The sequence below is a fragment of the Mustela lutreola genome, chromosome 1 (genome assembly GCF_030435805.1).
Source record: "Mustela lutreola isolate mMusLut2 chromosome 1, mMusLut2.pri, whole genome shotgun sequence".
Taxonomy (NCBI): domain Eukaryota; kingdom Metazoa; phylum Chordata; class Mammalia; order Carnivora; family Mustelidae; genus Mustela; species Mustela lutreola.
In genome coordinates this window covers 11,941,900-12,078,985 of record NC_081290.1, presented here as the reverse complement: position 1 = coordinate 12,078,985, position 137,086 = coordinate 11,941,900, and the positions used below count along the sequence as shown (strand labels likewise).

The following is a 137,086-nucleotide window of genomic DNA, read 5'->3' as shown; positions in this document are numbered from 1 at the left end:
GATGTCAGGATATAAAATCAATGCACAGAAATCAGTTGCATTTTTATACACCAAAAACAAGACAGAAGAAAGAGAAATTAAGGAGTCAATCTCATTTACAATTGCACCCAAAAACACAAGATACCTAGGAATAAACCTAACCAAAGAGGCAAAAAACCTGTACTCAGAAAACTATAAAGTACTCATGAAAGAAATAGAGGAAGACACAAAGAAATAAAAAAATATCCATGCTCATGGATTGTAAGAACAAATATTGTGAAAATGTCTATGATACCTAAAGTAATTGCACATTTAATGCAATCCCTATCAAAATACCATCAATTTTTTTCCCAAAAAAATGAAACAAATAATCCTAAAATCTTTATGAAACCAGAAAAGTCTCCAAATAGCCAGAGAAGTGTTGAAAAAGAACATCAAAGTTGGTGGCATAACAATTCCAGACTTCAAGCTCTATTTCAAAGCTGTCATCAAGACAGCATGGTACTGGCACAAAAACAGCCACATAGATCAATGAAACAGAATAGAAAGCCCAGAAATAGACCCTCAACTCTATGGTCAACTCATCTTTGACAAATCAGGAAAGAATGCCCAATGGAAAAAGCCTCGTCAACAAATGGTGTTGGGAAAATTGGACAGCCACATGCAGAAGAATGAAAATGGGTCATTTCCTTACACCACACACATAAATAGACTCCAAATTGGTGAAAGACCTCAATGTGAGAAAGGAATCCATCAAAGTCCTTGAGGAGAACATGAGCAGCAATCTCTTTGACCTCAGCCACAGCAACTTCTTCCTAGAAACATCACCAGAGGCAAGGAACACAAGGGGGTAAATGAACTATTGGGAATTTATCAAGATAAAAAACTTTTGCAGAGAGTTGAATGGGTAAAGAAGATGTGGTGTATGCATGTGTGTGTGTGTGTGTGTGTGTGTGTGTGTGTGTGTGTGTATACATATATATATATATGTATATATATATACATATATATATACATATATATATACATATATATATATGCAATGGAATACTATCCAGCCATCAAAAAAATCAAAATCTTGCCATTTGCAATGACAGTATGGAACTAGAAGGTAGTATACTAAGCAAAATAAATCAATCAGAGAAAGATAATAATCATGTGACATCTCTGATATGAGGATTTTGAGAGAAAAGGTGGGTGTTTGTGGGGGTAGTGATGAAAAAAATGAAACAAGATCGAATCAGGAGGGAGAAAAACCATAAGAGACTCTTAATCTCATGAAACAAACTGAGGGATGCTGGTGGGTGGAGAGGTAGGGATAGGGTGGCTGGGTTATGGACATTGGGGAGGGTATATGCTATGTTGAGTTCTGTGAAGTGTGTAAGACTGACGATTCAGACCTGTAACCCTCTGGCAAATAATACATTATATGTTAATAAAAAATATTAAAACTTGGTAGAAAAATAAAAGTAAATAAATAAATAAGTAAAAAACACCCTACAACAAGCAACAGGTTGAGGAAATGAGAGTAATGCATTGTGAATATACTAGGATATTTTCTGAAAGGAATTTGGAATAATTTATTGAAATGTTTAAAAGTATTTGTAGTTTGATAATAGAACACATATATGATACAAACAGTATAATGATGCAAATATATATTTACATACTTACATATGTTGTTCCTATGTATATATGAAAGACAATGTGTAAGTCTCATTTCTAACATCACAGTAGTACATTCACAATAATAAACAACTATTAAACCTAAGCCACTATCAAATTAAGCATACATTTATTTCCTTTGAAATGCTGCAAAAGTAACAGATGCAAATGTAAACAATTATTTGAGCTCCCCAATCAATTAAGCAATGGAAACACCTTCTTTAGAGTACTCAGTCTCATTTCTATAATTTAGCAAGTTATTCCCTAGATCCTAGATTTTCCAAGAAAACTATGAAGTTTTGAAAGTATGACTTGGTTCCTTGTACTTATCATTGCCCTTAGTTCACATTAGAAGCATAATAATATCTCTGTATTGAATAATATTTGCAAATAACAGCTGGAATATTTTCATCAAGTGTGGAAATAGATATGTGCACTATTAATTTTGACTCATTTTTTTCTTTAATGGAGTAGCATAGTTTTCAAAAAATGTGAACTATTAATGTGGATGTTCACCCTTCAATAAGATTTTAGACCTTTAAAACGTGATTTATAAGCCCTGGTGAAAGAATTTGTGATCATTAGAAACTTCTTACTACAGGTTCCTGAGTCTGGGATAGAGCCAATATTTCTTCCAGTTATGAAGGAATCTTTGAGGTAATATGACAAAACATTTTTATTTTTAAATTAAAAAAGGGAAACAAGTGGAAATAATATCCTCAATACTCTATAGACAGTTGTACGAGAAAAATGTGACTTTTAAATTAACATCTCTGCTTTCATCAAGATAGTGAAATTTCTTTTTTTTTATTTTTAAATTTTTTTTTTCTTTTTCTTTTTTTTTATTAATTTTTTATTTTTTATAAACATATATTTTTATCCCCAGGGGTACAGGTCTGTGAATCACCAGGTTTACACACTTCACAAGATAGTGAAATTTCTAATGTCTTTTTTAAAAACTATTTTATCTATTTGACAGAGAGAGAGCAGAAGCAGGGGAAGAGGCAGGCAGAGCAAGAGGGAGGAACAGGCTCCCTGCTGAGAGAGAGCCCAATTCAGGGTTCAATTCAAGGACCCTGGGATCATGACCTGAGCTGGAAGCAGACGCTTAAACAACTGAGCCACCCAGGAACCCCTCTAATGTCTTTTTTTTTTTTTTAAATGGAAAAGTAAAGTAAAATGGATATGTAGGAAATAGGCACAGCAGAGAGGATTTTTAAGGCAGTGAAACTACTCTGATATAATAGTGGTGTATACATATCATTATAAATTTGCTAAAACCTATAGAATATACACCACCAAAAGTGAACTCCACTATAAATTATAGACTTTGGATGGATAATAATGCGTCCATGTAGGTTCATCAGTTGTAACAAATGTACCACTCCGGTGGGGATGCTGATAATGGGGAACCTTATGCATGTATGGGGGCAAGGGTTATCTGGGAAATCTTGACTCCATATGCTGTCATTTAAAATTATTCTAGGGACGCCTGGGTGGCTCAGTTGGTTGGACAACTGCCTTCGGCTTAGGTCATGATCTCGGAGTCCCGGGATCGAGTCCCGCATCGGGCTCCCAGCTCCACGGGGAGTCTGCTTCTCTCTCTGCCCTTTTCCTCACTCATGCTCTCTCTCCCTGTCTCTCTCTCAAATAAATAAATAAAATCTTTAAAAAAAAAGTATTAAAATTATTCTAAAAAGTAAAGCATATCAAAAGTACTATTTTCAACTTGTATTTAATAAATAACAAAGGAAGTTTAAAACACTTCATCCAGAAAAAAAGTAAAAAAAAAATTTAAGTATTACAAACACACAATGAATAGATATGTAATTGCTTCAAGAAATCCTTAGTGCTTTAATTTGTGGTTATTGAATTCCTGGAGTGTAATGTACTCAATAATGGATGACATAGTTGGAACTGGTCCTGTCATATATGTCTTTCCATAATATTTGTGAGACTGGAAGATCATTTTATATTATCCTTTCATCATTTCATTTACAAAGACAAATTCCTCTGACTTAATACAAACTCACCTTCCTGTGCACTAGGAATTAAGACTTCATGCTACCAATTAGAAACATGACTTACCTAGTACTTCACTGTAAAACTGATCCCAACTCTTCTCATTATAAGTTTGGAACCAAAAGTCAAAATCAAGCACATATATCATATTTTTTACTCTCTCCATGAATGTCATTTGATCACTTAATTCTGACAAAATCACAGGCACATAGGATGGAGGGAAAGAAAGTCCTCCACTTTGCTTTTCAAATGCATAGCCAGGAGAGAAGCGAAGACTGTGCACTAAAGTATTTTAAATAGCTCAGCCAGGAGCTCACCACAGGGTCCAATGGTATCTGCAAGAATGACATCAAACCTCGATTCTTGTAGTTTGGTCATTAGCTTCCTGTTCAAAACTACATCTTCACAGAGCTTTTGAATAGATTCAGCAAATTTCCACAAAATTTCTTGCATTTGTGAAAAATATGTCCAAAATCTATCTCTTGGCAAGTTATATATCCACATATCGAGCATTTTTCTGACTAAATCCTTAAAATCATCTTTAAGTATGGATGCAGGGAAAATCTCATACTTGATAGCAGATGATTCGTTTAGATTAACAAGAATGGAAGCTGCAGATGTCAGAACAGTCACTTCGTGACCTCTCTGGACAAATTCATCCAGGATTGTCTTTATATTGATCTAGTGGCTATATTCTGTGGGCCACAACTCCCAGATTTGAGGTAACAACTCAGCTGTAGCAGCAGCAAAATGGAAATCCACTGTGTAGACATCCTGGTGGAATGCAATGCTTCTTTGCAAATTCTTGTTTCCTTGTCCCACTGCTTGTATGTAAAGTCAAGGAGAAATCAATCAGTAAGTTAAAGTATAACTCTTACATTTCAAAGTAAACACATTATATGAATAGTCAGATTATTTGGATGGCATAAGGAAAACGTCAAAGGCAGATGATTTCATTTGTATACACAAGTGTTTAATATCTGTTTGATCCTTATAAGTTCTATCATCTGACTAAGAGCCAATGACCTAACATGTGCAAGTTATCTGTCTTTTGTAATATATTTTGAAAGAACTAGTGACAGTGATGAGAGGTCAGTGTCTGCAGTCCCATTAACAGAAGAATTAAAGTTATTTTACAGGTGAATATTATTTCTTGGATATGATGGTTCAAGAGATTTTTGTTTTGTTTTGTTCATAAAAATTTGGTTGACATGTAATTCATATGCTATACAAGTGTCAGATTTTAAATGTACAATTCAGTGGTTTACATTATATTCACAGAATTGTGTAACCACCATGATGATCAATTTTAGAACACTTTTAGCATCCCAAATGGGAACTTTTACCCTCTAATGAAACTGCATTTTCTGCATCTCCCAGCTCTAGTCAACATTTTATCTACTTTTTGTCATATTTATTGTCTGTTCTGTGTATTTCATACAAGTGAAATTATACGTCATATTGTCTTTTGTGACTGGCTCCCTTATTTAGCATAATTTCTTACATTAAAAACTTATTTTCTGAGTTTATTGAGATATTATTGATACAACATTGTGCATATTTAAGGTGTACAACATGCTGACTTGCTTAATTTACATACTTTGAAAAGTTTGCACCACAGGATTATTTAACACATCCAACACCTCATGAACTGTGTGTATGGGGGGGTGAGGGCTTTGTAAAAATCTTCTTTTATTACTTTTTTTTAAAGCATAGTTAACACACAATGTTACATTGGTCTCAGGCTACAACATAGTGATTCAGCAAGTCTATCTGCTATGTTATTCTCACAAGTGTAGATTCCATTTGTTAGTACACAACTATTACAATAACTTTGACTATATTCCTTATGTTATACCTTTTATCCTCCTGACATTTATTTAATAACTGGAAGCCTGTATCTCCCACTCTCCTTACCCATTTTGCATTTCCTCTCTTGTTTAGTTTTTTTTTTTTTTTTAATTTTATTTATTTATTTGACAGAGATCACAAGCAGGCAGAGAGGTAGGCAGAGAGAGGAGGAAGCCGACTCCCTGCTGAGTAGAGAGCCTGATGCGGTGCTTCATCCCAGAACCCTGGGATCATGACCTGAGCGGAGGGCAGAGACTTTAACCCACTGAGCTACTGAGGCTTCCCCCGCCTTTTTTTTTTTTTTTTTTAAGCAACCTTCAGTTCTCTGTATTAATGAGTCTTTCTGCTTTTGTTCTTCTTCCTCTTCCTCCTCCTCCTCCTCCTCCTCTTCTTCTTCTTCTTCTTTCTTCTCCTTCTTCTTCCTCTTCTTCTTCTTCTTCCTCTTCTTCTTCTTCTTCTTCTTCTTCTTCTTCTTCTTCTTCTTCTTCTTCTTCTTCCTCTTCTTTTTTGGTTTCATATATAAATGGTATCATATGATATTTGTCTTTCTCCCTCTGACGTACTTCTCTTAGCATGTTCTCTGTCCATGTTATCACAAATGGTAAGATAACATTATTTTTTTTTTTTTACTGTGGAATAATATTGCATTGTCTACATATAATACATCTTCTTTATCCATTGATTTGTTAATGGACACTTGGGTTGCTTCCATATGCTGGCTATGGCAAATCATGCTACAGTAAACATAGGGTGCATATATCTTTTTGAATTAGTGCCTTTGTTTTCTTTAAGTAAATGCCCAGTGGTGGAATTACTGGGTCATATATATTTTTTTCTTTTTCTCTAGCTTTATTGTAATAATACAGTATATAATACATAGCACATTAAAAGTACGTGGAGTTTTTTTATGTTCTCCCCTTTATTTCTCCTCCTCCTTCTCTTCTCCTTCTTCTTCTTTCCTCCTCTTCCTCCTCCTTCTCTTCCTTCTCCTCCTCCTCCTTCCTCCTCTTAAGAAGGTTCCATGCCCAATGTGGGGCTTGAACTCATGACCCTGAGATCAAGAGCTGCATGCTTTACTGACAGCCAGCCAGGCATCCCTTCCTCTATTTGTCTTCTTTGAGAAATGTCCATTCAGGTCCTTTGCCCATTTTTTAATGGGATTATTTCATTTCTTTGAGTTGCATTGTATAAGTTCTTTACATATTTTGGATATTAGCTCCTTATTGGATATGTCATTTGTAGATATTGTCTCTCATTCTGTTACTTGCTTATTTGGTTTGCTGATGCTTTTCTACCCTGTGCAAAAACCTATTTTGGTATAGTCCCAATCGTTTATTTTGGCTTTTGATTCCCTTGCTTGAGGAGACATTCGAGAAGAATGTCACTGCAAACAATGTCAGAGAAATTGCTGCCTTTATTTCCTTTTAGGAGCTTTATCATTTCATGTCACACATTTAGGTCTTCAATCCATTTTGAGCTTATTTTTGTGTATGGTATAAGAATGTGGTTCAGTTTTATTCTTTTACATGTATCTGTGCAGTTTTTTTTCAGCACCATTAATTGAAAGGACTGTCTTTTCTGGATCACATAGTCTTCCTTCCTTTTAGATTAATTGACCATATAAGTGTAGGTTTCTATCTGACTCTATATTCTGTTCCGCTTATTTTTGTTTCTGTTTTTCTGCCAGTACCATGCTGTTTTGATTAGTATAGTTTGTAGTATATCTTAAAATCTTAAAATGTGGGATTGTGATATGTCCAGCTTTTGTATTTCCCTGATGCCGAGTGACACAGAGCATTTTCTCATGTGTTGTTGGCCATCTGGATGTCTTCTTTGCAGAAATGTCTGTTCATGTCCTCTGCCCATTTCTTGATTGGATTCTTTGTTCTTTGGGTGTTGAGTTTGCTAAGCTCTTTATAGATATTGGATACTAGCCCTTTATCTGATATGTCCTTGCGAATATCTTCTCCCATTCTGTTGTTTTTTTGTTTTCTTGACTGTTTCCTTTGTTGTGCAAAAGCTTTTGATCTTGATGAAATCCCAATACCTCACTTTTGCCCATGCTTCCCTTGCCTTTGGCGAAGTTTCTAGTAAGAAGTTGCAGCGGCTGAGGTCGAAGAGGTTGCTGCCCGGGTGCCCCTCACGGATTTTGATGGAGTCCTTTCTCACATTGAGGTCCTTAATCCTTTTTGAGTCTATTTTTGTGTGTGGTGTAAGGAAATGGTACTGTTTCATTCTTCTGCATGTGGCTATCCAATTTTCTTAACACTTTTTTTGAAGAGGCTGTCTTTTTTCCATTGGGCATTCTTTCCTGATTTGTCAAAGATTAGTTGTCCATAGAATTGAGGGTCTATTTCTGGACTCTCTATTCTGTTCCATTGCTCTATGTGTCTGTTTTTGTGCCAATACCATACTGTCTTGATGACAGCTTTGGAATAGAGCTTGAAGTCCAGAATTGTCATGCCACCAACTTTGGCTTTCTTTTTCAAAATTCCTTTGGCTATTCAAGGTCTTTTCTGGTTCCATATAAATTTTAGGATTATTTGTCCATTTCTTTGGGAAAAAATGGATGGGATTTTGATCGGGATAGCATTAAATGTATAGATTGCTTTAGGTAGCATAGACAATTTCACAATATTTTTTCTTCCATCCTGGAGCATAGAACATTTTTCTATCTCTTTGTGTCTTCCTAAATTTCTTTCATGAGTACTTATAGTTTTCTGAGTATAAATTCTTCACCTCTTTGGTTAGGTTTATTCCTAGGTATCTTATGGTTTTGGGTGCAATTGTAAATGGGGTTGACTCCTTAATTTCTCTTTCTTCTGTCTTATTGTTGGTATATAGAAATGCAACTGATTTCTGTGCAATAATTTTATATCCTGACACTTTACTGAATTCCTGTACAAGTTCTAGCAGTTTTGGAGTGCAGTCTTTTGGATTTTCCACATATAGTATTATATCATCTGCAAAGAGTGGTAATTTGACTTCTTCTTTGCCTATTTGGATGTCTTGAATTGTCTTTTGTTGTCTGATTGCTAAGTCTAGGACTACTTGTACTATGTTGAATTTCAGTGATGATAATGGACATCACTGTTGTGTTCCTGACCTTAGCGGAAAACCTTTCAGTTTTTCTCCATTGAGAATGATATTGGGGGCGCCTGGGTGGCTCAGTGGGTTAAGCCGCTGCCTTCGGCTCAGGTCATGATCCCATGGTCCTGGGATCGAGCCCTGCATCGGGCTCTCTGCTCAGCAGGGAGCCTGCTTCCTCCTCTCCCTCTCTGCCTGCCTCTCTGCCTGCTTGTCATCTCTCTCTGTCAAATAAATAAATAAATAATCTTTAAAAAAAAAAAAAGAGAATGTTATTGGCAGTCGGTTTTTCATAGATGGCTTTGATAATATTGAGGTATGTGCCCTCTATCCCTACACTTTGAAGAGTTTTGATGAGTAGGGGGTGCTGTACTTTGTCAAATGCTTTTTCAGCATGTATTGAGAGGACCATATGGTTCTTGTTCTTTCTTTTATTAACATATTGTATCACATTGATTGATTTGCAGATGTTGAACCAACTTTGCAGCCCTGGAATAAATCCCACTGGGTGGTGGTGAAAAATGCTTTTAATGTACTGTTGGTGCCTATTGGCTAGTATTTTGGTGAGAATTTTTGCATCTGGGTTCATCAAGGATATTGGTCTGTAATTCTCTTTTTTGATGGGATCCTTGTCTGGTTTTGGGATCAAGGTGATGCTGGCCTCATAAAATGAGTTTGGTAGTTTTCCTTCCATTTCTATTTTTTGGAATAGTTTTAGAAAAATAAGAATTAATTCTTTAAGTGTTTGGTAGAATTCCCCTGGGAAGCCATCTGGCCCTGGGCTTTTGTTTGTTTGGAGATTTTTGATGACTGTTCCAATGTCTTTACTGTCTATGGGTCTGTTAAGGTTTTCTATTTCTTCCTGGTTCAGTTGTGGTAGTTTATATGTCTCTAGGAATGTATCCATTTCTTCCAAATTGTCAAATTTGTTGGCGTAGACTTGCTCATAGTATGTTGCTATAATTGTTTGAATTTCTTTTGTGTTGGATGTGATCTCTCCTCTTTCATTCATGATTTTATTTATTTGGGTCCGTTCTCTTTTCTTTTTATAAGTCTGGCCTGGAGTTTATCAATCTTATTAATTCTTTCAAAGAACCAGCTCCTAATTTCATTGATTTGTTCTATTGTTTTGTTGTTGTTGTTGTTTTTATTTCTATTTCATTGATTTCTGCTCTGGTCTTTATTATTTCTCTTCTCCTGCTGGTTTAGGCTTTCTTTGTTGGTCTTTCTCCAGCTCCTTTAGTTGTGGGGTTAGGTTGTGTATTTGAGACCTTTCTTGTTTCTTGAGAAAGGTTTGTATCACTATATATTTTCCTCTCTGCACTGCCTTTGCTGTGTCCCACAGATTTTGAATCATTGTGTCTTCATTATCATTTGTTTCCATGATTTCTTTCAATTTTTATTTAATTTCCTGGTTGACTCATTCATTTTTTTTTTTTAATTTTGACCCATTCATTCTTTAAAAGGATGCTGTTTAGTCTCCATGTATTTGGGTTCTTTCCAAATTTCCTCTTGTGATTGTGTTCTAGCTTTAGAGCATTGTGGTCTGAAAATATGCAGGGAATGATACCAATCTTTTGATACCAGTTGAGACCTGATTTGTGACCCAGGCTATGATGTATTATGGAGAATGTTCCATGTGCACTGGAGAAGAATGTGTATTCTGTTGCTTTGGGATGGAATGTTCTGAATATATCTGTGATGTCCACCTGGTCCAGTGTGTCATTTATGGACTTTATTTCCTTGTTGATCTTTTGCTTGGATGATCTGTCCATTTCAGTGAGGGGAGTGTTAAAGTCCCCTATCATGATTGTATTATTGCCAATGTGTTTCTTTCATTTTGTTATTGGTTTATAGAGTTGGTTTCTCCCACATTAGGGACATAGATATTTAAAATTATTAGATCTTCTTGTTGGAGACCCTTTGAGCGTGATATAGTGTCCTTCCTAATCTCTTATAGTCTTTGGCTTAAAATCTAATTGATCTGATATAAGGATTTCGACCCCAGCTTTCTTTTGTTGTCCATTAGCATGGTAAATTGTTTTCCACCCCCTTACTTTAAATCTGGAGGTGTCTTTGGGTCTAAACTAAGTTTCTTGTAGGAAGCATATTGATGGGTTTTGTTTTGTTTTGTTTTGTTTTGTTTTTTATCCATTCTGATACCCTGTGTCTTTTGATTGGGCATTTATCCCATTTACATTCAGGATAATTATTGAGAGATAGGAATTTAGTGCCATTGTATTGCCTGTAAGGTGACAGTTACTGTATATTTTCTCTCTTCCTTTCTGGCCTACTACTTTTAGGGTGTCTTTTTGCTTAGAGAACCCCTTTCAATATTTCCTGTAGAGCTGGTTTGGTGTTTGCAAATTCTTTCAGTTTTTGTTTGTCCTGGAAGATTTCTATCTCTTCTTCTATTTTCAATGATAGCCTAGCTGGGTAGTATTCTTGGCTGCATGTTTTTCTCATTTAGTGCTCTGAATATATCATCCACTTCTTTTTGACCTGTCAGGGCTCTGTGGAAAAGTCTGCTGCCAATGTAATATTTTTACCATTGTATATTACAGACTTCTTTTCCCAGGCTTCTTTCAGGATTTTCTCTTTGTCACTAAGACTTATAAATTTTACTATTAGGTGACGGGGTGGGGACCTATTCTTTTTTATTATGAGAGGGGTTATCTTTTTCTCCTACATTTTGATGATTTTTCCCTTTGCTATATCAGGGAAATTCTCTACAATAATTCTCCCCCATATACCTTCTGTTCCCCTCTCTCTTTCTTCTTCTTCTGGAATTCCAATTATTCTAATGTTGTTTTGTCTTATGGTATCACTTGTCTCTTGAATTCTCTCCTCTTGGTCCAGTAGTTTTTTGTCTCTCTTTTGTTCAGCTTCTTTATTCTCTGTCATTTGGTCTTCTATATCAGTAATTCTTTCTTCTACCTCATTTATCCTAGCAATAAGAGGCTCCACTTTTTATTGTACCTCATTAATAGCTTTTTTAAATTTCAAGTTGGTTAGATTTTAGTCCTTTTATTTCTCCAAAAGGGCTTTTATCTCTCTGGAGAGTGTTTCTCTAATATCTTCCAAGGCTTTTTTGAGCCTGGCTAGCACCTTGAGAATTGTCACTCTGAACTCTACATCTGACATGTTACCCAGGTCTGTATTGATTTGGTCCCTAGCCCTCAGTACTTCCTCTTGGTTTTTTTTTGTCATGAGTTTTTCCACCTTTTCTTTTTGTGAGATAAGAGTATATGAAGGAGAAAATAAAATACAAGAAGTTTGGCAAAGATCCCAGGAAAATGTGCTATAACCAAATCAGAAGAGACCCCAAATCATGGGTGGGGGAAGGGGGATAAAAGAAGTTCAGAAAAAAAAAAATTTAAAAAGAATACAAATGAAGAAAAAATATAAAAAAGAAAAATATATATATATATGTTAGACTGATCACTAGAACTGGGTCACCCCCTTAATTTGGGGAGTATTTTGGAATCTTAGAAGAAACTACCTCCCAAAATTTTGAAGAATGAAAAACATATATAAGGGTAAACACAATGTAGAAATGGAAGGAATATGAATATAAAGATGAAAAAAAATTTTTTTTTTATTTCTAAAAAAGGAGTTGCTAAGGTAAATTGGTTGGGAGAATAAATAAAAAGAAGGTGGAGAGAATTTGCTTGGGCTGGAGACTAGAAAATCCCAGTGCTAGATTTAGGCTGTATTTTGATCTATCAGAAGTTGTACTCCAGGGGAGGAGTAAAGATGGTGGAGAAGTAGCAGGCTGAGACTACTTCAGCTAGCCGGAGATCAGCTAGATAGCTTATCTAAAGATTGCAAACACCTGAAAATCCATCAGCAGATCGAGAGAAGAAGAACAGCAATTCTGGAAACAGAAAAACAACCACTTTCTGAAAGGTGTTTTCTTTTTTTTAATTCTATTCTTTTCTTATTTTTTTCCTTTTTTTTTTCTTTCTTCCTTTTTGAACCTCTTTTTATCCCTTTTCTCCCCCCTCACGATTTGGGATCTCTTCTAATTTTTAAAGCATATTTTCCTGGGGTTGTTGCCACCCTTTTAGTATTTTACTTGCCCCTTCATATACTCTTATCTGGACAAAAAGACAAGACGGAAAAATTCACCACAAAAAAAAGAACAAGAGGCAGTACCAAAGGCTAGGGACCAAATCAATACAGACATTGGTAATATGTCAGATCTAGAGTTCAGAATGACAATTCTCAAGGTTCTAGCCGGGCTCGAAAAAGGCATGGAAGATATTAGAGAAACCCTCTCGAGAGATATAAAAGCCCTTTCTGGAGAAATAAAAGAACTAAAATCTAACCAAGTTGAAATCAAAAAAGCTATTAATGAGGTGCAATCAAAAATGGAGGCTCTCACTGCTAGGATAAATGAGGCAGAAGAAAGAATTAGTGATATAGAAGACCAAATGACAGAGAATAAAGAAGCTGAGCAAAAGAGGGACAAACAGCTACTGGACCACGAGCGGAGAATTCGAGAGATAAGTGACACCATAAAACAAAACAACATTAGAATAATTGGGATTCCAGAAGAAGAAGAAAGAGAGAGGGGAGCAGAAGGTATACTGGAGAGAATTATTGGGGAGAATTTCCCCAATATGGCAAAGGGAACGAGCATCAAAATTCAGGAGGTTCAGAGAACGCCCCTCAAAATCAATAAGAATAGGCCCACACCCCACTTGTAAATAGTAAAATTTACAAGTCTCAATGACAAAGAGAAAATCCTGAAAGCAGCCTGGGAAAAGAAGTCTGTAACATACAATGGTAAAAATATTAGATTGGCAGCTGACTTATCCACAGAGACCTGGCAGGCCAGAAAGAGCTGGCATGATATTTCCGGAGCACTAAACGAGAAAAACATGCAGCCAAGAATACTATATCCAGCTAGGCTATCATTGAAAATAGAAGGAGAGATTAAAAGCTTCTAGGACAAACAAAAACTGAAAGAATTTGCAAACACCAAACACCAAATATTTCTACAGGAAATATTGAAAGGGGTCCTCTAAGCAAAGAGAGAGCCTACAAGTGGTAGATCAGAAAAGAACAGAGACCATATACAGTAACAGTCACCTTACAGGCAATACAATGGCACTAAATTCATATCTCTCAATGGTTACCCTGAATGTTAATGGGCTAAATGCCCCTGTCAAAAGACACAGGGTATCAGAATGGATAAAAAAACAAAACCCATCTATATGCTGCCTCCAAGAAACTCATTTTAAGCCCGAAGACACCTCCAGATTTAAAGTAAGGGGGTGGAAAAGAATTTACCATGCTAATGGACATCAGAAGAAAGCAGGAGTGGCAATCCTTATATCAGATCAATTAGATTTTAAGCCAAAGACTATAATAAGAGATGAGGAAGGACACTATATCATACTCAAAGGGTCTGTCCAACAAGAAGATTTAACAATTTTAAATATCTATGCCCCCAATGTGGGAGCAGCCAACTATATAAACCAATTAATAACAAAATCAAAGAAACACATCAACAATAATACAATAATAGTAGGGGACTTTAACACTCCCCTCACTGAAATGGACAGATCATCCAAGCAAAAGATCAACAAGGAAATAAAAGCCTTAAACGACACACTGGACCAGATGGACATCACAGATATATTCAGAACATTTCATCCCAAAGCAACAGAATACACATTCTTCTCTAGTGCACATGGAACATTCTCCAGAATAGATCACATCCTGGGTCCTAAATCAGGACTCAACCGGTATCAAAAGATTGGGATCATTCCCTGCATATTTTCAGACCACAATGCTCTAAAGCTAGAACTCAACCACAAAAGGAAGTTTGAAAAGAACCAAAATACATGGATACTAAACAGTATCCTTCTAAAGAATGAATGGGTCAACCGGGAAATTAAAGAAGAATTGAAAAAAATCATGGAAACAAATGATAATGAAAATACAACGGTTCAAAATCTGTGGGACACAACAAAGGCAGTCCTGAGAGGAAAATATATAGCAGTTCAAGCCTTTCTCAAGAAACAAGAAAGGTCTCAGGTACACAACCTAACCCTACACCTAAAGGAGCTGGAGAAAGAATAAGAAAGAAACCCTAAGCCCAGCAGGAGAAGAGAAATCATAAAGATCAGAGAGGAAATCAATGAAATAGAAACCAAAAAAACAATAGAACAAATCAACGAAACTAGGAGCTGGTTCTTTGAAAGAATTGATAAAATTGATAAACCCCTGGCCCGACTTATCAAAAAGAAAAGAGAAAAGACCCAAATAAATAAAATCATGAATGAAAGAGGAGAGATCACAACTAACACCAAAGAAATACAAACTATTATAAGAACATACTATGAGCAACTCTACGGCAATAAATTTGACAATCTGGAAGAAATGGATGCATTCCTAGAAACATATAAACTACCACAATTGAACCAGAAGAAATAGAAAGCCTGAACAGACCCATAACCAGTAAGGAGATTGAAACAGTCATTGAAAATCTCCAAACAAACAAAAGCCCGGGCCAGACGGCTTCCCGGGGGAATTCTACCAAACATTTAAAGAAGAACTAATTCCTATTCTCCTGAAACTGTTCCAAAAAATAGAAATGGAAGGATAACTTCCAAACTCATTTTATGAGGCCAGCATCACATTGATCCCAAAACCAGACAAGGATCCCATCAAAAAAGAGCGCTATAGACCAATATCCTTGATGAACACAGATGCGAAAATACTCAACAAAATACTAGCCAATAGGATTCAACAGTACATTAAAAGGATTATTCACCACGACCAAGTGGGATTTATTCCAGGAATGCAAGGTTGGTTCAACATCCGCAAATCAGTCAATGTGATACAACACATCAATAAAAGAAAGAACAAGAACCATATGATACTCTCAATAGATGCTGAAAAAGCATTTGACAAAGTACAGCATCCCTTCCTGATCAAAACTCTTCAAAGTGTAGGGATAGAGGGCACATACCTCAATATCATCAAAGCCATCTATGAAAAACCCACCGCAAATATCATTCTCAATGGAGAAAAACTGAAAGCTTTTCCGCTAAGGTCAGAAACACGGCAGGGATGTCCATTATCACCACTGCTATTCAACATAGTACTACAGGGCCTAGCCTCAGCAATCAGACAACAAAAGGAAATTAAAGGCATCCAAATCGGCAAAGAAGAAGTCAAATGATCACTCTTCGCAGATGATATGATACTATATGTGGAAAACCCCAAAGACTGCACTCCAAAACTGCTAGAACTTATACAGGAATTCAGTAAAGTGTCAGGATATAAAATCAATGCACAGAAATCAGTTGCATTTCTCTACACCAACAGCAAGACAGAAGAAAGAGAAATTAAGGAGTCAATCCCATTTACAATTGCACCCCAAACCATAAGATACCTAGGAATAAACCTAACCAAAGAGGCACAGAATCTATACTCAGAAAACTATAAGTACTCATGAAAGAAATTGAGGAAGACACAAAGAAATAGAAAAATGTTCCATGCTCCTGGATTGGAAGAATAAATATTATGAAAATGTCTATGCTACCTAAAGCAATCTACACATTTAATGCAATTCCTATCAAAGTACCATCCATCTTTTTCAAAGAAATGGAACAAATAATGCTAAAATTTATATGGAACCAGAAAAGACCTCAAATAGCCAAAGGGATATTGAAAAAGAAAGCCAACGTTGGTGGCATCACAATTCCGGACTTCAAGCTCTATTACAAAGCTGTCATCATCAAGACAGCATGGTACTGGCACAAAAACAGACCCATAGATCAATGGAACAGAATAGAGAGCCCAGAAATAGACCCTCAACTCTATGGTCAACTCATCTTCGACAAAGCAGGAAAGAATGTCCAATGGAAAAAAGACAGCCTCTTCAATAAATGGTGCTGGTAAAATTGGACAGCCACATGCAGAAAAATGAAATTGGACCATTGCCTTACACCACACACAAAAATAGACTCAAAATGGATGAAGGACCTCAATGTGCGAAAGGAATCCATCAAAATCCTTGAGGAGTACACAGGCAGCAACCTCTTCGACCTCAGCCGCAGCAACATCTTCCTAGGACAGCGCAAAAGGCAAGGGAAGCAAGGGAAAAAATGAACTATTGGGATTTCATCAAGATCAAAAGCTTTTGCACAGCAAAGGAAACCGTTCACAAAATCAAAAGACAACTGACAGAATGGGAGAAGATATTTGCAAACGACATATCAGATAAAGGACTAGTGTCCAAAATCTATAAAGAACTTATCAAACTCAACACCCAAAGAACAAATAATCCAATCAAGAAATGGGCAGAGGACATGAACAGACATTTCTGCAAAGAAGACATCCAGATGGCCAACAGACACATGAAAAAGTGCTCCATATCACTCGGCATCAAGGAAATAGAAATCAAAACCACAATGAGATATCACCTCACACCAGTCAGAATGGCTAAAATCAACAAGTCAGGAAATGACAGATGCTGGCGAGGATGCGGAGAAAGGGGAACCCTCCTACACTGTTGGTGGGAATGTAAGCTGGTGCAACCTCTCTGGAAAACAGCATGGAGGTTCCTCAAAATGTTGAAAATAGAACTGCCCTATGACCCAGCAATTGCACTATTGGGTATTTACCCTAAAGATACAAACGTAGTGATCCAAAGGGGCACGTGCACCCGAATGTTTATAGCAGCAATGTCCACAATAGCCAAACTATGGAAAGAACCTAGATGTCCATCAACAGATGAATGGATCAAGAAGATGTGGTATATATACACAATGGAATACTATGCAGCCATCAAAAGAAATGAAATCTTGCCATTTGCGACAACATGGATGGAACTAGTGCGTATCATGCTTAGCGAAATAAGTCAAGCAGAGAAAGACAACTATCATATGATCTCCCTGATATGAGGAAGTGGTGATGCAACATGGGGGCTTAAGTGGGTAGGAGAAGAATAAATGAAACAAGATGGGATTGGGAGGGAGACAAACCATAAGTGACTCTTGATCTCACAAAACAAACTGAGGGTTGCTGGAGGGAGGGGGTTTGGGAGAAGGTGGGATTATGGACATTGGGGAGGGTATGTGCTTTGGTGAGTGCTGTGAAGTGTGTAAACCTGGTGATTCACAGACCTGTACTCCTGGGGATAAAAATATATGTTTATAGAAGTTGTACTCCAAATTTTTAAGAAGAAAAAACTTATGTGTATACAAAAAAAAAAAAAAAAAAGTTATATACAATGAAGGATAAAATCTGACTATTATAATGAAGGTTCTAAAAAGTTTTTTTTTTTTTAATGAAAGGTATTGTTAAGATAAACTAGTTTAAAATGTTAAAAGAGGAAAGGGTAAAAGTTTTAAAAAATTTAGCAGAAAAAAAATAAAATTAAAAAAAATTAATTAGCTTTGCAAGACTAAAGATTCATGGGAGAAAGCCTTGAATTCCATTCTTTGCTTTCTCCTCCTCTGGAATTCCACTGTTCTCCTGGTAAGTGAACATGGTCTTGGGTGCATTTCTTATTGATCTTCTTGGGGAGGGGCCTGTTATAGTGATTCTCAAGTGTCTTTGCCAGAAGCTAATTCCACCACCCTTACCAGGGTCAGGGCTGAGTCATCCGCTCAGGTTCACTTTTGAGAACTTTTGTTCCCTGAACACTTTCCATAGAGTTACAGAGGATGGAATGAAAATGCCTGCCTCCCAATCTCTGGCCCAGAGGAGCCAAGATTTCAGGGCCCCACTCCTCAGTGCACCCTCAGAGAAAAGCATTCAATCACTCCTGTCTCCTTGGCCTCTGGCCACGCTCTGATCTCACCCAGCCTGTGATCATGTCTCTCTGTCTCTGGCACACAGCTTCACCTGGAGAATCTGAACCCTGCAGATTCCTGAGTTCTGGCAGGGTGGGTCTCCCCGGATCTTGTTGGGACTCCGCTCACAGAGCAGTGGCGTGTGCCACAAATTATGGTTCAAGATGACCCCAAGTTGAGAGTTCACTCCTTGGCTCTGTCTCTGTTGTCAGCTTCACCTCTCTAATAACTTGAAAGCTCTGCAACACTCAGACACCCCTGATCCTTTTCTGACCCTGTGGGACCTGAGGCCACACTTTTCCCACGTGAGCTTCATCCCGGTTTTGCCTCTGGAGCGATGTCCCTCAGTGGAGCAGACTTTTTTTTTTTTTTAAGATTTTATTTATTTATTTGAGAGACAGAGATCACAATTAGGCAGAGAGGCAGGCAGAGAGAGAAAGAGAGGGGTAAGCAGGCTCCCTACTGAGCAAAGAGCCTGATGTGGGACTCTAACCCAGGACCCTGAGATCACAACCTGAGCTGAAAGCAGAGGCTTTAACCCACTGAGCCATCCAGGTGCCCCTGGAGCAGACTTTTAGAAGTTCTGATTTTGGGTGCCTGGCAGGCTCAGTGGGTTGAGCCTCTGCCTTTGGCTCAGGTCATGATCTCAGGGTCCTGGGTTTGAGCCCCACATTGGGCTCTCTGCTCAGTAGGGAGCCTGCTTACCCCCCCCCCTCTCTCTCTGCCTGCCTCTCTGCCTACCTGTGATCCCTCTGCAAATTAAAAAAATAAAATTAAAAAAAAAAAGTTCTGATTTTGTGCTCTGTTGCTCCGCCACTTGCCAGGAGCTGATCCTTCCCCCACGATCTATCCTCCTGTCACTCTGCATTCACTTCTCCACCAGTCTTACCTTTCAGAAAGTGGTCGATTTTCTGTTTCTAGAATTGTTGCTCTTCTTATCTTCAATCTCCTGTTGGATTTGTAGGTGTTCACCATGGTTTGATAAGCTATCTAGCTGATCTCCTGCTACTCGATGTCATCTCAGCCTACTACTTCTCCACCATCTAGACTTCTCCCACACTCTGCAAAAGCTTCTGATCTTAATAAATTCCCAATAGTTCATTTTCCAACTTGTTTCCCTTGCCTCTGATGAGGTCTCTAGGAAGAAGTTGCTGTGGCTGAGGTCAAAGAGGTTGCTGCCCATGATCTCCTGAAGGACTTTGATGGACTCCTTTTTCACATTGAGGTCTTTCATCCATATTGACTCTATTTTTGTGTGTGGTGTAAGGAAATGGTCCAGTTTCATTCTTTTGCATGTGGCTGTCCAATTTTCCCAACACCATTTGTTGAAGAGACTGTCTTATTTTCATTGGACATGCTTTCCTGCTTTCTAAAAGATTCGTTGACCATAGAGGTGAGGGTCTATTTCTCTGCTCTCTATTCTGTTTCATTGATCTATGTGTCTGTTTTTGTGCCAGTACCATACTGTCTTGATGACAGCTTTGTAATAGAGCTTGAAGTCTGGAATTTTCATGCCACCAACTTTGGTGTTCTTTTTCAACATTCATTTAGCTGTTTGGAGACTTTTCTGGTTCCATAAAAATTTTAGGATTATTTGTTCCATTTCTTTGGGAAAAAATTGATGGCATTTTGATAGGGATTGCATTAAACGTGTAGATTGCTTTAGGAAGCATAGATATTTTCACAATAGTTCTTACAATCCATTAGCATGGGAAGTTTTTCCATTTCTTTGTGTCTTCCTCAAATTCTTTCATGAATTCTTAATAATTTTCTGAGGACAGATGCTTTGACTGTTTGGTTAGGTTTATTCTTAGGTATCTTATGGTTTTGGGTGCAATTATAAATGGGATTGACTCTTTAATTTCTCTTTCTTCTGTTTTGTTGTTGGTGTATAATAATGCAACTCATTTCTGTGCATTGATTTGATATCCTGACACTTGACTGAATTCCTGTATGAGTTCTAGCAGTTCTGGAGTGGAGTCTTTTGGATTTTCCACATAAATTATCATATCATCTGCAAAGGGGGAGAGTTTGACTTATTTGCCAATTCAGCTGTCTTTAATTTCTTTTTGTTGTCTGATAGGACTTCTAGTATTATTTTGAATAGCAGTGGTGATACTTGTCTTCCTGTCATGTTCCTTAGGGGAGAGTTCTCCATTTTCCCTACTGAGAATGATATTCACTGTCGGTTTTTCATAGATGGCTTTGATGATATTGAGTTATGTACCCTGTAGCCCTACACTTTGAAGAGTTTTGATCATGAAAGGATGCCCCACTTTGTCAAATACTTTTTCAGCATCTAATAGAGGATCATATGGTTCTTGTTCTTTCTTTATTAATAGATTGTATCATATTGATTGACTTGCAGATGTTGAACCAAGCTTCCAGCCCAGGAATAAATCCCACTTGTTATGGTGAATAATCCTTTTAATGTACTGTTGGATCCTACTGGCTAGTATTTTGTTGAGAATTTACACATCTGTGTTTCTCAAGGATATTGGTCTGTAATTCTCCTTTTTGATGGGGTCTTTGTCGGGTTTTGGGATCAAGGTAATGCTTGCCAAATAGAATGAGTTTGCAAGTTTTTTTTCCATTTCTATTTTTTGGGAGTTTCAGGAGAATAGGTATTGATTCTTCTTTAGAGGTTTAGTAGAACTCCCCTGGGAAGCTGTCTGGCCCTGCACTCTTGTTTGCTGGGAGATTTTTGATGACTGCTTCAATCTACTTACAGGTTATGGGTCTGTTCAGGTTTTCTATTTCTTCCTGGTTCAGTTGTGGTAGTTTATTTGTCTCTAGGAATGCATCCATTTCTTCCAGATTGTCAAATTTCCTTTAGTTGCTCATAATATGCTCTTATAATTGTTTGCATTTCTTTGGTGTTGGTTGTGATCTCTCTTCTTTCAGTCGTCATTTTATTTGGGTCTTTTCTCTTTTCCTTTGGATAAGTCTGGCCAGGGGTTTATCAATCTTAGTAATTCTTTCAAAGAATCAGCTCCTAGTTTCATTGATCTGTTCTACTGTTCTTTTGATTTCTATATCATTGGTTTCTGCTCTGATCTTTGCTATTTCTTTTCTCTAGCTAGGTTTAGGCTTTTTTTTTTTTTTTTTTTTTTTTTTTTTGCTGTACTTTCTCCAGCTCCTTTAGGTGTAGTGTTAAGTTGTGTACTTGAGACCTTCTTTGTTTCTTGAGAAAGGCTTGTATTGCTATATACTTTCCTCTAAGGGACACCTTTGCTGTGTCCCAAAGATTTTGAAGAGTTTTGTTTTCATTTTCATTTGTTTCCATGAATCTTTTCAATTCTTCTTTAATTTCCTGGATGACCCATTCATTCTTTAGTAGGATGCTCTTTAGTCTCCATGTATTTGAGATTTTTCTAGCTTTTCCCTTGTGATTGAGTTCTAGTTTCTGAGCATGATGGTCTGAAAATATGCAGGGAATGATCCCAAACTTTTAGTACTGGTTGAGACCTGATTTGTGACCTAGGATGTGATCTGTTCTGAGTAATGTTCCATGTGCACTAAGGAAGAGTGTGTATTCTCTGGTGTTGGGATACTGTGTCCTGAATATATCTGTGATGTACATCTGGTCCAGTGTGTCATTTAAGGCCTTTATTTCAATGAGGGGAGTGTTAAAGTCTATTACTATTATTGTATTATTGTCAATGTGTTTCTTTGATTTTGATATTATTTGGTTTATATAGTTGGTTGTTTCCAGGTTAGGGGCATAGATATTTAAAATTGTTAGATCATGTTGGACAGACCCTTTAAGTATGATATAGTGTGCTTCCTCATCTCTTATTATAGTCTTTGGCTTAGAATCTAATTTATTTGATGTGAGGATTGCCACCCCAGCTTTCTTTAGATGTCCATTAGCATGGTAAATTGTTTTCCACTCCCCACTTTAAACCTGGAGGTGTCTTTAGGTCTAAGGTGAGTCTAAAATAGACAGCATATTGATGGGTGTTGTTTTTTTAATCCATGCTTATACTCTGTGTCTTTTGATTGGGACATTTAGCCCATTTACATTCAGAGTAATTTTTGAGAGATATGAATTTAGTGCCATTGTATTGCCTGTAACATAAGCGTTACTGTATATTGTCTCTGTTCCTTTCTGTTCTGTTCCTTTTTAGGCTCTCTCTTTGCTTAAGAACCCCTTTTAATATTTCCTGTAGGGCTGGTTTGGTGTTTGCAAATTCTTTTAGTTTTTGTTTGTCCTGGAAGCTTTTTATCTCTCCTTCTATTTTGAATGTATGGATATAATATTCTTGGCTGCATATTTTTCTCATTTAGTGCTCTGAATGTATGATGCCAGTCCTTTCTGGTCTTCCAGGTCTCTGTGGATAGGTCTGCTGCCAATCTAATATTTCTACCATTGTATATTATAGACCTCTTATCCTAAGCCGCTTACAGGATTTTCTCTTTGTCACTGAGTCTTGTTAGTTTTACTATTAGGTACTGAGGTGTTGACCAATTTTTATTGTTTTGGGGGGGTTCTCTGTGCCAACTGGATTTTGATTCTCGTTCCCTTCTCCAAATACAAATCAAAACCCCAGTGAGATACCAAATGACATCAGTTAGAATGGATAAAATTAATAAGTCAGATAATGGCAGATGTTTGTGAGGATGAGGAGAAAGGGGAACCCTCCTACCCTTTAGGTGGGAATGTAAGCTTGTGCAGCCACTCTGGAAAACAGCATGGAGGTTTCTCAAAAATTTGAAATTAGATCTACCCTATGATCCAGCAATCACACTACTGGATATTTACCTAAGGATATAAATGTGGTGATTCAAAGGAGGCATGTGCACCTGAATGTTTATGGCAGCATTATCCACTATAGCCAAACTATGGAGAGAACCTAGATGTCCATAAACAGTTGAATGAATAAAGAAGATGTGGTATACCTATACAAGGAATTCTATGTCGCCATCAGAAGAAATGAAATCTTGCCATTTGCAATGACATGGATGGAGCTAGAGAGTATTATGCTAAGTGAAATAAGTCAATCAGAAGAAGGTAATAATCATACAATTTCTCTGATATGAGGAATTTGAGAGGCAGGGCTGGGGGTTGTGTGGTAGTGAGGGAAAAAATGAAACAAGAGACTGGGGAGGGAGAAAAAACATGAGACTCTTATCTCAGGAAACAAATTGAGGGTTGTTGGGGGGTGAAGGGGAGGAATGAGGTCGCTGGATTATGGACATTGGGGAGGGTATATGCTATGGTGAGTGTTGTGAATTGTGTAAGTCTTATGATTCATAGATCTGTATTCCTGAATCAATTGATACATTATATTTTAATACAAAATAAAAATAAAATATTCCTAAATAACTCTCAGTCTTTACAGTGAGTATTCCAAATACTTTTTGGTCTTACCTGAAAATTCGGTTTTCCCTATAATCCTTTAAGTATATTCTAACTCACTCTACCATACCTATATTAATGAGGATCCAGGTATAGGTTTGATCTATTTTCTCATCTCTTTTGACCACATTTCCAAACATTTTCTTTTGTATACTTTAAAAAAAGTATCCTCAACATTATGTTTTTAATCTGTACTACTAATGACCTATGCTCCCTAATGCCAACTGTCAAGCTTTTAGGAACATCTCCCATTCACAGAGGCATCTAGTTCCTAGTCTTGTGCTCCACCTAAGTTCTGGTTTTACTCTGGGTAGCTTAATTTTCATGGTAAGGACCCAAAACAAAATCATGTCAATTTATTCAATGGTATTCTTAATTTAAAACCACTGCTTATGGAAAGATTGAACTATGGAGGCAATAAAAAACAATCCCCAGAGATTTCAAGGTAGGGAGGGATGAATAAGTGACACACAGGAGATTTTGGGGGCAGTGAAACTATTTTGCATGATACTATAAGAGTGGATACATGACATTATATATTTATCAAAACCTACAAAATATATAACACAAAAAGTTAACTTTAAGCTAAGGAAAGGGGTTGATACTGATGTGTAAACATTGATAAATTGATTTTAACAAATATGCCACACTGGTGTGGGATATTTATGTTGGGGAAGCTGGGTGTGGGAGAGGGGCATGTGAAGAGTGGGAACTCTGTACTTTCTGCCAATTTTGTTGTGAATGGAATTTGGCTCTAAAATTAATCTATCAACTTAAAACAAAAACAAAAACACAAACTCTGCATAGGCTGATTCCCTGAGATTAAAACCCTGATTTAATAGTTGCTTGCTACATTATATTCGTACCTCAAATTCAGCATGCCAAAATATAAACACATTATTTTCCCTCACACCTGCTCCCCTTTAGTTCCTCACCTTAATAAATATCAGTATTTACTTCTAAATTGCCAGTAAGAAACAAAGAAAGGCTTATAGAAATAAACAAAAAGCTAAAGATTCATTCTTGAACTTTCTCCTTTAATCTCCATCTCCAGGAAACCACACAATCTTATTTACTTTATTTGTATGTACTTTTAAAATCTGTCTACTTCAAATAAAAAGTTACTGTCATATTGTAGTTTGTATTTCTATAGTCTCTTACAAGAGCTATTGCAACTTTATGTCAGCTCATTTCCCTGTGTTAAATCTTGCTCCATACCAAACATTCAATAAACAATATTTATGAAAAGGTAAGCTGTATCATTTAAGTGTTTAAAAATTATACAGTGATCCTTTATTGATCTTAAATTTGAAATGAAAAATACTTAATATTGCCCTTTTTTTAAAAATATAAATTATCTCCCAATTATCTTTTCAGCCTAATTTCTCTTCTTTGTTCAAAGCAAGCAGTTCATTATTGCTAAACTACTGCTATGGTTTTTGAATGGGCCATCATATCTCTATCTGATATATTCTCAAAGTAACATAATTTCCCTTCTATTTTCCATTTCTATGACTAGGTTAGGCTAAATAACATACAACTCCAAAATCTCAGTGGCTTAAAACAGTTTATTTCTTTCTCATGCTGTATGTTCATCTATTGAGCTGCAGCTGGTGTATATATATTCTTTAATCTATAACTCAGGTTGATATTTCAGCTATCATCTGGAATAAAGCCATTGACATGACAAAGGAAAGAAAAATTCTGGAGTATCTGGATCTGGCAATTAAATGTTGGGCATGGAAGGGATACATTTCATTTTAGCTCAGACTCATTGTGCAGAGATACTCCATGGTTCCACTAAACTCAGGGTCTAGGAATCTCATTCCTATCATATGTGTGGCAATGTCAGTAATGGTTGCCATGATAATGTTATAAGATATCTATGGTAGTGTCATTAACAGCTTAAGAAAATAATGTCCATTAATTCCAGTGATGTGTTTTCACTTAAGGGATCAAATAGTATAAATAAGAAGTTAGAAATAATTCCAGGAGATAAAAACATAAACAAGAAGAAATGAGCTTATTTTATTTCCTTATGCAGGAGCTTTGCAGGTTTGCAGTGAAGTCCTGGAAGAAATTCAAAATTAGGGATATAAGAGTAAGGAAATTCAAAATCCCAGTAAATTCAAATCAACCACATTTCAGCTTTCCCCATGACCTCACATAATGTGGTAGGTTTTCCTGAATAAAAATGAAGGATGATAGAGGGAAAATAAACTGATATGTTAAATGAGAAATATTTTACTATCTCATTTTCTAAGAAAACTCTTTAAGGAACAAATATTGGGCCTATGTAAGTCATACAAAATTGATCTAACTTTCCCCGGCAAGAGTACATAGTAGTGAGATTATGAATAACCAATCAAATAAGGATTTAGGTCTACAACAAAGCCAAAAGCCTGCTGCTTTCCTCTTTGCCAAGAGAGTCATCTCCTTGAGAAAAGCCTGACTTCTACTTCATGCTCAGAATCACTAAATAATTCCCAGCAAAGAGCAAGAAACCAGCTGTAACTCTTAGCTCATTGTGGGAGTGCTTTTCTGCTTTTCTGGAATTAAAATTTATCTCATTCTTGTTGCTCCAAAAGACTTTTGATGTCTGTTAAAAAAATGACTTTTGTAATTATCCATCTTTTTCTAGTGTTTTTGAGTGTTCTGCCACAACAAATCACATCCAACCAGGAATGGAAATCTTTCAGTAAGTTTTTGAAAGTGATGACCTCCCTTGCTATACAAAATCAAAGTTCCTGTTCACAAGACTTTGTCCTCTTTGGCAGGAACATATTAGCTGTTCTGACATATTTAGTTAACACACAGTACAAAAAGTGTACCCTTCGACTGATGGGGTAATCCATTGAACATTAACAGAATAAAAACTCAGATTCGTGACTCTGAATCAAATAATTTAGAGCTTTGTTTATGAATTCCAATTATTGTGCAACAAGAAAACTAAACTGGAGGTTTGGTACCCTTTTGAAATACATATTCAGTCTTGCTGGTATGAGGAAATTGTAACTATACAGGTTCCCACCATCTGGCTTTTTGAATGTTCTTGATATTTTAAGCATGTTAAAGTTTTGATCAGAAAAAATGAGGGACTTTTAACTGACCAGGACAATCTCTCTGTATAAGAGATCACAAACAAATCTCAGTAATTTACGGGTTTTATTCTGAGAATGCTAATGGTGTATAAAGATCCAGTTTCAAATCAGTACATACACTATTTTAGTGCCTTATTTGTGTCAGCCATTGCTGTAATCTTATTCTCTTTGTGTGATGTTTCACTCCCCTATTTCTTAATATAGTAGTTTTATTAAAATGTTTTAGGGGCGCCTGGGTGGCTCAATGGGTTAAAGCCTCTGCCTTCAGCACAGGTCATGATCCCAAGGTCCTGGGATCAAGCCCCACATCAGGCTCTCTGCTCCACAGGGAGCCTGGTTCCTCCTCTCTCTGACTGCCTCTCTGCCTACTTGTAATCTCTGTCTGTCAAATAAATGAATAAAATCTTTTAAAAAATGTAATTTATATGTCATACAATTATTCCTTTTAAAGTATAAAATTCTGTTCTTTGTAGATCCATAAACTTTTGCAGCCACCACTACAATTTCATCTTAGGACATTTTCTTCTTTTTTTTCTTAAAGATTTTTATTTATTTATCTGACAGAGAGAGAGAGAGAGAGAAATAGAAAGAGAGAATGTAAAAGCACAAGCAGGGAGAACAGCAGGCAGAGGGAGAGGGTGAGAGAGACTCCCCAGTGAGCAGAGTGCCAGACATGGGGCTCAAACTCAGGACCCTGCGATTGTGACCTGAGCTGAAGCCAAATGCCTAACCAACTGAGTGACCCAGGTGCCCCAAATTTTATAAAATTTTCATTATTCTTTCTAAAAAATGCCATATCCTTTAGCAGTTATTCTTTATTTCCCCCCTCTTCTCAGCTTCTGACAACCATTAATCTACTTTCTGTCCCTATTTGCCTGTTTCCAGAATAATCTTACTCCATTTCATATAAATAAATCATACACTCTCTGTCCTTCTGTGTGTGTGTGTGTTCCCTTCTTTGGCTTAGCATAATGTTTTCAAGGTTCATCCATGTTGTAGTATATATCAGTTTTTCATCATCTTTTATTGCTAAATGAGATTTCTTTTTATGAATATACTTCATTTTCTTTACCCATTCATCAGTTGATGGTCATTTGGATTGTTTTCATTTTGGTTACTATGAATAATTTCGCTATGACCATTCATGTATAGGAAGGAGAAAATTAGAGTCCTCATGCTTCTAAATCAGCAGGCAAAAAGGAAAATAACTGTGCTGTCTGGATGATTGATCCTGACTACCAAAGGGCAATTGGATTACTACTTCACAGTGGAGGAAAGGAAGAGTATGCCTGGAATACAGAGTTTGATATCTTTATGTAAGAATGGAAGTAAGTTGTGAAACAAAATGGTATCCATAATTTGCTTTAGAATTTTTCATCATAGACAATGATGTATATGTTTGAATGTTCATTAGCTTTAATTTACATGCCTGAGGAAACTAACAATTGATCCAACTAAATTATCATTATGTACCTCACAAGAGTTAATGAAGGCTCTTCACACACACACACACACACACACACACTCACACACACACTGTGAGGCTGGATTGGTGTGGGGGTGGTTTAGTTGGTTAAATGTCCAACTTCTGACTTTGGCTCAGATCATGATCTCAGGGTCCTGGGATTGAGCTCTGCACTCAGCAGGATGTCTGCTTGAGAGTCTCTTCCTCTCCCTATATCCCTCTCCCAACTCACACTCACTCTCTTTCTCTAAAACAAATAAATCTTTAAAAAGAAAAGCTACCCTGGAGTTACTTTGCATAAGGAATATTATAATTATTTCATTTTTTCAGATTAAGAGTGCTATTTGTGGGTAATGGAAAACATCATTCAGCATTTCTGCCCCTGCATATACAGATAAATAAATCGTGTCTAGGTAATCCAGAGACATAACACACTTTGGGAGGGACTCTCAGGCAGAGCTTTGATTCTGTTATGTGTCTAAGGAGTTAACAGAAGAGTCTGGTGCCAAGGTTCCTGCTAGAAAGCTAGCTGAAGGCTGGCTTTAGCAGCATTTAGTGAGCAAGTAAAGTGATCACAGAATCCTTCTCAGTATGCATTAGAGTGATTAGGTGGACAAAAAGATAAGATTTTATTGATTTTACTACTCACTTACTTGCTATCAACATATGAAAATGTAGCAGAATTCTGTCTGTGATAATTTTGTTGTAACATATTAACTGATCATGAGATAATGGAGGAAAGAAACGATGGCCTTCATCTACCTCTATTCACTGGCAGAACAGATAATCAAACATCACAGTTGTAAAACACAAAAGTGTTTAGGTTCAGTTTTTTCTTTTTTTAAGATTTTATTTATTTATTTGACAGAGAGAAATCACAAGTAGATGGAGAGGCAGGCAGAGAGAGAGAGAGAAGCAGGCTCCCTGCTGAGCAGAGAGCCCAATGCGGGACTCGATCCCAGGACCCTGAGATCATGACCTGAGCCGAAGGCAGCGGCCCAACACACTGAGCCACCCAGGTGCCCCTAGGTTCATTTTTCCCACTGGCTCATCTATAGTTTCTTCAATTTTTTTGTTCTAGATATAAGATCAGGAAATCTTGTTTGAATGTATGGTTACTTAATGTCCCAGACTGTGGCTATGAGAACAGGTATATGTATATTTATAAATACATGTATATATTTATATTTGTGAATATATGTATGAATATACATAAATACATGTAACATAAATGTATTTGCCTAAACAGATAAGCATATTCACATATGTGTGGGTATGTATGTATGAAGAAAGAGAGAAAGAAAGGAAATTTCCCTTAGATCATTTTATTATTCATATTTATATGCCCAGTGACTGGGACACTGCTTAGAATATGGTAAAGGTTTATAAAATGTGTGTTTAAGGAAAGATTATTTAAGATATAGCTGATTTTATTCAAGTCATTACTTGAATTCAGTACTGTTTTTCTTGCTTAAAAATACACTTTAGCTTTATATGAGTTGAAAGACAGTTATTTTTTACAGAAATGTAAATTTTTTTACATTTTTTACACTAAAAATGTAAATTTTTTTTCTCCGTTACCACATGGTGTCATTTTAAGGAAACATTTACTTTTTACATTTACCAAGTAATTTTAACTTATAGGTCAACAGTGGGAATTTCTCTTATTATTGAAAACCCATTTGTCCTGGTCAGTGAGACCTACAACTACCATCTACAAGCAAAGTGGAACTGTTTATGTATAATGTGAAAATATCTCTCCTCACAATAAAATGTAATTCAAGGGCAATACTGGACCATTTTAAAATTTAAATGTAAGGTATTAATATTCTAAATCTTCAGGGTTATAAAAACAAAAACAAAAACAAACACAACTTCATACAGAGGGTAGTGATTATTTTGTTGTTGTTAAGATGCCAATAGTAATGCCCACGGACAAACTTTCTAAGAAGAGTGATTTTGGTTTTATAATATACTTTAAAGAGAAAGGCAAAAATGTAAGAAATCCAAGACATGCAGACTTCTAAGTCAGCAGATGAGGCAAGCATAAAATAATAATGGGATATTTTCTATTTTTATAGCTTTGTGCAATGTAAAACAAGACAAGCAATAACAATAAAATTTCCCAAAATTTGGGAAGAAGAATTATAATTGAAATTCTCACTGAACTAATTTATAGTATGGGAATGTAGAGATAAGAAGGGTTAAAAGATGGGGCACCTGGTGGTTCAATGGAAAGCCTCTGATTTTGGCTCAAGTCATGGTCTCAGGGTCCTGGGATCAAGCCCCACATCAAGCCCCTCACTGAGCTCTCTGCTTGGCAAAGCGCCAGCTTCCCCCACCCCCCTCTTCCTGCCTCTCTGCCTACTTGTCATGTCTCTCTCTTTTTCAAATAAATAAATAAGTACTCTTTAAAAAAATAAAAAATAAGGGGTAAAAGAAATTGCTGAAATAAGAGAGAAACAGTGATTTCTAATGCAATTTTGAATACAACAACAAAAACAAAATAATGAGAAATATAAGTCTGGGAACCTGGTCCTTCAGAGAAAATCTTTCATATTTTACCATTTGGGAGAGAAGAGCAGATGAAACCAAGATATATTTATTTTCTAGGTTTGTGTTCATCACATGATAAGGCTTAGAACTAACAACACAACCTACACTGGATCCAAACAGAAAGCCTGAGAAAAAGCAAATTAGTCGGAAAGAAAACAGAGTATATGAAAGCAGAAGTAAACAAGAGAGAAATAGTCCCACATTATGGATATTAAGCACACTGCTCAGATTAAGCACTCATGGTTTTATAGATACTCCAAAAAAATTAGTACAGAAGTCAGGATTTATGTGTAAATATAGAGAAGATTTATTTTTTCCCAATCATTTGTAAGTACTCAATCATCAAAAACGAATATTATTTTTTCATTTAAAACTGTTTAACTGCAGAAGCTTGGATCCTTACCTAATACCTTTATAAAGTTTTTATTCAGTCTGATAAATACTTACATTTTATATGTGATGTAAGAATCCTAATTACATGCAAATTTCTTTCAGCTAAAATTTTGTTCTAATATACATCCCATTCTAGAAATATAAAATATAAAAACATAATATCACTCATTATGTAGAAAAAAACAATTCTCCAGCCTCTGTACAAAAGTCCTGCTGTCTCTCAGTCCTGATGTGCTGCCAGGAAACATGAAGACAGGGTGGAAAGTTGAGCACACAGTCTCTCAATGACATTCCCATAAGAAAACCAAAAAGAACAGTTAAATGGAATATTGAGGAGCTCAGCCAACAGCTCCCCACAAAAGCTTAAGGAATCAGCAAAACGTATATCAACCTTAGCTGCCTGTAGTCTGCTGAGTAACTCTTTATTTGTGATCCCACTGTCACATTCCTGAAAAATCTCTTGCTCATTTGTCTCAGTTTTGCTTCTCTGTCCCACCATGAAAGTTTGGGCAGTTCAAAAGAAGCTATGTAGAGAATGGTATCAAGCTCTTCTATGAGATTTCCTTTAGTTATTGAAGTTGAAGATCTCCACATTAAAGGGAATCTTGGTATGATGAAATAGATGATTTGGTGAAGGCACCAAGATAGTTATCTCAAGTCCATGAAGTTGGAGCTGATCCAGAATAACTTTTAGATAAATCCAGTGACTAGAATCTGAGGACCACACAAGTACTTCCCCAGTCTTTCCAGAGCCAAAGGAACACAGATGCAGCATGGAAAGAACATAGAAACCTTTCATAGTCATCATAATCAGCTCTTGCTCTAACTAAACCTGGGCTGAAACCAAGTTCACAATCCCACAAATCTCTTCCTTGGTGCTCTCAATCAATTCATAGCAGGTTGAGCTGAACTTTGAAGTACATATTTTCTTTATTGGTGAAGATCAAATGCAGTTCAGTGGAGCCTGGGTGGCTCAGTGGGTTAAAGCCTCTGCCTTCAGCTCAGGTCATGATCCCAGGGTCCTGGAATTGAGCCCAACATAGGGCTCCCTGCTCTGCGGAGAGCCTGCTTCTCCCTCTCCCACTCCCCCTGCTTTTGTTCCCTCTCTCACAGTGTCTTTATGTCAAATAAATAAATAAAATCTTTAAAAATTTTTTAAAAAAGTTTAAATGCAGGTCATTTGTTAAAAAAATCAGTAACTCAAGAAAATGAGTTAGTTTTTTGTTTAGAGGATATGAAATAAAAAGGCTTAAACACAAAATGAGAATAATTTCTAAATGATCTTAAGAAAATCCATCACGGGGGTGCCTGGATGCCTCAGTGGGTTAAAGTCTGCCTTCAGCTCTGGTCCTGATTCCGGGGTCCTGGAATCAAACCCCATGTCAGGCTCTCTGCTCAGAGGGGAGCCTGCTTCCTCCTCTCTGCTTGTCTCTGCCTACTTGTGATCTCTGTCTCTCAAATAAGTAAATAAAATCTTAAAAAAAAAAGAAAAGAAAAGAAAAGAAAATCCATCACCATGTGATGCATATTCAATTAAGACTGGATTTTTTTTTTTTTGATAAATTTTTCTTTGATTTTATTCAATGGTCATTTGAACAGAATAGTCTTTCTAGTATTTCTTTCACTGACAACACTGCTAGGAAATGCAGGAGGAGAAATCACCTTTGCCAAATTCAGATTATGTGCATTAGGGCAAGGAGAAGATTTAAATCCAAATAGTCTTATGCTAAATTCAGTGCCCTTTCTGCTAAGTCATGTTTATCTTTAAGAGACAAAGAATAGACTTTTTCTTTTGCTTTTACTACAGATATGAATTCAAGTTTTGATTCTAGATCAGATTCATGTTATAGTGAAAAGAGATAGAATAGAAATGGCAAGTCTTGTAAAAGATAACTTGATAATCTTATTCTTCCTTCCAGCACATCCAAATCTAATTTCATTGCTTTCTTGTACAGGACCTTTTATAATGTAAAATTCCTTTTTTTTTTTTTTTTTTTTTTGCTTGGATTCCCACACCTAGAAGCCACTACCTCATGTAGAAATGGATCCAAAGATATTTAGGACAATGACTTCATCTATAATTCTTTGCTTAAAAAGTTGATTTTTTTCCCAAGTAATTAGTCTACAGGAAATATATCATAATAACATAATTATTTTTAATTTTGCAAGAATTTGACTAATAAAAATAGGATTGAGCAAATATTCAGTTGATCACCATATCTATAAATTCTACTCCCAAGTTGTATATCGATCTATTCTTTGTCAGTCTTTACTATGACTTTAATCCTAGCCATTTTCATACCCAAGTGGGATTTCCTGCAATAGCCTTCTAATATCTCTACCTGCATTTTCACACTACTGTAACCAAGTTTCTACAAATAAAAGTTCTGGATTTTCAGAAAGTCTATTTTGGAGGATGTCAGTATTTAGTAAGATACTTCAATAACTTTCTCTTATATATGTTAAAATCTATATTCTCTGAAATGGCCCCCAAAATATCCTGACTAATATTTTAATCTTGTCACTCTACCTTCTTCCTTCAACAATATCAACTTTCTGTTCATGTCTTCTGCCCATTTCTTGATTGGATTATTTGTTCTTTGGGTGTTGAGTTTGCTAAGTTCTTTATAGATTCTGGACACTAGTCCTTTATCTGATATGTCGTTTGCAAATATCTTCTCCCATTCTGTCAGTTGTCTTTTGATTTTGTTAACTGTTTCCTTTGCTGTGCAAAAGCTTTTGATCTTGATGAAATCCCAATAGTTCATTTTTTCCCTTGCTTCCCTTGCCTTTTGCGTTGTTCCTAGGAAGATGTTGCTGCGGCAGAGGTCGAAGAGGTTGCTGCCCGTGTTCTCCTCAAGGATTTTGATGGATTCCTTTCGTACATTGAGGTCCTTCATCCATTTTGAGTCTATTTTTGTGTGTGGTGTAAGGAAATGGTCCAATTTCATTTTTCTGCATGTGGCTGTCCAATTTTCCCAGCACCATTTATTGAAAAGGCTGTCTTTTTTCCATTGGACATTCTTTCCTGCTTTGTCGAAGATTAGTTGACCATAGATTTGAGGGTCTATTTCTGGGCTCTCTATTCTGCTCCATTGATCTATGTGTCTGTTTTTGTGCCAGTACCATGCTGTCTTGATGATGACAGCTTTGTAATAGAGCTTGAAGTCCGGAATTGTGATGCCACCAACGTTGGCTTTCTTTTTCAATATCCCTTTGGCTATTCGAGGTCTTTTCTGGTTCCATATAAATTTTAGAATTATTTGTTCCATTTCTTTGAAAAAGATGGATGGTACTTTGATAGGAATTGCATTAAATGTGTAGATTGCTTTAGGTAGCATGGACATTTTCACAATATTTATTCTTCCAATCCAGGAGCATGGAACATTTTTCCATTTCTTTGTGTCTTCCTCAATTTCTTTCATGAGTACTTTATAGTTTTCTGAGTATAGATTCTGTGTCTCTTTGGTTAGGTTTATTCCTAGGTATCTTATGGTTTTGGATGCAATTGTAAATGGGATTGACTCCTTGATATCTCTTTCTTCTGTCTTGCTGTTGGTGTAGAGAAATGCAACTGATTTCTGTGCATTGATTTTATATCCTGACACTTTACTGAATTCCTGTATAAGTTCTAGCAGTTTTGGAGTGGAGTCTTTTGGGTTTTCCACATATAGTATCATATCATCTGCGAAGAGTGATAATTTGACTTCTTCTTTGCCGATTTGGATGCCTTTAATTTCCTTTTGTTGTCTGATTGCTGAGGCTAGGACCTCTAGTACGATGTTGAATAGCAGTGGTGATAATGGACATCCCTGCCGTGTTCCTGACCTTAGCGGAAAAGCTTTCAGTTTTTCTCCATTGAGAATGATATTTGCGGTGGGTTTTTCATAGATGGCTTTGATGATATTGAGGTATGTGCCCTCTATCCCTACACTTTGAAGAGTTTTGATCAGGAAGGGATGTTGTACTTTGTCAAATGCTTTTTCAGCATCTATTGAGAGTATCATATGGTTCTTGTTCTTTCTTTTATTGATGTGTTGTATCACATTGACTGATTTGCGGATGTTGAACCAACCTTGCAGCCCTGGAATAAATCCCACTTGGTCGTGGTGAATAATCTTTTTAATGTACTGTTGAATCCTATTGGCTAGTATTTTGTTGAGTATTTTCGCATCTGTGTTCATCAAGGATATCGGTCTATAGCTCTCTTTTTTGGTGAGATCCTTGTCTGGTTTTGGGATCAAGGTGATGCTGGCCTCATAAAATGAGTTTGGAAGTTTTCCTTCCATTTCTATTTTTTGGAACAGTTTCAGGAGAATAGGAATTAGTTCTTCTTTAAATGTTTGGTAGAATTCCCCCAGGAAGCCGTCTGGCCCTGGGCTTTTGTTTGTTTGGAGATTTTTAATGACTGTTTCAATCTCCTTACTGGTTATGGGTCTGTTCAGGCTTTCTATTTCTTCCTGGTTCAGTTGTGGTAGTTTATATGTTTCTAGGAATGCATCCATTTCTTCCAGATTGTCAAATTTATTGCCGTAGAGTTGCTCATAGTATGTTCTTATAATAGTTTGTATTTCTTTGGTGTTAGTTGTGATCTCTCCTCTTTCATTCATGATTTTATTTATTTGGGTCCTTTCTCTTTTCTTTTTGATAAGTCGGGCCAGGGGTTTATCAATTTTATTAATTCTTTCAAAGAACCAGCTCCTAGTTTCGTTGATTTGTTCTATTGTTTTTTTGGTTTCTATTTCATTGATTTCTGCTCTGATCTTTATGATTTCTCTTCTCCTGCTGGGCTTAGGGTTTCTTTCTTGTTCTTTCTCCAGCTCCTTTAGGTGTAGGGTTAGGTTGTGTACCCGAGACCTTTCTTGTTTCTTGAGAAAGGCTTGTACCGCTATATATTAACTTTCTTTGACTTTTTTTTTAATCCAAATCTTCACTTAAATTCTAGTTAATTAGCATACTATGCGGTATTGATTGCAGGAGTGGAATTCAGTGATTCATTACTAACATATAACACCCGGTGCTCATCCTAACAAGTGCCCTCCATACTAGTACCCTTCACCCATATAGCTCATCCCCCAACTGTCTCCCTCCACCAACCCTTAGTTTGTTCTTTATAGTTAAAGAGTTTCTTAGGGTTTATTTCCCTTTCTCCATTTCTCCCCCTCCCATATGTTTTTCTGTTTTCTTAAATTCCACATATGAGTGAAATCATATGGTATTTTTCTTTCTCTGACTTATTTCACTTAGCATAATACACTCTAGCTCCATCCAATCCATTGCAAATGGCACAATTTTATTCTTTTTTGTGACTGTGTAAGACATATACACACACACACACACACACACACATACCACTTCTTTATTCATTCATCAGATAGACATTTGGGCTCTTTCCATACTTTCACTCTTGTTGCTAATGCTGCTATAACCACAGGATGCTGCATGTACCCCTTCAAATATGTATTTTTTGTATCCTTTGGGTAAATACCTAGCAGCACAATTACTGAATTATAAGCTATTTCTATTTTCTAACTCTTTAAGGATACTCCATTCTGTTTTCCAGAGTGGCTGCACCAGTTTGCATTCCCTCCAACAATGCAGAGTTTTCCCCTTTCTTTGTATCCTCACCAACACCTGTTGTTTCTTGTATTGCTCATATTAGCCATCCTGATAGTGGGACGTCTGCTTGTTATATCCAGATCTTTATAAGCTGATTGCAGTGAATCCTTGATAATCTTGTGACATTCTATTTGTAACTGGAAAGCAAATACAAAGAAAGAAATTAGTAAAATTTTATTAAAGTTAGTCTTGGGTACACATTCTAAAAACTAAACTAAACAATCTTAGGTCCATAGATATTCTTGTTATATGAACTCTGGTCTTTGCATAGAATTTTGCTATTTCTGTATTTTGTTCTCTCATTTACCTATTCTCTGGACACAATGACAAGATGGAAGAACAGACCCCTCAATAAAAGAACAAGAGGCAGTACTGACTGCCAGGGACTTAATCAATATGGATATAAGCAAGATGTCAGAACTAAAATTCAAAATAACAATTTCAAAGATACTAGCTGAGGTTAAGAAAAACAGAAGATATTTTTGTGGAAATAAAGAAACTATAATCAGGTCAAAATAAAAAAAGATTATTAATGAGATGCAATAAAAAATGGAGGCTCTAACTGCTAGGATGGATGAGGCAGAAGAGAAAATTAGTGACAAAGAGTCCAAATGTTGGAGAATAAATAAGTGGAGAAAATGGGAGATTAACAACTACTGGATCATGAGGGGAGAATTTGAGAGATAAATGATATCATAAAGCAAAACAATATCAGAATAATTGGGATCCCAGGAGAAGAGGAAGGAGGGGTCATAAGATATATTGCAGCAAATTATAGTGGAGAACTTCCCTAATCTGGGGAAGGAAACAGACATCAAAATCTAGGAGACACAGAGAACACCCCTCGAGATCAATAAAAACAGGTCAACAACCTAATATATAATACTGAAACTTACAAATCACAAAGAGAAAGAGAAAACCCTGAAAGCAGCACAGGACAATATGTCCATAACCTACAAAGTAGAGACATAAGGCTGGCAGCAGAGACCTGTGGCAAAGTACTGGTATGATAAATTCAGGGTGCTAAATGAGAAAAATATGCAGCCAAGAATACTTTATCCAGCAAGGCTGTCATTCAAAACAGAAGGAGGAAAAGAGCTTTCAGGACAAACAGAAATGCAAAGAATGTGATCACTAAACCAGCCCTGCAAAAAATATTAAAGGAAATACTTTAAGCAGAGAGAGAGCCCAAAAGGAACAGAGACTAGAAAGGAAAAGAGACCATATACAGAAACAGTAACTTTACAGGTAATACAGTGGCACAAAATTCATATCATTTAATAGTTCATATCTTTAATAGTTGCTCTATTAAATGGGCTAAATGTTCCAGTCAAAAGACACAAGGTAGAAGACTGGATAAACAGGCAAGACCCACCCATATGTTGTTTACCAGAAACTCATTGTAGACCTCCATATTGAATTTGAGGGGCTGGAGAACTGTTTATCATGCTAGGGTAGCAATCCTTAAAGAAGACAAATTAAATTTTAAACCAAAGAGTTTAATAAGAGATGAAGGACACTATAGCATATTAAGAGTCTATCCAACAAGAAGATCTAGCAACTGTAAATATGTATGCCCCTAACATGAGAGCAGCCGAATAGATAAATGAATTGATAACAAAATTAAAGAAATGCATTGATAATAATGCAATAATAGTAGGATACTTTAACACCCAACTCACAGCAATGCACAGATTATCTAAGCAGAAGATCAACAAGGAAACAAATGCTTTGAATGGCACACTGAATCAGAACTTCTCAGATATATTCCAAGCACTCTGCCCTAAAGGAACAGAATACATATTCTTCTCAAGCACATATGGAGTTTTCTCCAGAATAGGTCACATTCTGGCTCACAAATCAGGTCTCAGGACTGAGATTATTCTCCGCATATTTTCAGACCACTGTGCTTTAAAACTTGAATTTAATCACAATAGGAAATCTGGAAGGAACACAAATACCTGGTGGTTAAAGAGCATCCTACTAAAGAATGAATGGTTCAACCAGGAAATAGACATAAAACAAAAGAACAGTAGAACAGATCAATGAAAGTAGGAGTTGTTTTTTAAGAGAACTAGTAATATCAATAAACCCCTAGCCAGACTTATCAAAATGAAAAATAACCCAAATTAATAAAATCATGAATAAAAGAGGAGAGATAACAACCAACACCAAGGAAATACAGACAATTATAAGAACATACTATCAGTAACTATATGCCAACAAACTAGACAATCTAGAAGAAATAGATGCATTTCTAGAAATATATAAACTACCAAAACAGAAAGAGGAACATATAGAAAATCTGAACAGAGCCATAACCAGCAAGGAAATTGAAGCAGTAATCAAAAATCCCCCAAGAAACAAGAGTCCAGGAATGAATGGCTTCCCAAGAGAATTCTACCTAACATTTAAAGAAGAATTAATATCTCTTATTCTGAAAAGGTTTCAAAAAATAGAAATGGAGGGAAAACTTTCTAATTCTTCCTATGAGGCCAGCTTTACCCTGATCCCCAAACCAGACAAGACCCCACCAGAAAGACAATTGTTGACCAATAACCCTGATGAACATGGTTGCCAAAATTCTCACCATGTTAATAGCCAATGGGATCCAACAGGACCTTGAAAGGATTATTCACCACAACCAAGTAGCATTTATTCCTGGAGAAACAAGTATGGTTCAACATCCACAAAACAAACAAACAAACAAACATACAAAAAACAGAAAAAGTATTTAACAAAGTGCAGCATTCTTTCTTGATTAAAACCCTCCTTACCACAGGGATAGAGATAACATACTTCAATATCATAAAAGCCACATACAAAAAATCCACAGAGATTATCATTCTCAATAGGGAAAATCTGAGAGCTTTTCCCTTTAGGAAAGGAAACTACGGGGATGTCCACTCTTGCCACTGTTGTTCAACATAGTATTAGAAGTTTTAGCCTCAGCAATCAGACAGTAAAAAGAAATAAAATGCATTCAAACTGGCAAAGAAGAACTCATCAACAAAATCATCTTTCTGGATGACATGATACTTTATGTGGAAAACCCCAAAGACTTCACCCCAAGTGTTAGAACTCATAGAGCAATTCAGCAGAGTGGCAGGATATAAAACCAATGTTCAGAAATCAGTTGGATATCTATACTTAGACAATAAGAGAGAAGAAAAAGAAAGTAAGGAGTCGATCCCATTTACAAGTGCACCCGAAAACACAAGATACCCAGGAATAAATCTAACCAAAAGGGGAAAGGGTCTGTACTCTGAAAACTATAGAACACTCTGAAAGAAATTGAGGAAGGCACAAAGACGTGGAAAAACATTCCATGCTCATGCATTGGAAGAACCAATATTGATAAAATGTCTATGCTTCCTAGACCACTCTACACATTTAATGCAATCCTTATCAAAATACCATCAATTTTATTCATAGAGCTGGAAAAAACAATCCTAAAATTTGTATGGAACCAGAAGACTGTGAATAGCCAAAGGAATGTTGAAAGGGAAAACCAAAGGTGGAGGCCTCACATTTCTGAACTTCATGTTTTATTACAAAGGTATAATAATGAAGACCATACAGTACTGACACAAAAACTGACACATAGAACCAATGGAATAGAATAGAGAATCCAGAAATGGACCCTCAACTCTGTGTTCCACTAGTCTTTGACATAGCAGGAAAGAATATCCACTGGAAAAAGGACAGTCTCTTCAACAAATGATGTGAAAATTGGACATTGATATTCAGAAGACTGAAACTGGACCACTTTCCTACACAAAATAAATTCAAAATGATGAAGGGCCTGTGTGTGTTAGTAGTCCGTCAATCTCAAAGAGAAGAACACAAGCAGCAACCTCTGTGGCTTCAGCTGCAAAACTTTCTTGATATACATGTCTCTAAAGGCAAGGGAAACAAAGGCAAAGACGAACTATGGGAATTTCATCAAGATAAAAATCTTTTGCACAACAAGGGAAAGAATCAATAAAACCAAAAGACAACTGACAGAATGGGAGAAGATATATGCAAATGTCTTATCAGATAGAGGTCTAGTACCCCAAATCTATAAGGAATTTATCAAACTCAACACCCAAAAAACAAATAATCCAGTCAAGAAATGGGCAGAAGACATGAACAGACATTTCTCAAAGAAGACATACAAAGGGCCAACGGACAACGTGAAAAAAAAAAAAAAAAAAAAGCTCAACCTCTTTTGGCATCAGGGAAATAGAAATCAAAGCCAGAATAGGATACCACCTCAGGCCAGTCAGAATGGTTAAAATTAACAAGTCAGGAAACAACAGATCTTGGTGAGGATGCAGAGAAAGGTGAACCCTCTTAAACTGTTGGTGGAATGCACGCTGATGCAGCAACTCTAGAAAACAGCATGGAGTTTCCTCAAGAAATGAAAAATAGCGCTACACTAATACCCAGCAATTGCACTACTAGGTTTTTACCCCAAGGATACAAACATAGAGATCTGTGTACCCCAAAGTTTATGGCAGCAATGTCCACAATAAACAAACTATGGAAAAACCCAGAGGTACATCAACAGACAAATAAAGATGAAGTGGGGTGTGTGTGTGTGTGTGTGTGTGTGTGTGTAATGGAATATTACTCAGCCATCAAAAAATGAAATGTTGCCATTTGCCATGACATGGATGGAACTAGACGGTATTAGGCAAAGTGAAATAAGTCAATCAGAGAAAGACAATTGTCATATGATCTCACTCTTAAGTGGAATTTAAGAAACAAGACAAAGGAGCATAGAGGAAGGGAGAGGAAAATAAAACAAGATCAAATCAGAGGAGACACACCATAAGAGATTCTTAACCCCAGGAAAGAAACTGGGGGTTCCTGGAGGGAAGAGGCGTGAGGGGGATGGGTTACTGGGTCACAGGCCTTAAAGATGGTACAAGATGCAATAAACAGTGGGTGTTATATACAACTGAAAATCACTGAACTCTACCTCTGCAACTAATAATACATTACATTTTAATTTTTTAAAAAAGGAATTAAACTAAAGATTAAACCAGAGCTCCAAACTAAATAATTTACCTCTTATTTTTATTTTTCTTTCTAACTGAACAGTGGAGAATAGATTCACTCCATAATATCAATAGAACAGTGGAGAATAGATTCACTCCATAATATCCAATAATGTCAGTTGTCAATGGTTTCTAGTTTCCTACTCAGGTATTTGCTCATGCCCAACTGCCTGTTACAATTTCAGGATCACTCCTCTCATAAGATCACCATCAATATCAGCCCAACTTATCCTTCTGAGTTATAGCTCATCACTTCAGCTGATGGGCCACTATTTTATTAGTTAGAACTTCCTGAGTAATTCCAATTCACGATAGCCCTCCTTTTAGAATGTGAGGTACACGAGTACATGAGCAATTACCACATACTTTGCTGCTGCCTTTTGCTGATGTGTTTTGAAGGGAACACATTTTGGGTACGACTTTTAAGATTTTTATGCAGAAGAATGACTAATTGCAAATAACCCAGTCAATCAATTCTATTTATCAAAAATTTGTGTTTTGTACCTGAGAGAAAGAGCCTGAGACAAGAACTGTTTCCATTTAAGGACTCTAATCACAGTTGATAGTGATACAACAGCCAGGGAGAGAAGCCTCATTTTAGAGTCATCCCTTTTTAATGCTTGAAATTTTGTCTAAGGGTGACAGTCCAATGCCTATAATTTGATAATAAAGTTTTACCCAAGTACACTTTGTTTGGAGTTGACAGAAATTACACTAAAATTCTATCTCTTAGCTTCTAAGTTAATAGGATTTTGCCCTTTAGGTGCCTACTTCCTTGTGACTTAAATCCTTAATTATGAACCCCTGTGTAATTATTTTCTATTAATCATTCTCTTGCTTCACTTAATTCCTCCCCACCCCCCAACCAGGTGAGTGAGTTTACATGACTTTAGGCTTCATTTAAGAAGGTAGTACTTACAGCAATTAGGAAAATTCTATATTTGAAGCAATGGTTCATAATAACTAGTAGAGCAAGGATGAAAGGAAAGAATGAAAGTGAATTTAAGTATTAAAAAAGCTGTGATTTTGTAACTCTCATTCAAAATGTTAAACATAATGAAATATGACAAGAAACAGTGAAATGAAGTTGACCTACATTCCTTTTCCTGTAGTTATATTATTCAGATATAGTGGGGTTATAATCATGATAGATAATTCTATAAAACATATAATTAACTTTTTATTAAAATTTAGCTACCCATATATATTATTACCAAATGAACTTATTATTTTAAGCTACCCAGTGAGCCAAGTAAGATAGTTTTTTAATTTTAAAGACTTCTTGGAGATTGCCTGAAGCATGGCCAGTGTACAGTTTTGCTTAATAGGTAATGCTCTTCCCCTCTTCTTCTTTGATAATGCCTCTGTCCTCTCGTTATCAACTTGAGTCCTTCCAGATGTCTTTACTCATAATCCTATTTTACCAAAGTGTGGCAGTGACCTATATATATTTCTCTCTGTAATTTACCTCTGGAGGTAGACTTGACATCACGATTCTTGCATTTTCTTTTTAACCTAAATCTATATAGAGCCTAGCATGTAGCATGCATCTGCAATGTGTATTGATTATTAAATTAATTAGTTATAGCAGATCACTGCATTTTAATTCAAATCATGTCTAACTCTAAGGATTTTCAAGTGTGCTCTGCTGGCATTAGTTCTGTGAAACAATTAGATATTCAGTGAATTAGATAATATTTTCTGTCTAATATGAACCTTTGTTTGTTCATATCTGTGCATACTACTCAAAGATAGTTGAAGTGGAAGCCTGTCTGAGTTGAATGATTCAGATCATACTTGAGTTTAGAAAAATTGCAGAGAAAAATCATTTTTAGCAGGAATGGCAAGGAAATGAAAACAGGTAGAATAAATGTATTTCAGTGAAGTAAAGAAAAAACTACTCTCTTTTACTGCTAAGAAACAAAGGTTTTTAGTTTTCTAAATACTTTTCAGGTTTTTCTTTGTGGCACTCCCTCCAAGTGTAAAGCATTCTAGGAAACTTTTCAATTGCCAACCATGGTAAAACTTTCCAAATAGGACTTTCTGAATTTTTATCTAAAATTTATGAGAGTGACAAAAATTGTGAGCATTCTGTTCCAATACAAATGGTACAAGATTGGGTATAATCATCCCCAATTATCAGCAATTTCTGGAAGAGATTGAGGTAAATTAAATCTCTTTGTTAATCTTGTTAATGTTGACATATTTCAGTTTATTACTTGTGTCAATAAATAAGTTATCTTAGTGTTTGAATCAATATTATACTATTTCTTTTTACCAAGAATATCGCAATTTCCTTTAATATGAAAACTCTTGGTACTGGACTTATATATCATATCCAAATATGAAAAACCATCCATCTTTCAGAGGATTGATAAATTTTGTGTGTTCTGTTTTGCTTTGGGTGTGAATTTAACAAGTATGAAGGTATCTTATGGGAAATATTTGATGACTGTAAAGAGTAACTATGGCACGAGATTTCTTGTCTTCATTCCCACTTAGTTTTTGATAACTAGTTTATTGTTATTACTTGTAGAGTTAAAATGGAAGGCACATGTTTTATAGTGTATTCCCTTTATTGACCTAGACTCACTGAATTCTTTCTAAATTTCTTCTGATAACAAGTTTAAAATGAAAAGCAGAGTCTTTTATCTAGTGCCTCACCTTAAACTGTTCCCAAAGATGAATGCCATAATCCTAGATCCAGAAGTCAAAGAAAACAGAAAACATTGTATTTTTCACTCTTTCTGGAAAGGTCATTCTGTCTGTTAGTCCTGTCATGTAAACAGGCACATAGCAAGGTAGAGGTGAAAATTTCCCACAATCTTTCTCATTCATGCTTCCTACAGGTGAAATGAGCCTACTGATCACTCTTAAAGTGATCACAAAAGGCACTGCAAGCAGTTCAGCCACCAGCTCTCCACAGGGCATCAGAGGACCCATAAACATTGCACTGTAGTTGGTTTTCTAAGGTGTGATCGTAGATTATACAATTGTACTACTGGGTATTTACCCCAAAGGTACAAATGTAGTGATCTAAAGTGGCACATGCACCCAAATGTTTATAGCAGCAATGTCCACAATAGCCAAACTATGGAAAAACCTAGATGTCCATCAACAGATGGATGGATGGATAATGAAGATGTGGTATGCTCAGCTATCAAAAAATGAAACTTTGCCATTTGCAATTATGTGGATGGAACTAGACGATATTATGCTTGGTGAAATAAGTCAAACAGAGAAAGACAATTATCATGTGATCTCACTAATATGTGGAATTCAAGAAACACGGCAGAGTATCATAGGGGAAGAGAGGGTAAAAATGAAACAAGGTGAAGTCAGAGGGGGAAACAAACCATAAGAGACTCTTAATCATAGGAAACAAACTGAGAGTTTCTGGAGGGGATGGGGTGGGGGGATGGGGTAATGGTAATGGATATTCAGGAGTGTATATGTTGTAATGAGCACTGTGTATTGTATAAGACTGATGAATCACAGACATGTACCCATGAAATAAGTAATACATCATATGTTAATTAATTGAATTTAAGTTTAAAAAATTTAAAAAATAAAATGTCCCTGTTGAGACACTTTAGGTGACTTTTGTTATCCATATGGAAACTGAGTTACTGAATCTGATTTAAAAATGGGCAGAAGATCTGAATAAACATTTCTCCAAAGAAGATGGCCAACATGTATATGAAAAGATTCTCAGCATAATTAATCATCAGGAAAATGCAAATCAAAACCACAATGAACATCACCTCACACTTGTTAGAATGGCCATTATTTAAAAGAAAGAAGAAGAAGAAGAAGAAGAAGAAGCGGCAGCATTGGCAAAGATGTGGAGATATTGAAATCCTTGAGCACTGTTGTAATGTAAATGTATGTAATATAATACATAGGAAAAGGAAAATGGTGCACCCACTATTGAAAATAGTATGGACCTTCTTCAAAAAATTAAAAATTAATTTTTTTAATATAATACAGCAACTCCTTTTCTAGATGTTTATCCAAAAGTATCGAAATGTCTATCTCAAAGAGATATCTGTATTTCCATGTTCATTGTAGGATTATTCACAATAAACCAGATGTGGAAGAAACCTAAATGTCTATTGATAGATGAATGGATAAAGAAAATGCGGTATATGAGTATTATTCAGCATTAAAAAAGACAGAAATCCTGTCATATACTACAATATGGAAAAAAATTAAGGACATTATGCTAAGTGAAATAAGTCAGACATAGACGGGAAAATACTGCATGATTCCACTTACAATGAGACATCTGAAGTAATCAAACTCATTGAAATAAAAGGCAGAGTGTAGATGCCAGAGGCTGGAAGCATAGGTCGATGGATTTGCTGTTCAAGAATTATAATATTTTGCTTATGCATGATGAACAAATTCTAGAGGTCTGTTGTACAACATTGTACTTCTAGTTAATAACACTGTACTGTATACTTAATATTTTGTTAAGAAGGTAGATCTCATGTGTTGTTTTTAAATTACCACAGAAAGAAAAGAAAAGAAAAGAAAATCCAAGGGTAGCTTCCATGCTATAGCAGATAGCAATGTTAAATATACTTTTGACAGACTCCAAAAAGAGTATCCTAAGATTTTGAAACAAAACTATGACCTATTTTCTTGGTATCTCTCGTCCACAGAATAAACAGCCCCTGGCTTGTTATTGAGCCCTGGCTGAGACTGAATACCTAACCATAGGCACCAAATAACCATGCTACTTGTGATGGTCTATGCTGTGGTAACAAAAATATGACAGAACATTAGCAGCAACATTCTACAAGTAAACAGAGATAATATAGTGAGAATAGGTCAGAGCAATTCCAGAAATACACATAAATTGTCTCTGCAGGTGGCTTAGACTTCCATGTAACCTACCAGTATTTTTAAATAAACCTGGCAATCCCCACTTTCAGACTCACAAGAGGATTCCAAAATGAAAATAGGGAAAACATTCTCATACATCCCAATTTATGTGTGAGTACACACATTCTCACAGCAGAAGAAAGTAGCCATTGTTACAGCTCTCCTCAGGGTGGTCTCTGAAGTTAGTGGTGGAACATAATCTTTACAATTGGTAGAATATCAATATGTTTCCATTTTTATGGAGAAAAAGGGTGGTCTGCTTTAGATCTATGAATCTAGATCTATAGTTTCATAGGCAAAGACTAATGGATTGACTGGTTTGTCAAAGATTTGGAAATAATTAGAAGGAAGTTTAAATGTAAGAAGGTTTGAGGTAGAAGTATGTGAATAAACCTTTTGGAGGTTGCATAGATTATGAATATATTCATATTCTTTGGAAATTCCCTCCAGAATCCATGTGCTACAGACAAACTGTCTCAATAATAAGGCGACTTGGGGTGCTTGGGAGGCTCAGTCAGTTAAGCATCTGCCTTTGGCTTGGGTCATGGTGTCAGGGCCCTGTTGTAGAGCGCTGTTTCAGGCTTCCTGCTCAGTGGGGAGTCTGCTTCTCCCTCTCCTTTTCTCTCTACCATCCTTGCACACTCTCTCTCAAATAAATAAACACAATCTCCTTTTTTAAAAAAAAAAATAAGGAGATTTGGATAAGCAGTCCTGCAAATGTTGGTCTTTTTCCAGACCCTTCAGAATTTGATCTTAAAGCTCATGCACAAAGGAGTAGTGGAGACTGGGGTGGAAACTACATATGAATACATAGCACGGACTTCACCTCACCAGAGCTCATTTAGTTACTCCATCTTAATTTGTTAATAACAGGGATCACCCCCACTTCCTTCCCAATATAGTAAACTCCCAAGGGTTCTAGCTAGCCAAAAAAGTAGAAAAATTGTTTTGGTCACCTTCCATCCTAGATGATGCACCATTTTTTTCTTCATAGAAGTAGTTAGAATTTCCAAATAACAGATTTCCCCCTCACCTTCTCTTCAGTATTTCTGCCAGATCACAAACTGTGCACATGAAACCTTAGTAAAAATGTTGGTGTTGATATTAACATTGTGCATGACCAGGGAACATATTTACAATGAAGGAAATGCAACAGTCTAATATTCATAGAATTTGCTGATTTTTACCAAATTCCCCCTTAGCTAATGAGAGCTTTTCAGGGTTTTAGCTGGAAGACAAAATCCTATATATTTTAGGTCTTGTCTTAGAGGATGCAGTGTATTCTTCAGATCATTAACCTAATATATAGGCCTTTTGTATTTTACTTTGAATACATAGGTTCAGATCTCAAGGGGTTGAAAGTGGGAAAGAGTCCCTTAACAAGTACGCCTCATGGTTTCCCTTAGACAAGTTTGTTTTTCATTATTACAACCTGGAGACAGGTGGTTTAGAAGTTGCATTTCCAAGGGAGGAATGATTCCCCTCAGGGATAGATCCATGATTTACTTAGATTACTAACTGTGAATTATTTTGAGCTTGATTATTTTAAGTTCCTCTGCTTCAGAATTCAGTCAAAGAAGGATTTACTCTCTTGTCTGTGATCACAGGTTCAAAATACCAAAGATAAATTTGGCTGCTGACATTTATTTGGAGTGCTTGAAGTTTTGGATCATTCTGTCAGGTAAGGAATCCTAACCAGAGGAGATGCTGCCAGAAGATAAGGGGAACAAGGAATGCCTATGAACAAAATAAGTAAAAGTATTAAGTGCAGCCTTCTGAATAGCTCCAAGACCTGAGAATGTAAGAACTATGTAACAGTCCTCTGGTTTATGAGACTTGGTTTCTGCTTATTAAGGATGAGAGTTTCTTCATCTGAACAGTTTTGCAAATGACTGCTAACGAAAGTCCATTCTCACTGTGTATATACATATGTGTATATTATTTTTATTTATTTATTTGTTTATTATCCAAATATACGCTGTAGTTAGACTGACTAATGCAGTTGGTATCACCCAGGAATTTCTGCCAGCTGCCTTCTGGTGTTATTCAGGCAAAGGAAGAAAACTGTAGATAATCAGCAGGAGGGAAGAAAGCAGGTGAGCAGGGACTATATCTGTGCAGAAATAAATCTCTGTGTTGTGGGTAGCCAGTCTCAGAAACCATATGGGTGCATGGACTTGGGTGGTGCTCAACACCATGAATGGCTAAGCCACCTCTCACTGTATCTTAAGCCATTTGCTGTGTTCCAGTAGAAAATATACCAGGGGGACACACTGGTGGCTCAGTGGGTTAAAGCCTCTGCCTTCCGCTCTGGTCATGAGCCCAGGGTCCTGGGATCGAGGCCCGCATCAGGCTCTCTGCTCCACAGGGAGCCTGCTTCCTCCTCTCTCTCTCTCTGCCTGCCTCTCTGCCTACTTGTGATCTCTGTCAGTCAAATAAATAAATAAAATCTTAAAAAAAAAAGAAAATATACTAGGATAAAGCAAAGATAAAAAACTCTTCTAAGGACATAATCAAATCGTAAAAGTCAAAACACATCAACATGAATCACCTTTTTTTTTTTTTTTAAGATTTTATTTATTCATCAGAGAGAGAGAGAGAGAGCACAGGCAGACAGAATGGCAGGCAGAGTCAGAGGGAGAAGCAGGCTCCCTGTGGAGCAAGGAGCCTGATGTGGGACTCGATCCCAGGACACTGGGATCATGACCTGAGCCGAAGGCAGCTGCTCAACCAACTGAGTCACCCAGGCATCCCCATGAATCACCTTTTAAAAATGTTAATGTTTAACAAATACATTTTAACCTTCACAAAAAAATTTAAGAATTTATTTGCATTTTTGGTAATGTACATATTCAAAAACAAATACATATTCCTATATGTCATGCAGTTATTTTTAAATTGAAAGTAATTTTCAATATGCCATACTGACATGAATATGAATTTCAAAATTTTCAGTAAGCTAATGGATGTCATTTATCACCTCAATTACACAAGAAATACTGAAATTAAAACTTTTATTAGAATATGTCATTAAGTTTATAAGGGGTAAATTAAGCACAGCCTTCATTTGTTAAATTAATGCAGAGCTGATTCAAATATGAATTTTAATTAGTGTTTTCCATGATAAATATTTACTAAAGCATGCCATTAGTCAAGCAAATATGCTAATATCTTACATCCGTGGCATAATAATTAATTGATAAATTTAAATTTGTAAATAATACAGACTGAAAAATAATACAATCATCTTACATTCCAAGTAAATATTTGTTTTTGTTAGAAAACTAAATCTTTGATTATAAAGAGTGATTATAGATTATGGACATTAGTGATTTTTCAATATAATAAATTGACATTTCACTTTAATGTTATCAATGTTAATTAAAAGTTTCATGTAATTTTTTCTATATTTCTTAATTATTTCCTCTATAAATGATCTGATCACCTTTAAGATATTGCTGACATTCTCTGTCCCTGAGAAAAAATAATAACTCAATTAATCTCTTTTGTTTGAGGGTAGTCCCCAGACCCCTGCATTAAAAGGCACACAAGAGTGTTAGCTGATTGCAGGCAGGTACACAGGCCATAATTATCTATGTATTGAATGGAATTTGTAGACCTTCCCTACTTTGATGCACTATAACAGTTATTATCAATTTAGGCTCTAACCCCAATAACTTTGGACAAGCAGAAGGGCTTGTTTTCTGTGAAAAAAAGAAATAATCACTCTTTTTATAGCATACTAACCTTCTATGGTGGCTCCTTGCTTTGTATATTCTTGGGGAAGTTGTGAATTTTATTCTTCTATATTCCCTACATCCATCACATTCAACTAACATTTCAAGCACTCCTCAGGATTCAGCATATTGTTAGTCAGCATATTCTTAAGGTTAAGCATAATTAAATAGAAGATTCATGAAATCATTAGTGTCCCTGTGTCAGAAAAACAAGAGGGTATAGGCATCTGGGAAAAGACAAAGGAACACTGGGACATGTTCACTAGTTGATGATCGTGCTGAATTCTAGGCTTTATCTCTAGGCTAAGGTAGAGGAATGGGTATTTTGAAAATGGGATGGAGATAATCTGTTTTCATTAAGGTCACTGTGGCTAGAATGAACAGGATTGCCCATCAAAGCCTTTGCCACACTTAGAAAGATCTATTCCCTCTTTTTCTTCTTTCCTGTTTTACCAAATTTTTGATAAGAAAACAAACAACATTTTGTGACCAAGAAGATAGCAGCTGCCACACAAGCCAGCAGGAACCCGATCACATCCAGAGAGTGGTACTGGAACCAGGTGAGGTTGTGAGCCGCCGGCCGCAGGTGCTTGGCTCCTTTGTGACGCATGACGAACTCTATCCAGAAGACTGCTCGATCCAAGGGCTTTACAGGTTGATCGTGGTGAATCCTGGATAACCTTGTTGCATTCTCTTTATAACTGGTAGGCAAAAATAGAGAAATTAGAGAGTTTTTGTTTTCATTATGGGTAATCCCTGATACATGTTATATGTTATGTAAGCCAAAGACCATAGGTAATAATTGAGAAAAAATACACTCTTGCTGAGATGTGAAATTTGTTGGTTGCATAGCATCTTAAGGATTGTGAAAGGAGGATGTAGAAGAAATACATTCTTAACTGAATGTGGTGAAATGCAGACATAAAACATGAAACAGGTGTGTTGCACGTGAATGGCATAATTTTTCCAAGGAGAACTTTTGATATTGTGTGTAGTTTCCAGGATCGACCCAAATCAAAGCTGAATAATCCAATATTGTGCAGAAATATCCATAGGAAGTTCCATTAAAATGGTTTTTAAGCTCTGGCTACTTCATGATGACAGACAAGAAGCTAATAATTGACATTAATAAACCATTTCTTCAGGGTCTAATACCTTGGCACTGTGATAATTCCCCCATTGCACACATTGTGTCTTTGTAATGCAAAGGACAGTGTCTATATTGGTAATATCAAGATTGGTAAAGATACTAGGGTAATTTTGGAAATGGCAAGGATATGGAACTTTGAATTTTTAAGATGAATAGAAATATTTTACTAGAATTAGAGTCCCCAATGAATGAGGCATCAAAGTAGTAATGGTTGTATGGAGTTAACTCTAATCTCTCAAACAATAATGGTTATGGTATGTTTTGAAAGGCAGGTTTTATCTTCACTTGACATTTCCTAGTTAATGAGCCAGATTTAGTGTATTTCCTTTTGGTTTTGTTATAAATAAGCCTCCCAGCTTGGGGACATGAAGATGATGGAATGTACGTGATTTGTGAAGAGATGTCCTGGTGTGAGTTAGCCATTTTGGGGACTGGAGAAGAAGTGTGATCATCATTCACCAGTGAACATGGTATGCTAGATCCAGTAGGAGGGAATAATTTACTTGTGTTCTTTTATGCATGCAGTGAGGAAGAATAGTCATACTCTTTTAATTGGATTGAAATATAGGTAGGGTTAAAGCAGTAATTTCACCTGATTCACCCTAAAACATTCCAGGCAAACTACAGTGGCAGTAAAAGCCTGTCTTTCCAAATCATAGTTTTGTTCAAGTTTTTCTCCTTTTATAGTTAGAGATTTAAAATCTGAAATACATATATATTAGCCAGATAAACTTTTACTTATGAATCTAAATAAAAATAAAGTATGCTTTCCTATAAATAAGACAAGAAAGGTCTATGCTCGTATTTAAAATGAATATTTAGCATTTTATCGGTCACTAATGTTATATGTCTTTTATCTTAAAATATTATAAGTAATTAAAATTATTATGGTTTATGTTTTTAAGTGTAATCTTTTATGTTCCTGAATTCCATTAAGGAGTAATAAATGGAACACAAATACATCCATATATAGACCCTATACTAAACTCTATTGTTCCCAGATGATTTCTCAGTTAGAATTAGCTTTACAGTTAATGTTAAGATTTTTTTTTAAGATTTTATTTATTCATTTGTCAGAGAGAGAGGGAGAGAGAGCGAGCGAGCACAGGCAGACAGAATGGCAGCCAGAGGCAGAGAGAGAAGCAGGCTCCCTGCTGAGCAAGGAGCCCACTATGGAACTCCATCCGAGGACGCTGGGTTCATGACCTGAGCTGAAGGCAGCCGCTTAACCAACTGAGCCACCCAGGCGTCCCAAGATATTTTAAAATAAATAATTTTAGGTATTTTCTTGGAAAATCCTGAGTCTTTATGGTTCTGTCTTTTGCATCAATAGTTTCCAAATGAACAATAAAATTTAATGGCATGCCATGAAATAAGGTAGGGTTCTGAAAAATTACAGAACTTGCTCTTATTTAGTAAAATGAACCAAATTATCAGCAGTAACAACCCAATAATAGTCTAAGGCATTAGCTATCAAGATCATCATTTACGAGAAACAGAAAATCATAGTCAGCCTAACTGAAGCTCTTAACACTAGGTCCAGCTCCTGAAATAATGGTATCTATAATGTTTTGAAAATTATGACTTAAACATTCATTTTTTAAAAATATATTTATTTGACAGAGAGATCACAAGTAGGCAGAGAGGCAGGCAGAGAGGAAGGGAAGCAGGCCCCCTGCTGAGCAGAGGAGCCTACTGCAGGGCTTGATCCCAGAGCCCTAGGATCATGACCTGAGCTGAAGGAAGAGGCTTTAGCCCACTGAGCCACACAGGCGTCCCTTAAACATTCATCTTAGTAAAAGTCACTTGATTAGAATGTGTGTGAGAGGGAGCAAAAGACTACTAGCACTGAATTTTTAGTTTAGAATCAAGGCAAAGATTCCCTTTTGGGGAGCAATACATTGACCCTTTTGTCTAAAATACTCTGCAAGTAGGGCTTAGAATAGATGGTTTTAGATAGATTAGTTCCACCAAAAAAAGCTACACAAAATTGCATTTGAGTTGACCTTCTTATCTACCTCCTGAATTTCAGCATTAAGCCATACAAATGGGATATGTTTTTTTGTTTGTTTGTTTGTTTGTTTGTTTTTGACAGACAGAGATCACAAGTAGGCAGAGACACAGGCAAAGAGGAGGAAGCAGGCCCCCTGCCTAGCAGAGAGCCCAGGACCCTGAGATCATGACGCGAGCCGAAGGCAGAGGATCAACCCACTGAGCTACCCAGGCGCCCCTCAAATGGGATGTTTGAACTATCCTTTGAGTTTTGCCTCTCAATGAAAATAATTGAGTCTGAGATAACGTGGAAACAAATTTAAATATAAAGCACTTATACACATTCAGAGTAAATACTGAGAAATCTAGATGACATATGCCTTGATAACATATGATATTAGGAAAGAACCATAAAAATGATTGGCTTAGAATGTAATTAAGCATAATACATAGTTCAAAAAAGAGGAGAGTTGAAGTAAAATAGCAATGCAGGGGTTTGGGGTTCCTGGGTGGCTCAGTGGGTTAAAACCTCTGTCTTCGGCTCAGGTCATGATCTCAGGGTCCTGGGATCGAGTCCCGCATCGAGGCTCTCTGCTCTGCAGGGAGCCTGCTTCCTCCTCTCTCTCTGCCTGCCTCTCTGCCTACTTGTGATCTCTGTCTGTCAAATAAATAAATAAAATCTTTAAAAAAAAAAAAAGAAAATGATAGAGAACAAGAATCAAAATATTTTAACATATAGAATGCTGAAATTTGGTGTCTCTGAAATAGACATAAAAAGTGGAACCAACAAACATTTTGATAAATAACAAAAAAAAATTTTCTGAGAAGAAAAATAATTTTTATTCCAAATTAACAGTATTGAAAAAATATACTATAACCCAGGGGAAATATAGAAAATAGCTTATCAATATACATCATTATTAGGTTTCTACACTTTAAAAAAAATTATTTTTTCCAGACTGAAAAATAAAACAAATATAAATTGATGATCAGACAGGCTTCAAATTCCTATAGAAGGATTTAAAGCCAGAAGACCATGAGTCATATTTACACAATTCTGAAGAAAAGAGAGAGCTAAATATCTTATATTCAGAGAGATGAGATATCTTCCTTTTCATTTTTTAAAGATTTTATTTATTTATTTGACAGAGAGAGAGGGAACAAAAGCAGGAAGAGCAGTCGGCAGATGGAGACGGGGAGAAGCAGGCTCATGGAGCCGGGAGCCCGACACAGGGCTTGGTCCTGAGCTGAAGGCAGACGCTTAATGACTGAGCCACCCAGGTGCCCCAAGATATCATTCTTATATTAAGGCAATCAGAAAATATTGTTAAGCTTGATCTCAGGAAATTTGATATCCATGAGTCTTTATTGAAAGGAAATTTCATATAATATATTCAGTTAAGAATGATTCTAAAATATTTTAGAATAAAGAATCTCAGAATTAATGGCAAATGTTGATTCCTTTAAGATAAAGCAAAAAGGCTAAATTTGAGGAAAATAAGCGGCTAAATATTGACAAACTAAAATCTTAAGTAGTACATATTAGAGATGAGATTACTTCTATTTTTTGGAAATGAGATTATTTCTATGGCAGTTCAACTGTTGCTAAAATCAAAAATGCATAAAAATGAAAACTTAAAACTGGATTCATGTATTAATTATTAATCTTGATGAGACTTTTCAGAGAAAAAATTAAGATATAATGATATGTACCTAAAGTTAAATATAGTTTATAGATTCATTTCAATTAATCTTTAACTAAGACAAAATTCAAAATTTTGTTTAAGAATTCATACATAGTAATAACCAGCATTTATAAAGTTATTACCTACTCAGTATCTCTTCTCCCTGTGTATATGCATATAGTGATGAGTGATATATAGCCAATGTTCATGATGGCCATTTTTGAATGATAAATGAATTATCATTATCAAAGTGAATTATCACTTCCAATTTTGTACTTACTGAATGGTTATAATATTTAAATAGGTATAGATATTTGTGTCTATATGAACAAGTAGATTGTTCAAAAAATGTCTAAGAATTTATGTGATCATTAAAATGATTGATTTTGGAAAAAAAAGGGTTGATAAAATATTTGAAGTAATAGTATTTTTTCCCCAATTTTAGCAAATTACTTCAATGTTTGGAAAATGAAATAATAAAGTGGTTTTTATATTCATGTTATAGTTACTTGAAATTAAATCTGTTAACAAAATCATAAGTCATTGAACACTTCCAAGTAGGATGGGTAGCATAATCAATGGAAAGCCTTTAAAAACAGTAGTACTTACGAAGGTTCATTAATGACTGTTCTCAAGGCATTGAGCAGATCTTCACTGGTCATTGTGCTTATGTCCACCTCCACAGCCGCTCCTTTGGCCTTCATGTGAGCGATGTTATCAGGTTGATCAGCAAACATAGGAACTCCCACCATAGGAATCCCATGGTAAATAGCTTCATAGATCCCATTGGTTCCACCGTGAGTGATAAAAGCTTTTGTTTTGGGATGACCTAGTTTAGGAATTGAGTGAGGATTTCATTATAATAAGGTAACAGAATTTTAGAGAGAGATAGGGGAAAATTACAGATTAACTCAACAAAGAAAGAATTTTTTTCTGAGAGCACATGGGCTCTTGCTATCTCAGAAAACTATGACCCCAGAAAAGCGGGAAGGGATTAGCTTCCTCTGCCTTGTCTGGAAGGACTTTACAGAGGAGAAAATATCTGAACTGAGACTGAAACTTGAAGAGTAATGAGAGTCTTAACTGAAATGCTCTTTTGTGAATCAAAGAAAGCATTGAGTCTATAAAATTAACTGTCAATTCTTAAATTATTTCTGCTTTAAAACTGCAAGTAAAATGTGATATTTTATTTTTTTCTAGCTTTATTTATTTTTTTAAATTTTATTTTAAATTCCAGTATAGTTAACATACAGTGTTATATTAGTTTCAGGCGTACACTATAGTGATTCAACACTTCCATACATCACCCAGTGCTCATCACAGTGCCCTTCTTAATCCCCATTGTCCATTTTATCCACCTGCCCACCACATCCCCTCTAATGATCATCATTTTGTTCTCTACCGTTAAGAGTCTGTTTCCTGATTTATCTTTCTCTCTCTTTTATTTTTCCTTTGCTCTTTCTTTTGTTGTTGTTATTCCTTAAATTCTTCATATTAGTGAAATCATGAGTATTTATCTTTCTGACTTATTTCTCTTACCATTATACTCTTCTAAGCTTCATACATTCTCTTGCATATGCAAAATTTGGATGGCTGAATAATATTATTTACATATACAGATCAATCAATAGATTAAAATATCTATTATCTATCTATCTATCCATCTATCTAATCTATTGTCTATCTATCTAATCTATTGTCTATCTATCTACATCACTTCTTTATTCATTCATTGGTCAATGGACATGAGCTGTTTCCATATCTTGGCTACTGCAAATAATGCTGCTATTATATAGGGATGCCTATATACCTTCGAATTAGTCTATAAATACCCAGCAGTGTGATTACTGGATTGTGGGATAGTTCTATTTTTTTTTTTTTTTTTTTTTTTTTTTTTACTTTTTGAATAAACTCCATACTGTTTTCCACAGTGGTTGCACCAGTTTTCATTCCCTCCAACAATGCAAGAGAGTTTGTTTTTTTCATATCCTCTACAACATTTGTTGTTTTTTGTGTTTTTAATTTTAAACCTAAAATGTGACATGTTAAGCTATTAAGTATTTATTGAATTATTTGCTGTTGAATAGTTGCCTTACTTGTCCATTATTCAAAAGTACAGTTTTCTTTCCCTCAGTCTTACCAAGAAGATCATTTTGGGGTATCCAATCATAGAGACGAGTGTTGTCTCCTAATGTGGCTGGTTTCTTTCCTTTGTATCTCCATAAAACCTGTCAAAGAAAGTGCTTTAATTTTGCAAGTAAAAACACACAGTGAGGTCATCTTAATGCTGTAGAGTTTATAAACCATGTGGCCCACTACTACTTTATGTGATAGTGAAAGAAATGGACATAAGGGTTAGTTTGCAAACACGGAGATATAGTAGGTCTGTTTGTATCAACCATGTCAAAAAGAGCTTGAACTAATAGTCCATTATGTATAGTTTTATCATTTTTATATTTACCACTTAAAAGTTCTGAGGTATGAGATTATAAGTGAAGGCATATAAAATAGAAAGACTAGTTTTATCAATCAGAGCATGGGGGTTTAAAAAAGCATTAAAATAAACATGACTATTGGGGCACCTGGGTGGCTCAGTGAGTTAAAGCCTCTGTCTTCGGCTCGGGTCATGATCCCAGGATCCTGGGATCGAACCCCACGTCGGGCTCTTTGCTCAGCAGGGAACCTGCTTCCCTTCTTCAATCTCTCTGCCTGCCTTTCTGCCTACTTGCGATCTCTATCTGTCAAATAAAAAAAAATAAAAAATAAAAAAATAAAAAACACGGATGGGATTAACACGCCGGGAAAACCCAGCTCAATGTCTAGTAATGGCTAATTTCCATGAATACATGTTTCTTTCCCCTCTATCTAAATAAATAAATAAATAAATAAACATGACTACTGTGTGAATTTACTAATGTTATAAGGGAATCCTAACTTTCATGTTTCAATTATAATGCTTTCCAAAACTATAATTAGTTTCAAATTTTTGTTGTCTGGTTGTTGAATGATTGTCTTTCCTTCTTTCTTTCTTTCCTCTCTCCTTCCCTCTACCTCCCTCTCCTTCCTCCCTCCCTTCCTCCCTTCCTTCCTTCCTCTTTCTTTCTCTAGCACTTTCTATAGTTTTCGAGGGAGGAAATAAATTTGCTTTATTTCATTTTCTAATGAAGTATCGTGTTAGAATGTTAGCCTTTTGTTATATACTTTTTGCAGGTGGGGGGAGCTCTGTAAGACTAAGTTCAGATTAAATATTAATAGATGGCAAACTTATTTTTAAGTGTTTATTTTATTCAACAATTCCATACCTCACCCACTAATCATCATGACAATGCACTCCTTCCTTAATCCCCATCACCTGTTTAACCCATCCCCCCCACCCATCTCACCTCTAATAACCATCATTTTGTTCTCTATAATTGAGTCTGTTTCTTGTTTTTTTTTTCTTTTTCCCTTGTGCTCATTTGTTTTGTTTCTTAAATTCTACATATGAGTGAAATCATATGGAATCTGTCTTTCTTTGACTTCATTTCTTAGCATTATACTCTTTAGCTCCATTCATGTCTTGGCAAATGGCAAGATTTCATTCTTTTTTATGGTTGAAAAAATATTCTATTGTATATGTTTACCACATTTTTTTTTCAAATTTTTATTTACATTTTCGTTAGATAACATATAGTGTAGTGTAATATTGGTTTCAGTAGAATTTAGTGGTTCATCACTTATATAATACCGTATCTTCTTTATCCATTCATCTGTCCATGGATAAATATAATGCTTCCATAATTTGACTATAATAAAGCTGCTATAAACATTGGGGTGCATGTTTCCCTTTCCATTAGTATTTTTGCATCATTTGGGTAAATACCCAGTAGCACAATTACTGAATCATAGAGTAGTTCTGTTTTTAACTTTTTGAGGAATCTCTGTACTCTTTTCCACAGGGGTTGCACCAGTTTGCATTCCCAACAGTGCAAGAGAGTTCCCTTTTCTCCATATTCTCAGGTGGCAAACTTTTAAAAAAAAAAGTTTAGAAATAAAAATTCAAAGGTTTAACAGACCTAATTAGTATGCTCATCTTTATGAAGTTTTATATATTTGAACTAATATACCAACATGAAAAGTTCTAGGGTATTCCATAAATAGGTGTATATAAAGAGTAGAAATCTGGAACTATAATGACAGCAAAATTAAATTGAACATCATAAATCAGAAAATATATATTGTTTGATAATAATAATATTAGGATTTTTAACTGTTTTTAACTGTAGAAATTCCAATTTAGAAAGTCTAGGCTACTACTTCTAAATCAACTAGATCTTGATATATTGTCAATAAAACTTAAAAATAGAAAATATACCCTTGAACGTAATTCCTATCTACTCTGTATATAACATCTCTCTTTTCTTGGACCTTGGAACTAACACAGTTGAGAATTTGGGGGAGTACTCAATGCAGGTCATAAGATTTCAAATAGTAAAAAGTTATCAGGATCTTAACATTTTCATCTCTATTTCACTGAAAATAAATGATCGTATAAGAAGATGTATTTCCATAATAATGCAAAGGCTTACTAAGCAAATGATTACATGTGCCTCAATACACCATTTTAATATTTTAAGGAATTTTTATTTGAAGGTGGTACCAGTTATGCTCAGTGCTTCAGTTCTGATCTAGAAAAAGTACTGTTAGTCACATTTTCACTCCAACTGGCAAAGCAGCTATTCACCAGGACCCAAAGTTGTACTGACCTTCTGTGGAATCTGGGCAAGGGCTGAGGCAATGAGATTGGCTTTTTCATCTGTGAGGTTTTTGACCATTGATCCCAGAGAAAACACCACAATACCATCTTCACCTGAACTTTGGACAAATTCTTCCATTTCCTACAATGATAAAATTCTCTTTATCACAAACATGTAGGATCACAGTGGGGGCTGGGGGAAGTTCACCTACTCTTCTAAATAGCAGAGTCAAGAGAAGTGTCAGAAATGTTAGACTGGTTCTGTCTTCTGCCACAGAGAATCATCTAGTATCTTCAAGAGGAAATATGTTTCTGGAAAACTGTGGCTTAAATATATAATAAGTGATCACAAATAAAGGCATAGAGCCAAACCATTAAACAAAGTGAATAAGCAATAAGAGACAGCTCTTCTCATGGTTCATGGAAATCTTACCCTCAAGGCTTAATTTTATGAACCAGCAGAGATGTTTGCAAACTCAAAAATATTCCTTGTAAAAAAGCCCAAAAAAAGGGTCCTAACTAGACTTTTAAAATGTGTATCATGTCAGTTTGTAGCCAATAAATTTTGAATAAATTAATCTAACTCCCTGTTAGGCATTCAGGATATTTTTCTCGTGTTTATTCTTTCCTGATTAATGGGGCTAAAAATGATTTTTTTAAAAGAATTGAGATATATAGTAATACATGTTAAAAGTAAACTTCTATCATATGATCTCCCTGATATGAGGAAGTGGAGATGCAACATGGGGGGTTAAGGGGGTAGGAGAAGAATAAATGAAACAAGATGGGATTGGGAGGGAGACAAACCATAAGTGACTCTTAATCTCACAAAACAAACTGAGGGTTGCTGGGGGGAGGGGGGTTGGGAGAAGGGGGGTGGGTTTATGGATATTGGGGAGGGTATGTGTTATGGTGAATGCTGTGAAGTGTGTAAACCTGGAGATTCACAGACCTGTACCCCTGGGGATAAAAATATATTTTATGTTTATAAAAAATTAAAAAAATATACTTTTGGAAAAAAAAAGTAAACTTCTATTTTTTAAATCATGATAACATTTATGAAACAGTGCTTCTCTACCTTCCCACAAGTAGCTGACATACCTTAATTTGAAACTTCTCTACAAATAAAATCCTTTGGGTCTCCACTTATAGTTGTGCAAGTTGCGCATTGCAAAGTCTGGTCTGAGGTCTTTTGCATTCTAATTTATGTGAATGTCAACTTCTAGATATGTATCATGCATTTCCTGTGCAATTATTTGTGGCTTCCCTGCAATATTTCTCAATATATTTATTGCATTTCTTAATTATATTTATTTATTTAATCAATGTATTTCTCAATTTAAGGCTAATAAAAGGAGAAGGATGATGTCATAAATAAAAGCTGACTGCTCTTTTAGTTTAGATAATGTTAGGAAACTATCTTTGAAGTCCCAGGAACTGGTATTTTACCATTTTGATTCCTCTTTGTAAGAGAGTGATTGAATAAACACACACACACACACACACACACACACACGTATATGAAAACTTACACATCTAGAAGTTGGATCCTTGGCCGTCTTTCATTGCTTTTTTTTCTGTGAGTGCAGTGACTGGCATAATTTTTTCATCAGAGGTATAAGCTGTGATTGATGTTCATATTGCCCAAATGTTTGTATTAGTAACTGGTTTTGGAATGGAATAAGTCCCCCCCCCCCTTGTAAAACATGTTTGAATTGTTTTGTGAAATTGTGTAGATGAAAAGTGAAGATGGGAAGATGAATATAATAGTGTGGCATGGGTATTATCCACTGAACCAAAGAATATGTCCTCTTTCTATACCTTTGTTTAGATGTTGGTTTATTTTTTGCTGTAATAACACTCAATAGAGCTGACCTGCAGCTATAACTTCACTGGTAAGAAAAGCATATTCAGAATCGTAAAATAAAATTTAAACTTAAATATACATATTACCCTAAATAGAAATCAAAAACTATCCTGAGAACACTATTTAACCTACAGTCTTCTACAGAGGTTATGTTCACTTACCTACAACCCAAGCAAATGAGTGTCCACTTCCTCAATCCCTTGATAACAGTAGTTAATGATAAAGATAGTTAAATACAATATTACAGTATTTTTTTCCATGTTTATCTATTTTCTTTTACTTATCAATAAGGCCTCTTCCAATATTTTTGGCTGTCCATATTTATTTGTTGGTGACTTTGGAATGTGGTACCATTTTCATTTCAGAAAAACCAGACATCATGATCTTAAAGAAAGAATTCAGTGTTCAGGTCTTTAAGTCCTATGACTTCTTTATTTTTATGACTCCTAATCTGTTTCTAATGCTCTTTGCTAAAACCTAGACCTTGTATTACCCAAATGATTACTAGAAATATTCACCTGAAAATTTCTTTGGCTCCTTAAAGTGAATAGATCCAATACTGAATTCATCATTTTCATCTCAAAAAAAGTTTTTCCTTAAATTAATTTTTATCTTGGTAACAATTACTATTATCCAAGAAGTTCTACCTGATTTCACGTCTTCTGTCAACACTTACTTCTTACTGATGAAACTCTAGAATCTATGTGAGAGTTCTCATGAAAGCATCTTTATCACTTAAGCAATAATAGTAACTGTCCCAATTCATAACTCCATCATGCTTGTTAGAAAGCTATAGGAATCTCCTAAGTAATTTCCAAGACTTTGGCTTCCTGTTGCTTCAGTCCAGCACCCAAACTGTAGACACACTAATATTTTAACTTTCCCTTGAATCACTTCTTCCTTTAGCCAAAATACCAAAGTGAAGTCCAAAAAAGGTAATATCAGTCATAAGAGACCCCTATGATTTGTAGAGTTGGCGTAATAAAGAGCATTTCTCTGTTACTGAGGCAGTACACTTTAAAGAAAAATCAACATTATATCATAAGGTACAAAATAAATCCTCCACATAATAGACCTACCTTAGGTAATGGTTTGGCAGGTTTACAATGCAGCCCTCCTACAAACTCAAAATTAGGCAAGTATGGGCGAGGAAATTCAAAATCCCAGTACGTCCTGATTAGCCAAATTTCTGCTTTTCCCATAATCTCACATAATGTAGTGGGTCTTCCTGTAGAAAATGAAAAAAATTTGTGTGGAGATAATTAGTATATGCTTTTGGGGATACAATTTACACTAATTTACTGACAAGCTATAAGAAAAAAATAAATCTAAGTCTTCTAGATTATTTATCACATCTAGCTATTAAAAGGCAGAGAAAATTAACATGTTAAGGAGGGGAAAAGAAAGAGAACGAAGGAAGAAAGGAAGAGAGGGAGGGAGGGAAGTAAAAAACAAAGAAGAGAAAAAATGAAGAGAGAGAGGGAAGAAGAGCGAAAGGAGGAGAGAGGGAGAGAGGGAGGGAAGAAAAAGGAAATAAGAGAAGAAGGATGAAAGGTGACAAAGAGGAAGGTTGAGAGGATTTTTGGGTAGGGAAAGTAATGTGCAAGTGTAGTTTGACAAGAACAAATTCAATAAAATTTTAACCAGAACTCCATTTACTGATGAACTTAATACTCATTGTTTCTCTCCAATTAAATGGCAGATAATAGGTTAGCCCCACTATATCAACATCAAATTCCCTCTCGATGGTTTCTAACTTCTAATTAGGAATGTACCTCCACCTTCTGACTTGTTATAGTCTCTGGTTCACTCATAATGTTAAAGAACCCCACCAGCATTTGTTTGCTTCATCTTCCTGAATCAAGTCCCACCACTTTCCACCACAATTGTTTTGCCACTAGTTTCTTAGCTGAAATTCCCTGAATAATTCATACCCAATACAACCCCCTTTGGAATGTGAAATATACATGTACATACCATCAATGTCATAGTTATTTCAGTGTTACCTTTAAATGATGTTTTTTGAAAGGGAGATTCTAAGTATTAATTTTAGAAGATTTACAGAGGGGATGAATGACCCTCTGTAAGTGACCCTCTGCAAGTGACCAAGTCAACCATATTTGGACACAGAAAACATGTTTTGCATCTAAATAAATAAAAACTCATATAAGAATTCTCCTTTCTTAGAGATTACCACCAAAGTTGGTGATCATATACAACACAGACTGGATAGTCTCTTTTTAGAGTCATTGCTTTGTAGTGTTTGAATTTACATCTGAGGTTATAAATGCGAATGTCTTAATTTGATAATGAAGAAAAATTTCTCAAGGACACTCAAGTTGAAACTGCCAGAGACTGGATAAAAACACCACTTCACAGCTTCTACATCAATATATTTAAGTACTTTAGAGGTTTGTCCCATGTGTGTGATGTCCTTTCTTGATTACCAACGCCTTAGGTGAAATTGTTGTGTATAAGTTATAGACCATGTTTTGAGAAATACTTAAAGTATTTACTAAAATTCTTTATCTGAAGCAGTGATGCATGGTTACAAATATAAGGTCAATGAAAAGTAAAGAGAATAAAATTGAACAAAAGTATACAAATATTGGCAAATAATTTCATAAGACAATTTAAATGCTATGTTGAGGGATTATAAAACAAAATATAGAATTAAAATTTACCAGCAAGATTTTCCTATAATTAAATGATTCACACAAGCCCTATTATGAACACAGTGGAGAATGATATAAATGAGGTATTAAATTTGAGTTACCATGTCAATATTATTAATGTTTTAATACAGTGTTATAAACCTACATGATGAGTTTACTAAGGTGATTTTTAATTTCAAAGAGTTCTTAGAGATAACCTGACTTTATAGCAAAATGCCTTACAGTAATCCAGATAGATAGGAATGAATTTCAATGGAGGACATTTACCGGTTTCTCAGAGATAAGTCATGTTAGCTGGGTAAATATCTAGAGAAAATCTTTCAAGGCTAAAGTTATTAATTTCTTTTTGAAGATGTGTGAGGAAACTAACATGTATAATTTCTGATCATTGTTTAAAAATTAATACTTTATGGGTAGGGTATGTGCTTTGGTGAGTGCTGTGAAGTGTGTAAACCTGGCGATTCACAGACCTGTACCCCTGGGGATAAAAATATATGTTTATAAAAAATAAAAAATTTAAAAAAATTAATACTTTACTTTTTCAGAACAGTTTTTGGATCAGAGTAAAATTAAAGGAAAGGTGGAGATATTTCATATCCCCTTGCCTTCACACATGCATAGACTCTCCATTATTAAAATCCCCAAACATAGTGATACATTTGTCATGATTAATGAACTTACACTAGCACATTGTACCATCTGAAGTCCATACTTTACATTATATTTAACTCCTGATGTTGTTAATTTTATGAGTTTGTACAAATGTATAATATATAATAATATTTTCACTGCCCTAGAAGTCCTCTCTGTTCTGCCTATTCATTTTTCTTCCCACCCTACTCCTGAAAAACATTAATTTTTTTGTTGTCTTCATAGTTTTGCCTTTTCCAGAATGTCATATAGTTGGGTTTATATAGTAGTAGTCTTTTCAGATGGCATTCTTTCACTTAGTAATATGCATTTAAGGTTTTTCAATGTCTTTTTATGGTGTGATAACTCATTTATTCTCAGCATCAAGTGATGTTTCATTGTGTAGATCTACCAGTTTATCCCTTCATCTACCAAAAGACATCTTGATTGCTTCCAAGTTTGGGCAAATATGAGTAAAACTGCTATAAATATCCATGGGCTCATTTTTCTGTGGACATAAGTTTTCAGCTCATTTGGGTAAAAACCAATGACTATGATAGTATGGTAAGAGTATGCTTAGTTTTGTAAGAAACCAACAAAATGTCTTCCAAAGTGGCTATACCATTTTGCATTCTCATTAGCACTAAATGAGTTCTTTTTCCACAACTTGCTAGCATTTAGTATTTGTCACTATTCTGCATTTTGGCCATTATAACAGAGTGTAGTGTTACTCATTATTTTAATTTACACTTCCCTCATGACATATGATATAGAGCATCTTTTTGTATGCTTGATTGCCAACTATATATCTTCCTTGATGAGATGCCTGGCTTTGCCCCATTTTTGATGGTGATAGATGTTTTCTTACAGAATTTTAAGATCACACACACACACACACACACACACACACACACATCAGAGGGAGAGAGAGAGAGAGGGAGAGAGAAAGAGAATCTTAAGCAGGTTCTATGCCCAGTGTGTAGACTGACACGGGACTGTGTCACAACCCTGAGATCATGACTTGAGCTGAAATCAAGAGTTGGATGCTTAACTGACTGAGCCACTCAGGCACCCTTAAAAATATTTTAGATAACAGTATTTTGTCAGATGTAACTTTTGCAAATACTTTCTGTCAATCAATGTCTTATCTTTAAATTTTCTTAACATTGTCCTTTATACAGTGGAAGTTTTTAATTTTAGTGAAGTCCAGCATATTCATTATTTCTATTGTGTGCCTTTGGTGTTGTGTATAGAAAGTCATTATTATACCCAAGATCATCTAGAGTTTTCCCTAGGTTATCGTCTAGGAGTTTTATAGTTTTGCATTTTACCTTTAGATCTATGATTCATTTTTAGTTAAATTTTGTGAAAGGATCCAAGTCTGTACCTACATTCTTTCTTTGCATGTGAATGTCCAGTTGTTCCACCATCATTTCTTGAAAAGACTATCCATTGTACTACTTTTGTTTCTTTGTCAATAATCAATTGACTACCTTGTTTGGGTCTATTTTTGACCTCCGTATTATTTCCTTTTCTTGTCTTATTCCCTTAGCTAGAACGTTCAGTATTATGTTGACAAGGTGTAGAGAAAGATGATATCTTGCCTTTATCTAACCTTGGAAGAAAAGCTTTCCATGTCCCATTATTAAAGATGATTTTAGTTGTAGGTTTTTTGTTTTGTTCTGTTGTGTATTTCTAGCTATAGGTTTTTGTTTTGTTTTGTTTTTCTAGCTGTGGATATAATTTATCAAGTTGAAGAAGGTCCTTTCTATGCCTAATTTACTGAAAGTTTTAAACATGAGTGGCTTTTGGATTTTGTCAAATAATGACAAATTTATTCAACAGAAACATTCTGAAACATTAGTTAAAGCTCAGGACAGCTATGACCTCTCAATTCTGTGTTTAGGATTTACTGCTGGCAGATTCAAACAGGTGTTTTCTTGTAGTTTTAGGTTGGTTAATGGACCATCGGCCTCCTACTACTGGCATCAAGGTATTTACATAAAAATGACCCATCTGAGGGGGAATCTAAGCAGTAAAATCAAGTAAAAGTCAAGATTACTGAATGTTGAACCAGTCTTGCATACCCAGGATAAATCCTACTTGATGGTGGTATATAATTTTTTATACACATTGTTGGATTCAATTTGTTAGCATTTTGTTAAGGATTTTTAGATTTATATTTATGAGAAATATTGGTCTATGCTTTTCTTTTATTGCAATGTATTTATCTGGTTTTGATATTTGAGTAATGTTGGCCCCATAGAATGAGTTAAGAAGTATTCTTTCTGCTTCTATCTTCTAAAAATGATAGTAGAAAATTATTATAATTTTGTTATTAAATATTTGGTAGAGTTCACCAATAAACATACCTGAGCCCAATGCTTTCTGTTTTGAAAGGGTAATTATTAATTCAGTTTAGTAGATATAAGCCTTTATAGATTGTCTACTTCTTGTATGAGATTTGGCAGATTATGTCTTTTAAGGAATTGAATTTTTTAAGGAATTTGTATTTACATTGATTTGTAATACATATTCAAGTATTACAGGTTACAGGTCAGTAAGACAAACAGCCTAAAGAAAATGGAATTGCTATTCACCTCAGAAAAGGTCTGAGGATAAAGGCTAAATGATTCATCAGTTTTAGAGAACATTATGGCAAGGATATAAATGCAAAAAATTTAAGACAACATGTTTTGTAATACCAGAGTTGGAACAACCCAAGTAGCTCTAATGACTAGACTAGTTAAAAGATTTGTTACATCCATTAAAATTAATACTATTATGTGAATGTAAAGAACAATGTAAATTTCAAAGTATTTTATAGACAGTTGTAAAATCTAGATTTGGTGAAAAGAAAGGCAAAAATGAATATTTAGGGGGAAGAAGCAAAATGGCAGAGAAGTAGCAGACTGAAATGACATCAGGTCACAGGAGTTCAGCTAGATAGATATCAAATCATTCTGAACACCTACAAACTTAACAGGATATCAAAGAGAAGAAGAGCAACAATTCTAGGAACAGAAAATTGTCCTCTTTCTGAAAGATAGGACCTGCAGAGAAGTGAATCTGAAGCAATGGGAAGATAGACCATGGCGGGGATGGGATGGTTCCCAGCAAGCATGGAGAAGTGGAGCACAAAATCAGAACTTTTAGAATTTAGACATCACTCGAGAGGCTAAGCAGGGGTAGAGCCTTCATGGGGACAGTGTGGTCTCAGGTCCTGCAAGGTCACAGAAAGATTGGGGTGTCTGAGTGTGACAGAGCTCCCAGGTATCAGAGCAGGGAAGCCAACTACAGAGATAGAGCCAAGGAGTAAGCTCTCAGCTCAAGGTTACCTTAAACTGTGATCTGTTGTGTACTTGGGCCACTGCTCTTTGAGCAGGGACTCCACAAGTGGCAGATCTGGGGAGACTCACCTTCCTCCTCTGGAGGAGCAGCATAGCAGGAATCTGGTGTGTTTGGAGACTCCAAATGGGGTTGTGCACCAGAGATAGAAACACTCAGTAACAGGCCAGGTGAGCTCAGAGTGCAGCTGGAGAATAGGGAGACAGGAGTGATTGACCGCTTTTCTCTGAAGTCACATGGAGGAGTGAGGCCCTGAGCTTTTGGCTCCTCTGGGCCAGAGATTAGGAGGCCACCATTTTCATTCCTGTCCTCCAGAGATCCACAGAAAAATTCAGGTAACAAAAGCTCCCAAGAGCAAATCCGAGCAAATTTCTTAGCCTGGACCCTGGCAAGAGTGATGCAATTCCACTTCCAAAGGCAAAGACACTTGAGAATAACTGCAACAGAGCTCTCCTCCAGAAGATCAGCAAGAACATCCAGCCAATATCAAGCTCACTGATCAAGGAGAACAGCACAGCTCCAGAGCTAAAGGAAAGCAATTCATGGAATTCATGGCTTTCTCCCCAAGATCCTTTAGTCTTGCAAAGTTAAATTGGATTTTTTCCACTTTATTTTTTTTTTCTTATTCTAACTTTTTGTTTAACTTTTCTTCTTTCTTCCTTTAATTTTTTTTAACTAGTTCATCTTAACAATAATTTAATTAAAAAAAAACTTTTTAAACCTTTATTATTATAGTCATATTTTAAACTTCATTGTATATAACCTTATTTTTTTGTATACATATAGGTTTCTTTTTTTCTTAAAAAAATTCGGAATGCAATTTCTTCTAATAGATCAAAGTATACCCTAAATCTAGCACAGGGCTTTGTTCTAGTCTCCAGCCTGAGCACATTCTCTCCTCTTTTTTTTTTTTTTTTTTTTTTATTTTTCCAAGCAACTTAACATATCAATTAGTTTTTTTTTAGAATTTTTTTTTGTTTTCATCTTTACAGTCATATTCCATCCCTTCATCATGTTTATCCTTATTTTTGTATATACATAAGCTTTTCTTTTTTTTTTTTTTAATTTTGTGAGGAAGTTTTCTCTAAGAGACCAGAATACACCCAAAATCAAGTGGGTGGCTCTGTCTGCTTTACCAGTCTAACACATATATATTTTAAATTTTTTTTTTAATTTCTTTGTAAAATTTCTTCTCCCCCCACTTGGGGTCTCTTCTATTTGGTTAGCATACATTTTTCAGGGGTCTTTTCCACCCTTTTAGTATTTTATTCTCTCATTCATATATTCTTATCTGGATAAAATGACAAAATGGAAAAGCTCATCACAAAAAAAAGAAAAAAGAACAAGAGGCAGTACCAACAGCTAGGTACCTAATCAATATAGATATTGATAATATGTCATATCTAGAATTTAGGATGATGATTCTCAAGGTGCTAGCTGGGCTCAAACAAAGCATGAAATAAATTAGTGAAACCCTGTCTGGAGAAATAAAATCCCCTGCCTGAGAAATAAAAGACCTAAAATCAAACCAAGTTGAAATAAAAAAAGCTATTAATGAAGTGCAATAAAAAATGGAGGCTCTTACTGCTAGGATAAATGAGGCAGAAGAGAGAATTAGTGATATAGAAGACAAATCACAGAGAATAAAGAAACTGAGCAAAAGAGACAAACAACTACTAGACCATGAGGGGAAAATTTGAGAGATAAATGATACCATAAGATGAAGCAATATTAAAATAATTGGAATTCCAGAAGAAGAAGAAAAAGAGAGGGGAGCAGAAGGTATATTAGAATTATTGGAGACAATTTCCCTAATATGGCAAAGGGAACAAGCATCAAAAACCAGAAGACACTGAGAGCCCACCTTCAAAATCAACAAAAATAGGTCTATACTCTATCATTTAATACTAAAATTTACAAGTATTAGTGACAAAGAATAAATCCTGAAAGAAGCTTGGGACAAGAAGTATGTAACTTACAATGGTAGAAATATGAGAATGGCAACAGATTTATCCACGGAGACCTGGAAGGCCAGAAAGGACTGGTATCATATATTCAGAACACTAAATGAGAAAAACATGCAGCCAAGAATACTATATCCAGCTAGACTATCATTGAAAATACAAGGAGAGAGAAAAAGCTTCCAAGACAAACAAAAAAAATTTTTTTTAATTGCAAACACCAAACCAGCCCTACAGGAAATATTGAAAGGGGTCCTGAAGCAAAGAGAGAGCCTGAAAGTAGTAGACCAGAAAGAAACAGAGACAATATACAGTGATAGTCACCTTATAGGCAATACAATGGCACTAAATTCATGTCTTTCAATAGTTACCCTGACTGTGAATGGGTTAAATGGCCAAGACACAGAGTATCAGAATGGATAAAAAAGCAAGGCCCATCGATATGTTGTTTACAAGAAACTCATTTTAGACCCAAAGACACCTCCAGATTTAAAATGAGAGGGATGGAAAACCATTTACTATGCTAACGGACATCAAAAGAAAAATGGGACAGCAATCCTTACATCAGATAAATTAAATTTTAAGCAAAAGACTATATTAAGAGATGAGAAAGGACACTATATTATACTGAAAAGTGTCTGTCCAACAAGAAGATCTAACAATTTTAAATATCTATGCCCCTAACATGGGAGCAGCCAATATATAAACCAATTAATAACAAAATCAAAGAAAACACACCAACAATAATACAATAATAGTAGGGGACTTTAGCACTTCCATCACTGATATGGACAGATCATCCAAGCAAAAGATCAACAAGGAAATAAAGGCCTTCAATGACACACTAGACCAGATGGACATCACAGATATATTCAGAACATTGTATCCCAAAGCAAGAGAGCACACATTCTTCCTTAGTGCACATGGAACATCCGATTGTTCCCTGCATGTTTTCAAACAATTATGCTCAAAATTAGAACTCAATCACAAGGGGAAAGCTGGAAAAAACCTCAAATACATGGAGGCTAAGGAGCATCCTACTAAAGAATGAATGAGTCAACCAGAAAATTAAAGAAGAATTGAAAAAATTCAAGGAAACAAATGAAAATGAAAACAAAAGTGTTCAAAATATTTGGGACACAGCAAAGGCATACCATAGAGGAAAGTATATAGTGATACAAGATTTCTCAAGAAACAAGGAAGGTCTCAAGTATACAACTTAACACTACACCTAAAGAAGCAGGTGAAAAAACAGTAAAGAAAGTCTAAACCCAGCGGGGGAAAAGAAATAGTAAAGACCAGAACAGAAATCAATGAAATAGAAACCAGAAGAATAGTAGAACAAATCAATGAAACTAGGAGCTGGTTCTTTGAAAGAATTAATAAGATTGATAACCCTGGCCAGACTTATACAAAAGAAAAGAGAAAGGACCCAAATAAGTAAAATCATGAATGAAAGAAGAGAGATCACAATGAACATCAAAGAAATACAAGAAACTGTAAGAGTATATTATGACTAACTAACTATATGCCAGCAAATTTGACAGTCTGGAAGAAATGGATGCCTTCCTAGAGACATATAAACTACCAAAACTAAACTAGGAAGAAATAGAAACCCGAACAGACCCATAACCTGTAAGGAGATTGAAGCAGTCATCAAAAATCTCCCAGCAAACAGGAACCTAGGTCCAGATGGCTTCTCAGGGGCATTTGACTAAACATTTAAAGAAGAATCAATACCTATTCTCCCAAAACTCTTCCAAAAAGTAGAAATGGAAAGAAAATTTCCAAACTCATTCTATTTGGTCAGCATTGTCTTGATCCCAAAAACCAGACAAAGACCCCAACAAAAAGGAGAATTACAGACAAATATCCTTGAGGAACACAGATGTGTAAATTCTCACCAAAATACTAGCCAATAGGATCCAACAGTACATTAAAAGTATTATTCACCACGACAAGTGAGATTTATTCCTGGACTGTAAGCTTGGTTCAACATCTGCAAATGAGTCAATATGATACAATACATTAATAAAAGAACAAGAACCATATGATCCTCTCAATAGATGCTGGAAAAAAATTTGACAAAATGGGGCATCCTTTCTTGATCAAAACTTCAATGTGTAAGGATACAGTGTACATACCTCAATATCATCAAAGCCATCTATGAAAAACCCACAGCAAATATCATTCTCAATGGGGAAAAACTGAGAGCTTTTCTGCTAAGGTCAGGAACACAGCGGAGAGGTCCACTATCACCACTGCTATTCAACATAGTACTAGAAGTCCTAGCATCAGCAATCAGACAAGAAAAAGAAATTAAAGACAGCCAAACCAGAAAAAAAGAAGTCAAACTCTCCCTCTTTGGAGATGATATGATACTTTATGTGGAAAACCCAAAAGACTTCACTGCAGAACTGATAGAACTCACACAAGAATTCAGTCAAGTGCCAGGATATAAAATCAATGCACAGAAATCAGTTGCATTTCTATATACCAACAGCAAGACAGAAGAAAGAGAAATTAAGGAGTCAATCCCATTTACAATTGCACCCAAAATAAGATACTTAGAAATAAACCTAACCAAAGAGACAAAAAATCTGTACTCAGAAAAGTATTAAGAACTCATGAAAGAAATTGAGGAAGACACAAAGAAATGGAAAAACGTCCTATGCTCCATGGATTGTAAGAAGAAATATTGTAAGAATGTCTATGCTACCTAAAGTAATCTACACATTTAATGCAATCCCTATCAAAATGCCATCCATTTTTTTCAAAGAAATGGAACAAATAATCCTAAAATTTATATGGAACCAGAAAAGTCTCCAAACAGCCAGAGCAATGTTGAAAAAGAAAGCCACAGTTGGTGGCATGACAATTCCAGACTTCAAGCTCTATTACAAAGCTGTCATCATCAAGAGAGTATGGTTCTGGCACAAAAACAGACACATAGACCAACTGAACAGAATAAGGAGCCCAGAAATGGATCCTCACCTCTATGCTCAACTAATCTTTGACAAAGCAGGAACGAATGTCCAATGGAAAAAAGACAGTCTCTTCAACCAATGATGTTGGGAAAATTGGACAACCACATTCAGAAGAATGAAAATGGATCATTTCCTTACACCACACACAAAAATAGACTCCAAATGGATGAAAGACATCAATGTGAGAAAGGAATCCATCAAAATCCTTGAGGAGAACATGGGCAGCAACCTCTTTGACCTCAGCCACAGCAACTTTTTCCTAGAAACATAGCCAAAGGCAAGGGAAGCAAGGGCAAAAGTGAACTATTGGGACTTCATCAAGATCAGAAGCTTTTTCACAGCACAGAAAGCAGTCAACAAAACCAAAAGACAACCGACAGAATGGGAAATGATATTTGCAAATGACATATCAGATAAAGGGCTAATATCTAAAATCTATAAAGAACTTCTCAAAGTCAGCACCCAAAGAACAAACAACCCAATCAAGAAATGGCAGAAGACATGAACATACATTTCTGCAAAGAAGACATCTAGATGACCAACAGACACATGAAAAAGTGCTCCACATCCATTGGCATCAGGGAAATACAAATCCAAACCACAAGGAGATACCACCTCACATCAGTCAGAAGGACTAAAATTAACAAGTCAGGAAATGACAGATATTGGAGAGGATGCAGTGAAAGGGAAACCCTCCTACACTGTTGGTGGGAATGCAAGCTGGTGGAGCCACTCTGGAAAACAGTATGAAGGTTCATCAAAAAGTTGAAAATAGAGCTACTCTATGACCCAGCAATTGCACTACTGAGTGTTTACCCTACAGATGCAAATGTAGTGATCCAAAGGGGCACGTGCTCCTGAATGTTTATAGCAGCAATGTCCACAATAGCGAAACTATGGAAAGAACCTAGATGTCCATCAACAGATGAGTGGATAAAGAAAATGTGGTGTATAGACACACACACACACACACACACACACACACACACACACACAATGGAATACTATGCAGCCATCAAAAGAAATGAAATCTTGGCTCTTGCAACAATGTGGGTGGAACTAGAGGACATTATACTGAGCATGATAAGTCAATCAGAGAAAGACAGTTTTCATATGATCTCCCTAATATGAGGAATTAGAGAGACAGAGTGGGGGTTTAGGAGGGTAGGGAATATAAACTGAAACAAGATGGGATCAGGAGGGAGACAAAGCATAAGAAACTCCTAATCTCACAAAACAAACTGAAGGTTGCTGGGGCAAGGGGGAGAATTGAGAGGGTGGTTGGGTTATGGACATTAGGGAGAGTGTGTGATATGGTGAGTGCTGTGAAGTGTGCAGCCTGGCTATTCACAGACCTGTATCTCTGGGGTAAATTATACATTATACGTTAATAAAAATAATTAATAAAAATGAATATTTAGTAATCCCTCCTATTGACAAAGAAAAAAGTTGTATATAAATACTTCTGTTTAGTAATGCATAAATAATGTCTTGATGTAAATACAAGCATAGTTAATATTACTTACATAGGAGAAATATGAAGCCCATTATCATTCATTATATATAGTTTTGTTCTGTTCCCATTTTTTAGCCATTTGTATTAGTTATTTTTATTATGAAATTGAGAATGAAGTTATACTCATGATGATTCAGAATTCCCTGATAAAGTCAGGTGGGAATGCAGGATTGAAAATCAAGAAAAGTGCATACAGCAAACAGACAACCCTGTTAATGATGATAGAATTAAAAATTTTCCAAAGATTCTAAGGACTACATTTATTTCATAATATTTAAATACAGAATCTTATACCTTTCCCCTATTATGCATACCATGACAAATGGCCTGAAAATTTATTGATTAGAACTGGGAAACATCTCAAATTATTAGGATATATTTATCTTTCTATGTATTGCATTTATTTCTGAGAATAGAATTGAGGCCAAAACCCTGTCTTCTTTATTTTAAATCCATACAGCACTACACACTGCCTACACTCAGGTAGTGCTTCCTGGTTCTTAAATTATTTATGGTGAAATCAGAATAGTATAAATTTAAATCATGTATAAAGCTAAGGATTTTAAAAATGGATTCCTTTGAATATTAGCTTGTGAAACAAAGCATCTATTGGAAATTCAGTGTTATGGACTGACTTGTGTTCCTCTAACATTCATATGTTGAAATCTGATTATATTTTGAGATAGGCCCTTTAAAGTCAGAATAAACTCTTAAATTCAGATGAGGTCCTAAGAGTAGGCCCTAATCCAATATCACTGGTCTCCTCATAAGAAGAGGAAGAGACACTGGGTTTATGCATGCACAGAAGGAAGACCATGTAAAGATATAGCAAAAAAAAAAAAAAAAAAAGAGAGAGAGAGAGAGCGAAAGGTAGACCATGTACAAGCTAGGAGCATGGGCCTCCAGAGAAATCACCATCTCTGGCAACACATTCCTTGGTCTTAGACTTCTAGCATCCAGAACTATGAGAAAACAAATTTTTGTTGTTCATGACAGTCTGTGGAATTTAGTTGTGGCAGACAGCAAACTAATATAACCAGGGAGTTAAGTTAGTCAATATTTCTAATACCCAACTTTTGCTTGTCAGTTCATGTTTCTTCATGATTCTCAAAAACAGTTGGAGTAGAAGCCAGCCTCAGTTGATCGAATGAAAGTTATATATATAAAACTTGCAAAGCAAAACCATTCTTTATTGAAAAAGCAAGCAATTAAAAGTAGAACATGTATTGTATAATTAGTGAAGTAAAAAAATGCTGTCTTTCAACAACTCAAGCTATAAACTTTTTTAGCTTTCTATTTAATTTTTCAGGTGTCTGTGTAGTGCTTCCTTAGGAAGTATAAAACATCTAGAAAACTTTTCAGTATGACCAGCTATGATGAAACAGTTCACATAAGACTTAGTGAAGTTTCATCCCACTATTATGAGAGAGATAAGAATGGCAGGGACTCTGATCCAACAGAAGAATAATATACATTTTGAATAGTAATCCATGAATCTCAAAATTCATGGGTCAAAGTTCCAAAACCATATGCCAAAGTTAATCCCATCACTAATGTAGTTCAGGTTTCAGCTTATTACTGGAATCAGGCAAGGATATTATCTTACTCTTACAACAAACATTACACTTTTTTTTGATTAATAAAAAGCCAAAGCTTCTCCGCTATGAAAACTCAGTATACAAGACTTATTTGTGATATCCTATATCTGATTTAAAAAAATAATCTTCCATTAGACTGGCATTTATTAATGTGTTTTATATTTTGTTTTGCTTTGATAAGTCTATTATGTATTGAGGTATCTTACAAAATGGTTAGATGACTGTAAAAAAAAAAGGGTGAACATGACAATATCTTTCTTGCCTCTCCCTCCCAATTAGTTATTGATAATAATAGTTCATGGCCATCACCTACAAAGTTTTACATGGGCCTGAAATTTTTAAGACTTTACATTTTCCTAGACTTTTATTAAACCACCTAAGTTTCTTTACAAAACTACTTTATAATGAAAAGCTATCTCTTACCTAATGCTTCACTGTAAAACTGGTCCCAAACCTGAGTGTCCAGTGGGTGGATCCAGAAGTTAATGAAGATGGAAAACATTATATTTTTTACCCTTTGCAGAAAGGTCATTCTGTCTGTTAGTCCTGCCATGGAAACAGGCACATAGGAAAGTGGAGTTGGAAGTTTCCCACAGTATTGCTGCACAGTATCACCTATAGAAAACTTCAGTGTGTACACAAAAGGGACTTTCAGTAACTCAGCAATCAGCTCTCCACAGGGTAATTCAGGATCTATGACCATGACATCATAGTTGGTTTCCTGGAGCTTCTTCATGAATGAATTGTTGTAGACTACACTCTCACACATAAGTTTTAATTTTCCAGTTATCTGAACAAAGAATTCTTGCAGTTTTATGGCTGACTGCCATTGTGACAATGTTGGCATAACATTAGCAGCCATGTCTAAAAAAGCATTCAAATTTTCTTCAGCCTCCTCTTTGTTATATGGCATAGAGATTACCTCAAATTTCAATGTGGAAGACTTGCTGTAATCAATGATGAAACTCTCTGGAGAAACCAACACAGTCACTTCGTGGCCCCTTTCCGTGAGCTTCTCCAGAATAATCCTCATATTGAGCCAATGGCTCATGTCACAGGGCCACACCAGGACCTTCCCACAAAATCCACAACTAGCACAGCAGAGCTGCAGCAGTACAATTGCTGAAATCCATTTCTTAGACACCATGACAGCAGTTCCCTCACACACTGCTCTACAGAGGTTAAATGTTTCCTGGGCATAGAAGGGAAGAGGCAATTTAGATACAGATCAAGTTAAAAATTAATTTCTAGAGTTAGGAGATGACTATGCATAGAGGACTTTGTCAATGTTGTTGACAGGGCAGAGTACTACAGAATATTTGTTCAGGAGGAGATATGAAATATTTAAATATTTTGGAGGAAATGACTGCAGCATTGTAGGAGTTAGTTTTAAATATATTAAAATAAAAATGATATATTTTAATTGTCAATTTTTAAATATAATAGAAAAACTCATTTAATTATGTCTAGTATATAATACGGTATATCTTGTGGAACATGATGACTGATAATTTGGGGAAACAAATTGTAGGTATTGACATAAAGTTGGTCACATGCTAGTATATAGATAAGATGGATGCATCACATAATAACAGGAAGAATATGCTAAATATGATATGGTACAGCATTTCAGGGCCCCAGAAGATGCTGTCACTCCAACGTGAAAAAAAAATCACACAAAGCTTCAGGATGTAGGGTGCATTTTACCTGAGACCAAAAACAAAGGTGAAAATAGGAGCATTTTGAAAAAGAATGGAAGAAAAGGAGAAAATGAATGCTGATATGGAAATAATGGCCATTTATTTTTTTTTATTTTATTTTTTTTTTAAAGATTTTATTTATTTATTTGACAGACAGAGATCACAAGTAGGCAGAGAGGCAGACAGAGAGAGAGGAGGAAGCAGGCTTCCTGCTGAGCAGAGAGCCCGATGCGGGGCTCGATCCCAGGACCCCGGGATCATGACCTGAGCTGAAGGCAGAGGCTTTAACCCACTGAGCCACCCAGGCGCCCAATAATGGCCATTTAGATATACAGTTATCAGTTCAGTATGTTTAGAGTGAACAATACGGACAAGGAAAATACTAGTTAAAACAGAACAGTTTGGAGAGTCTTGAATGCTATATTTTGGGTTCAATTTTAACTTCCACAAAGAGGTATAATAAGATTTACAAATCAGGTTTGAAAAATGATCATATGTGTCCTATAAGGAAACTATTCTAGCTTCTAAATGGGATTTGAGTGGTAGAGAAAAAAACAATGTGTAATGAGCTAAAAGTAAATATTAAGAAAGCAAGGTCTGATGAAAGTATCAGGGAGACTATAATATTGGTTTGTGAATGGAAAGCATAGAATGATGGCCTTATGATTGATGAAAAGTGAGAGACGACTTGTAATTCAACAATGAGGAAGTGCTCAGTTTATAGTTTGAGCAACCCGAGTATGATAATGACTAAACAAAACTGTTCTAAATGAACAGTAGTATGGAATGATTTTTGACCTGCAGTGTATGAGTTAATAATCGGACATGTCTGTGGAAATACTGATTTTTTTTCTTGTGAACACTAAAATCTGAAGGAAAGGATAGAATTTAGAAATACAGATTTTGCGTGCAGTCATCCATCTATATTTAGGGGCGCCTGGGTGGCTCAGTGGATTAAGCCGCTGCCTTCGGCTCAGGTCATGATCTCAGTGTCCTGGGATCAAGCCCCACATCTATATTTAACCCCGTTTCAATTCCTCTACAAATCCTTTAATAATTCATACTTTCAAGAAGCAATTTTTATGAAATGATCTCACTGATATGTGGAATTTAAGAAACAAGGCAGAGAGGATCATAGGGGAAGAGAGGAAAAAATAAAACAAGATGAAACCAGAGAGGGAGACAAACCATAAAAGACTCTTAATCTCGGAAAACAAACTGAGAGTTATTGGAGGGGAGGAGGTGGAGGAGGGCAGGTGGTGGGTGATGGACATTGAGGGTGGCATGTGTTGTGGTGAGTACCATGTGTTGTGTGAGACTGATGAATCACAGACCTGTACCGCTGAAACAAATAATACATTAAACATTAATTAAAAGCAAACAACAAACAAAAAGAAACAAATAAAAAACAATTTTTAACACACAGTTTATGCCAGTTTCTGTACTGTGCACAGGGCATAAACAAGAAAGATCACTTCCAGTTCAAAATGACTTCACAGATTACTGCAGAAAACATCAGTTAAACCTGTACATATTCTACAAACATGAGGGAGATAGATCTTAGATGGTCAGGATGAATCGAGGAGGGCAAGTAGAAGGAGGTTGCTTGGTGGAGGAGGAAAATGATGAATTGATGCTTTAGCTAAGTCTTTAAGAGCGGTATTTAGCAAGCTGAAAAATATCACTAGGAAGTAAAAAAGAACACTAATGTATCTGTGTTCTAAAAAGTATGACAGAGCGAGATCAATGTTATGTTCAATTACATAATTATATCAAAGTACTTGACAGGGATGAAAGACTTGCGGATCCCCTTACCCAAGAATTCAACACTGCCACAGGATGCAAACAGCAAGAGGTTCTTTATTGTTACGCAGGCGCCTGTGGGTGGTCAGCAGGACATATTGAAATTTTAAATCCCTTGAAAGTTTTTCTGTGTGCTAAAGAGAAGATCCAAAGTAGAATTGTTTAGAAGATGCAAAGATAAATCCAGGGTCAAATTTCCAATCAGCCCTGAACAATTAGAATTTGTTTATAAGGAAACAAGTCCTTATGACTACGAACCAACAAAACCAACAGAAACCACAAATATTAACACAGTGATTTGAAATATTACTATTATTTGAAATAAAATATAAAGTTATTTTGTTCAATATGTTTGAGTATGAAAGCAAAACCTGAAAACATAAGCAAGAAACAAGAGTTTAAAAAGAATAAAAAAAAAATTGTGAAAATTTGCTAAAGAGCCAAAGAGAATTTCTAGAAATTACAAATTCAACAAATGAAATTTTAAGAGTAAATTAGACACAACTGTAGAAATAAACAGTAACCCTGAAGATAAATCTAAAGATATTATTCAGAATTACGTTCTGAATAAAAAACATGGAATAGGAAATATGATAGAACAGTTAAGAGACATGGAGAATAGACTAATATCCAAATCCAGTTGTTGGTTTGACCTATCTGGTGTCTCCTTTCTCAACTTCCTTTCTACTCTATATAGTAGTAAAGCTGGTCCCTTTTCGGCAACCAGCCTACACAACTAAGTCTATATTTAAGTTCTTTCAACAAAATCTCCCAGTTTCTTTTATTTTCTTATAATCATTTTAGGCACAAAAAAGTTACAAATGAAGTATAGAGATTTCCATATATCCCACAGTAATTATTACTATGGTATTTGCCAAATGATGATTTACTATTTTCATTATTCCTTCTGTAGTTGTTAATTGGAATTTTACCATAAAGGTTGGCAAAAATATGTGTAAATATATGATTTGTATGATTTGCATAATCTCACGGTAACTCCCTACAAGATATTTATTAATCACATAGGAAAGTTTATAAGAAACACCATCTTAACGAAGTGATCAGAATTATTGTTACTAGGACTAATCTATCTATATTATGTGCCCCTGATATGCCACACTGTGAAGCACACAAGATTGCTTCTGTGGTATTCTTACCAAAAATGTTAACCTCACTCTAATCATGAGAAAATATCAGAAAAAGCCAAATTAAAGGATATTCTAGAAAAAAATAACTAGCCACTATTCTTCATAAGCAAGAGACAAAGAAACACTGTGGCCACTGCCAGTTTACAACTCTGCACAGAGAGAAACAAGCTTTCAATTTATATATAGAAAGTATTATGAATTATAAATATTATATATAATATATAGAGAAATGTTAAAAACTAATGCTATAAATGTATAATACTATGTTTGATATAAATAATATTACATGTATTATGATTTAAGATGTTATACTTATGTACTGTCTTTTAAGTTGAACATATGTATATTTAACTATATATATATATATATTATGTAATATATAATACCACTTTATATAGATAGGTATGTTCCAGTTTAAAAAAAAAAAAAACACTATTGGGGCACCTGAGTGGCTCAGTCAGTTAAATGTCCTACTCCTTTTTTTTTTTTCTTTTTAGTATTTTTTTTAGTATTTTATTTAGTATTTTTATTTAGTATTTTATCTATTCATTTGACAGAGAGAGAGAGAGAGAGAGAACACACACACAAGCAGGAATGGCAGGCAGAAGGAGAACACAGAGAACTCCAACATGGACCCTGGGATCATGACTTGAGCCAAAAGCAGACATTTAACCACTTAACTGATTAAGCCACCCAGGTGTTCCTTAAATGTTCTATTCTTGATTTCTGCTCAGGTCATGATCTCAGGGTCATGAGATGGAGCTCCATGTCAAGTTCCATTTTGAGTGCAGGGCTTGCTTAGGATTCTTGCTCTCTCTCTCCCTCTCCCCTTCCCTCCTCTCTAAAAACTAAACTAAAATAAAATACAATTAAAAAAAAACTATCAACAACACCATTATGAATATAGATGTACACACGTATATAATACTGATGATTTGGGAATCAGAAAGTCATAAGAATAACAAGTAAGCCATTATGAATAATTTAGTAAAACAATGCAATTCATGATTTCAATGTCAATTTCTTTGTAAAATGTTTCCTCCATACTCCATAATCTTAAATATGTAAGTAGAGCAAATATTCCAAATACAGATGGAATTATTGTATTTTAATTTCTTTCCCAGATTTAAATGTGATTTTGAGTAGATATTGAGGATTATATAAAAAAAAAATGAGCTCAAATAGTACCTAATGAGTTGGAACTTTTATGAGACTTTATTCTAGTAGAGGCTAAACTTTCTCTTTGTTTTAAAGAGGATTTACCAATAATAACAGCTTGATCTACACATGGACATTCCTCTTGCATTTTTTTCTCCTATACTTCTGAGGCAGCTGGAATGGAACCACATGCATCCAGATCCTTACAAAGTTTCCTTTTCCCCAGGGGTGTTTTGGGTCGTCTTAACTCCCCATGATTTTCCACTCCCACTTCCTTCCATTACAGTCATGCTAACAATATTAAAGCTACCCTTGTCATTTCTCTAGGACCATAAGCCATCCTTTTCTTGCACCACTACTGTGCCATCTCCTACTTTTGACAATCTTCTTTAGAGTTCTGCAGATTTTATGATATTTGCTTTTTACATTTGGAGTTCCTACAAATCAATTCAAGTATTGATCTCCCTCATTCTAAGTAGAAAAATTTATAAACAGTTAATTATGGGATAAGCATCTAAAAAAACCCCAAGAAAATGCAAATAAAATGATAGATTTTCAATAGTTAAACTGATTAAGAAATTAAAACCAGTGGTTATAGCTGAGTTGTCAAGGACATATTAAAAATGTACACCTCAAATATTTTCTCTGGTTAGTAGCATGGTATTACTTAGGACAAAACCATGAATACAATCCTATAGCTGAGAGAAGTCACTCAAGAACCAGTACTGCAATGCACACACACCAGCACACACAATTACAATACACACCGATTAGGCATATATCTATGTGCAAAATTACTACTTTGTGGTGTTTACCAAAGAATCCATGACTAAGTGACAGAATACTACCTAAACACTATTAATAACTGGCACGGGCTTTCTGTTTGGGATCCCTCACTCCACAGTAATAGAAAAACAATATAACTTTCTCTACTGTTTGCTTTTGAAGGTATTTATTATCATTTTCCACTCAGGAAAAGAAAATTAGTGTTACCTGATTCGATATAAATGATTTTTTTTTTTGTCTTCCCATTGACTTCCTTTTTTAAAAACAGGGAACTAAGGCTTGAGTTAATCCTAGAACCACAAGGATTTCTATAAGATATTTAGTGAAATTAGTTGTGTGGACTTTGGGAATAAATAGACCTATGTTTATGTATTACGCAAAATGATGTTTATGAATAAGACAATTTTTAAGCTTGTATTTCATTATCGATAAAATGGAGTTGATGATAATATTTTATTAGAGTACTGTGAAAATCATAATAATAACAAATGTTTAGAAAGGTGCTTCAGTGGAGGGTTAAATAAATCATCATAAATTTAAATACTAAACTGAAGGTTGTGCCACCTGAAACCCATCCACAGATTAACCACTTGGACATTGATTTTGAGAAATAGATTAATGACATTTACACATTCCAATGTATAACAGAATTCATAATATTATTTCAAACAATAGTATTATTAACATAATTATAAAATCAATAAAAATTGATGGATAAGAAAAATATGCTTAGTATGGAAAAAAGAAATTAAGACTGAAAGCTAGATGTTGATTTTTATTTAGCTGGCTGAGTTTGGAAAGATGTGGAGAAAATATCTAGAAAAATGCAAAACTTAGAGTTTAAAAGGAACAGTACATATAAGATGATTTTTAAATTTTTTTAAAGATTAAGTTTTTATTCAATTCTAGTTAGTTAACATACAGTGTAATATTAATTTTACCTGTACAATATAGTGACTCAACACTTCAATGCAAAACTCAGTGCTCATCACAAGTGCCTTCCTTAATCCCCAGCACCTATTTTACCCGTCGCCCCAGTCACTTCCCCTTTAGTAACACTTAGTTTGTTCTCTAGTCAAGAGTCTGTTTCTTGGTTTGTCTCTTTTTTTTTTTTCTTTCTTGCTCATTTGTTTTGTTTCTTAAATTCAATATATGAGTGAAATGATATAGCATTTGTCTTTCTCTAACTTATTTCACTTAGCATAGTACTCTCTAGCTCCATCCATGTCTTTGCAAATGGCAAAATTTCATTCCTTTCTATGACTAATACCCTATTGTGTAGATACACCAGATCTTCTTTATCTATTCATCAGTTGATAGACATTTGATTTGGCTATTATAAGCAATGCTGCTATGAACATCAGGGTGCATGGATCCCTTTGAATTAGGATTTTGTTGTTGTTCTTTGGGTAAATACCTAGAAATGTAATTGCTTGATTGTAGGGGAGTTCTATTTTTAACTTTTTGAGGAACATCCATACTGTTTTCCAGAGTGACTGCACCAGTGGATTCCCACCAAAAGTGCAAGAGTGTTCCCTTCTCCCTATGCTTGTCAACTCCTGTTGTTTGTTGTGTTGTTTATGTTAGCCTTTCTGACAGGTGTGAGGTGGTATCTCATTGGGTTTTTATTTGTTTTTATTTGTTTTGATTTTTTTTAAATTTTTGATTTGTTTTGATTTTGATTTGTTTTGATGAGTTTTGATTTTCCCTGATCATCAGTGATGTTGAACATTTTTTCATTATGTCTGTTGCCCATCTAGATGTCTTTGGGAAAATATCTATTCAGGTCTTCTGCCCATTTTTTAACTGGATTAGTCATTTTTGGGGTACTGAGTTTCAAAGTTCTTTTTTTCTTTTTTAAGATTTTATTTATTTATTTGAGAGAGAGACAGGGAGAGAGAGCATGAGTGAGGAGAAGGTCAGAGAGAGAAGCAGACTCCCCGTGGAGCTGGGAGCCCAATGCGGGACTCAATTCCGGAACTCCAGGATCATGACCTGAGCCGAAGGCAGTCGTCCAACCAACTGAGCCACCCAGGCGTCCCTCAAAGTTCTTCATGTATTTTGAATACTAACCTTTTATCAGATACATCCTTTGCAAATATCTTTTCCCATTCCATAGGTTGTCTTTTAGTTTTATGCATCATTTCCTTCACTTTGAAGAAGCTTTTTATTTTGATGAATGCTAATAGTTTATTTTTGCTTTTGTCTCCCTCGCCTCAAGAGATATATCTAATAAGAAGTTGGTATGGCCAATGTCAAAGACGTTACTGCCTATGTTCTCCTCTAGGATTTTTATGGTTTTCTGTCAGTTTCATTCTTTTGCAGGTCGCTGTCCTGTTTTCCTTCCACCTGTTGTTGAAGAGACCTTCTTTTTCCCGTTGGATATTCTTTCCTGCTTTGTCACAGATTAATTGACTATATAGTTGTGGGTTCATTTATGGGTTTTCTATTCTGTTCCATTGATCTATGTGTCTATTTTTGTGTCAGTGCCGTGCTGTGTTGATCTACCATTGTATCACACAGAATCATTTCATTGCTTTAAAAACCCCTGTGCTCTTTCTATTCATCCTCTCCTCCCCCAATCATTGACAGACACTAAAACTTTACTGTCTCTATTCTTAATCTTTTCCTTGATATCATATAGTTGGAATCATACCATATGTAGTCTTTCCAGGTTGGCTTCTTTCACTTACTCATATACCTTTACAGTTCCTCCATGTATTTTCATAGCTGCTATCTCATTTCTTTTGGGTATTGAATAATATCTCATTTTTTCCTGGATCTACCACAGTGTATCTATGTATTCACCACTGAAGGACATGGTGGTTGCTTCCAGTTTGGGCAATTATGCATAAATCTGTTAACACATCAGTATGCAGGGTTTCCTGTGAACTTTAGCTTTAAACCTTCCTGGGGGAAATGCCAAGGATCATAATTCCTAGATCATATAGTAAGATTGTTTAGTTTTGTAAAAAAATGCCAAACATCCTCCAAAGTGACTGTACCATATTGCACTCCTACTAACAATGAATGAGAGTTCCTGTTATTCCACATTCTCACCAGCATTTGCTGCAGTCTGGGTTCCAGATTTTGGCCACTCTAATCAGTGTGTAGTTGTAGCTTATTAGTGTTTTAATTTACACTTCTCTAATGACAAACAATGTGGAGCATCAATTTATGCATTTATTTGTCATCTGTCTATCTTCTTTGATAAAGTGTCTGTTCATGTCTTTGACCCATATTTTAATTGGGCTATATGTTTTCTTATGTGGAGTTTTAATAGTTCTTTTTACACTTATAACTGTTCTTTATCAAATATGTCCTTTGCAAATATTTTCTCCTAGTCTACATATTGTTTTCTTATTCTCTTGACATTGTCCATCACAATGGGGATTTTTAATTTTAATGAAGTCCAGCTTAAAAATGATTTCTTTCATGGATTTTGTCAGAAGGGAAGACAGCATATTACAAAGTTAAAAAGAACTACGTTTGTCAGGTAAATGAGGCACATGTATTTAAAGTGTAGAATTTTTTTCCTCATAATTAGAGGAATTCCTTCCTAATCTATAAGTAACATCGTTCTAACATTGTACCATTAAATTGACAAGTGGATCAAAATTTTTTTTCAAATTTTTGTTTGAAATATTATTTTCATGAAACATATAGCATGGGCAGGTATCTAATTTCTATTATCTTTACTAAGGGCTAGAAAACTGTGATACACCAGGGATCCAGTATTTCTTTGGATGCCCCATTGTCAAAAGTTAATAAAAAGCGTGCCAATGGGGAACCTTGGTGGCCCAGTTGGTTAATTGTCATGATTATGTCCCTCTTCCTCTGCCTTTATCCCCCCATCTTTCTCCCTCAAAACAAAAACAGATGGCCTTTGTGTTTTCCATTTTTAATAGTGTCCAAATGGTCTGAAATTTCATATTTAGTGCACATTTATTTTATCAGTGAAATATATAAGCAGTAAAAGGCCTGAACCATACAGAACAGTTGGTCTGATCTAAAAATACTAAATTCTAAAATCAATTACTAATTTTTAAAGAAATTCATGAATACTATATGAGATACTCAATTATTACTTTTCATTTTCTTTTTTTCTCTTTTATATAGGTATCCAGTGCAGAAGAGGCATTTTATTGAAATTTCAAGCATCTTGTTACAGTATTTAAGATTATTAGATGGAATATTATTTTCCTAGAGAATGATCTTTCCTAGAAAGCAAACTTTTTAGTAGTATCTTGGAAGATGCTGGGAAAGGAGAGCTAGTCTATCCATTGATTTTTCAGAAATATTTAAAAGGTAACAATTTTCCTGAAGAGTAAAAAATCATGTATGTTGGAAATGCATATATAGATAATATATATAAGTGGATACAGGAGTGTTGTAGCTATAAAAATGAACTACAGAGGAGGGAATGAATTTATTGCTCAAGATTTCTCTTGGGCAATAGATTTCTCCAAGAGAGAGAAGTTTCTGCTTTACGAAGCAAAGAATTTGTATATGTTTATATTTGTATCTGGGTATGATATTTACAGGCCCAGATACTACTCTGCAGAATGTGTTGGAGTGTATAATGTTTTCTGCATGATAAAACTTATGTCCATGAACTTTGGTCATATCAATTAATCAAAGCTAATGTCATAAGCAGATCTGCCAGAGGACCTAACTATTACAGGCTCATGAAAGTTAATTGTTAATTTCTATGTATCTTTCCAAGCTGGTTATTGTATTACCAATAGCTTGAAATTAGTCAAGGTGGAAGGAATTACACCACAGATATTAATAAATGCTATACAAAAGTGTTTTTTTTTTCTTTTTATACCACAGAAAGCCAATTGTTAAACATTTACGGCCCATCACTGGATACAAATGTGCAAAAAAGAAAGTGCATATGTAGAGGTAGAAGCAAAGTAGAGATCCAAGATTTAACAAATGGATTGCCTCAAAACTATAAGTCTTTTTGCTCAGTGAAATAAGTCAAGCAGAGAGAGTCAATTATCATATGGTTTCACTTATTTGTGGAGCATAACAAATAGCATGGAGGACAAGGGAAGATGGAGAGGAGAAGGGATTTGGGGGAAATTGGAAGGGGAGGTGAACCATGAAAGACTATGGACTCTGAAAAACAATCTGAAGGTTTTGAAGGGGTTGGGGATGGGAGGTTGGGGGAACCAGGTGGTGCGTATTAGAAAGGGCATGGATTGCACTGGGTGTGGTGCAAAAACAATGAATACTGTTAGCTGAAAAGAAATTTAAAAAAATAAATATTAAAAAAAAAAACTACAAGTCTTTTTATTAGTTATCTATTATCAAATGACCAACTATCCAAAGCCTTATCATCTTAAAACAACAACTTTCTATTTACCTCTGACTCTGCTCACAATTCTAGTCTAAGTAGAGCTGTTATGGGCTGACCTTTTTCATGCACATGTGAATCTGAGTCATCAAAGGGCTAGCTGATACTTGAGGTCATCACATGAGTATTTTGCAATTGTTTTTCTCATATCTTTGTGGGTAAATATCCTGACTTGTGAATCCCTCGCCGTTTAGTATGCTAGAAGGTTAAATCACAGGACGAAAAGTTGACAGCAAAATGTGTGGACTTTGAGGACATCGTGCTAAGTAAAACAGGTTAGGGAAAGATAAATACCATATGATCTCACTTATATGTAGAATCTAACAACAACAAGAAAGAAAATAAAACAAGCTTATGTATACAGAGAATTGCTGGTTGCTGGAGATAGAGGTGGGTGATACAGGTAAAAGGAGTCAAAAGCTCCAAACTTCCGGTTATTTAATATGCAATACAGTATAACTAATTATAGTCATCATGCTGCATGCCCCATGCATGCTGTAATGTACAGCATGGTAACTATAATTAATAATACTGTATTGCATATTTGAAACTTGCTAGGAAAGTAATTCTTAAAAGTTTTCATCACACAAAGAAATTCTGTAACTATGTATAGTGATAGATGTTAACAAGACTTACTGTGGTGATTACTTTGTAATATATGCAAATATTAGATCATTATGTTGTATACCTGAAACTAACATAATGCTGTATGTTAATTATACCTCAATTAAAAAAATAAAAGTAAAAATTTTTAAAAATTTAAAAATTATACAGGGCCAGAATTTGGTCTATGGAATGTTCTTTCAAACCTTATAACTCTTTTAAAGGAAACTTGACAGAGATTTTCTCAAATTTGGCAATAATCTTGAAAGTTTACCTGACATGACCCAAAAGCAAGTTATAAAGCAGAAAATTTATTTCTTTAATTATCAACAGTAAAAAATAAATTTTGATCAACCATGCTAGAGAACAGGTTGAATTATCCTTGTTCTCTATAGAATATAGAATTATATAAAATGTCATGTGAATAAGACAATCAAAAAAATACTCAGCCAAATAAGTTATGAGAAAAGGTCATAAAGAAATGCCAGGAAGTGGGGCATCTAGGTGGCTCAGTGGGTTAAAGCCTCTGCCTTCGGCTCAGGTCATGGTCTCATGGTCTTAGGGTCCTGGGATCGAGCCCCACATCAGGCTCTCTGCTCAGTGGGGAGCCTGCTTCCTCCTCTCTCTCTGCCTGCCTCTCTGCCTACTTGTGATCTGTCTGTCAAATAAATAAATAAAAATCTTTAAAAAGAAAAGAAAAGAAAAGAAAAGAAATGCCAGGAAGTAAATTTAAAATATGATTGTTTTGGATTTTGTGATGCTTATGGTATTTGTCAGTTTTTATAAAATCAATATCTTGTAATGGTTTCTTATTCTAAATAAGTATTTCCATTAATATATAGATTTTTAAAATGTCACAGAGCAGTGAGAGTAAGTTGCTTAGAAGAGGCGACTTGCATTACATTCACTAAAGTCATATTGGCCAAAGCAAGATGAATAGCCAAGACCAGAGTCAGCATGACAGATGACTTCATATGGGAATGCATTACATGGAAATCAGAAAAATCATAATAAAAAGGACCTTTAAAAATGAAAAAGAGTAGCTATAAAGAAGATACTTAAGGGGCATCTTGTGGTTTAGCCAGTTGAGCAACTGTCTTTTGATTTCACCTCAGGCATGGTCTCATGGTCATGAGATGGAGCCTTGCATAGGTCTCTGAAGGGAGTCTGCTCTAAGTAAATACATTTGACAACTTAAGGGTAGATGAAATTATATTATCTATCTATCTATGTATCTATCATCTATCTATTTCTATCTATCTATCTATCTATCTATCTATCTATCTATCATCTATTTAACATTAGCCAAAACTGAAAGAAGTCAAAAAAGAAAAAGTCTAAATTTTAAGAAGTATATATATTACCAAACACGCTCCTGAAATAAATCCCTCAACTCAGAATATTTTACGGAAAAATATAACAAGCCCATATCTAACATCATCCACAATGGTGAAAGATTGAAAGTTTTTCCTCTAAGACTAGAAAGCACAAGAATACCAACTCTCATCCTTATTAGCATTCCTGTTCAACAGAGTATTGGAAGACCTAGTAAAAGCAGTCAGAGAAGAAAAAGAAATAAGACACCTGTATTAGAAAAGAAGTAGTAAAATTTTCTCTGCTAGAAGATGACATTTTATACATAGAAAATTTTAAAGACTCCACCAAAAATCTGTTAGAACTAATGAATGAATTTAATAAAGCTGCAGGATACAAAATCAATTTTTATGGGATCATAAAAATAAGTTGTTTTCATACACTAACAACAAAATAGTAATAAAATTAATTTTAAAAATTATTTTTATCCTATTTACAAAACAGCACCAAAAATAATAAAATGCTTAGGAATAAACTTAACTAATAAAATGAAAGATCTGTACATGGAAAAGTTTATTATTTTTTAATTTTAATTCCAGTATAGTTAACATACAATGTTATATTAGTTTCAGGTGTACAATATAGTTATTGAACAATCCTATATATTACTTAGTGCTCATCATGATAAATGTACTCTTAATTCCCTTCACTTATTACATTCATCCCCCCATTAATCCCCTCTAGTAACCATCAGTTTGTTCTCTATAGTTAAAAATCTCTTTTTTCTTTTTTCTCCTTTTTCTTTCTTACTTTGTTTTTTTAAATTCTACATGCAAGTGAAATCATATGGTATTTGTCCTCTGATTAACTTATTTCACTTAGCAAAAACAAACAAAAAAAACTTATTTCACTTAGAATTATACCTTCTAGATCCATCCAGATATTTGCAAATGGCAAGATTTCATTCTTTATCATGGCTGCATAACATTCTAGTGTGTGTGTGTGTGTGTGTGTGTGTGCGTACGCACGTGTGTGTGCATGTATGCGCTTGTACATGCATGTGCACATGCCCACACGTGTATGCCACATCATTTCTATCCATTCATTTATTAATGAATGCCTGGGTTGCTTACATAATTTAAAATAATGCTTCAATAAACATAGGGGTGCATATATTTTTTTGGATTAGGGTTTTCATATTTTTTGAGTAAATACCCAGTGGTGGAATTATGGGATCATATGGTAATTCTACTTTTAATTTTTTGGGAGACTTGCATTCTGTTTTCCACAGTGGTTATGCCAGTTTGCTTTCTTATTAACAATTCACAAGAGATCCTTTTTGTCTACATCCTTGTCAACAATTTTTTCTTGTGGTTTTGATTTTAGCCATTCTGACACCTATGAAATGATATGTCACCTCACCTGGTTTTGACTTTCATTTCTTTGATGATGAATGATGTTGAACATCTTTTTATATGTCTGTTTACCATCTGTATGTCTTCTTTGGAAAAACGTCTATTCATGTCTTCTGCCCATTTTTTAATTGGGTGATTTGTTTCAGGGGTGTTGAGTTGTATAAGGGCTTCCTATATTTTGAATACTAACCCTTTACTGGATATATCACTTGCAAATACCTTCTCCTGTTCAATAAGTTGTCTTTTAGTTTTGTTGATTGCTTCCTTCACTGTTCAGAAGCTTTTTATTTTGATGTAGTCCTAATAGTTTATTTTTGCTTTTGTTTCCATTGTCTTAGGAGACATATCTAGAAAAATGTTGCTATGACCAATGTCAGAGAAATTACTACCTGTGCTTTCCTCTAGGATTGTTATGGCTTCAGGTCTCACATTTGGACCTTTAATTGTACATGGAAAACTTTAATGCACTGATGAAGGAAATTAAAGTAGACACAAATAAAGGGAAAGATATATTGTGTCCAGGATCATACAAATTAATATTGTTAAAATGTCCATACTACCCAAAACAATCACTCTCCTAAAGTAATCCTTATTAAGGTTCCAATGGTATTTTTTTACAGAAATAGAAAATAAATTCCCTAAAATTTATATGGAACCACAAAAAATCCTGAATAGTCAAAATAATCCCAAGAAAAAAGATCAAAGCTGGAGGCCGCACACTTCCTGATTTTAAACTATATTTAAAAGTTACAGTAATTAAAATTATATGACACTGACATAAAACAGACACATAGATCATTAGATCAGAATTGAGAACTCAGAAATAAACCTATGCATATATGGTTAACTAATATTTGGCAAGGAAATGAAGAATACTCAATAGAGAAAAGATAGTCTCTTCAATAAATGAAGTTAGGAAAACTGGATATTCTTATGCCAAAGAATGAAATTTGATCTCTATCTTACACCACTCACAAAATGGTAAAGACAAATATAAGACCTGAAACCATAAAATTCCTAGAAGAAAACATAGGATCAAAGTGTCTTAATAACCCATTGGTTTGACAATGATTTTATGAATGTGACACCCCAACCACAAAACACAAGGGTAAAAATAAACAAGTGTTACCATATCAAACTCAAAAGCTCCTGCACAGAAAAAGAAACAATGTAAAAATTTAACCTACAGAATGGGAGAAGATATTTGCAAACCACATATCTGATAAGGTTAATATTCAAAATAAGTATGAGACTCACAGCAGAAGACCCCAAATAATCTAATTAAAAAATGGGAAGAAGACCTAAAGAGATGTTTTTCCAAAGGAAACTTAAAAATGGCCAACAAGTACATGAAAAGGTGTTCAACATCACTAATCACCAGGAAATGCAAATCAAAACCACAATGAGTTATCATCTCACACTTGTTAAAATGGTTGTTATAAAAAAGACAAGTGATAAGTGTTGGCAAAGCTGTTTAGGAAAGTGTTTGTAAAGCTATGCACTGTTGATGGGAATGTAAACTGGTGCAGCCATTGTGGGAAACAGTATAGAGGTTCCTCAGAAAATTAAAGGAATGATACTGTATAAACCAGCAATTTCACTTCTAGGTATATATCCAAAGGAAATGATACTGACTTGGAAAGACATTTACACTCGCATGGTTATTGCAGCATTCTTACAACAGAATGGAAACAACTGAAGTGTCCATTGTCAGATGAATGAAAAAGTTGTGATATACGTAACACACAATGGGACAGAAATTAGCTATGAGAAATAAGGGAAACTTCCCATTTTCAACAACATGGATGAACCTTGGGAGTGTTATGCTAAGTGAAGCAAATCAAACAGAAAAAGACAAATTCTGTCTGATCTCACCTGTATATGGAAACTAAAGAATGCTGAACTTATCAGAGAGTAAAATGGTGGTTTCCAGGGGTGGAAGTTGAGAGGTGGAGGAAATGGGTGAAGGTGATCAAGGTGTAAAAACTTCCAGTTACAAGATAAATAAGTTCTGGAGATATACTGTACAACATCATGGCTATAGTTAACAGAACTCTATATCTGAAAGTTGCTAAAACATTAAATTCTACCACACACACAACACACATACACACAAAACTGTAGTTATATGAGGTGATAGACGTGTTAACTAACTTTATTGTTGTAGTCATTTCACAATATATTCATCTATCAAATAATTACTTTATACACAAATTTGCACAGTAGTATATGTCAATTGTATCTAAGTAAATCTGAAGAAAAAAGAACAGAAAATTGTACTAAACCTTAAAATAGCAAAAATAAAAAAGTTTTAGAAGTGTTACAAGCACAAAAAAGAAGGGAAACAAAGGTTATTTTCATGAACTGTCTACAATATGGGTCTCAAATCTTCAAGAGATTGTACAAAAATGTAATATTTTTTATTCTCTTTCTATCCAGCCTTTCATCTATGAATAAAAATGTATCCAGCAAAATATTAATGATTTATACAAAAATGATTGTAAAATCATTCCAGAAATAATTCAGTAATAGGAAATCTATTCATATAATTCATCTATTAACTTGCCTAGAAAATCAAATAATTCTTGCCATAGGTGGAAAAAGAAGTTGACAAAACTTGATACAGTTCTGATTTACAAAAGAAAATGCTAACTGTAATAGTAATTAAGTAATTGATATTTTCTTCACATGGCTCATAAACAAGCAAGTTAATTAATGAATAACATTTAGTCATTTCAACTAAATTTGAAAATAAAAGATGAAGGCAACTATCTTCATTATTATTAAATAAGTCTGATTTTATCAGAAGTAAAATTAGACAAGAGAAGGTGACCAGTGACTTAAGAATTATAAAGAGAGATGTAACTTATTTCTAGTATCAGTTTAATGAACATGTATCTGGATAACTACTGTAAAGCATAGGATAATATGGACAAATACCAGGATATGAAATTGAAATTGAATGGTAACTAGAATTTATGTATACAAACTATGACTAATGGAAAAGAAAAGGAAGAGGGAACCCATTTATAAGGCCAACAACAAAACAAATCGGTTGGCTGAAATTTAACAACAAATCTGTAAAACCTATATAAGAAACATTGGTAAACACTCCAAAAGACCCACGGATGATTCTTTTAAAATAATAATATATCCTTGGAATGGTGACAATTAAAATTTTAAATTTAAATTTAAAATTGGTCAATTTAAACCAAATTTTAACTTTATAAACATATATTTTTATCCCCAGGGGTACAGGTCTGTGCTTAGCAAATTTTAACTTTAAATTAAAATTTAAATTCGGTCAGTTTAAACCAAATAGTTGCACTTAACTGTATGCCAATGCAAATAACTCTAGTCTTTTCCTCCTCAAGAGCTAGTTAAAATTATTTCTATAATACTATAAGCAAGCAGGAGAGGCCAAGGGTACTCAGGACTTGTATGTCATTCCCTAAAGACAAAACTCAGGACCACACAATTCTCTGTGACAAAAGAGACAGTTTGCACCAAAATATTTAAAGATTTTTAACTTGAAAAACAAAAGAAAAAGTCTATAAAGTTGAAATAATGTCACAGCAGTGCCTTCAAGAAAGTTGGGTGAGAGAATGCTCACAGGAAACACCAGCTTACCAAGCAAACAATGGGAGATGAGCAGATTTGCTTTTTTCTTTTCCCTATCTGTGACTTCTCAAATTAAAATCCTGGAAATTATGGAGTGGTCATTATTGCTGGGAATGTGAATTTCTTTATGTAGTGGATTCAATATACATAGGGTCTTCTCTGGTTCAGTTACATATTTGGTGATTTTAGCAAAGTTGCTTAATCTTTCTGAATTTTGACGGCTCCAAGATAAGAGATAAGGATCATTTTCGGCTTGTGTATTGGATTAGTAATAATGTATGCATTGTACCAATGAAAGCTCTTGATAGGTGTATAGTTAAAAGTAGCTATTTACTAAGTTAATAACAAAAATGGTACAATTAGCAAAGGCATTGGCTGCAGAATCACTGAATAGAGCTAGATCATAGCTGCTTGATGAAGCACAAACTGAACATGAGTGACAATGTAATCATGTTACTTTTAGAGTTAAGTTTATTAGAGAATGAATCTTAAAAGCCCACAAAAGGAAAATGGAAACGAATCAGAATGAAGAACAAAAACTAAGTGGTAGGAATTAATGACTTTGAAAAGGTCTGGAGAGCAGCTTTTTTAGAAAAGGGATCCCAGAAATTGTTAGATGTGCTGGTTAAAGAAATATATACATTTGACAAAACAAATCACACTGTGTACTTAATGCACTTCCTTTCACCATGTATAAATTAGCTCCTAATCTTTTTATAAAAACGAGATGACTCTACACATCAATAGCATGGCTATAATTTTTTCAAAACGCAAAAAGATAATAAATACTAAGTGTTAGTGAGAATGAAGAACAATGGGAATCCTAGTAAATGGCTGATGGAATTATTGATTGGCACAAGCAACTTGAGAAACTGGATGTTAGCAGTATGTATTAAAATGAAACAAATGCATACTCTATCACCTAGAATGACACAAGCATATTTACCAAAAGACATGTACAAGAATGTTCATAGCAATGCTTATCATAAATAGCCAAGACCAGGATAGTCTACACGTTTATCAACAGCAAAATGGATAAATAAAATGTAGTATGTTAATTCAATAGAATCTACATAACTCTGAGAATGAACAAACTATACCTCTATGCAACAACTTGGGTGAATATAAAAAACATTCACCAAAAGAAACAAAATACAAAAGAGTACACAACGTGTGGTTCATTTATACAAAGTTTAAAATCAGGCAAAATTAATCTGTAGTGTTAGAAGTCAAGTGATTATTTTCAGGAGTTGTAGGGACTGGTGTGAGGAGAAAGAGGCACTATGGGAATAATTTTTTGTTTCTTGATTTGGGTGCTGGTTGCATGGGTAAGTTCGCGCTGTGAAACTTCAGTAAGCTATAAAATTAGGATTTAGGTCTTACTTCAAAAGATAGGTTACACAGAATTTTAAAAACCTTACAGCACTGACCCCAGGAAAACTGCATGTGAGAAGGAATTAGAAGCCTTATGTGAAGGCATGTCCTATTGCTGTAGTGAAGGCAAGTCCCAAATCCTATCCACATTAGAACTAGCTATGTGCCAGTCAGCAGACCGCTCAGAGGCTGGAGAGATCGAGCTCGGTACAATTTGAAGGTACCTTGCAGAACGCTGGGCTTGAACAAGATTAATTAGAGATTCACTCCCTTATATGAATAGTAATGATTGCCATATATCCATATTTCCAGATAGGCCTGCTCCATTAGGTGTGAGAAGCACATTTAAAATTGAATTATGAATTTTATTTGCTTCATCCAAAGAATTTAAGATCTCCATGGCAAGCAAAACAGGATTTTTAACCAGTGCAGTTAGATTATTTCCTTCTAACTTATTTATTTCCTTTAATATAGATATTTGGGATTTTTCTTAACCACACTTAAACATGCTATTTTTCTGGTTGATTTTTCCCAGAGAAATAAAGAATAAATATGGAGATGGAAACTCCCCTGAGGTCTGATGTTATTAAATTTCCTGTGTTCTCCTCTGTTTGCTAATAATATCAAATGGAAGGTACCTGACCTACTTCACTCTCGGTTTACAGCTACCAGGTGTCCCTAATACTTTAAGACTGTATTTGCAATCAAAGACAAATTGGATTATTATATTCCCCAAACTTCAATTTGAAATAAAATATGCAAGACAATTATTAGTTCAAGTATGTTGAGTAACATGAGGAGTATAAAGGATTAAAATAAATATGACATCTAATTTCTCAGCACGTAGGATTTCTGAAACTAGGTCATGATCCTGTGAAAATGAGAAGACAAGAACATTCTGTTTTACAAAGGCTTTCCATACATTATATAATTTGGAGTTAGTACATTCCAGAGGCTCTTTATTCTTTGCTTATCTGTACTGACTACTTAGTAAGCTTCAAACCCTGGGCTTTTGTCATTTCAGAGTTCTTATGTAGTTTGCTGTAAACAACATTTAACACAAGTACAATTCCTTATAACTGACATAGCATACCCATATACCATATGACCATCCCAAAGAGTGCAGTAGAATAATTGCCCCCTTTTAAAAATGTAGAAATGTTGTGACTCAGAGTTTAAATCACTTGCCTGAAATTACACAGCAAATGGAACTTGAACCCAGATGCTCATATGCTTTCCAAGAACCTTCACTATCTTACTTTTTGTAATCCTCTTAAGGAATAGAGACTCTTATCTCACTCAATACCTGCAGTAGTTGGTATGTGGGCATCTATGGGCAGACACAACTATTATAGGACAGATTTCAAATGTCTTGGGGAAAAAAATCTAAATTTAAATAAAAATATGTCATTGAGGCTTATGAAATTTGGAGTCCAAAGAAAAATAAAATATAGTTAAGTGACATTATAATGAGTATAAAAACTGATTTTACTTTCAAAATTCTAATGACCATGTCTTTAAATGTATATACAAATTTTAATTATCTTGCATATGCTTTATTTACATATGTGTGGTATGTTTAACATTTTCCCTCTAGACAACTCCATAAAGAAATTTAAAAGTTTAAGTGATGAAAAATCGGGTGAAGAATATTCCAAAATCCAGGAAAGAAAAATATATACACAAATTCTGCTTGGGAAATGTAAGATTAAGGTCATGACACAGTGAGGCTATTCCTGCTTCTCTGGCTTGCCACAGATCCTTCCATTTGCCCTTATGGATGTCTATAATGCTTTTCCTCCAGGGATCCCAATGGCTCTCACACTCACTGCCCTCAGGTCTTCATTTGAATGTCACTATTTGAGACCTTCCCTAGCCACTGTATTTAAAAGTGTAACCCTCTTCCTCTTATTTTACTACATAGTATATATGCATAGCATTTACACTACTGTGATAGACCCTATGTAGTAAAAAAATCAAAAAGATTTTGATCCGTTCTGTCAACTGTACCTAGAAAAGTGGCAGGTAACGAGTTGGTGTTCAGTGAGTACTTTTATTTTTATACAAAGAAAGCATAGAAGAAAGGGAAGGGAGGGAGAGAAGAGGGGAAGGAGAAAAACAGGAAAATTAAGAGTGGGAGGGAGGCAGGCTGAAAGGTATGGAAAGAACAGCATTTTGTATATTATCTTTGTGAGAAAGTACCATTGGTAGCGTCAACGGTTAATTTCTGCTGTTAATTAATATACCTGGTGCTTACGACTAATAAATCTAAAGAAAAAAAAAAACTTCAGGAGAGAAGAAAATAGAAAAATGAAGGAAGGTTCATGAGAATCAGAAAGATAAACAACCGTCCGGAGCTGTTTGCATAATTTACTTGATCCTCATAGGAATGTGTGAGGCAAGGAAATTTGAGGATTACCCAAGGATACAGAGAAATTAAGCTGGTCTAACACCCAACACCCGAGGAGCCTCAGGACAGGGAGATAATGAGAAATGGGGGAGGTTCTAAACAGGTTTCTAATGCTTAATCCTAGGCTTTTTGAAGTTTTCTGCAGACAAAGAAGAAAATGAGGAATGAAGGAGGGAAAGGAAATCATGCGCGGCTTCAAAATGTTTGCCAGGTATTTTTCAGCAGTACCGTAATTCATCCAAGTAAAGGCACTTTGGTTTATATTTGAAGACTGATTTACTCATTGTCTAAATCCATATTTAGACAAGTTTATTTGCAGTGAAGCACTAGCATTCATATTAATACCACCATTACACTTTTAAGAAATTTATCCAAAAAGACTCATCTTGTATGAGACTATTATCTATAGTAAGTATATTTACCTTAGCCTGGCATGTGCGGTGGGACAGAAACCATTTACTAACAAGAATAAATGGGGTATCTGGAGACATTAATAAGAGAATATTTTAGAGACTTACCTAGAACTTTGCTGTAGTATGCATTCCATTCTCCCCAGTAGGACTGAAATATGTAGTCTTGCAGAGGATAAGAGATAGTATTTTTAACCCTCTCACCAAAGGTCATCTGGTCAGTGAGCTCTGACAAAGCTGCGGGTACATAGGAGGCAGGTGCTGGGATTTTCCCACAATGTCTCTCAACTGTGGAGGCTGGAGAGAACCTCAATGTGTATACAAATGGAATTCCTAATTTCAGAGCAACCAGATCCCCACAGATAGTTACTGGATCTGCAACTAACACATCAAAACTACCTTTCTGAAGTCTTGCCATTAACTTGGGATTGTTTAATACTCCATCACAGATTTGTATATTGATTCGAAAAAAAGTATCTAGAAGATTTCCTAGTTCCTTATAGAAAGTCCAGAGTGTGAGAGGAGTTGGTCTGTGGTCCATCCACAGCATTATCATATGTTCAATTAAGGAATCTATATTGCTGTTCGTATAGGAGACAGGTATCACCTCAAAATTCACGGGAGAATCAGGATTAGAGTTGATTAATAGAGTTGTTGATGAAGCCAGTACAGTCACATTGTGATTTCTTTGAATCAGCTCTTCTAGAATGATCTCAATATTTAACCAATGACTACCATCCGTTGGCCAAATTAGCACATTTCCACTTAGAACAATTTGAGTCAAAGTCAAATTGAAAACCAGCAGCTGGACAAACTTCTTAGGCATGGTGATATCCATTATGAAAACCATCCTACTGTAGATCTTTTAAGATAAAAAGAAATTTTCAAAGTTTATTTAGGTAGATTATTTTTTCAAATAAATGATGTTTAATGTGATGGGTATACTCATTCATAAGTCACTTGATCTATAGATTAAAAGGAAACTAATATAATTCAAACCATTATGTGCAATAATATTATTATTCTAACAACAGAAGTAAATCAAGTCCTATTTGAAAGCAAAAGAAGTCAAGTTATGAGCCTGGTGTCTATGTACTCTGTCTGTGATAATAATTATAAATTATATATAATTATATATGTACAATTATATATAATATATATAAATTATAAATAATTATAAAATGTGCCTTTAATTTATCTTTCCTAAAATTATGTTAAACAAAAAATTATAGCAGTTGTTACTGCTAAAACCACTGTCTCAAAACTTTTAGTAACTTTAAGTTAGATATCTTATTACAAGGCATTTTTTTAAAAGATTTTATTTATTTATTTGAGACAGACCACAAGTAGGCAGAGAGACAGGCAGAGAGAGAGGGAAAGCAGGCTCCCTGCTGAGCAGAGAGCCCGACGTGGGGCTGGATCCCAGGACCCTGAGATCATGACCTGAGCTGAAGGCAGAGGCTTAACCCACTGAGCCACACAGGCGCCCCTCAAGGCATTTTTATATACATTGTCTAATTCAGTCCTTTCCAGAGCTTTGTGCATCATACATTACTTGCTATATTTCATAGATATTGAAATTAATATTGAGTTGCATATCCAAAAACATTTTACAAAGTAGGGCAACTGAGACTATTATCATAACATCATCTGAGAATTGCTAGATTTTCACGGTCTTATGCCTGTTTTAGAAGCTTTGGCAATGCACAATGACAAGCATTATTATTACTTCCCCATGGCTTGTATTTAGGAAGAAAAACTAAAAACAACCTTCACTTAGAAGAGATTTTCTCAAAGAATACAAGATATTTTCAATTAATTGGATTATAGAACAAATTTTACACATTTGTCAGAGGAGAGTTTTCTTTTCTGATAAAGCATATTAATAATCATCTCCTCTTTGCAGGGAATTTTTCATTTTCTTTCATATGATATTTTCATATGCAAATCAAGAAGATAGAGTCTAGCACCACAAGAAGTCACACACTTTTTCATTCAGAGCTGTGTAGTAGCTTAAATTAGGTGGACACTAGAGTTCCAATTGCCCCAGATTCAAAAACTATTCTTTTACAAGCCTTGTGACTCTGGAATATTATCTGGCCCCTTTCAGCCTTGGTTTTTTCATGCAAAAATGAGAGATAGTGATGTTATATTACTTTGTGGATTAGCAGTAATATCTGCAAAGTTGCTTTGTAAACTGCTCAGTTCAAAGCAAAAGTTTAGTAATGTAGTTTAATAAATTTGCCTGAAGATTGATCAGTAAACCAACAGGTTAGCTACAGAATGACCAGTTAGACACATCTATAATGATATCTGTCTGTTGAGATTTTTAGTAAATGCCAAACTCTATAAGGGCAACCATATACTGATGCTATTTTAAAAGTTAAGGAATTCAAAGAAGCTAAGAGTTGCCATTAAAAGGAGAAAATAAGAACAAATACTGTAATTAAAAGGACAGAAACCACAAGTTAAATGTCTCCTTTTCCTGTAAGCATTTCAATGTGCTAGAATTTAACTATGCTAATTAATTTCTCATTGTCTCTTGGACTGGGAGGTCATCCCAAAGGCCATAAAGATGTCCCAAAGATGTCTTGGAAACCATCTTTCATACTATTTTTGAAAATTTATAATCAACTCCTTAGTAAGCTTAGAGTTTTAGCTTCACATTAGAGCTTCAACTTTTTTTTAGTTCCTTGAATGCATTTAGTTAATGCATTCTTGAAAGCTTAAAAGTCGATGTACTTTCTCTTCCCCTTTGTTTTATTGCATATTAACCGAGTATCTTTTTAGAATCTTCTTTTAGCTCAGGGTCTCGCATCAAATGCTTCACCACTTTCTTCATTGTATCCTCAGGCAAGTTTCTCAGCCTCCTTATTACAAAATAATAGAGAATGCTGGTGCCTGTTTCTTGTAGATGTGAGGACTGAATGAAAAAAAAAAAAACAACTCTAATTTGTGTACATTATTTGGAACATCATCCATGCTCAATAAACATTAACTATATATGATAAAGTAAGGACAGACTCTTTAAAAACTACCAATTTAAACAGATCTTATCACTTAGATGCACTTCCTTTCTTCTGCTTCTCAGATAATGGTCCTCTGCGGTACCTGAGTTTTGGTGCAGGTATTCCTAAACACCACAAGTTCCTCTTGTGTCAGTCATGCTCAATCTTGAGGCACATCAAAAATGATATGTTATGGGATGTCTGGGTGGCTCAGTTGGTGCCTTCAGCTCAGGTCATGATCCTAGGGTCTAAGGATCGAGTCCCGCGTCCAGCTCCTCGCTCTGCAGGGAGCCTGCTTCTCCCTCTGCCTGCTCTGCCTGCTTTCCCCCCTGCTTGTGCTCTCTCTCTTTCTCTGAAATAAATAAATAAGTAAACTCTTTTAAAAAAATGATATGTTACTAACAATGTTTTCAGTACCAAGGTTCACAAGTGACTTATTTTAAGAAATATACACACTGAAAATTCAAAATTATTTTCATAAAAATTATCACCTCCATTCCCTTTCATTGAGTTGCAGCGAAGAGTGACAGTGCCCTTGAAACTGTGCATGTCCCATAGCAAATTCCTTCTTGGATGGCATGCTTATGGCTGTCATCCCACTCATGGGTCATTATGAAAAAAAGGATGCTACCAGAGGTCCTTGGAAAGATTCTAACCAAACAAAATTAATTTACATCCAAAAATAGAGGAAGAAAGGAAGGAAGAGAAGATAGAGGAGCAAGAAAAAGACTGGGAAGAAAGAAGGGGAAAAATGTCCTAAACTAACATGTAGTACTCTTTAGGTAAAGAACCCCAATACATTTTTCTCTCCTTTAAAATGACTACTGGAAATCAAGCACTTTGGGGATATACACATTCACATTTGTTTCATTTCTAGCACTTTATTTTATGTTAATTACCTTTGATCAGTGTTTAGTTCATGTAAAGATCTGAACATTACAGTCATAATTTTTTGAAGATGTGTTGTTTTTTTCTATTTAATATATTTATGGGAAAGTCTGTTATTATAGACAGCGTTAATTCTTAGAGAGTAATCATCTGACTATTCAGGTATAATAATACATTATGTATTCATATAAATCTAACATATAAAGATCATTCACACAAAAAAGCTATTTGTTTCTATACTGGCCGAAGGACAAAACTGTTGATAGCAATAGGTAATGTTTATGGATTATAAATATTTTTACTAGCACTAAAATGCTACATTATTTTTTTTCTTAAATGTTTCCCCAATTTGGTGGGTTTTTTTGTTGTTAATATGTATATGAAAACAAAATTTACCTGCTTCAACTTTAAATAAATATATTTGAAATCTGTAGAAGCCTTTTCTTACTTTCAGTTAAACACAGCATCTTAAATTCTATTACGAACAGATACCTATCGTCAGGCAACTCGCCCCAGGCAACAGTCAAATGGAAACTTTTGCCTAAAGAAACAACAAGTTTCCTAGTGATAACAAACCAATTAAACTCCAGTTAGCAAACTTAATATAAATAAGAAATAAAACAGCAGACTTCAAAAGCTAAATCTAGGAAGATGAAAAGTAACTGAGAATGTTTAAACCTAAAATATTCTGAATAATGGACTTACACCCGTAATTTTAAGAAAAGAGAGAAAATTTTTCTAGCAGTTTTGGTATCTGGATTTCATCTGAAAATATTTTCTCCTACTAGTCACTATATAATTTTATTTTAGCAATTGATATTTCACAACCTCAATAATCTCATCTGTGATAGTTTTCTCTTCACAAATTCATTGCAAAAATTAAGAGATATAACATGTCTAGTGCACAGGAAAAAATCAACAAATACTGTTATTGCTATCATGATTTTGAACCATGAATTTGAACCAAATACCCAAATGCTGAAATAAAAGAAATAATTTAGACATTATAATATCTGATTCCTAGCAATTAGCAGAGATTAAAGACTCATTCTCAGATTATTGCATTTCACTGCAGAAAAGTAATCTTACAGAAAGCTGTCCTACTTATTTACTCAGGTGTGACAATTTGAGACCTGAGTGGATAAAGGTTCATTGCAATGACTTTGTTTAGAGCATTTAAAAAAAAAAAATCAAGTTATACATTGGAAAGAAGTGATTTTTAAAAGTTGGTTCCATTTATCATTCTCATTTATCATTCTACATGTACAAAAGCTTGCACGAAAATGGATCACTCTGTCACTTCAGTACTTTTGTTTCTTACCTGGTCTTTTGAATATGAGTGTTCATTGAGTCTTCATGTCCCTGACATCAATAAGAATATCGTTCATAAAACAAACTTAAATAGTCATTTTAAGTCAAAAGAGTGTAATTTGATTAGAAACATGATATTATCAAAATCAGAGGGTAAGAAGATTTTTAGAAACTTCATTACATTCCCATGAACAAATTGTTAAGAAAGATTAGTCTCATGTCTTATGACTGGGAAAAATTGTATGGTTTCATTACCAGTATTCACTTACAAGCACAAAACAATGGAACATGATTCTGAGACTGCCAGCATGAGGAAGTTTTATCTGGGGTATAATGTCACTAATATGAATAAGAAGCACTGTGATCATGATAATTATTATTCCAAGATTGAGGACAAGTCGTTGATAAAAACATAAGTAATGAGATAAAAATGTAAACCTATATCGTGACTAAGATGTTACGTATACGCTCCTCTATTTCATTAACAGAGATGCTGCACATATTCAGATATCTTTGTTTATTACACCTATGAGCAGATTAGAGAGTTTTTGCAGATCCTGACAGCTTCATAAAATTGCCATTTCTTCATCATTTTTCTTCATTTTTAGAGATCCAGTTTTAGCCCTAGAATATTGACCATTCACTTCTACCTTTGTAAGCTAGTTTATAATCAATGTAGTAGCTATGCTTATTTTCTCTGAATAACAGAACAGTTCAGTTTTCATTTATATCCCAGGAGGTAAACATAAATTTTTGAATTTGGGGACAAGTACTTAGCATACCCAGAGAAGATGATGAGCCAATTATAATTAACGCTTCTTTTTTTAAAATGTTTTATTTACTTATTTGACAGAGAGATCACAGGCAGGCAGAGAGGCAGACAGACAGAGAGGGGGAAGCTGGCTCCCTGCGGAGCAGAGAGCCCGACATGGGACTGGATGCCAGGACCCTGAGATCATGACCTGAGCCAAAGTCAGAGGCTTAACCCACTGAGCCACCCAGGCGCCCCACAATTAATGCTTCTTTTAATAATCCTTGCCAAAGAAGCCACACTTATATGGTCAACTAAGTCATTATAAAAAGCCTAGAACACACAATGGGGAAAGGACAGCCTCTTTAATAAGTGAAAAACTGGGCAGCTACATGCAGAAGAAGGAAATTGGATCACTTCCTTACACCACACACAAAGACAAACTGAAAATGATTTAAAGACTTGATCAATAAGACCTGAAACTTTAAGGTGGTCAGCTCCTTGACATCCGCCTTGGCGATGATTTTTTGGATTTGACACCAAAGATAACAAAAGAACAATAAGCAAGAGCAACTACATCAAACTGAAAAGCTTCTACATAGCAAAGAAAACCATCAACAAACGGAAAGGCAACCTGCCAAATGGGAGAAAATATTTACAAATCATACATCTTATAAGAGATTAATATCCAAAGTATATAAAAACTCATATAACTCAATAGCAGGAAAAAAAAAAAAGCTAGAGAACATGAATAGAGATTTTTCCAAAGAACAAACAAATGGCCAACAGGTACATGAATAGGGGTCAATACCACTCATCATTGGGGAAATGCAAATCAAAACCACCACAAGATATCATCTCACACCTGTTATTTATTGATTGACTTTTAAAAGTTTTTATTTAAATTCTAGTTATTTAACATATAATGTAATATTGGTTTCAGGAGTTGAATTCAGTGACTCATCACTTACATATAATACCCAGTGCTCATCACAATTTCCCTCCTTAATACCCATCACCCATTTAGCCCATCCCCTGCCCATTTCCTCTCCAGCAACCCTCAGTTTTTACTCTGTAGTTAAGAGTTTCTTATGGGTTGTTTCCTTCTCTTTTTTTCCTTTCCCCTATGTTCATTTGTTTTGTTTCTTAAATTCCACATATGAGTGAAATCATATGGCATTTGTTTCTCTGACTCACCTCATTTACCATGATACACTCTTAACTCCATCCATCCATGTTGATGTAAATGGCGATATTTTACTCCTTTTGATGGCTCAGTTATATATATATATATATATATATATATATATATATATATATATATATACATACACACACACACACAAACACACATGCAGACATTTGGGCTCTTTCCATAATTTGGCTATTGGTTATTGTTGATAATGCTGCTAAAACATCAGGGTGCATGTGACCTTTTGAATCAGTATTTTTGTACCCTTTGGATAAAACTCAGTAGTGCATTTGCTCGTCATAGGGTAGCTCTATTTTTAACATTTTGAGAAACCTCCATACTCTTTTCCAAAGTGGCTGTCTCATTTTCCATTACCACCAACAGTGTAAGAAAGTTCCCCTTTCCCTTCATCCCCACCAACATTTGTTGTTTCCTATGTTGTTAATGAACTCACACCTATTAGAATGGTTATAAGACAAGGTACAACAAGTATTGGCAAGGATGTGGAAACAGGGAAACCCTTGTGCACTATTGATAGGAGTATAAACTAACACAGACACTATGGAAAACAGTATAGAGATTCCTAAAAAAATTAAATTGAACCATCATATTATCCAGTAATTCTTTGATAGGAATTCTACTTCTAGACTATACCCAAAGAAAACAAAACCACTATTTCTAAGAGATAGCTATGTCCCCATGTTCATTACAGCATTATTTTTATCTACAATGGAGATTAAAATTATAAATTATAATAATTATTTATTCAAACATAAAAAAGAGAATCCTGCCATTTATGGTAATGTGGGTGGACCCCGAGGGCATTACGCTAAGTGAAATAAGTCAGAGAAAGACAAACAATGTATAATTTCATTTATATGTGGAATATGCAAAAAAAAAAAACAAACAAAACAAACAGCACCCCAACTCTGATACAGAGAACAGATTGGTGGTTGCTAGAGGTGGAGGGTAGGGGTGGGGGAAATGGATGAAGAAGGTCTAAAGGCACAAACTTCCAGTTACAACATAAATAAATCCTGGGGATTTAATAAATAGCTTGGTGACTATAGTTAACACTGTATTGTATATTCAAAAGTTGCTAAAAGAGTACCTCATAAAAGTTCTCACCACAAGGAAAGATAATGTAATTATGTCCGGTCACAAGTGTTAACTAGACTTACTGTGGTGATCATATGGTTATATATACATACATAGAATCATTATGTTTTACACCAGAAAATAATATATTATATACCAATTATAACCCCCCCCAAAGAAACCATCTTAATCTCTTCTTCATGCCTTTTAACATGTCCTAACCAATTAGCCATTAGCTTTTATTAATTTTTCATGATAAACAGCTAAAGCAAATTAAATGGTTTCTAGCTCCTAGATAGTATTATAAGATCCTTTTATATGTTAACTAATTTAGTCCTTATAGTAGCTCTGTTAGAGATGGGGTGAATAAATGCAGATGTAAAGAGAATTAATTGCTTCTCCATGGTCATACACTTGTAAGTGGAAATTCTTTATCAAGAGCCTGCGCTCCTGATTGCCTTACTATGGGAGTCTCGTCTGCATTATTTTTCTCCACTTACAAGCTACTTCACGAGTACATGCTCTTACCACATCTTTCCTGGAGTTATGTAGAAGCTTATAAGCTAACATCTTTTCACACCAGGTCCACATCTATCCAGATATTGTATGTAAGATGCAATCTAGTTATAGTACATCCCTTTTAACTGTTCTCAGTTGTTTAGTAGACAAAAACCAAAATGCTTAGCATGACATACAAGAGACTTTGAAAATACTTATTTGAATTAACCAGTTTTTGCAAGCCTGACATCTTCATTGTTCTTTCTCATGCCCCCCCCCACCTTGCACTTTGACCTTTATAAATAAAGAATCATCAGTAATACCCAGCACACATAATACTACTTTCAGATTCCACATTGGACAGTTTCTTTCTCCACCCTGGTTTTGCAGAAAGATTCATATTAACTCTTTAAATTTTTTCTTGTGTATCACCTCCACTCTAGTTCCTCAGAATGTCACTCTCTCCTATTATATTCTGCCCAACTCTTTTATACTCTCTGTTCTTTATACATATTTTCATTACCCACATTGTTCATACTGTAAATATTCCCTCTCTTGTATGACTTCTCTGCTTGACTGAAATTCTTGAAGTCAGGATCTTCATCTTAGTCCTTTTTATAACTTCCCTACCTAGGGGGCACCTAGTAAACAGTAGGAAATATATGAACAATGAAACAATGATCAGAGATTATCCATACTCATGTAAGTTTTTAAACACACACACACATACGTCTATATTAGTAATGGACTTATAGGAAGTCTAATCTCTTCCAGCTTTCTCTACTCACCACTGAAATTTCTAGGCAATTTCTATCATCAATGCAATATCTGAATGAGAATTCAGTCCTGTTTTAAAACTTGCTATATGTCATCCATGAAAGAACTTAGCTGGTATCTTTGAGTCCATAAAATTGGAAAACAACACACTATAGTTACAAAGCATATTGTTTTTTATCTTTCTTCCTGTTCTCAAATGTTACTAATAGATAGTTTATCAATATGTGGGATTGAAAAAAAAAAAAACTTCAGGGAAATTAAGAAGTGATACAAAACTCTGTTCAAATTTGGATATTAATTTTAAAAATCACATACCCAAAGCTTCACTATAGTAGGAATCCCATGATTTCCAAAGACTGTCAAACATGTAGTCCTGTAGATGGTAGGAGATGAAATTTCTTACTCTGTCAGTGAAAGACATCTGGTCGGAGAGTTCTGATAATATAGCAGGTACATAGGAAGGAGGGAATGGTACCTTCCCACAATGCTTTTCCACTGTTGAAGCTGGAGAAAACCTCAAGGAGAACATAAATGGAATTCCCAGTTTTAAAGCTACTATATCACCACAAGGAAATACCGGATCTGATATTAGGACCTCAAATTTGCTTTTCTTCAGCTTGTCCATCAGGTTTTGGTTTTTGAGAACACCATCACAGATTTCTCTAGACAGTATGTGAAAGTCCTTGAGGACTCTAGCAATCTCCTGATAGAATCTCCAAATGGTTGAAGGAGATGGCCTATTTTCCATCCATGTCAAGACAAAGTCCTTGATGATTCCTTCTATTCTTTCTTTGCCAAAGGGCACCTTATATATTTCAAACATCAGAGATGGTTTAGAGGCTGGTGAGATGAAAAGTGCACCAGAGGCAACTAAGACAGTCACGTTATGCTCTTTTTTAATCAATTCATCTATAATTATCTTAATGTTCAGCCAATGACTCCCTTCCATTGGCCAAATCAGAACATTGCCACCAAGAGTGATTCCTAAGAGACTAATCTTAAGAGAAAACAGCAGAATGTTCTTGTTTAACATGATGTATCTTGATGTAGAAGACTTGATGAAATGTGACATAAACGAATCTCTCTGCTTTTCAAGCAAAAAGAAAAGGAAAATTATTTTTCAGTTTTGATTCAGAACAATTGATACCCTTAAGAGCCTTCTCTTGACCAAATGATATTACCCATGGTAGCACCTATTTTATGATAATTACAGGCTTGGGGTAACATGTGTCTTACTTCTCCACCTGTTGCTTTAGCTTGGGTTATGATTCTCACTCTCTGATCGTTTTCTTAAACGTGAGCCTTCAAACCTTTCATTGCATCTCATAATTGTGAAATTCTTACTATTAAATTCCTTGAAGTCACTCTATATCTTAACTCTACATTTGGTCCTGGGTATTGAAATACCAGGTTAGGTCAGAACTTGCTCAGAAATGTAGACATACCAAGGCTATAGATTTTCCAATATTTAATGCATTTAGTACAATGTCATTAGCAACAATTAAATATTATTAGAGTAGTAATTTGTTCTTTTTTTAAAAAGATTTTATTTATTTATTTATGTATTTATTTATTGGAAAGAAAGAGAGACAGACAGAGGTAGTAAGAATGGGTACAGGGAGGAGAGGGAGAAGCATGTTCCTTACTGATCAGGGACCCCGGGATCAGGATCTGAGCTGAAGGGAGACTCTTTAACACACTGAGCCACCAGGTATCCCTGTAGTAACTGGTTCTTAATAGATAAGATTATTGCAAAAAAAATATTTACAAAAATGTGAAGTATTAGCAATTACAGAAAGTTTAATTTTTATTACTACTTTAATAATACATTTAAGAAAATATTTTTTTAATTTTTATTTTTTTAAACACTTTATTTATTTACTTATCTGACAGAGAGACACAGCAAGAGAGGAAACACAAGCAGAGGGAGTGGGAGAGGGAGAAGCAGGCTTCCTGTGAAGCAGGGAGCCCAATGTGGGGGCTCAATCCCAGGACCCTGAGATCATGACCTGAGCAAAAGGCAAACACTTAATCTACTGAGTCACCCAGGTACCCCATTTTTAGGAAAATATTTTGTATTAATAATCACTGAGAAAAAATTATAAATAAATGACTAAACTGTTTTGTAAGTATATATGTTAATGTTACTAATCAATAGGAGGTCTTTGAGGAGAATTGCTAATTCAACCTTTCTTCTGTGGAAAGTGCCGTTCAAAAGCCAGCTGGTCTGTGTGAGGAGCAACTATGAGATATTTAGACCAAACCTTTCATAATTTCTAGTATTAATTAAGCCCTTACTGTGTGTCAGACATTGTGCAAAGTGTGTTACATGTTAAGCTCATTTATTTCTCACTAAAAAAAAAAAAAAAAGATTCAATGAAATAGATCCTATATTCTCATATCAAAGAAGAAACCATTGCTCAAGGAAGTTTAGTAATTTGCCAAAGTCATATAGTAGAATAAGAAAAAAAATGGTAGTAGTAGTCTTTAGGCTCTTTGGCTCTCAGAGTCTACTGTATTAATCACTAGGATACATTGTCCTATCAGAGTCTATCATGTCTCCTTACCAGTTGTAAGGAGTCTACCCCTATAAACCATAAAGTACCCCAAACATGCTGACACATATAAAATACACACTATAAGTTTGTGTATCATGAGAGACTATGGACTCTGAAAAACAATCTGAGGGGTTTGAAGTGGCGGGGGTGTGGGAGGTTGGGGTACCAGGTGGTGGGTATTATAGAGGGCACGGATTGCATGGAGCACTGGGTGTGGTGAAAAAATAATGAATACTGTTTTTCTGAAAATAAATAAATTGAAAAAATTTTAAAAAAAAGTTTGTGTAACTCACACTGGGTAATGTAGGACAAATCAGGAGTAAAATAATCTCTGAAAATTGTGCATATGTATGCATATGTCCATGTATACATGGAGTTTTTTTTTTTTAATAGACCTGTTGAAATTAGAAATCTTGTATTTTTTAGTGATGTTTTTTCTGAGCTCCCCTATCACCAAAGGTAATCTATAGTGAAACCCTGATTGCTTCTTTAAAATAGTTACTAACTTTTACAAAGTACTATTCAGAGTTCGGCAGAGTAATCATACAGTTCATGGTATGGATTTCAATTCAAGGCTCCATATACTAAAATGTTATAGTATGCACAAAATTTCTGGCTGCTCGTGTCAGCCTGATTCAGAGTTACTTGCCAGGATACTTTAAAACAGTTGTTGTGACTCACTAGAATGAAGCACTAGTAACAATTTACTATTATTACACTCATTTTATTCACTACAAGAGAAAAGATTCAGTTTTAAACAATTAAAATATAGTCTTTGTTCAGTTTATTTGGGTTTATTGGGTGCCTACTAGACAGAAAACTCACAGCTAAGTGAAAGATGAACCAAAGAGATAATTCTTACATCTATTTTATGCTCTCAGTGGAGATAATTGCATATGTAACTACAGTAAAAATCAGCATAGTATTAAGTCAGCATGATAATATAAGAATTTAGGTATTAGAATCAAAAACAAAGAATTTTAATTTAGCATTAAGCTGCTTAATATTGATGAGACCCACTTTTCTCATCTATCAAATAGAAATTAGAAACAATCCAAAAGGCTTTTATGAGTATTAAATAAAACAAGATAAATAATAAAACATTCATTAATATATAAAATGCATAACTCTTCAATAACTACTACAAATTATGTGATAATATAAACAGTATATAAGATAAAAATTATATTTAAATAAATAAAATAATATTGATTAATCTACAAGCATAGTGCCAAAATAAAAGACATATTTAAAATCTATTGTCTTCCTCATTTAATTCTTTCTCCTAAGTAGAGAAAATGACAGGTGCCTTCAGATGAAATGACACAGGTAAAAACCATCACAGCTCTTACAGAGATTGCTTTCTGTTGTTTGGAAGTTGAAGGTGGGGAGTAAAGATAGGAAAGTTTTCATTACAGATGTGGTATTTGATGCTTATCTTGGAGTTTGAAGTGACTGGACATGAGTGATGAGCGATGTGCATTATGGAAACCAGTGTTATATCATAAATAAACTTTGGTTTTTGAGAAAGGACCTCAATAATGGAATAGTATTGAGAAACTTCTCAACCTATTGAAGTTTAATTTTTGATTTATGTTCTTAAATTTAATAAAAAGCTAAATGAAGAAATTATATGGGCCATAAAGACTTAAATAGGTTGTTTTCTGAAAACTAAAAATGTGATTTTAATTATTCTGACCCTAGGATCACTGAAATGGTAATCTACTCTCTCCAAAAAATTTTTGGAGATTATAGCTAACAATATGACTAATGTATTAATGAAATCTGATGAGTTCAAAGGAAAAGCTAATGTAATTAAAAAGAAGTTACTATATACAAATATTTTTATCCTAGGTCATGATAATAAAAGATGCTTCAATTAACTGAACAAAAAGGGGGCATACATAGTATTTACATTACCAAAACTGGTTATTGCTTTTACGTCAGGATTTTCTTTACAGAAACTTTAAATATCCCTTTTTAAATAAATAAATTTGACTTTGCATAAAGCTTATTTGATATATATAAATTTAGAATATATAAATATAAAACATATAGACATAAAAAATCCATTACACAACATTAAGAAATAAAATACCCACCAAATAATGACATATTGATTCTTATTATGCCGTGCTCTCTTAAAGACTATAGTAGTCACTTGTGAGAATCATTTTTGTATTTTTTTGAATACTCTCTGTATTCACTTTATGTGTTAGCTAGTTAAGGACCAAATGAATTTTCCACTGTAGGAACTAAAGGTAATAGATAAACCTTTAAAGAGGACAGTGAGCCAGCATCTGTGTGTCTCAGTTGGTTAAGTGTTTGCCTTCTGCTTGGGTCATGATCCCAGGGTCCTGAGGTTGAGCCTGGCATTGGGCTCCTTGTTCATCGGGGGGTTTGCTTCTCCCTCTGCCCCTCCCCTTGCTTATGCTCTCTCTTTCAAATAAATAAGTAAAATCTTTAAAACATAAAAATTAAAGAAGCCAATGAGCTCACACTGGGATAAAGCATTCACCTTACTGCTCAATAGAACAGTTCCCTCAATATCAAATTATTCTTAAGTATAACACCTGGTGGGGGGAACCCAAATTATTTAAAAATAGAAATGGATACTTTTTTAAAGTAATGAAACAAGCTAAAATTTAACCCACAACCTTGTAATGATTGATATTTCTTTTAGAAGAAAATATAAATCCAAATATACATCATACATTGCTTTTATATTACTTGTCATAAGGTTTTTAAATTTCTTACCTGAAGTTTTCAGCCAGAACCTTAATAACACTCATTTGCTATTTGAAAGTTGAATTTAAATAGATGCTAGTTGGGTAAACATAATATGGTGAGAAATGTGATCTTAAAGAAGAGATTGAACAGACTTGTTTACTCCTAAGGCATTCTACTTCCATTACATTATTAAGTAGATTAACCCGGTATTAATGGTTTTCCCTTCTATTGGTTTTCTGGCAACTATTTGCATGAAGTATTGCCTTTGCTATTATGGTCTCCAGCCCTTCACCCTCCCCCACCCAACCAAGTATGTCTGGATATATATGAAATAATGACTGGTAATAGTTAATAATCATTGATTATTAATAAGAATTATGGTAAATACCTCCCATTCCCATGCAACATAAAATTATTCTTGTCACTACTAATTATGAAAATAATTTTTTTTTAATTGAGTTCTTTTTTTCCTGATTTGTGTAATGATCAGAGGGGATTATGTTAATTCACACAGCAGTAGCTATACCAGAACTGAATTTCTCTGTATAAGGAAGAAACATCTCAGAAAAATTCTGGTGTTCTTATTGAGCTTTGCATTTATTTATTTATTTATTTATTTATTTATTTTTATTATTTGACAGAGAGAGACACAGTGAGAGAAGGAACACAAGCAGAGGGAGTGGGAGATGGAGAAGCAGCCTTCCCACAGCAGGGAGCCTGATGCGGGGTTGGAACCCGATGCAGAGCTCCATCCCAGGACCCTGGGATCACGACCTGAGCCGAAGGCTGATGCCCAACGACTGAGCCACTCAGATGCCCCTGCATCTATTTTTTTAAAAAAAGGTACTACTTTATGTTGGTTCATAACCCTCTCAAGAGCTTCCCTGGCATAATCTGAAATGGCCTCTGTATTCAGAGGGCAAGGAGAGACCAAAGAAAGAGGCAGTTCGTGCCAGGTTAGCAGGTGGCAATTTTAATAAACAAAAGGAATTTACACATGAAGCTTCTTTTGGGTGGCAGCAAGATGAATGGATCCTTGCACCCACCTGCAAAATCTTAAAAGTTTATAAAGAGGTCTTAACTGAGTTCAGTCACATATATCCTGTAGGATCTTCCAAGACTACATAATTATCTCAAGGCAACATCTTTAGAACAGTAAGTGGAACCCACATTCCAAGGATAGGGGACAAGGTGAGGAACCTCTGAGTTTTGGGGTCCAGCTTATAGATCACCTGAGGGTTATATCTTTTCTATGATCTTCCCCAAACATTCCACTTCTCATGACCGGATCTTACAATATCACAGGCCCCTCTTCTGGAATGGGCCCTGAACAGGCAGTCAAGGATTTCACTAGAATGGGGCGGGGCGGGGGGGGGGCCTGGGTGGCTCAGCTGGTTTAGCAGCTGATTGGCTGCTGTGGAAGCAAGCACTATAGCAACAATATAAGCACATCTAAGAGAAAACACAGATTAGAACAATAGTCTCCAAAGTCAGTGACAACTTTTTCTACAGAAGTTCATCTGAACTATTGATTTGTCAGTTCCCCTAAGCTATAGGTCAGATCATTCAAGACATTCACTTGTGTCCTCGTGATAGATTAGTAGGCTCATTCATCAAGTATGACCAAACAACAGTCTGTTTGGATACTGGCACAGGTGTCTCCTTGTGAGACAGTGATAATGGCTAAAATCATTTTATATTGGAAAACAGATTTTCTCATCAGAGACATTTCACTATTCAGTAAGGACTGGATTTGTTGGCTGTCATTTAAGGTTTACTCATGAATTTTGTAAGGGCTTCTATATGTGTTAAAATGTCCTATGTGTGTTAAAATGCTGGGATGCCCGGGGTGGCTCAGTTGGTTAAGTGTCTGCCTTCAGTACAGGTCACGATCCTATCAGACTCCTTGCTCATTGGGGAGACTGCTTCTCCCTCTGCTTGCCCCTCCCCTGCTTGTGCATGCTCTCTCCCTCTCTCTCTCTGAAAAATAAATAAATAAATAAAATCTTTTTAAAAAAATGTCCTCCAGGCCAATGGAGAGAAGAAAGCAGTGAGACTATCATGACGGTGAAAACACGGAATGTTTCCTACTGGTCCTGAAGACAGGGAAGTTGGCAGCTTTAGATACTTGAACTGGTTATACATATAATACATGTTGGCCAGGGGATACAGCACTGTCAGGCATGAGAAAATGGGTTCTGGCTGGGTATGCCAGATCAAGGCCCATATCTTCTCCTTTTAATGGTGCATGTTCCATTCCGGGCATCCTGCATTTTAGCAGGTGCAGCCTGAAGTAGGACATTGAGATCTCAGAGGAGATTGAGTATTTCCCCCTCTCCCAGGAGTGGGAAGTAACACCCAACTTGGTGGGATGTTCCACTGTAAATTCTGGTAGATGACACCTTTTCCAAGTAGCATACCACATTGATCCACAGTGAGAGCTGGGGCAGTGTCTGTTTCCCATGATTTCCATAACTTTACAGTATTGGGCACTTTGGCAGCAGTTCCTGATCTGGCAAATAGAGCAATAGGCCCTACTAGTTGATCATTCAAATGTGTTAAATCCTGGAGCAATATTTAAATCCACCCAGCTGAGGTGGTTTTACATGCTAACAATTTAATTTGCTGCTTTCATATTTCATTATCTTTTACTCTCAACTCTGCTGAATGTGAGTTATAGGGAAGACTACCCTCTACTTAATGTCATGTGCTTTTGCCCATTCTTGAAAATCACGAGCTTTGAAATGTAACCACAGATCACTATCCATACATGGTAGTCAGTTTCTCCTATAACTAGAGGTGGCAGCCTGGTTTGCATGGTGGTAAGGGAAATCTTGGGTTAGACCAGATACAAACCAAGACAAATTTAGAACCTGCACTCTGAAGGAGAGGGCCAGTATGATGAATTTGCCAGACCCTCACCACCTGGGAACTAAAATGGGTGGCCTAGATTCTTTTGGCTGTTGCCTTGGCTGCTCAGAATACACAGGACATGCTCTACTGCATTAACTAAGTCATCATACAAGGTCAGAACAATCTGACCTCCCTGGCAATACACCATCCTATTCAGGCACTCTGATGACCTCAATCTGTTATATCTACTGAAGGGTCAGTAACTAAGACTTGAACCTGAGCTAAAGCATCAGTTTCTTGATTGTCAGTGCCTTATGAGCTGGGATGGGAAAAACTATGAGGGCTGCCTCAGGCTCTTGCAGACAGACCCGAATGTCTTTCCACACATTTTTTCCCCCAAAATGGCTGGCTTATGATCATCCACACTTTAACTTTCCATTGTCCAAGCTATAGGACTAATCCTTTTAGAAAAGTCCAACTGTCAGTGTAAAGAGTTAACAACAAATCACCTGCCAGACTGCTCTGAGCTCAGCCCCCTGGCTGCTGCATCTGCTGCTGTATGAGAGACTCGAGGTGGAGGAGAATTGCTAGGAGCTATAGTTCTATGGGGGTATATCAGGTTTCTTCCCCCTTCCAGAGCAGGGTCCAAAGTTACACGTGTATTCTCCCTTTCTGTTGTCTCTACCACAATGTCCAATCCATACCTTAAACAGTTACATTCATATCTAACTCAAATGGTAACCCTGCTTAGGAGATGGCCAGAGCTTCAATGTGTTTCACCAGTATTTTGCTTTCTCAAAAGCAGCTTGCTGCTTTGATTCCCACTCCCACATGTATCTTTTATTGACCAGGCAGTATAAGGGACAGAGGTGCATTGTGGCAGGTGAGGAATAAAAATCTTCCAAAACCCAGATCTCTACAAAGGCTTGTACCTCGTTAACATTTTAAGTGTTGGGATAAACTTGCATATTATCAATCATAACTTTTGGAATAACACGTGTCTTACTAGACCAGACAACACCCAAACCTTACTGTGGTGTCTGGGCCTCCAGTTTTCTGTGGATTCATTTCTCATCCTTTCTCTCACAGATGTTCCAGCAAAACCTGCAGATTTGCAGGCAAATCTTTATGTGCTCATATTATAACATCAATATAATGGGCACTTTTTACTAATGTGGGAAGAAGAACAGAGACAAGTCCCCAACTACCATCGCATGACACATGGTGGGACTATATAGGTAACTTTGGGGGAACACTGGAAACTTCAAATAAAAACAAACCTATGGGGGAGGAGGCAAGATAGCAGAGTAGATGGGAGGCCCTGGTTTTGCCTCATTTTTGAACAAAGCTGTTCAACATCAAAACATTTTGAACAACTAGGAAATTGATTTGAGGAGTCCAGCCAGATAGGAAGCAGTGCTCCTGGGGAGAGGGAAGACAGAAGCCTGGGAGTGGAAGGTGAGCAGCATAGTGCGTGGCACCCCCAAGGGACAGAGACATGTGCAAAAGATAGATAATCTGGTCACAGCTTTTCACTATGCTTTACCATAGACTCCAAGAATCCTTGTGGCCATGTGACTGCTTTTTTGAGATAGAACAGTGCTGGGTGCTGCACTGTGTGGCTCTCCTGCAGGGGAGGGGAGCAGGTCCATGTCTTGCTGGGTACTTTAAGATTTGGAGTTTTCAATCCCAGCCCCCAACCAGAGATAAAACACAGGACTGTGACTCCCAGCATGCAGACAGCCTGGGCATGGACAGGTTGAGGGCAGGGATCTTACTAAGGTCTGGGACACAGCAGGGGAGATTTTTTGTTTTTCTGTGAGTGCCTCCTGAACAGGGGCAGTCTTTAGGTCCTAGCCCTGTGGATGGGAGGGTGAAATCATGCCATTTTCCAATGCCACCTCTCCCCTAGCATGGTTGGGCTTCAGAGAGAAACACAGTGCCTCCAGTAGAGGCTGGAACTGCCTACACCAGACATTACCTCCTTGCACCTTCCAGGGGCATCTCTACTAGGGCAGGTCTGACTGTGATCCTGCACAGTGGATCTCTTTCCCAGAGAACCAACACAGGCCTCCCATGTGTACCCAGTCTGCTGATCATTGATTTCTCCAAAGTGTCAACTTTAGTTCTGATGGAAATAGGACCAATCCCCCTCCCCTTAATTTTCCTTTGGAATCAGGCTTATAGATTTTTTGTTTGTTCATTTTTTTTTTTTTTAATTTATTTTTTAATCTATTTGTTTGCTTTTTTTGTTGTTCATTGACCTTTTCTCTTTTTTTGGACCAGGTTTTTTCTGATTTTGCTTATTTGTTTGTTTTAATCAGGCTTATCTTAAAACACATATCAAAACACACCTAGATAAAGGCTCAAACACTTCTCACTGCAAGCAAGGAGGAATTCTGTAGGGGACTAACCTGTGGAAAAGAGCAGCCAAAACACAGCAGTAGAATGTATACAGCATACAGCAGAAACACTTCCTGAAGCACCAGTCCCTGGATGGTGTATGACCTCTTTTTGATATCACATTACTCTCAGGAGTAAGAAATATAACAAGATTTCATAACATGCAAAAGGCAGAAACTTAGCCAAAACAACACAATGAAGAAATTCTCCCCAAAAGAAGATTAAGAAGAAATCCCAGACTTATTTAAAACAGATATAAGCAGTATATCTGAACAAGAGTTTAGAACAGTCATAAGAATACTAGCTGGGTTTGAAAAAAGCATAAGACCATAGTAACCCTTGCTATAAATAAAAAGACCTAAAAACTAGTCAGGCTGCAATAAAAAAAATGCTATAACTGAGATGCAAAATTGACTGGATGTAATCACAACAAAGATGTAAGATGCAAAGGAAGGAAGTGGTGATAGAAGATAAAATTATGGAAAATAATGAAGCTGAAAAATAAAGGGAAAGAAAACCATTAGATCACAAATATAGACTTAAGGAACTCAGTAATTCCATAAAGTGTAATAAACCCATATTATAAGACTCCCAAAAGAAAAAGAGCAGGAAAGGGAGGCAGAACAAATTATAGCTGAGAACTTCCTTAATCTGGGTAACAGGAATTCAAGTCCAAAAGCCATAGGGAATTCTCCAGAAAAATCAACAAAAACAGGTCAACACCAAGACATATCATAGTGAAACTTGCAAAATACAAAGATGAAGGAGAATTCTGACAGCAACTAGAGACAAAAGATCTTTAACCCACAAGGGTAGGCACATAAGGCTAACAGCAGATTTATCCATAGAATTGGCAGGCCATAGAGAGTGGCATGATATATTCAACATGCTAAATAGGAAAAATATGCAGCCAAGAATACTTTATCCAGCATGGCTGTGATTCAGAATATAAGAAGAGATAAAAGATTTTCCAAGACAAGTAAAAACTGAAGGAGTTTGTGAACAATAAACCGGCTCTGCAAGAAATATTAAAGGGAAGTCTTTGAGTGGAAGACCAAAAGCAACAAAGACTAGAAAGGAACAGAGACAATCTACAAGAAAAGTGACTTTACAGTTAATACAGTGGCACTAAATTTATATCTATCAGTAATTATTCTGAATGTAAATGGACTAAATGTTTCAATCAAAAGACATAGCATGTCAAAATAGATTAAAAAAAAAATAAGACCTACTGATAGGCTGCTTATAAGAGACTCATATTAGATCCAAAGACACATCCAGACTGAAAGTGAGGTGGTGGAGGACAATTTATCTTGCTAATGGACATTAAAAGAAAGCTGGTGTATGTGTACTTGCATCAGACAAATGAGATTTTCAACCAAAGACTGTAGTCAGATATGAAGAAGGGCACTATATCATAATAAAGAGGTCTAACCACAAGAAAATTTAGCAATTGTAAATATGTATGCCCCCAACTTTGGAGCAACCATGTATGTAAATCAATTAATAACAAACTTAAAGGAACTCATTGATAATAATACAATAATAATAAGGAACTTTAACACCCCACTCCCAGCAATGTATGGACAGATGATCTAAGCAAAAGATCAACAAGCCAACAATAACACTATGGAGCAGATGGACTTAATAGACATATTCAGAGCATTTTATCCTAAGACAGCAGAATAAACATTCTTTTTGAGAGCACATGGAACATTCTCCAGAAGAGTCCACACACTGGGTCACAGTTAGGCTTCAAATGGTACAAAAAAAATTGAGATTGGTGTGCCTATGTGGCTCAGATGGTTAAGGGCTATCTTTGCCTAGATCATGGTCTCTGGGTCTTAGAACTGAGCCCCATGTCGGGCTCCCCACTTCTTCTCCCTCTGCCTCTCTCCCCTGCTCATGCTGTCTCTCTCTCTTTGTCTCTCTTTCTCTCTCTAAAATGAATAAGGAAAATCTGAAGGGGGAAAAAAAAAAAAGATTGAGATCATGCCATACATATTTTCAGGCCACAAAGCTATGAAATTTGAAGTCAACAACAAGAAAAATTTGGGAAGACCACAAATATATGGAGATTAAAGGAAATCCTAATGAAGAATGAGGGGGTCAACCAGGAAATTAATAAATAAAAAAAATACATAGAATCAAAAGAAAATGAAAACATGACAATCCCAAATCTTTGGGATGCAGCAAAAGCAGTTCTAAGAGGGAAATAGATAGCAATACAGGCCTTCCTAAAGAAGCAAGAAAAGTCTCAAATATACAACCTAGCCTTACACTTAAAGAAGCTGGAAAAAGAGCAAGAAATAAAGCCTAAAACTGGCAGAAGAATGGAAATGATTAATAATAGAACAGAAATGAATGATATAGAAATTAAAAAACAACAACAAGAATGGTAGAACAGATTAATGAAACTAGGAGCTGATTCTCTGAAAGGTCCATCAAAATTGATAACCCCCAGCCAGACTTATGAAAAAGAAAAGAGAAAGTACCTGAGTAAATAAAATCATAAATGAAAGAGGAGACATCACAACCAACACTGTAGAAATACAAAAATTATAAGAGAATATTATGAGCAATTATATGCCAAAAAATTAGGCAATCTAGAAGAAATAAATAAATTCCTAAAAGCATATAAGCCATCAAAACTGAAACAGGAAGAAATAGAAAATCTGAGCAGATCCATAACAAACAAATAAACTGAAGCAGTTATCAAAAATCTCCCAACAGGGGTACGTGGGTGGCTCAGTGGGTTAAGCCTCTGCCTTCAGCTCGGGTCATGATCTCAGGGTCCTGGGATTGAGCCCCACACCTGGCTCTCTGCTCAGCAGGGAGCCTGCTTCCCGCTCTCTCTCTGCCCTGCCTCTCTGCCTACTTCTGTTCTCTCTCTCTCTCTCTCTCTCTCTCTCTGTTATATAAATAAATAAAATCTTTTAAAAAATCTTCCAACAAATGAGAGTCCAGGGCCAGATGGCTTCTCAAGGGAATTCTACCAAGCATTCAAAGAATTAGTATATATTCTTCTGAAACTGTTCCAAAAAATATAAAGGGAAGGAAAACTTCCAAGCTCATTCTATAAGGCCAGCATTAACTTGGTTCCATAATCAGACAAAGACCCCATTAAATAGGAGAATTATAGGCCAAGATCCTGGATGAACATGGACACAAACCTAACTGAATCCAACAGTACATTAAAAGGATTATTCACCTTGATGAGTGGGATTTATTCCTATATATTCCACAAATAGAGCATCTTTTCTTGATGAAAACCCTCAATAAAGTAGGAATAGAAGGAACATATCTCAATATCATAAAAACCATATACAAGACACCCAGTGAATATCATCCTCAACTGGGAAACACTGAGAGTTTTTCCCCTAAGATCAGGAAAATGACAAGGATGCCCACTCTCACCACTTTTGTTCAACATAGTACTAGAAGTTCTAGCCTTAGCAATTGGTCAATAAAAAGAAAAGGCATCTAAAAAAGCAAGAAAGATGTCAAACTATCACTATTCACAGATGACATGATACCGTATGTTAAAAACCCAAATGACTCCACCAAAAACTGTTAGAACTGATGCCTGAATTCAGCAAAATTTCAAGATATAAAATCAGCATACAGAAATCTGTTGCTTTTCTATACACCAAAAATGAAGTAGAAGAATTAGAAATCGAAGAATTCATTCCATTTAAAACAATGCCCAAACCCATAAAAGACCTAAGAATAACATAACCAAAGAGGTAAAAATTTATACTCTGAAAACTATAGACACTTATGAAAAAATTAAAGATGACAAGAAATGGAAAATTTTTCATGCTTATGATTGGAAGAACAAATACTATTAAAATGTCTATGCCACCTAAAGCAATCTACACATTCACTGTAAACAAAACAATACCAAATAAATTAACACCAATATTTTTCATCAGTGTTTTTCACAGAGCTGGAAAAAAATTGTAAAATAACACCAGTTGTTTTTCACAGAGCTCTATCAAACAATTCTAAAATTTGTATGGAACCAGAAAAGACACTGAATAGCCAAAAGAATGTTGAAAAAGAAAACCAAACCTGGAGCCATCACAATTCTGGACTTCAAGCTACATTACAAAGCTATAATTATCAAGACATTATGATTCTGGCATAAAAACAGACACATAAATCAATGAAATAGAATAATGAACCCAGAAATGTACCCACAACTATATGGTCAGCTGATAGTCAACAAAGCAAGAAAGAATGTCCAATGGAAAAAAGACAGTCTCTTCAACAAATGATGGTGGGAAAATTAGACAGAAATATGCAGATGAATGAAACTGACCACTTTCTTCCATCATACACAAAAATAAATTAAAAATGGATCAAACAGGAAACCATAAAAATCCTAGAAGAGAATACAGACAGCAACCCCTTTGTTCTCTTCTATAGCAATTTCCTACTAGACATGTCTCCAGGGGCAAGGAAAACAAAAGCAAAAATGAACAACTGGGACTTTATCAAGATAAAAAGCAGCAGAATGAAAGAAACAATCAAAAAACTAAAAAGCAACCTACAGAATGGAAGGTATTTGCCAATGACACATTGGATAAAGGGGTAGTATCCAAAATCTATAAATAAGTTTACAAAATCAACACTCCCCAAAAAATAATCCAGTCAAGAAATGGGCAGAAGACATGAACAGACATTTCTCCAAAGTAGACATACAAATAGCCTACTGACACATGAAAAATACTCAACATTATTCATTATCAGGGAAATACAAATCAAAACCACAATGAGATACCTCCTCACACCTGTCAGAATGACTAAAATTAACGACTCAGGAAACAATAGATATTGGCAAAGATGTGGAGAAAGTGGAACCCTCTTACACTTAGTGAGAATGCAAACTGGGAAAGCCATTCTTGAAAACAGTATGGAGGTTCCTCAAAAAGTTAAAAATAGAGGTACCCCATAACCCAGCAATTATACTACTAGGTATTTATACAAGGATATAAAAATACTGATTTAAAGGGGCTCATGCACCCCAATGTATATAGCAGTCCTATCAACAATAGTCAAATTATGGAAAAATCCCAAATGGCCATCAAATGATGAATGGATAAAGAAGAGGTGGTATATATAGAGCTATAATGGAATATTACCCAGCCATCAAAAAGAATAAAATCGTGCCATTTGCAATGATGTGGATGGAGCTAGAGTATATTATGTTAAGTGAAATACGTGAGCCAGAGAAAGACAAACACCATATGATTTCACCCATATGTGGAATTTAAGAAACAAAACAGCTGAACCTAGGGGAAGGTAAAGAAAAATAAAATATGATAAAAACAGAGAGGGAAGCAAACCATAAGAGACTCTTAAGTATAGAGAACAAACTGAGGGCTGTTGGAGGGGAGGTTGGGGACTGCTAAATGGGTGATGGGCATTAAGGAGAACACTTATTGGGGTGAGCTCTGTTTTATATAAGTGATGAATCATCAAATGCTACTCTTGAAACTAATACTACACATATGTTAACTAATTTGAATTTAAACAAAATCTTTGAAGTTAAAAAATCTATATTAAAAGTTTCAGCAAGGAAGAACAATGTAATTTGATAGGGCAATGCAATTTATTTGGCATTATAATCTGATAAGGTATAATAATGTTCTAAAGTACCATAGCAATTAGTTATAATAGCTCAATTTCTCTCTAGAATTGAAAGATTTTTTTCATAAAAACTAATTTTATTGAATTGTCAAAAATTTAAGCAAAAGATACTTGAGAGTCGTGATAAAATATGGCAGAAGTTTCAATGACATAGAGCAGCATGATATTAAGACAAAATGGAGGACAATAAGCAGAATTACTGGGACAAATTAAACATTCAATGAAATTATTTTTACAATAAATATGAGACACATTGCCTCTGAAGAGCCTCTTAAAATTACAAATAATAATAAAAATCAGAGTCCTCTCATGTCTTTGGCTGAATACTGATCTTCACATGCATGTGACAAGCCTCCTGAGACTGGGGAGGAACTGGAGAAACAGTGAGTGGTATGGCCGTAGTCCCTATTTCCTCCGCCAGACTGGAAAGACCTGCAAACACTTCAAGCAGAGTCCTTAAAAGTGTGTTACCTCAGTGGTAGGGTAAATTTTACTCTAAAATAAATATGTCCTAAAGATGAATTAATTAACTTCATAGAAAGCTTCTAGTGGCTCAAATTCCCAATGTCTCTCTTCTAGAACAAAAACCCTGTACATCTAGGGCGCCTGGGTGGCTCAGTGGGTTAAGCCGCAGCCTTCCGTTCAGGTCATGATCTCAGCGTCCTGGGATCGAGTCCCACATCGGGCTCTCTGCTCAGCAGGGAGCCTGCTTGCCTCTCTCTCTCTCTCTCTCTGTGCCTGCCTCTCTGTCTACTTGTAATCTCTCTCTGTCAAATAAATAAACAAAAATCTTAAAAAAAAAAAAAAACCCTGTACATCTAAAAAAAAAAAAAAATACCAAATAATGAAAATAAAATTCCACCACCTAACAAGGTAAATTTGCAATAAAAAGTTATAAGACATTTAACCAAGTATAAATATATGACTTACAGCGTATACTGTATAGTCTTCCACTCAGTAAATAAATTCATAGTGTTGACAGATGACAGAATTAGTTGACAAGGACTTTAAGTCAACTACTAAAATTAGGACATGGCCAAAAACATAAAGATAAACATAAGTGAGTGAAGAGAGAGTAAACAAGCTAAAGAGACCCATATTAAAGTTCTAGAGATGAAAAATACAACATCTAAAATGAAAAATGCATTGGATGGGGGGCACCTGGGTGGTTGTCAGTTGAGCAGTCGACTCTTGACTTTGGTTCGTCATGATCTCAGTGTTGTGCGATCCAGCTCCCTGTCAGGCTCCATGGCTTGGTGTGGAGTCAGCTTGAGATTCTCTCTCTCCCTCTACCCTTATTCCCACTTGTGCTTCCCCTATTATCTCTCTTTAAAATAAATAAATAAAATATTTAAGAAAAATAAAAATGCATTGGATGGATTAATAGAAGATTAGATACAGTATAGAAAAAAATGAATGTGAAGACATAGTAATAGAAATTACACAAAATGAAATGCAAATAAAATTAACTATTCTCCATTTATATAAACACAACAAATCTAGTATATACACAAATCTTTGTATATATACATCTCAATGAACTTTATTTTTATCCCATTAACAAACGGGAAAATCCTGATAAATCAGACTGGTTGCCTGGTCAACATTACCCACTGCTGCCCACATGGTGGCAGCAGATCCTAAAGCTAGATGGACAAGTCACAGGAAAAGAAGTCCCGAGTGGGATCCAGGTTTGACCTAAAGCCTAATAGTCGCAGTTGCCAAGTGATACACAATTGTAGAATATAGTTTTGAAGGCGCTTTACAGTTTTTTGCTGAATTGCCACAAATTTCTGTGATCTTTATTTTATAGATGAAGAAGTCAAGGTCAGAGAAATTAGGAATTTCCTGGCAACTAAAAGCTTTGGAATTATGGCTCATTACCACCAATTACATATTTCTCATTCTCTAGGCCTCTGAATTGTTCTCTCCCTTTGTCTTCAAATTTTATTAGCTTTCCAGTTGCAGATTTACAACTATCACACAGACGTGATCATAGCAATCAGTGAAGGATTTCAAAGTTACTTAATGAAAAATTGGATCACTTTTTCTTCTTCTTAAGCTTTCTGTACTCCCGCATCCCCATGACTAATGTTAATCATTTGTCGTGTATTTTTCCTGACTATTTACACACTCTTACCCACACAACTCTAATATGTATGTGTGTGGGGACATGTGTGCAGATGCTGTCTATATATATATATACATGGATTGCTGAAGGCCATTACAACATTAGTTTCTACTCTGAATGATGCATTCAGTGTTACAAATCATATATATATATATAAAATATACATATATATATATGATTTGTTGATGTTTTGCTGTCTATGACATGCTTTTATTAAACAGATATCACATTATGCCCATCAATCTTGAGAAAGTAGCTTTGACAACTTCCGGCTGGTCTGTCCTATCACTATCACCTTGGCCATGTTTCCTATTGAGCACACAAGATTTCACAGAATACCAAAATCAGATGGGGTCTGTCTGTGACTAGATAAGTGAGACAAAACTGTGATCACTCTGTAATCTAAGCCCAGACAAAAACAAGAATACCGTGGAGGAAAAAATGAAATATCCTTCTCTCTCAGCTAACATGGGTGACTGGTAGTTCTCTCTCAATGACAGCTTTAGCCTCACTCCATCCCCCCCACCACCTAAATTTAATGTCAAAATATTCATCACAGAATCACAGAATCACTTCCATTTTCTAACTGGCCCAGTGCAGGATAAACCCCTGCTTCCTGACCCCTTTCTCGATTCACTTAAAACAAACCCAACCAGATTCTCAATGCAGTAAATAACAAATCTCACTTTTTAGAAAAGTAATGCCTTCACACAATGTAGGGCTCAAATTCACAATCCCAAGGTCAAGAGTTCAATGCTCTACCATCTGAGAAAGCCAGGCGCCCCAACAGATCTCGCCTTTTTGACAGGTAGCTCCTGTCCTAGTGCTGTACAATTTGTTTTTTTCATTTGCTATACATCGTGAGCTTCCTCAAAGTCAATATAATTGACCTATTCTATAGTTTAGGCTTACTACAGTTTTGTACCAAATCCATACCGATGCACAAAAATGCAATTTTTGTTACCAATGCAAACAATGCAAATGTTACTCTTGCTTCTATTTCTTAAAAAGAGATTTCCCTATAATGACATAGGGGAGTTAAAAATATGGCAGATTTTTAATTTTTAATCATCATAAACTTTTTTGAAAAAAAGCCTGTTATAGTTGTATTCTATCTTCAGAAGTAGATGCCACAATAATTTATTTGTCATTATAAAGATACTAGGTGAAATAATCTTGTACTCTCTTACTAAGCAGTTTTCTATTAGAAAACTTTTCCTGTATCCATTTGTTTATTTAGTTAATATATTTACTACCTGCTACTTATTTTTCTACATGCTTAGCATCTTTTCCTGTATCCATTTGTTTATTTAGTTAATATATTTACTACCTGCTACTTATTTTTCTACATGCTGAGCATGTAGTAGTATATAAGCAGATAAAGTTCCTACCCTCTTGGAGTTTATATTGTTTGGTGGAAAGACAGACTAAAAACAAAGAATGAAATTAACATACATTAGATGATGATAGGTGGTGTGGAAAAAATTAAGCTTGGTCCAGGAAAAAGGCCTAGAGAGTGAGCTCTTAGATTTATAGGGTGTTCAGAGAGGCCCTCTAATAATAAAATAACATTTGAAACAACTGAGGGAGTGAGTAATCTGGACGTCTGAGGCAAGCCGGTTACAACTACAGAGAAGAGCTCTAACCCAAGGTAGGATAATGCTTAAAATGCTCTAAGAATCTTAAGAGGTCAGACAAGACTGGAGAGGAAAGTCAAGATCAGAGAGCTCAAAGGAAAGATACATGGACCGCTGAAGGCCATTACAACATTAGTTTCTACTCTGAGTGATGCATGCAGTGTTACAGGAAGACTTAAAGCAGGGGGGTGGCATTATTGGATTCATGACTTTCTGGGAGCTTTCAGCTTTTGGGTGGAGTGCTGAGGGTTGAGTGTAGAGTGCAGGGCTAAAGCATAGAGACCACTTAGGAAATTGTTGCTATAATGAAAGCCATTAGTACCAGAAGTTTGGAGAAAAGTATTAGCAGGAGATGTGGGGAGAAGAGATCAGATTTGGAATATATTTTGAAGGCAGTGCTGCAAATCTTGGGGAAAAGCTGGGAACGATTCTAAGGTAATTTTACTTAAACAACTCTCATGACAGAGTTGACATTTACTGAAATGAGGCAGGATGAGGTGGATGCAGGTTTGGAGGTTGGACTCAAAAGCTGAGTTTGGGACACATTATATTTGACATGCTTATTAAACACTCAGGCAGACATACTAGATATACTTAAGGAGAAAGAAGTTTGAAGTTTGAAGAAAAAGTCCAGAATGAAATATAAACTCAGAAGTCATCAGTTTGCAGATGATTTTTAAAGCAATGAAATCAGATGAGCTCATCTACAGGGTTAAGAGTTGATAGAGAAGCAATCCTAGAACTGAGTTCTGGAAGACTCCAGTACTTAGAGGCTGTCAACATGAGGGAAAATCAGCAAAGGAGATGGAGAGGGAGCAACCAGTGAGGTAAAAGAATCAACTGCGAAAATAGGCATACATTCTTGTATTTTGCTTTGCAGATATAGCTTTTTTTTTTTCTTTTTACAAATTAAAGGACTTTGTTGGGTACCATTTTATAGCTGGTATCCTCAAGTCTATTAACACCACTTTTCCAGTAGCATCTGTTCTGTGCCATATTTTGATCATTCTTGCAATATTTCAAACTTTTTCATTATTGTTTTATTTACTATTGCGATCTGTGATCAGTGATCTATGATGTTACTATTCTAATTGTGTTGGGGTGCCACAAACCACACTCATACAAGACAGTGAACTTAACTGATAAACTTCATATGAGTTCTGGCGACTCCATCAACCAGCTATTCCACCATGATTTTCCATCTCCTCAAGCTCCCCTCTTCCCTAAGACACAACAATATTGAAAGTAGGCCAATTAAAAATCCTACAATGCCCTCTATGTGTACTAGTGAAAGCAAGAGTCAATCACTGAGGAAAACTTGACTGTCATCTTATTTTAATAAATTACCGCTGCCACCTCAGTCTTCAGCATCCAGCACACTGATCAGTCAGCAGTCAACATTGAGGCAAGAACTTCCACCAGCAAAACGATGACACTCACTGAATGCTCAGATGATAGTTAGCATTTTCTTGGCAATACAGTATTTTTAAATTAAGATACATACATTGTTTTTTAGACCTAATTCTACTGAATACTTAATAGACAACAACATAATGTACATATAATATACATGTAATATGCACCAAAAAACTAAAAAATTCATTTGACTGTTTTTATTGGGACGTATTATTACAGTGCTCTGGAATCAAACCCACAATATCTCTGAGGTGTAACTTGTGTTCCAAAAGTGAAATGGCAGCTTTCAAAAAGAAAATAATGATTAACTGTGTTCAATGCTGATAATTAGCCAATTAAGATTTGCCACATAATTTAGCAATATGAAGACTTTTGGTGAACTTGGCAGGAGCAGTCTAATGAAGTGGTGGAGGTGAAAGCCTCACTGAGTATATTCAAAGAGTTAGTGATGGTGGTCAACACCTTCTAAGAGCTGTTCTAAAGGGAGCAGAGAAATGAAGTGATTACTGGAGACCAATATAGGGGAAAGAGATTTTTGTATTTTTTTTTTTTTAACATGGAAGAAATAACATTCATGGAATGAGAGAATGATTGTGGAAGAAAAAGGGAAATACTGGTACAGTGACAACTTTTGAAGAGGGAAGAGAGTAAGTGAGCATGGGAACTAACAAAATTCTGGAAGGGATGGCATCATATGACCACAGGGACAATATATCCACAGGGAAAAGTAGGGAGAACATGAAGAGTTGTGTCTACACTTGTTGACTGGAGTTTGTGGACATTCTCTTCTGATTGTCATGAAATGAGAGGTGGTTTTGGACGTCCGAGAACACCACAGGAAGTATGAAATAGTTTTTTAGAAGAGTGGAGAAGTGATTGAAACCAGAATACTGTAGAAGTGTCAACTCTATAATCCACGATTATGAATATAAATTGTATTATACACCATAATTGTGTGGATTTTTCCAGCCCCCTTCTGCTGCCAAGATTGGGGTTTGCCAGAGCAATATGCGGAGAGGTTAGATGAGCTAATGAGTATATGATCAGTACAACAGAGTTGATTAATATAATGGTCCATGAAACCTCTGCTAGGTAAATAATAAGGATGTGAGAGGACCTGATCAACAGTGATGAGAGGCAAAATCAATGGATTGTTTATCCCAGCGTGTTCAAAGATTGCTGAAATTATACTAGAGTGAGTTTAATGAACATTTAGATATCTCCTTCCCCAAAATTTCCTAGTCGTATTTTTCATACTTTTTAAGATTTGTTTTGTCAATTTTTATATTTTGAGTAATAGTCTTTTAACATTCATATGTGTTACAGATATTTTGATTAATACATTACATTTATCTTTTCTATTTTAAGAATCCTTTCCATTCTAACTGGTGTAAGGTGGTATCTCAATGTGGTTTTAATTTGAATCTCCCTAATGGCTAGTGATGATGAACATTGTTCATCACCAGTTAGAATGGCCAAATTTAGCAAGACAGGAAACAACGTGTGTTGCAGAGGATGTGGAGAAAGGGGAACCCTCTCACACTGTTGGTGGGAATACAAGTTGGTGCAGCTACTTTGGAGAACAGGGTGGAGATTCCTCAAGAAATTAAAAATAGTGCTTCACGATGAACCTGCAATTGCACTACTGGGTATTTACCCCAAAGATACAGATGTCGTGAGAAGAAGGGCCATCTGTCCCCCAATGTTTATAGCTGCAATGGCCACGGTTGCCAAACTGTGGAAAGAACCAAGAAGCCCTTCAACGGATGAATGGATAAGGAAGATGTGGTCCATGTACACTATGGAGTATGATGCTTCCATCAGAAAGGATGAATACCCAACTTTTGTAGCAACATGGACGGGACTGGAAGAGATTATGCTGAGTGAAATAAGTCAAGCAGAGAGAATCAATTCTCATATGGTTTCACTTATTTGTGGAGCATAACAAATAACATGGAGGACATAGGGAGATGGAGAGGAGAAGGGAGTTGAGGGAAATTGAAAGGGGAGGTGAACCATGAGAGACTATGGACTCTGAAAAACAATCTGAGGGTTTTGAAGGGACGGGGAGTGGGAGGTTGGGGGAGCCAGGTGGTGGGTATTAAGTAGGGCACGTATTTCATGGAGCACTGGGTGTGGTGCAAAAACAACGAATTCTGTTACACTGAAAAGAAATTTGAAAACAAAGAATCATTTCCAAGCACATTAACATGTATGCTTTATCATTCATTTCATTAGTTTCTGCTCAGCACTGCTCATTTCATCCTCTCTTATTTTGAGATCTTTATACTGGTTGGGTTATTTTTGATTATACCTACTTCTAATGATTTTCTCAAAATGTAAATGAATGGAACACTATTTGAACCATTAAATATTCCCCAAATATTTTACTTTGATCTTACTACATGAATAGTATTTTGGCAAGGGCTAAGATTCTTAGGGCACAAATACTTAATTTTTTTAAACTGTAAACATTATAGTTTCCAGTGTTACAGATGAAAAATCCATAAGTGGTTTCATTTTCCTCCCTTTGGAATCAAAGCAACCAATTCATTCTGACAGGACATAAGTTTTTTCCTTCAAATTTTGAAATATTTCCAGTGTGAGTCTTTGTTTCCTAAATCCACCTTAAATTCACTATAATAGTTCATCTAAAATTTCAATTCATTTTCAATACTGTAAAATATCTTCAAAATAATTTTTTGATTATTGATTTTGTTTTTCATGTTTCTCTATGCCTCTGTGACTCCTTTATTTTTCCTTACAGAGTGCTCTTCATCTCTTCTCCATCTCTCCAATACCTTATCTTGTCACTTATATTTTCCTTTGGTATTTTTATTTATAGGAGAGTTCTTTCATTTAACTTTTTTTAAAATTTTTTATTATTTATAAACATGTAATATATTTTTAACCCCCCGGGGTACAGGTCTCTGAATCGCCAGGTTTACACACTTCACAGCACTCACCATAGCACATACCCTCCCAATTTCCATAACCCCACCCCCTTTCTCCCCTTTCATTTAACTTTTAAGATAATTTGATTTTCATGGATGTCTATTTCTGTTCTGCTGTTGAATTTTTAAATTAGGTAACTATGATTTCTTTAATTGTTCTTTGTCACATTTCTAAGAAATTTTTCGTTATATTTTAAAATCTCCTGTTTTGTTTTGTTTTGTTTTGTTTTCCCCATCAAGTCTGTTTAAGTAGGATCTTGTTCTGTGGCTTCTTTCTCTTAAGGAAGAGAAAACCCTCTTGTTGGTGTATTTTCATGTGGCCTTCCTGCTTGCCGAGACTAAATCCCTAAAAGTGTTCTTTCATGACAACTTACTTATGCTGGTCAGGCTTCCCATTTTCTTGTATCACTCTGAATAATCACTGGCTAACTGGTTCCAAAAATGTTTTGCTCTATTTTAGTTTTGAACTCTAAGAACTACTACATGTATTTCTTATTTTCTGTATTCTTACAGATTTGTTTTTCCAATCCCCAAATATTATTAGTTTATTTGTTTCTTGTTTTAAAATTTTACAGTTTTAATTTTATCCTAGTTTGGTTCCTTATCGGTTTTTACAACTGTTATACTTAATCGCTAAGTGAATGAGCTATCTGATTTAGTGTTTAATTGCTTATCTCTCCATTTGTAAAATGAACCTAATAATGGACCTATTTAAAACGGTGTTTCGTTTTGTTTTAAGATTAAATGAAATGATACAGTGTCTGTCCAGTGCTTGGCATATAGAAAGTAATCCAAACTAGTTATAATTGTTACACTTAAGATTTTAATAAGTATATCCTAAAGACTTCAGTTAGTAAACCCTTCATGATAGCTCATTCTAATCTCCCCTTGTTTTTTTTTTTTTTTTAGATTTTATTTATTTATTTGAAAAAGTGAGAGCGATCACAGAGGAAGAGGGAGAAGCAGATTTGTCACTGAGCTGAGAGCCCAAAGTGGGGCTCCATTTCATGACCCTGGGATCTTAACCTGAGCAGAAAGCAGATGAAGGCAGACACTTAACCAACTGAGCCACCCAGGTGCTCCCAAGCCCCTCTCCTTTTATTCATTCATCTTGCTGCTTCTCTCACCCTTCATCTTACTTGTTTTGCCAAAATTCCAACCCTGATTAAATTAGACATTCCACCTACTTTGTGCCCAAACAAGACTAAAGAAAAAAACACACTACCATGGTAACTGGTCTTATTTTAAGTGAAGGCCCTCACCATGCCCACAGCTGTTTTCCTCTGTTTCCCTACCTGCCGCTCTTGTGGCCGGTAAAATCTTCTGGAAAACCATTTCACATCTCTTTGCTGTTTTCTTGTGCTCGACTCTCCATTTTATTTTTTAAGCCCCCACTCCTTGTATTCTTTTTTGTTAAAATGTTTTAACTCGTGTTATTCAGTATGGTGGGAAAGGTACATTAAGCAATATATTTAATCAACTTGGACATATGGCGACTATATTTGCATGAATTTTAAAGCAAGTATACCAAGGTGGGAAAGGTACATTAAGCAATATATTTAATCAACTTGGACATGTGGCAACTATATTTGCATGAATTTTATAGCAAGTATACCAAGGTTCAATTTTGTGAGGGCTTCATGTTGATGTAAAATGATTGTACATATTGGGGCTGTTTGTCAATACTTTGAGTAAGACTTCTTATCCATTAGGGATGCACCAGTTTACTGAGGATCCTCAGGACACTGTTGATGAGAACTTATTTTTGCAGTCCTTAGTTAAATCTCTAGCCCCATGCCCTCGAATAAGCTTCAGATTCCTGAAGAGAATAATAAAAAATAAAATCATCATAAAAGTGAAAATTTACATCATACCCCGTGTAACAACAATGGACATGCATACTTCTCTTCATTGCTTTCAGTGTAGATAAGGAGAAAGCTCTTTCTTTTTTCAAGTGAACATTTTTCTGAAAAGTAAGTGAGTGTCCAACAGATCAGCAAACTTCCAGGTATGAAGATACCATTCTTCCTTCGTCACGTTTAATCAAGGGGGCACTGAATTTTATCACTAAGCTTTTAAATCTCAAAATTAGCTTTAGCATTTCGGAAGAACTATATGATTTAGGATGATACAAACATAAGTCAAGAATTTCATAAAAACAATAATCATTGACAACAAAAATGTTGAAAGCCTTAAGTATTCAGCCTTTAGAATTCTGACTCAGAGGACCCCCATGGAGCTCAGAAGCATCTGGAACCAGACTTAAACTGGCTGACTTAACCTGAACACCACCATTTCTCTGGTTTTTATACTGTAGTCTTCTGAAAAGTTTGTATATATAGATGAATTCAAGTTAAATTGTATTATTTTAATCAGAAAAATTTTAAGTGGTAAACTTCTTTTGCTACCTATTTCAGTGTAAGTGACCATAGATAAATCAACTGTAGCCAAGAAATTCATTTGTAAATCCTGTATTTAGAGCATATTTTCTGGTCTTCCCTGTGCTATAGTTCTCACCCAGCCTAAACAAAACACTTTTCCTAGGAATGATTATCTTCATGAAATACTGTGCATAACAAATGATTCTATATGTCTTAATCACTGTGCAACAGTAACTCTCTGGGATGTGTGCTCAGAGTTCTAACTTGGAAGTGCCAAGCATGGTGGATGTTCCTACTTGTGACTGTACACCCTGTACATTTTATTTGGACAAACAACAACACAGGCTGAAATATATTAACATTTCCATCTCTACCAACTTATATGTCAGGAAAATGAATTAATACAATATACAATTAATACAATTAATTAATATAGTAATTTACAAATTACTATTTCTGATTTTTTTAACCAAAAAAAAAAAAAAAAAAAAAAAAAAGCCTGAAACTGGCCTACTGCTAGCATTTGCGAGGCCAGAACAAGAGCACAAGTTGGATCTCTGGCCCACAGATCCACCTAGCTCCATTTACCACCCAGAAGGCCTCATATAAATGTATTTGGACCAACTAAGCCACAAGTTCAAGCTCTGTCCATAACTCTCCCTCTTAGCAAAAAGCTATCACTTGGGCATCTTTTAAGCATAGGGATGTACATACCTGCAACAGAGGTCTGCCCTGGGGAGGACTGACCTGGGAAGAACTTTTATACATCTGAGAGTAAGTGAGGACTATATGGGCAGGGAATTCCAGGATTTAAGACTCCTCAGACAAGGTCTGGAAGGCAGGACGGAGTCTTTGTCTCCCCAGACTCCTTGCTACATAGAGAAAGAAAGGTGCAACCAGAAAAAGGCCAAGAGTATGGCTCTCTAAAGCTTGTGAGCAAGTAATGGCCGAGAATATATTTCTTCCACCTAATGTATGACTGGATGAAGATTTTGGAGGAT

At 35.4% G+C, this 137,086-nt stretch overlaps 1 protein-coding gene and 1 pseudogene across 6 annotated transcripts; both read right to left on the bottom strand.

Annotated features, from left to right (window-relative positions):
- LOC131823544 (UDP-glucuronosyltransferase 2B31-like) overlaps positions 1-4,439 on the bottom strand; it is a 20,003-nt pseudogene extending 15,564 nt beyond the window's left edge.
- A 45,220-nt stretch (positions 4,440-49,659) lies between these two features.
- LOC131823517 (UDP-glucuronosyltransferase 2A1) lies at positions 49,660-110,400 on the bottom strand. Of its 6 annotated transcripts, XM_059159981.1 has the most exons (9): positions 109,679-110,400; positions 108,008-108,031; positions 78,688-78,729; positions 69,521-69,527; positions 69,007-69,047; positions 63,102-63,252; positions 57,561-57,648; positions 56,030-56,249; positions 49,660-51,294 (listed from the first exon to the last, which is right to left on the bottom strand). In XM_059159981.1, the coding sequence occupies exons 1-9, from the start codon at positions 110,398-110,400 to the stop codon at positions 51,015-51,017; spliced, it is 1,575 nt and encodes a 524-aa protein (XP_059015964.1). In that variant the 3' UTR covers positions 49,660-51,014. The 6 variants fall into 6 exon arrangements, with proteins under 6 accessions (XP_059015964.1, XP_059015928.1, XP_059015955.1 ...); XM_059159945.1 differs by lacking the exons at positions 69,007-69,047; positions 69,521-69,527; positions 78,688-78,729; positions 108,008-108,031 and adding exons at positions 60,166-60,297; positions 99,953-100,584 and having other exon boundaries at positions 63,102-63,250; positions 109,685-110,400; XM_059159972.1 differs by lacking the exons at positions 69,007-69,047; positions 69,521-69,527; positions 78,688-78,729; positions 108,008-108,031 and adding an exon at positions 60,166-60,297 and having other exon boundaries at positions 63,102-63,250; positions 109,683-110,400.
- Between the last annotated feature and the right edge of the window lie 26,686 nt (positions 110,401-137,086).

Excerpts from the sequence above, each read along its gene's own strand:
- LOC131823517 (XM_059159945.1), bottom strand. The coding sequence starts at position 110,400 with ATGTTAAACAAGAACATTCTGCTGTTTTCTCTTAAGATTAGTCTCTTA. Across the intron at positions 100,585-109,684 it reads TCCTACTATAGTGAAGCTTT|GGATGGTAGTCATTGGTTAA; the intron begins GGGTATGTGATT and ends AATTTGGCCAAC. Across the intron at positions 51,295-56,029 it reads ACAGTCATTAATGAACCTTC|TTATAAAGAGAATGCAACAA; the intron begins GTAAGTACTACT and ends TTTGCCTACCAG.